At 46.3% G+C, this 121,896-nt stretch overlaps 1 protein-coding gene across 1 annotated transcript; it reads left to right on the forward strand.

Annotated features, from left to right (window-relative positions):
* Positions 1 to 7,664: 7,664 nt before the first annotated feature.
* Positions 7,665 to 119,078, forward strand: SLC8A3 (solute carrier family 8 member A3). The gene is made up of 7 exons (XM_066321332.1): positions 7,665 to 8,201; positions 27,818 to 29,629; positions 97,567 to 97,670; positions 115,715 to 115,839; positions 116,374 to 116,473; positions 117,603 to 117,878; positions 118,201 to 119,078. The coding sequence occupies exons 2-7, from the start codon at positions 27,864 to 27,866 to the stop codon at positions 118,575 to 118,577; spliced, it is 2,748 nt and encodes a 915-aa protein (XP_066177429.1). The 5' UTR covers positions 7,665 to 8,201; positions 27,818 to 27,863; the 3' UTR covers positions 118,578 to 119,078.
* Positions 119,079 to 121,896: the final 2,818 nt, after the last annotated feature.

A 121,896-nucleotide genomic window follows, 5' to 3' on the forward strand; every position in this document is an offset into this window, starting at 1 on the left:
GGATACAAATCAGTTATTAGGGAGAGTTACTCCAAGTTTGGAGTTTATGTGAAATGTTGGCAAAGAGCAACAGCTAAACCCATGGCACCACAGGAACAACATGAAGAGGACCTTAAAGAGGGTGTGTGGTGAGGGGAGCAAGAGCAAGAAATACCTGTAGGTGGGAGACAGTGCACAGAATGGGACAGAGAAGAGGGCAGAGGCTGAATGTAGGACTCTACAAAGTACAGGACAAAATACACATTGTGTGTAGAAGAAACCCCAGGCTATGAAAGACCACTCTATTTTTTTTTTTGCACACAGCTGTGTCTTTCTCCACAAATTAACTTCTCTCTGAATTCTTTTGACTGCTCTGAGGGTAGGATCCTGTTGTTGCAGCAATCCTGTGGGACTGCTTCAGGCTGTGATGGAATGTGTAGGGCAAGTGGACTGTGTTCAGCAGGATCTAAGCATGTATAGGTATATAGGTGTTCTAGAATGACCCTGCTTGAGCTGGGAGGTTGGACCAGATAACCCACTATGGTCCCTTCCAATCTGACCCATTCTGTGATAAGTCCTTTTCTGGCTGTGCACTTTTTAAAAACAAGTGATAATATTCTTGTAAATTCAACTTTTAGGAGAACCTGAATAAATTAATATTTAGAGGGATAACCAGTGTTTTATCACCCACTTAATCCCAAAACATGACACACATCAGAAGTACGATTTTGCAACACAACTAGATATTTAAAGTCAAGTTTTCAGTGCTGAGGGAGGTAGCAGTGCTGAGGTGTGGTGTCATGATGACAGGCCTTGTCCCAGGGAAACTGTGTCTTACCACTACCATCAGAGAAGTCTGGGGTCAGACTTTGCACCAGAAGCACTCGTCCCATATGTGTTTCCTGGATCCTGCCAGGTCTGGACAGAAGCCACATGTATCCTAGAGACGGATGTATCTCTCTATGCACAAGCTGCTCACTCCTTTAATTAAACTGCTAACTTTCATTAACAGTAGATCTTAATTTACTTTATAGTTCTTTTTCACACATACACCTTTCCCTCCCCCCCGCCCAGTTTTTATAAGCCAGGATCAGATTCTCCTGGAGGGAAGCACAGCTTTCTTCTAACTGCTCAGGGGGAAGAGACAATCTGGCACTCTCCACTTTGTCCCAGATTTGTAAAGGAAGAGACACTATTCCACAGGAGACTTTATTTTAAGTAGATCTCAGCTGTTTTGCTAAGAAAATTATCACACAGACCTTGGGGGAATTGTAGAATTTTTATCTTTATCCAGCATTTATTGTTATCCCCATTGGACAGTGCTATCAAGGTCTCTAGCTGTGCTGTCTGGTAACATCCCCCGAAGCTGGGGACCCTCAGCTTTGGCATTTTGCATACTTAAAGTGTAGACAAATCATAGCATGAAGCCTTGTTTGCCAGCCTGCCAGAAGCTGTTGTGAGGTTAAGGGAGGGGCACCCTCAGCCACACCAGCACTTGCTGCCCACAGGCTGAGCACCCACAGCCCCACTGCTTCTGAAGGTGGGTGGCTACAGGACAGCTGTAGGAGAGTCTGAATTGCTGTGGAAGACCCTTAGGAAGTGAAAGCCAATACAGGGGATTACATGCTCCTGCTACTGATGTGCTATCCACAGTGTAACATAACCCCAAATGCTTTTCATTACAGCACAGCTTTAACCTGTTAGCAAACACGCTGGCCAGGGAGTAACTTACTCAGAATGTGAAGGCACAGGATGCAGAAGGAAGGGTTTGAAAGAGGTGTAAGAAAAACAGCCTGTGTGCAGTGCATGGCTGAAGCACCAGCTACTGCTCTAGAATCGCTGTCAATTGTCCTTTCCATGAAGCACCTGCTTAGTTTAAGAAACACGGTTTTTTTTTCTTTTCATGCAACTAGCCAGCATGTGGTGCAGGAAGCAGAAAAAAAACCACCTTGGTGCCAGTGTTTAACAGGGAAACCAGAGTGGTGGTGGTGCAATTGATTTTTGTCTTTGTTGGGTTTCAAAATCAATGAAATATGAACTTTTCCCATTGATTTTTTTGAATTCAAAATTATTTTGGGAAGCTGTTAAATTAATTGACAACTTTGTGAGCTAAATCCTCTTCTATGCTTTGTAAGACACGTGTGTGAATCCATCAGAATGTGCTGATGTTCTTACAGGCCTCTTGCCATGTTACCATTAGTTGCTGTCTTCTGTCATACCAAACCTCTTCCTGTGAGGCCATATTCCTTGGTCCTCAGTGACAGTGGGGTAGGAGCAGATCCAATCCACTACTGTAATCTGAGCCTCATGTTCTTGTTTTGCAGCTGAGAAAATGAGTGTATCTCTAGCAGTGTTGGTGCTGGTTGCTCATTAGCAGTCACTGCAGTTGAAATTGCCTTTTTGAATATGCCCCTTGTCCTGGCATAGAGCCTGATGCTGTAAGCCCCAGAGTCCCATTGGTCCTTCCTGGAAAAAAAAAAAAAAAAACAAAACTCAGAAAACATATAACCTAGCTTGTAATAGAGTTGTGATTAAACTATTGCTCTAAGACACCAAAAATGAGGAAAGTCTTAGAGCTCCTCAACTTGGGAAGGCCTCCCTGACCACCACCCAGGCATGGCAGTTAAAATGTTGAAAAAATCGCCTTTGAATGAGTCTTATTTCCTGCCCCAGGACACACTGGCTTGCCAGGCCGAGCCCCAGGGTGTTTGTCCTGAACAGAGGGTATGCTCCACTACAGTTGTCCATGTCTCTGCAACCTGCAGTGATCAATCCATGGACCATGGATCAACCCAAGTTTTTTTAAGCCAAAGCTAAAATGAAAAACTTTGCAATTAACATGTGTCTTGGATTCCTCGGTGATCAAAATCTGGTTGTGGGGTGTATCCTCATTTTCCATTGTCAGGTAGATTCTTTGGAAGACGTCACTTCTCATCAGAAGTTTCCAAGGGTTTGACTTGCCCTGAACTTCCAGTGACTGGCTGCTGTACTTAGTAAGGTTTTTTTTTTTTTTTTTTTTTTTTTTGAGGGTTTCTGCATGGTGTTTGAATGCTACCTAGAGTTTCTTTAGGTCTGTGTTCCCTTGCACAGAAAACCTGGCAAGCCCAGGCCAGGACATGTCAGTCACCTGTGTGTTGGCTTGTCTCTACATTACTCTGCAATCATTTGTGAAGATGACCACACAAAGAATTGCCCTTCCTTATAAACCAGACCTAAGGAAGGTGGCCCCTGGCCCCAAATGTCACCTCTTGGCAAGCTCTGCAATGAGACTAGAGGATCTTCTTGCAACCTAGCAACCTGCTAGGACCTATGGAGGAATCATCCCCTGGTTATGGGGAAGTCCCATGAAGAGTGCATGAACTGTCCCAGGTGTCCCATGACTTGTTTGATAAGAATTTGCACACTGTTGTGTGTGTAAGCCCCAGACTGGCATTCAGAGCTCTAGCCATGTTTGCAAAACAGGCTTTCATGGGAGGAAAAAATAAAGAACAGAATTTTACATTTGAACTCGGCTCATTTGCTCTGTAATCATGGATAGGCTTGAAACTTCCTTCTACATTGTGGCTCCTTTCCTCTTTTGCCTAGAAAGTAATTTTTTCTCAGACTTAAAACTTCATTTCAGGGTTCTGCAAATGCATCGTACTAATAAAATGTCGCGTTATCTGATCCCTTCTGACACAAACGTGAGCAGGCACCTGATGAAAGCTGATGAGGGAGGAAAAGCAAATATATGGAAAAATAGCCTAAAACGTAACACAGGATCGCCAAGATCAGATCTTGAATGAGAGAAGGGGGCTGTGCCAGGCCCTTTCATACAAACTTGAGGTCAGAAGCAGTCAGTCTGCTTGTATTCAAGGAAAAAGGGCTGATATGGTGTTTATTTCTTTCTTATATCTAGTCTAAATTTAATTCTTGATCATTAGGCCAAGGGTCAAAAGATTGCAGGAGGACAGCAATAGTGGGAGCAATTCCTAAAGTCTTGCTCAGCTAGAAATTTTTCAAGGAGGAACCAAACCTACAGCTCATCATGTCTGCCATAATAAAACAATAATATGGCCCTATCCACCTGGAATTTTGGGTGGTAACTATGTGAAATTTTTATCTGTATGTGTGAAGTGCATAGCTGATGCATGAAGAGGAAAGAAGAGTTCCTTTCAGACTCAGCTAACACATTCCGAGTTTCCTCTGGAACTTGTAGGACACTGACAGGTTTTTATGTCAATAGATGCTGTTGGCCTGGCAGAGCAAGTCAATGCCTGTTATGCACATTGTCTTTAACAACAGCACTGCTGTTGAGTACATTCTGCTGTCAGCATCTTTATTACCAGTATGGTTGCCAGCAGAAGGCTGAAGTAATGGGATGTTGAATCTATGGATTAAGTTAAAAAAAATCTTCTCTAGTTATAGGCGGACAAAGAAAGGAAGAGCAAAGCCTCCATTTCTTGCTCTGCTTCAAATCTCAAAGCTTGGAGACAGGTTTGAGACAAGTATCAAGGTCCTGATTTTTCATGGGAGAAGTCCCCACACTTTTATGAAGAACTTCTTTACTGTGCAGGTGACTGATCACTGGATCAGTTGCCCAGAGAGTTTGTGGAGATATCCAAAAGCCATCTGTACTCAATCCTGAGTAATGTGCTCTAGGGGACCTGTGTGAGCAGGGAGGTTGAACCAGATGACCTGCAGTGGCCTATTCTAACCCTACCTATTTTGCGTTCTTTTAATATACCACTGTTTAGTAGAATTGCATTGCTTTTGGGTTAGAATCATACAATAGTTTAAGTTGGAAGGGGTCTTTTAAAGGTCGTCTAGTTCCAGCCCTCTGCAATGAGCAAGGGCATCTTGAACTAGATCAGGTTGCTCAGAGCTCCATCCAACCTGACCTTTAATGTTTTCGGGGATGGTATGCCTACCATCTCTCTGGGCAACCTGGGCCAGTATTTCACCCCCTTCTTTGTAAAAAACTTCTTTCTTGTATCTTATCTAAATCTGCCCTCTGTCAGTTTAAAACCATTAGCTCTGGTCCTTAGGTGAGGTAACACTTGGAACATCAAGCAATCTTGGTAGTCACTAAAAACTACTCCATGCTTGTTTAGTGAGATTGTGCTAAACAGCCCAGGAATTTGAACACCCTGTATTTTAATTGTTAAACCTAATATAAACAAGAGGTGGTTGATTTTTTGTGAACTTTGGGGGCCTTTTAAAAATTTTAAATAGTATTTTTATATAAACAGTTTGGTTGCTTTCATCTCAGGTTAGTACTTTGCAAGCATACATTTCAGACTAAGGAGATAAAAAAAATTCATATACTCCCTCTTGTGATGAAAAATTTCTACCTGAGCTGACTAACGTAAGATCAGGCCCATATGGAAGGGAATGAAAGAGGGAAATGCCTGGGAGTGTTTCTTAAATGTATTAGGCATGATTTTATGTACTGGGATGAGGTGAAATGAAACATCTGTGTACCATAAAGAGCTCTGTCTGTCTTTACTTATTGTCAACTGTAAATTTGTGTATTGCCTCCAGGGCTTGCTCCTGCTGACGAGCATTTTGTTCTGCAGTTCCTCAGCTCCAGACCCACTCTTGCTGAGCCTTAAACACAAGTAGTTGTTTGGAACTGCCTGATGATGAGCTGTGGGTTGGGAGAGTTTCCCCGTGCCAACTTGGGTGGTTTCCTTTGCTTGGTGGAGGTGACTGGAGAGCTGCTACCCTTGGGGGCTGTCCTCCCTGGCAGGGGTGTGAGGTTTGGAGGTCGCTACCTGGAGATCCGGTGACACTGGCCAGTGCCAGAGTCCCTGCATCCATACAGTCTTGGGTTTCAGCCACTGGTGCTGTGCTGTTGATTTTGTGTTCATGTCAATAAGGGTTCTTCTGCAGCTTGGGTGAGACTGCTGGGTACTTAAATGCCATGGGCCACACATACACATGTGCCTGTGTTTCCCCAAGCACTGGGAAGCCCCTCCCTGACATCACACAGGAGCATCATTCAGGGTTGCAGCCCTGTGCAGGGCTGGCCAGCACCCTGAGGTAAGGCACTTCTGTGTATGTTGGATCTTGCCATGTCTCCTGGCTCGTGTGCATCCTGTACCATGTTCCTACCTGGTAAGCTGCTTTGCTGGGTTATTTGAGGACACCAGGAGTGGCAGGTGGCATTTGAGGAGATAAAAGGCTGAGTGTGGGACCCACAAGGTGTTCTGCCACCATCTTTTGTACTGCGATCTTGTACTTACTTGCAGCAACTCTGTCCCCTTGTGGCCTCCTCCTGCTGTCCGTCCATCCTGGACTTCCCATGCCTGGCTCTCAATAATAACAGCGACCAGAATGGATAATTGCTCTTCCAGGTCTCTGGGTTTCTTCTGTGGGGCCTGGGACTGCTCTTATTATGAAGCCATAACTAGAATGTACCAGCTGACTTTCAGGGCCTTAGTGGTCTGTGCTGTCCTGCAGGGGACCACAGCCCATTTGTAGACTTTCTTACCCACTTCTGGCAGCATGAAGCCCGTGGCAGCCCTCTGACATGTCACCTTTCCAGTAACTGTTCTGCTCTTTCCTCATCCATCTTTGTATGTCTGCTGCCTGTGCCTGGCTGAGGTAAAAGTTCTTGCCCAGAGCAGGACTCAGGCTCAGGTTTCTAGTGGCAGTTTATTCAGCTGCTTTTGACAGGGATGGTTTGCACTTGCACATGTGCTTGGGTCTCACCAGAAAGCTTTTGGGCCTTCATCACCCTAGGGGGTATGGGAAGTCACTGGGGATGAACAGGCTGGGGACGGCTTCTCTCTGCAGGATGAAACAGACCATTCTTTGGCAGGATAGCCTGGTGTCAGGGATTGTAGCCCTGTAGTACCTGGGCTTTAAAGAAGTGAGAAGCCATGCCAGAAGGTAGATCTCCTGGAGGCACATGTCTGCCCATAGCTGCTGGGGCAAAAACAAAGAGATCCTAAGGGGAGACAAACGTGTGGAAATACCATGATGTGTCTTGTGTGAGGCATGAATGTACTGCTTTCTACCATGGTCCTGGAAACCAGCCCCCAGCAGTCTGCTGCCAAAGTCAAATAGCAACTTTGGAGGCCGTGTATATTTTTAACCTTAAAACGACTTGCTGTCTCACAACTTGTTATTTGACTTTGGTTAAAAAAAATTACTGGGTGGTTTCTGCAAGCACAAACTAAAGCATGCAGCTTCAAATGGATACCAGGACTAATTCTGGCTGTGTAATTATATTGCCAGTATTTAATCTCTCAGAAGTGTTTGGCAGATGCTTTAAATTTCAGATATGCAATCAATACCTTTTTCTCTGAGGCTCAGCCACCGTGTTCTTCCCCTCCCTTGCTTGAAATACACAAAGTGAAGTCAATATACTTGGATGGTACAGGAGTGATCCCCGCTCAGTGAGTGTATATCTCTATCTGTATATACCGAAGGAGACCTCGTAGAGGTGTATGTGCGCGTTACATGCAAGACGTGCTCTGCCTTTATTTATTTTGGAAAGGGTTTGCCTTGGTTTCACCGTGCTTCGCTTTAAACGATCCGAAAATCCCCCCCTGGATTCAGAGGAATAAATATGCATGGCTTGTAATTCTGTTGCAGCGCTCGCTCCCAGCTGATAGGTGACGTGGAGTTTGGAGGCTCGCAGATTGGCTTTTTGATTTGGCTTCTTGCTGCAGTTGTGCAAACCTCTCTGGCTCCCAGAAATCAGGCTCAGCGCTTTGCCGTGCACCGTAATGCTAGGAAACCTGCACCGAGCCCCGATGCTGTGAGCGCGGGAGCGGGGGAAGCCCAGCAGATTCAGTGGCAATCTGGGGTACAATCCATTTTCTCTTCCCCTCTCCCTCGACCCCCATTCATCTCCGTCCTCCTCGCCCTCCTCCTTTTTTTGCCAGATCTCCCTTCCCTCCCCAAACTCCACCGCACGGAGCTGAAGATCAAGGCTGGTGGATTTATCAACATTTTACCTCCACCCCCACCCCCTTTTCCAGATGCACCTCCCCGCTCTCCCTGACAGCTGCAAAAGGGAGCACAGGTTTTGTAGCGAGAGAGGCAACTTGGACTGACATGCAAAGGCGAACCCCCCCGTACCCGCACACACCGTCGGTGAATCACCGGGAGATGCGATGAGCTCCCTTTAGGAACCGGAAGGATTTGTGTTGGGGAGCCAGTGGAGCCCCCCCTCCCCATCCCCCCAGCCCGACCCTCCAAAAAAAAAGTCAGGAAAGCCGCCAGAAAGGGTAAGTAAGGGGGTGCCAACCCCCGCTCCGTGGGAGACGCGAGGCTGGCGGGCAGGTGTCCTGCTGCCAATCGGGGCTCCATGCCTTGCACGCGAATGGCCGTGGAGCGGGGGGTGCTGGGGGCTGGGGGGACGCGAGCTCTTTGCAGGCTCATCTCTCGGGATAGCGGGGGGAATTGGCATTGCCCAGGCGCTGGGAGCTCGCTTCGTTCCCGCTGTCTTCCCGGCGCCGCGGCGGCTCCGTGCCCGTTTGTGTGTATGTGTGTGAGGGGGGTGCGTGTGTGTGTGTGCGCTGCGGAGGGAGGGCTCTGCCTACGGCGCGGAGCGGGCGCTGCGGGGTGGATGCGCGCCGGGGAGGGGGCGCCGGGCCGGGCGCTGCGGGGCCGGGGCCTGCCGGAGCGGCAGGAGCTGCCCGGTCCCGCGGCACGGCGCGCGGCCGCCCCGGGATCCCTCCCGCCGCCGGGCGGGGGTGCCCCGGTTCGGCGGCGCGGCGCGGCCCGCAGGGATGCCGGGGAGCCCGGGGGGGTGGCTCTGCCCAGGGCTGCCAGGCGGGGGAAGCGGCTCTCATGCAGTGCTATAAATTTCCTTTTTTAAAATCCATCCCCTCCCCCCGCCCCCCTTAAATTTCCTTTTTATTTTTAATTTTTATTTTTTTTCCCCTTCCGCCGGGAGAGGCCGGGCCGGGCCATCCCCGGCCGTGGGGCTGGGGCGCCGGGGCCGCCGTCCTGGGCAGCTGTCGCGCTCCGTCCGCCGGGGCCGGCTTGTTTACCCCGGGTGTCAAATATAGCCGCTGCGCCAGGCGCTGCCCTAAATAGGGCACGGGGCCCCCGGCAGGCCCGCAGCCCCCCATGGCAGGGAGACAGGAACACTACACACACACATGCACACGCATGAGAGCTGACCTAAATGTGGGCTGGTTTTATACTCTACCTCTCTCCCAGCCTTGCTTCAGGGCTTTATGTTTTTTCACCTGTGTCTAAAGTATCGATCACCCTGGGTGAGAGATGAAACCATTGCAGCTGGTTTGGGGTTTTTTTGGCTGTTATTCTAGCACGTGAGTCCGTGGCCATTTCCCCCTCTGCCCCTTCCAATGGAGCTGTAGTTTAAGGGTTGAGTTCCTGACTTCTTGGCTTGTTCCTTGGCTTGTTCTGGGGATTTCACCCTAAAAATCTGTTTCAGATTTAGGGAGAAATGCTGGAGGGACAGTCAGGGTGAGAAGGGGTGCCTTACACATACATACCTACCTCCCCTCTCTTCATGCTTATGTTTATTCCTTTAATTCCATAGATCTCTTTATAAAGCAAGAGGGTGATTTTGTTCAGCTGTTTTTTTATTTTTATTTTTGGAGATGACAGGGCTGAAAGACTTAGGTAGCAGGCAGTAGCACCTTCCCATTCAGTAGCACTCATCCCGTGCTCCCTGGGAGACTGGTGGGAAGCCCAGGACAGCAGAGCTGGCTTTGAGGGGTACAAGACACAGAGGCCTTAAAGATGCTCTGTAGATTCAATGCAGTGGGGAGAGGCATCACTCTCCCCACGGCACAAACATTTCTAGGGAGTCCCTAATGCTGCTCCATCCACTTGTGTTGGAAGCATTTGTTTACCCTGATCATGGTTTAGCTGAGAAAGTCAAGTTTGGTGCTCACGTTCGTGCTTCTGTGTTCAACTGGAACGAGACTTGCTTCCTAAACAGAAGTAGAGATGTTGGAAAAAGGCATTTCCAGCTACTGCTGAGGGCTGGCTGGAGAGGAGCAGGAGCAGCCCAGGAGTCCTCAGTTCTGCTATGAGTGTGCAACATTAGGCAAATTGACTACCCCGTGTTGTAAACAGAAGGGTGTAGTATCAACTGGTGTGGAGAAGGAGAGGACTGATGGGTACAGAGAGCCTTAGGCAGAAGTGCAGTACAACAGTCTGGTTTCTTTTCCTTAAAGCCAAATCTGAGTCCTGCTCTAATAAGTGGGTCGTGTAAGCATTGGTCAAATGCCCAAGGTAGGACAGACTGTGGTAATCCCACTGCTGAAGTCTTAAGTGAGGGCAGTGGATGTGCAAGTAGGCTTCTGGTCTTTTGCATACCTTCAGTGTGCTGCTAGGCACATTTCAGGCCCCGGGTCTCATCTGTATCATTAATGGTATTTTTCTTCCTGGCTGGGAATTTGGTAAGGATACGGTTACAATAACTAGTGGGTTACAGGGCGTGAGAGGGAAGGCAGATATACAGCCATCCTAACACCCCTCTGCACTGCACTTGTTTTTGCAGAGATCCTGCTCTTGCTCTGCAAAGCTGCCACCTGACAGGAGGGCACCTGGGATGGTAGATGCCCTCATCAGGTGTGATAGTCCTTTCCATTGCCCTGGGCAGTGTGGGAAGCAGTCTTCAACACCAGCACCCTGTACAGGAGAGCACATGTGGAGCAGTGCCAAGCACAGCCTGTGTCGTGCACTGTTCTGTGCGCCATAAGCTCTTGTAGGGCCAGTGTAGGGCAGGAGCTGCCCTGTCTGATCCAGTCAGACTGAAGCACACTGTTGGGAGTCATGGGTACCTGTTCTGTGTGGCAATCCTAGGATACTCAAGGCACTGCTGCTCAGCTTGGCTGGCTTGGAGGAAAGAAAGAGGTACTGACAGGTGAATCCACTCTTCCTGCTTCCGCTGCTTTCCTCTGGAACTGGTGGGTTTGAAGTCAGAGGAGACTGGTCCGAGCTTGGCGATGGTGTGGTGTTGCAGGTTGGACAGGTAGAGAGATTACTAAGGGCCTAGGCTGACCTGCTGCTGTGTTGTGCCTGATCCCTTTTTTTCAAAGGGTCTTTCCTGTGAGAGGCATCCTCTATCCTCAAAGCAGGGCAAGGCCACGACAGCGTGTGTCAGCATTTTTATTAGAAACCAAGTGAAGATGTATTCCCTTCGCCAATATTTTCAAGTGAAGCACCATACAGATAAATGGTCTGTCTGTCAGGGTTTTGTTTGCTTGTTTTAAACAAACAGCATCAGTCTCCTCCCCTAAGCTTCCCCAATGACCAAGTGGCATTGACAAATAGTTCCTTGTTCTTTGTTGCTGTCATGTTTCAGATGCCTTTCATGTGCTTCACAGTTAAAAAGATGGCTTTGATTGCTGGCCAATTTTTTTTATAAACCAGGCAGTAATATCTAATTCTATATTTAAAAAAAAAAGTGTAGGAAATTAAATTACAATGACAGAAACATCTTCTTAATATGGAAAAAAAGTCTCTGAAGCCAGGAAATTGATAGTTGTGATGCTCTACCACCACCCACTGTGTTGAGGTATTGTGGCACAGATTAATGCTATTGTTGATTTACTGTTTAGATAATGGTAACTCCTAAAGGCATCAGCCTGGTTGGGGGCCCATGTTTCCAAGCACCATACAGATGTTTAGTAAATTACAGTCTTTGTCCTGAAGAGTTTCATGCATTGAGAGATACAGGAGATAAGCTGTTCTTGGGGAACCTTTGAAACACCTTGTGTTGCTGAGCTCATGGTCCTGAATCCAATGATTTTGCTTGCATGGGGTTTGGGGCTAAAGAGGATCTCCAGGTCATGTCTCTGCTTACCTGCAAAATGAGATCCAGGAACCACCTCAAGTCTCCTGCAGCTTCAGTGGGCTTCTGGGCTGCTTGAGGACTAACATGGTGTAGACTGTAGCTGGCTTCTCTTATTCCCCTCTGCCTTAATGCTTTAACCTGCAAGCTGGGGTTGAGGGCCATCACGGATGTGAGCACATGAATTTCAGCACGATGGTCTCCCAACCTCCCCATGAGGCACTTCTGTCACAGGGTTTTGCAGGAATAACAAAGCATGAGGTGGCAGGGATGTGTCATGCCATTCTGAAGTTTGCGCCACCACCCCATCTTGACAGTGTCACAGTGAGACCCAGGTGCCATTGTTCCTGCAGTACAGCATCATAAAGTAATTAGTTCAGCCCATAAGACACATTTATAAATAGGTGATGATCATGCCCCCATGCTCCTTCAACTCTCAATTTTCTGGTAATTCTGTCTTTAAATCTGCTTGCTGGAGCCTTTGATCACACAGCTGAGCTGTCATTGATGTCTCTGACAGTTGACATCATGGGAGAGAAGGGAGCTTAGGGCTCTTAACATTTCTTTTATGATAGCTTGTTTTCTAACGAAACACTCCAATGAGGATTTTCCATCATAATAAAACAGGGAGCTCTTCCAGAGCACTCAGATTTAGGGAGAAGCTTCTGTTACCATTCACTAGCAGATTATTTCAAGGCTACAAAAAGGAGCTTGCTCTGTTTGCTGCCTTCCTGTTCTCTGCTGTCTTTTTACCTAAGCCTCCTAACTCAGGACAGCAGCAGAGACAGCCAGGTCAAGAGCAATCAGAAATACTAAATATCCTATGCTGCTGGGCATGTTTTGCAACCAGTGAGGTGCCAAAGAGTTTTAGGAACTATAGACAGACGAGACTGCATTGCCATTGCTTTCGTCTCCCCTCTCCTAGGCTGGTACTTGGAGGCTGTCTCAAAGCAAACAGCAGCATCACAGAATACAGTTTTAATCAAAAGAAGTGTAGTGATGCAGGGATGTACCTGCGAGGGGGCACTTAGATCTGACTGCCGAGGTTGTGTTGAAGGTGACATATCCAGGAGTGAACGTGGGACTCCAGTGCTGACAACACAAGGTGCCCTGCCAGTGTGTTCATATGTTGCATGCTGGTGAAAGCTGCTTTCCATCCCCAGAGTAGGGGCAGAAGCAGGGAGGGTTAGAGCATGTCTGCACCTTGCTCTGCAGTCAGACTGCAGCTCACTCTGGATGTGTCCTAGCTCCCCTCCATGTGAGTAGTGCTAGGAGAGAGTCTGTGACCAGAGTCCAGGCAGGCTGTGAAATCCACCAGTGCCCCAGAGCCACAGCTCCCCATGCACAAATTAGCGAAGGCAGCACTGCCTCTGCCATGCACAAGTGAGGGTATTTGGAATAATGCTCTCTGTGAAGAACCTGTCCTTTTGCTCTCCATACTGTCAGAAAAATTAGTCTGGGGTAATTAAAATGTGGATGTCTTGGTTTACCAACTTGAGGGAGGCCTTCCTTGTTGGGAAGCAGTATCTTAATATTGAGCTTCAAGTTTACCTTAATAAGCACCTTTATCCTCTTCTCTGGTTTTGGTTGGGATTATGCAGTGACTCTTGAACATATGTTAGTTGGGAAAAATGGAGACAGAGATGAGTCTCTGCCATTGCATTGCAGGAGAAGGCTGTTCCATGGTCCAGGAGGTGTTACAGGATTCACTGCTGCAAGAGGCAAACCTGCCTCTGCCCATACAGCTAATGCACTTGCCACACTTGTCATCTGGACCTTGTTTTCTGCAGATTTCCCACCCTGGCTGCTTGTTTCTGCTCCTCTCCCACCCCTGCAGGATACTGGCACAGCGGCACATGTGCCCAGGTGGTGGGTTCTGCTTGCTTTTCTGCCAGACAGATTCCTCCTGGTCCTTATTCATGCCCTAGCCATGCAAACAGTTATGCCAATAAAAAGGGCTAGAGCAGAGTGGTAACAAATGACCAGAGGTGGAAAATGTTCAGGTTGGCTTAAGAAGCCCTGCTTCCACCTGTGAAGCTTCTGCCTGAATTGCCTGCAGCAGTTAAGGCTTGGAGTTGGTTCAGCCTTGAAGTCTGTGCTTGATGAAATGGATAGTACTGAATGCAAATTAGTTGCAAAGAATCTAAGAGTGATGGGGTCTGCAAAGCACTTCTTAAGCTATTAAGTGGCACAAAAAGCAGGAAAAAAAGACAAAATAATTTTTAATATAAAATCGTCCCAAGAACATGTACAGGGGTTGATCCTGATTAAAAAAAAGCACCCAGAGAGTCTAGGCCAAGCTATTTCTCAGATGCAACATGCCAAATGGACTCAGGTTTTTCAAGAAGAGAATAAAATGAGAACTTCCCCTCTGCTCTCGATTCTTTCAAGTCCCTTGAAAGCTTCACACTAGCGCTCAGCACTTCATCAACAGCAATCTCTCCATGTTGAAGCCTACAGACTGCACTCCCTGGCAGTGCAAGTGGGAACAGTGCCAACTGTTTTATTAGGTTGCACCCACGAAACCCCCTAGCAAGGGAGGACGTGCCTCCTTGTCCTCATGGGACCGGGGCAGGCTCAGTTTGTGCTGCTGCTGTGCGCTTGCCATGGGCGCTGAACTTGGCCAGTGTGAGTCCTGGGGAGGCTGCTGGCCTCGGTGCTAACCGGGGCCCCCGTGAGGACCCAGGGACCAGAGTGAGGTGGAGCTCTCAGTGTTGTCGTCTTCGAGGTGTGAGGCAAGGTGGGTCTCTCTGTACTTTTTCTTTGTGAAGGATTCTGATGAGGGGTAATGACTTCCTGCTGCTTTTGTTTTGGCAGCCCCTAGACAGGAATGAGCTGTTCAAAGCATTCGTCATAAGAAGCAAGCAGAGGGAATGCTGCTGGAGTTCATCGCGGTGGGGTGTTCTCCTGTATGAGCATTTTGGAGATGGGTGGACTAGACGTTGGCCTCACATAAATTACCACACACTCTGACTCTTTAAGCCTCATTTTTTCTTTTCCTTTTAACCTTCCAGAGGAGTTTCAGGTTCACTTCTTCTAGTAAATGTTTCCTCTTCTCTTAACTTAAATAATCCATCTCCCCAAAGCTGACCTGACAGATGTTTCCCCTGCAGTGACCCTGCACACACAGCACACTTCATGAAACCCTGGCTTCCATGGGGAAATGCAGCACCAGCAGTGACCCTGCTGGTGTCCCAGCTAAAAATAAAGCCTGTCCCTCCTGGCAGTGTTGGGGTTTGCTTTTAAGTAGGTAGGCAGTTTTACCCATTGGCTGCAATGTGCTCTTGTGCCAGGCAGAAGGCACAGCTTAACCTTCAGAGCATGATGGAGCTGCCTCCCCTCTGGGGAATCACACTAGGAGACTGAAGGTGAGAAGATGCTCCACTGCACTTGGTGCACCTACGTCACTCCCAAAAATCTGCTGGCTTGCCTGCTGCCTGTCTAGATCCATCTCTTTGCTCTTTGTGCATCCTAGTGAGTCACAAACGCCCCTCCTTTCCCCAGCTGTGGCCTTTTCCTGCCTCTGCTTTTTCCTTCTTAAATATATAGTTTTTCTTTATGATTCTCAGTAACTGTCCCAATTCCTGACTTTCCTCAAAAACTCCATGCCTTCTAGCTTCCCAGGGTTCTAATAGCATCGAGCTTTTTTTGGCTTGGTTGACCACCTCTATCCCTCAGACCAAAGCTAATTTCCCAGCAAAGGCTGAGGGAGGGGACTTCGGAGTTATGTTGGGTTGTGCAGTATTCCAGAAACTTCATCCACTTACTGTGGAAAAGAGAACATGAAGAGGTGGTCTGGTCATAATTTGCAAGTATTTGTATGGGAGCCAACAGCTACTAGGTATGGTGGGCTTGGTGCAATCAACCCAGATGAAGGGGCAATTGTCTTGGTAGCTGGGTTTGAGAAAGACCACAAGGATGCTGGGGGAGGAGGGGTCCGGGGGATAATCCAGGACCATTTCTATGTCTGCAGAGTGGAGGGTTGTTTTGGTACAGGTCTCAGATTCACTGAGTACCCATTTTGTTCATTTTTCTACTCCTTGACTCCCACTGCAAAATGGATTAATTTCAAGGCTTTGTTTGTCTTGAAAAGTGAACGTCATTTTGCCAAAGATCTTTTGTGCTTGTTCTTTTACCTGCTTGTATCATTGACCTGAATGCAACACTAATGGTGGCTCTGCCTGGAATAACAGACTTCCTACCCCATTGCTCCTCACTTGTTGTTGGGGGACTGTTGCTTCTGTTTTGGCAAAGCTTCTATTTTGGCAAACCTGTCACAACTTGACTTGTGACAGATTTCCCAGATGACAGGAGCTGCTGTCATCAGCAATGACAGTAAGAGCTGGGTTCAGGACACCACCATAGAAGTATGGCTGGGCAGGAGAGGCTTTCTGGGCTGAGGCAGGAGGGATAGGGACTGAGTGTTGAGTAAGGGTGTGAAAACAGGCTGTTTATTCTGCCTCAGCTGTTGCTCAAGTCAGTCTTTCACTGAATCTTGCAGCAAGAGTGGGACCCTGCAATTTTATTGCTGTAGCAGGGTCTTAGGAGAGATTTGCACTTGAAAGCAAGTTAAATGCATCTCAGTTTTAATCTTCTCTTTGCAGAAAAGGATGAAAAAATAATTTCTGCTGTCCCCAAAGGGGACTCAAACTGCTGAGTAGAACTGAGGGAGATATGGGACTACTAGGATCCATAATGGAAGCTGTGCCTCTCAGTGGCAGGAGAGAAGCTGTCCTCTCTTTTTGCCCTAGTGGCTTAAATAGATTATACAGTGAGTGCTGCATGGAATGAGTACGTTACCAAGCACACACATTAAACCAGTGACTCTTGTAGTTTGACTTCCAGGATGAGGCACTTCTCGCGCTGATACAAGGCGACACTGGGCTCATGGTAGAGGGGAGGGACTCCAAGGCTTGTGTGCTGCAGTCTGGGATTGTGGGGAGAAGGAGAATTTTCTCCTTCTCTTGTCTGGTTTCAGCATTTGGCTGAAGTGGTCATCTCCCATGACTCAGCTGCTGCTCCTGTTGGCAGGACTAGTTGTAGCAGATTTGAGGCCAGCATGGAATATTGGGAGGAGGGAGGAACCAGGGTAGGATGGACAGGAATATACTTGTATGGAGGAAGTAGGAAGATGTACCCCAGCTGCTGTGTGTGATGTGGGTTGTGAAGAAGAAATAGATGAAGTTTTCCTTTTGGAGGTTTCTGTTGTATGAAATGTTGCCAAAGTTCCTCAGGCATCTCTTTCAATAGAGTAAGCTGGCTCTGCTGACTTGGACTCACTGGCCCTATGCTGATTTACACCAGAGAAAATCTGGTCCTAAGTCATCTGTCTCTCTTCTCTCTTGCCAGCCCTCCTCTGATGGTATGCAGATTGACTAGGCTGGAAGGATAGTTCTGATTTTTAAGATGATTTTGTGTAAAAACAGGCCTTTGGAGGGGAGGAAGCTGGTGAAATAAGTGCTCTGAATACCAGGAGAATACTGTTTCTTCACTTTGGAGATAAACAGCAGTTTGATTATTATACATGTTGCTAGAAAGTTCTTCTGATGCACGATGTCCTGCATCCGGTTTTCAAATGTTCTGGACTGGTATCTAAGTTAAGACTTGCTGACTGCTGGGAATTGGGAGAGTGTTGTTGCAGGTGTGTTTGAAATGATAGGGGAGAAGTCTCCTCCTTTTCAACAAAGTGCTTTCTTGTATGCACTGCTCCCAAGCTGGCAAACGCATATAAGTAATCTTGATTTTTTTTGAATCTTCTTAATGGACCAAGTAATGTACTTTCCTGGATTAGCCCTATGACATCTGGGTATGGAAACTGCCTGGTTCTCTTGGTAGGAATCAAGAAATAAACTCATGTCTTTCTTTGGAGAAAACAGCAGTAGCCTCTTATGGTCATCTGTTTGATTTTCTGCAGGAATTTTGAACCATGTTTAGGTGTCCAGTGGAAAATCTGTGATTTCAGTGGGTTCCAGATGTCCAAGTGGGTTAAAAGGAGTTGCTCCATTAAGCTTCTAACCGCCCTTTGAAATATGGTCCTTTGCAACTCCTTTGGGGGAATATCTGAGGCACATTGAGACTATGGATGAGGCAGAGGAGGAAGTAAATGAGGCTGTAATGGTGAGAAAGAAGATGTGGATATTGAGAGTGTCTAGCTCCAGACAATATTTCAGATTACCTGCCCTTGGCAGGACAGAGTGGGGCAGCCAGCCAGCGAGGGCAGACCTGCAGTTGGAACACAAACTGAAAGGAAAAAGGTGAATCAACCTGTCTGGTAATTCTGTAGTGAAGAACAAATTTCTGCCTGTCTTTGCCATAGAGATCAGAGTGGCATATGGCTTTATACAGCCCACAGGGAAAGCCGTCAGAGGGTGGGGAGAGAAGAAATGGAGATGGGGCAGCAGATAGCCTGGAGACTGCTGCCACTTACTGTAATTGCCGTAACGGCTCAGCTTCCACTGTTTGTTGTCCATGTCATCTCTGCAATTACCATATGGTAAATATGACTCGAGTCTCTGGCAAATAACAGAGCTAATATTAAAAGCGAATCTGTAAACAGCTAGAGCATAAATGAACAAAGAGCAATAAACAGCCTGGACTTATGAAGAATGAATTAATCATGGTGGATGCAAGGGCTTATTTTTTAAAGCAGTTGCAGAATTAGCAGCTGAAAAAACACCAAAGGATTAAGATATCTAAATTGTCAATAAGAGCGACTTGGGGATATATTACAGTAAAGGGCGCTGTGTGGAATCTTATTTGATAACTGTATTCAAATTGGGTGAATTTACAGGTTTTGGCACCTTCCAAGTGAAGTGGGAGGTATTTTGAGGATAACCCATAGCTCAGTGCATTTTTCATGCCTCCTGCTGTGCTCAGATCTGCAGAAGCAGTGGGCGTGTTACAGTGTATTTCCCTCATCTCAGCTGGAGACCTTGACTTTTTGGTTGAAACTCTGGAAATCTCTGCTTTCATTCCACACATGGCAGTCAGCACTGTGCTCCTTGTGCCAGCCCCACTGTGCTGAGGGCACACAGCAAACAGGTGGAGAGACCTTAAAAAGTGAGCAACACAATGAGTTTCTGTATATCAATCTTGATTTAACCTTTGTAACAGTCCAGTATCTCATGAAAACCTGCTGTACAGCGGAGCTGAGAGGCAAGTTTTCACTGCCCAGGCACGGCTTTCCTGCACCAAAGAGGGCAGATTGGTTGCTGGTTTTGGTGGGAGCAGGCACTGAGCTATGGCTCTCCTAGATACCCATCTACTTCTGATTGACTCAAAGATGGAGAATCAAGAAGAGATGAAGATAAATGATTAAAGGGCAGCCTGGGCTAATTTATAAAGATTAAAATAAATTTGTGTGCTTTGGCCAAAGAAAAGCTGTGGAGGAGAACAGCTATTTACAAGAATCTGAAGCATGTAAATCTCAGACAGGGAGGAGAATGGTTGAGAGTGCTCCAAGGACATGATAATGAGAACTAGCAGCATAAATTTTCTTAATTTCATCCTAAATATAAGGAAGACGGCTAAAGCCTCCAAGATAAATTACATCATGGCGGAGTCTCTATGGGAAGTTGTGGAAATGCCATCACTTGGATAATTTAAAACTCAGCTGGACAAAGTACTAGGAAATAATGATCCCAAGGGGAACAATGCAGTGGAAGTCCCTGCGGCATGGACCATGCAACTCTTCTGTCTCTGGTCTAGCTAAATCTGTAATAAGTGAAATCTGTGCTAATTAGGCTGAGGGTTTTTCCCATCCAATAAGACAAACAACAACTAGTTGTTCTTGCTGCAGTAGTAAAGATGCTTTCTGAAGTGTAACCACCTTCTCCTCTGCCCTCCTGGTTTTCTGCCCAGTCACCCACTTCCCCATTTGCTGCTTCTGCCTCCATTCACTTTTAAAATATTTTTTTTCTTACTGAGCCAGGAATGGGCACTTCTGAACAGACTTGTGTAGGGCTCATAATTTCTCTTGTGTGTGATGTGGCATTTTTGGTAAAAACTTTTTTGCTACATATAGACAAAAAAGTCATAAATTTCATTTTTATTTTTTCCTTGAAGGAGAACTAAAGAAATAAAGAAGCTGTTCCAGAGGATGGGAACAGTGTGTGCTCCAGCTCCTGGAATTAGCACTCAGCGTGGCTTGCTGGTGGCTGTCCCAAGAGCCCATGAGCCAGGCAGGGCAGGGCTCCCTGCCTGCCTACTTGTTGTACCAAATCTAGCACACCATATGGTTTGTTTTGTTTGCCTCAAATAGGTGTTTTCTGTCAGAAAGCTTTTGTTTTTCTTAACTAGGTCTGGATCTAAAGGTGAGATATGACGACAACACCTCTTCTCTCCTTATGTACCATTTAGTCCGCCTCTGTGTGCAAATAACTACGGGCTCTGTGGCACAAATGCACTGTCGACAGCAAATCCTAGAGTCTTTAATTGTAACAGTTGCAGATCTGCCACCAGAATGCTAAAGAAATGTCAGAGTTGCCACTGTCATCTGTAGGATGCTGTGAGTCACTAGGTGATATGTTGCACTCTGATGGTGGCACCTGAACCAGCAGTATAATATGTCTATGAAGCAGGAGCAGTAAATAACACACCCTGTGTGCTGCCACAGGCAGTACAAAAAATGTCTTTCCCTGACAAGAGGTTTTCCTCACACTGCTGAAATGTTTTTCCCCTTCCCCTACTGCTCCCCAAATGGTCTTCACTACTCTTTATAAAGCAGCAAGACAGTGTGATGAAAACCAGTGCCTTGAAGGCTGCAGCAAAGAGCCAGTGCCTGGTGCAACCCCCTGTGTTTTCAGGTGATCCATGTGATCTCCTTAAGCTACAGTCCATGGAAGAGGCAGGGGGACTACAGAGTGGGTGACCAAGTAACTCCACTTACTTATTTCCCTTAGCCTCCTAAACCTAAAAGAGAAGATTTTCAGTGTCTTCACTGGGCCTTTCACATTATGAGAATAAGAGTCTGGAGAATGTGGCTGAACCTGTCCTCTCAGTTTGTGGCCATGCCTACTGGGAAGAATGGGATGTTCACCTGCACTGGGATACAGGCACTTAAAGGCTTTAACTGTGTTTAGAAACTTCTCTAAATGCATTGAAAAGACTGATCCTTGAAGATCTGCCTCTAAATGTGCAATGGAGGCTTCCCAGGGACTTCTAAAAGGTCACAACACTGACTTCTTGCCAAATGCACACTAGGTTGTCACCGAGGCACTGCAGTGAGCTTCAGGTGCAGTTTGTACACAGGTTGAGTTTACTCTGGGTCTGTGTGCACTAAAACTGGGATGTGGTGGTCACAAGCAGGCCTGGACCTCAGAGCTGTGCTTCTTACTCTCTTACTGCGTGGGTGATTGAGTATGGGCACAGGTTGACCAGAGAGATTGTGTTTGAATATCCTCAAATATATTTTTAAATATGTTTTGAATATATTCAAAAGCCAGCTGGATGTGGTCCTGGGCAACTGGCTCTAGGTGGCCCTACTTAAGCTACAGGGTTGAACTAGATGGCCTCCAGAAATCTCTGCTACCTCCTGCGTGAACTACCTGCGTCAAAGTCCTGGAAAAACAATAGTGAGACTGTGTAATATTCGTGAAAAGAAAAGACCCTCATCTATATCTGAGGAGATAATTCTGCCTTTTAAGTGGGAGGGTGCCCACTGCTAATCTGTATGTCGGCCTAAATTCTAGCTTTTTGGTTTTTGAACGTAAAAGGGCTATGGTTCTGGGGGAAAACGAATAACTCTTGCTGTCTCTCAGGCTGAGCGATCTCAGACACGGGTGTGTATGGGGAGCAGAAGAGCAAACACCGTGGCTCTGAAGGAGGCTGTGCTACCCTACACCATAAATAAGGATGACTCTTAAAGTGTGGCTGTGGCTGTCCACTGGAGGTTTTCTGCAGTGTCTGCCACCTCCAATACATAGCTGTGTACAGAGCATTAACTGCAGCTCTGCTATCCGTATATCCCTCTATCCTATGCAGATGTTTTTCAGGTCAGGTGTGAACAAGGAAATAAAACGCCTGGCCGGTCAAGTGCAGTCAGTGGGGTGTTGGAAGGGGACAATTAAGTACAGGCATCTTTATGGGTTAGCTATTTATGCCCCTGCTTTTCCAGGAGCATCATGGATACTAAAATACAGAAAAAACATCATGGACTGGTTCCCCAGGGCGAGTTGAGTGTTTGGAGGTTGCTCCTAGCTGTACACAGACTCTGCTTGGGGCCAGTGCCTGGGGTCACCAAATGTAACTGGATCTCGTCACTGCAGCATTTCTACAAGGAATTAGTAGACTTGAGTTGTTATGTCAATTAACACTCATTTACCATGCTAGAATGGTGGCTACTGCTCAAATTAGTTGAGACACCAGCTTGTAAATATTAAAGGCTTGCTAAGAGAGCTGGTAGCTTTTTTTATGGTAGCTTTTTGCACCATCTCGAGCAAAAAGAAAGGCTGCTTTCAACACACACCAAGGGGATTAATCCATCGGCAGCTAATTCTGGGCTTTGGCATGTTTACTGTGAAGTGCAAAAGCAACAAGCACCTACAGCTTTCTGCCATAACTTTTCCATCGAGCCAACCTGTGGGGATCTGTCGTGGCCTAGACATGAGTTGTGGTACTGTTTCCATCATAAAACCTAGCTGCTGCGGTAGTACTGAGGTAAACTACCTATTTGCTGTGTCATAACCTGTGTAAAGTCAGCTTGGGCTTCTTGGTTGTGCTTGTTTCAGATAGGCAGGCATGTGCCATCAGTCTGACAGTTTAAGGCCTGGTCTGTGTTGGAAATTTGTAGTTGTCAGACTAAATGAATCTGATTACACTGCTGTGGCTTTTGGCTTGCAGGTAAATCTTAACTTGCATTCTGGATACTACCCTCATAGTGATGAGCAAAGGGCTCAATAGTGTTTCAGTGGAGACAATTGAAAAATAGGCTTTGTTTTGTATTAAATATTTTGCTCTGCTTTTATTTTGGGGGAGGGAGGACTGTAGGCATTAGGTATAATACCTCCTCTGCGAAAACTCAGTTATTTGTGTTCTTTGGCAGAAAGGCTATAATTTCAATTTTTGCTCATGGTTATAAAAAACTCTGTATGTTCAATCAAAAAGCTTTTATGTGCTTTGGAACTGAGGAATGTGAAGTCATGTTATTAAGCTGAGCCTTATTTCTGTCTCCCCCGGCTTCGGAGGGGGGCTGTGAGATGATGCTGATAGCAGTGCTGTATCTGCTCTGTGCTGGGACAGATGCTTCCCAAGTGCATCTTAAGCCGTCTCTGCCTGGCCCCAGTGCATCACCCACGCCTGAGTGGGGCTCACCCTGAGCTGAGATCTAATCAGCTGCCTTTCCTGGCTAGTCTCGAGTCGGGGAGAGAGGATGTATGGCCACAGATGTACTCCCATGTCTCGTTTATTTGGGAGATGGGAGGAAGAGGGGAAGGAGAGGGAGGTGCCAGAAAACCTAATCTTATTTGCAGTTCAAATACAAAGGCTTTTGTGATGGTTTAAGAGGCATTTTGCCTAAATAAGAAATTAATAGGGACTTAGGGGGTTGCCTTTGGTTATGTATTTAATGAGCAGTGATGTTACGAACTTGGCATGTAGATGTTACATGTTATCAGCCATCACTATGTTATGTTGCCTCTTGATTTAATTTCTTGTAAATACTTCCTTTTGAAAATATCCTTAGCTTTAGAGTCATGTGAGAAGTTGTATACAAAAAATTATATTGTAAGGGACCAGTATAGCCTTGCCAGCTTTATACCAAATACAAATACACAGTAGACAAACCATCAGTCTTCTGAAACTCAGCTATTATAAAATATCATAGAATTGTCTTAGAGAACCATAAAGTGGTTTGGGTTGGAAGGGACTTTAACTGTGACAAGCATGGTCCATACTACCCTCTGGACTGTCTTCAGAAGTATTTCAAGACTCATCTTTTTATTTATGGGTCCTATTTATGCATTTGTAGAAGATGTGGCCATTGTCAACTCTTGTAGAAGGAGCTCCTTCTGCTAAAATACCTATTATGTGTCTTCCCAGAGCCTTACTGTTGAATGCTTGCTCATCCTGGTGTTGTGATGCTCACAGCGCTTGGTCTGTCTTTTGCGTTGACTGATTGCTTTGAACTTACCCTACCAGACAGGGGACACTTTCTGGTCCCCTCAGTGCCAATGCCCTTATTTGCATGTATTCAATTTGGAAGCAGAGACTTGTGAGAAAAAACGATGTCTGATAGCAAAGAGGTAGTGGATAATTATGATCACCCAGTACCAACTAACTTTCTGCTGTTGCTGCGGCCTCCTGCTGTTGGCGTCTCGTAGAGCCAGGGCGGTGATAGTGCTGGAATGACACCTCTCTGTACCAGATGGATGTGTTTTGTCACACTGGTGTCAGAGGGGTGACACCATGACGCCTCCTGACTGCCTGGGAGTGACTCAGGGTTGTGCTGCAATCCCACCTGGAGGCCTGGTGCTCAGGGCGGGTCTCATGGTGAAGGTTGGCTCCTGTCAAAGTCAGCTCTGCTGAGATCAATGTCACTGCTGCAGTCTGGGCAGGATTGGTTTTTTTCCCCTCCACTGGTTTTTGGAATGAGTTTAGTAGCTATATCTGAGGGAGAACTTGCACCTTGTGTAAGTAACCTTGTTGACCTGAAGCTAGAGAGTGAGTTTTAACTCTTCTGTCCTCTGTCACCTGAGTGTCAAACTGTTACCTCAATATTTTCTTAAGATCAGTTTTAAAATTTAATGCTTACATTCTCTTCTAAAGCATTTTTGCAGCAGTTCTCAATAGGGGGGTGACCATAAGAATGATTCACTGTATTTTTCAGAATGGTTAGGTTACTGTTTTTCATGTTAATGAACATATATTAAGATCTTATTAGACAGCATGGCTGTGAGCAAAGTTCCTGTTGATCCCACTGGGAAGTTTTATCTGTGACAAAGAATTGCAAGATCAGGTTATTATTGTTTCATTTTAGAAAAATAATTGTGACCTCCACTTGATGTCAAAGCAAATGAAAATCAGTGAAGAAAAATGTTCCAAATTTCTGAGATTTTATTCTGCAACACATAGCCTGAGTTTGGAGATCCTAACGCATAAACAAAGGCTACCCTGGTAGACATTGAGATAACATACTATTAGTTTGATAAATAATAGTAAATTCACCCTCTGCTTAAAATCAAATTAAAAATTTAAGCAGAAATGGCAAGGTCCTGGAGTGTGTTGAGGAATGCCTAGCAATAGAAATCATCATGGCATTACAAAAGGTAGACAGTGTTAATTACAGAAGTTTTGTCCCACAGAGAAGGAGGTTGGTGGTAGCAGTGATGTATTTCAGAGGGCATTTAGTCACTATTCCTAGGCAAGGCTCTGAATATAAGTGATACTTAGACTCCTAAATAATTTTTGAAACCAAATTTAGGTGCTTGAGTCATGTATAGGTTTTTGAAATTATTCCTGTCTTTCTGTCAGCCATTTCTACATGGCTGATCTTGGAAGACACAACACCTACTGGATGTTGTACTGTTAAGTAGGAGCTGGGAGCTGAAAGTGTCAAGAGGTTGGTGGATACCTGCCAGCAGCTGCAGTATGGAAAAGGATGATCTGATGTGCCTGGGGTATTTCTGAGCTGCTGTGCTCATGCAGCTGGTCTCTGTGTGCACCTTGTGTCAGAGGCACCTGGAATGTGTCATTTTGCTGTCGAGTGCACACATCTACCTTGCAGTTCAGAGATCTTGGGCTTGTGGCTCATAGTCACCCTGCACATGTTCACTGGCTCTTTCTCAGGGGTTTCCCAACACCCTACAGCCAGAAATCTAGGCAAACAAATACTGTGCAGAGAGGGAAGGAGGACAAAATGAGAGCATCAAACTGAATCTGAGTTGTATTTGCCGGGCAGTTCAGCCCTCCCTGTGACCCTGAGCTGTCCAGGCAGTGGGGTGTTTTAGCGAGATTTCAAGGCTGGGGCTGAGGCTGTCTGACTGTCCTCGCTGGGACTGAGGTTCCTCTCATCCCTGGGAGCTTGATCAGGCACCAAGGCTGGGGGAGACAGGGGAATAGATAAGTAGAGATTGGAGTGGGAAGGTATGTAGGTGAACATGGGGGAATCTCAGTCTTCTGAATTAGTCCACACAGCGTGAAGAACAGTATTGTTTTTTAATATCAAGGGTGTCAGATATGGATTTGTGATCCTGATACTGCATAATCAATTCTCTCCCCTCTGCTGTGCTTTGTCAGGAACAGTTTTGTTCATTTGCAGTCTGTGTTCACGCTTTCCTTCCTGTTTTGCTGTCTTTATAGATTTTTATCTGAAAGTTGAAAATGTTTTCTGTTGATATTGGGAAGATTGCACCCGCTTTTGGAAATAGGCAAGCGACACAACATGATGATAAAATAGCCATTTGAGATGCATTTATTACTGCTGATAACACAATAATGTTGTCTGGAATATTTACAGTTCAGAGAGGGGGGTGGATCTCTTCAAGTGTTCAGGAGCCAGTTCATCTCTGAACTGCTGTCATCTGAAGTTCAGGCATTTTACTCTGAACTGCTTGACTGGGCACTCCATTGAGACAGCAGAGAGAAGTGTGAAGGGACATAATCCCATCTGGAGATGTAGGTCTTAAATACATCTTTTGTGTCAGCACGGGGTGGGACAGGGAGGATCGTTCCCTGGAAATGAGTGTCTGTTTCCTCTGACTGCAAAGAGAGCCTGAGAGACTTGTTTGACTTGCTGCCCAAGATTTGGGTAGTTACAGTAGGGGAAATGAATCCCAGGCCTGCTCATTTGGCAGTACAAACCTCAATGAAAGTTAGTGGGAGTTAAGGCTTTTGAACCTTCCAAGTGCTGTAGATAATGCCACTATTAAGTTTGATGTTTCCTGTGAGATACTTGCCTGTGTCTGGACTCACAAATGTGATTTGTCAGTTAAGCCTGAGATCAAATTCTTCCAGAGGCCTGTTGTGAAGGAAGGAGAATAGTGTGATCCATGATAATGTGAAGGGTTCAGAATCCAATTTTAAGTGGTGCAAGCCCTACAGCAATGTCGTCTGTAAGTAATAGAAGGTATTATTGGGCAGTGATGCCAAATCTCTATGCTACATTGGTCAGCTCCATTGTTTTTGTATGGTATTTTAGGTTAGAAATTACTTTCATGTTAGAAGAGATTTGAAAATACATCAGTTTTTTACGGATGCAAAGGGACTGTTGGTGGGCACATGCGTTTTGCTCTGTCTTCTGAGTTTTATGAATACAGCCTTTCCTATAGGTGGCATTTTTGTAGGTTTCTGTGACCATTTAAAAGCACGATTATTGATGTAAAATGTGACTGTCCAGATGGCAAAGGAGAGGCTAGAGATAAATGGCCTTTGGCACTTCGCTGAGCACGAGTCTTCTGCCCTATTTCTGAGTTGATATCTTGGCCTTCTAACATGGACACCCCATGCATCAAAATCTTGGGGGAGCCCTAGGATCCTTCTGAAGACTCTGCACCCTATTAGGAGGGGCTCTTTGTGGGGATGATTTGGCCTCTAAGGTACTCCTTGATTTATAACTGAATTACATACATCCTACAAATGGATGTTATTTGGAGATTGCTCACTGGCCTTAAATGATACTTTTTGTGTTGCTAGAGACTGCTTAACTTGTTTTATTCCCTGGGTTCTGAGGTGGGGGGTCCTTAGGTTTGACAGCTTGTACTGAGTTGAAGTGCTGTGTGCTGGGGATCACCATGGCATCACTAGGTGAGTGGCAGCTGAGCACTCAGTTCTGTTGCACATGCCATAGTTCAGATAGTTCAGGAATGAGCTATTTTATATATATATATATATATACACACACACTTTCCCTCTGAATTACTTTTCTAGCAATTCATCTTCATCTGCAGGGCATGTAAATGCTGCAGTTTGTTAGAGTCCCTGCTAAATACCTTCTTCAAAGTGGCAGAGAGACAGCCCATACATCTGTACCAGTACTCTTCAGTGGTGAGACACTGAAGTGCATTTAGGTAAATGTTGCATCTTCCTTCTCTCTCATGCTTCCCTCCCCCCTCTCTGTTTTGTTTGTTTCAGGTTCTTGGCCTTTTTGGATCCACACAGTGGAAGCTGCATCTTGTGTATGGCGTGGTTAAGCTTGCAGCCTGTCACCTCGGCCTTCCTCCATTTTGGGCTGGTTACTTTTGTGCTGTTTTTGCATGGTTTGCAGGTGAATGCTGGCCTGACGGGAGACTCAACCAGTACAGTACAAAACAGCTCGTGTTCAGGATCTTTTGACTGCAAGGAGGGTGTTATTCTACCAATATGGTACCCAGAAAACCCATCTCTTGGGGACAAAATTGCCCGTGTTATCGTATACTTTGTAGCGCTGATCTACATGTTCCTTGGAGTCTCCATCATTGCAGATCGTTTCATGGCATCTATAGAGGTCATTACATCACAGGAGAAAGAAATAACAATTAAGAAACCCAATGGAGAGACCACAACAACCACCATTCGAATTTGGAATGAAACTGTTTCCAACTTGACCCTCATGGCTCTGGGCTCCTCTGCTCCTGAGATCCTCTTGTCTCTGATAGAAGTATGTGGGCATGGATTCATGGCTGGAGACCTGGGGCCATCTACAATTGTTGGCAGCGCTGCTTTCAATATGTTTATTATCATTGCCATCTGTGTCTATGTGATCCCTGATGGGGAAACCAGGAAGATAAAACACCTGAGGGTTTTCTTTGTCACGGCTGCATGGAGCATCTTTGCATACATCTGGTTGTACATGATCCTTGCTGTCTTCTCTCCAGGTGTGGTTCAGGTTTGGGAAGGCCTGCTCACGCTTTTCTTCTTTCCACTTTGTGTTGTTCTGGCTTGGATAGCGGACAGACGTCTGCTTTTCTATAAGTATATGCACAAAAAGTACCGTACTGATAAGCACAGGGGCATTATCATTGAATCAGAAGGTGATCACCCTAAGGGAATTGAGATGGATGGCAAGATGATGAACTCTCACTTCCTAGATGGGAACTTAGTGACTGTGGAGGGGAAGGAGGTAGATGAATCTCGCAAAGAGATGATCCGGATCCTAAAGGACCTGAAGCAAAAGCACCCAGAAAAGGACTTGGACCAGCTGGTGGAGATGGCCAACTACTACGCCTTGTCTCATCAGCAGAAGAGCAGAGCCTTTTATCGCATTCAAGCAACCAGAATGATGACGGGAGCTGGCAATATTCTGAAAAAGCACGCAGCTGAGCAAGCCAAGAGAACAACTAGCTTGCATGAAGTACGGCCAGAGGAACCTGAAGAATTCATCTCCAAAATTTATTTTGACCCATGCTCCTACCAGTGTCTTGAGAACTGTGGCGCCGTTCTCCTGACGGTGGTGCGGAAAGGAGGGGACATGTCCAAGACCATCTATGTGGACTATAAGACAGAGGATGGCTCTGCCAATGCTGGTGCTGACTATGAGTTCACAGAGGGGACTGTTGTCTTGAAATCTGGGGAGACCCAGAAGGAATTCTCGGTGGGAATTATTGATGATGACATATTTGAGGAAGATGAGCATTTCTTTGTGCGGCTCAGTAACCTCCGTGTGGTGGAGAGTGAGGAACCTCCAGAGCTCAATAATTCCCCATACCCAAAGGCCATATTGGCTTCTCCTTGTGTGGCCACAGTGACTATCCTGGATGATGACCATGCTGGCATCTTCACATTTGAGTGTGACATTATACATGTCAGTGAGAGCATTGGTGTGATGGAGGTCAAAGTCCTAAGGACATCAGGTGCACGGGGTACAGTCATAGTGCCATTTAGGACAGTAGAAGGGACAGCGAAAGGAGGTGGAGAAGACTTTGAAGACACTTACGGGGAGCTGGAGTTCAAGAATGATGAAACTGTGTAAGTACCCCATTTATTTCTGTTCTCTGGTCTAGTTATGGTATATAACCCCATGTTTTGAGTCCATTACAGGTGAATGCTGACAAGGGACAGGCTCCTTTCTTCAGCTTTCCATCAGTTTCCCTACTTACCTCTTTCAGGCAAGAGCCGACAGCAGGATTTAAGAGCTCAAAGCTCTTGTCCCTTCCCTCTTGGGAATGACAAATTGAGGCTTAAAAATACTGGGGGCCAGGGGATAGGAAGAAAATATATCATTCTCTGAGGTCCTGTACTAAAGCTAAGGGTTAATGGAGAGTTAAGGTAGAGAGAGAAGGAAAAAGATGAGGTTTTACTTGGCTGGGCAATACAGGAAAGCCTCTTTTTGAATACCAAACATAGGGAACACAGGGCTTTGTTGCAATCCCTAGATTAAAGGTTCATGACAATTATTCCCAGGCATGCAAGAGCTGCTCAGTAGTCCTGGGGTTTTATTTTTACAAGAGCAATACTTCACAGCTATGTTCCTAGGCTTGCCTGTGCAACTGGCAGGTCTGTATGGGGCAGCTATTTCACAGCACAGGCAGAGCTGCAAAGCTATTCTGCTGGACCTGAAATCCTTGCAGCCTTTATGACTCTGTGGTCTACCTATATCCCCTACATCACCTTTTCTATGATCTCTGTATGTCTGTTCATTTGCTACCTGTGGTTTTTCCCCTTATAATATACTGTGGCAAATGGCAATAATGGTCTAAAGCATTGCAGATCACAGCCTGCCCATGTGGCTCCATGACCCAGTGTTTTCATACAGAATAAAGAAGGGAAGCAGCACCCATGATGTCTAATTGCTCTAAGTACCTGTTGTTAACGTTAGTGAGGAATGAGCTTAGCTAAATAGGGAGAAGGACAGACATGTGAGCCTGGTGCTAAAACTCCAAAGTACTAAGTGACTAGTTCTTTTTGCTAAAACCTATCGTTTGACGTATGACAGGAGGAATTGTGCAGACTTGCATCTGACATCAGAGAAAGGAAATATTTGTACCAAGCTTCCCAATACTGTGCCTAGAAGGATGTTGATATATTAAATTCTCTGAAGTAGGGATGTCCTAATTTGATAGGACCTTCTGTCTTAGCCCACTAAACCATTTAATCCAGCTAATATCCACAGTCTTGATGCTTGATTATTAGTATGTGCTCTTCCTATTAAAGGAAGAGAAGCTCCTGTTGGCTGGCTTCAGCCACTGTCAGAGCTGGAAGAGGATCAGCTGTCCTAATCTGGCCTTTTTGGGAGGATGGGCCATGCAGGTCAGTCTCCTTAACTGAGCTGCAAGCTGATTTCTGTGGAGAAAGTGAAGAAGGTTAGGTTTGTGGTTACAGTCTCCTGTGAGCAGGCTACCTAAGATATGATGGGTACTACTTTGCTTTGACCAAGTCTTGAAGCCAAGAGACTTTCCTTGCTTGAAGAAGACCCATCAGTGAAAGGGCAGCAGATTTGGGGTACCAGAGAATACTCCAAGTTTTATTCCCTTTCTCTCATGTCCTGGTTAATGGAAGACTTCTTTTTGTCTTTGAAAAGTATGACAGAAGGTCAGAGCATACCTACATAGTTCCTTCACTTGGTTTAAAACAAATCACTTCCAGCAGGACCAGGTGCATCCTTGTGGCACAGACTCTAATAATAAAAAAGGCAGTCCAGGAAACAAATATGTGTAGGTTTCTTAACGCTGTAGTTTTTGACCCAGCAGTGGCCTAGAACATAGACAAGATATTTGTAGTATATTTCAAATGGTGACCACATCTGATACATTAATGAGACTTTCACTTCTACATCAGAAGCTGCTGGGAACAAAGTCTACCAACCACAGTGGCCATGAAGATCATGTAGCTAGCAGATTTTAATTTCTTTTGAAGCTAGAATTAGTGTAGTGGTTCAACATAGCATTTAAACTAATAAGCCTAACAAGGAAGGGGATCATATCAGCCAGCACATATCTTTATTCACTCCCTATTTACTCCTTTATTCACACCTACAGGAATTACAGGAATGGAATTTTAGTCTGGAAACATGGAGGTAATTTTCATTAATCAGTCTTTGGCCTCTAAATTCAGTGAACATAGGTCAGTTTGCTGCATTTTGCTAGCTCCTCTCTGAGGTGCGGGTTGTAGCAGCTGTAGAAACCTGGAAGCAGTAGTAGGTGGATTTAATATTTTCTTCCTTCTTTGCTTTCTAAATCTGAATGCAGAAAAATAAATTTGATTAAATACTTAGGCTGCAAACAAATTTGAAGTGACTTAGATCTGAATTTGGCCTTCAGACCCATAATGCTGCTATTCCAACAAACAGTTTGGTCAGCCCAGTTTGGGAAGATAGGTGGATAGGGTGTTTGGTACAGTTTTTCTGACCCAGAGGGCAGTGTGGGAGTCACAGAATTGCTTGGTACAAGCCTGTCTGAAGACACTGGGTCACCAAATAGCCAGAGCATTGTCTGGCTGAATATTTGAGTCTCTGCCTCTTAGATGCCACTGAGGGAGATCCACTACGAGGTACTGACATTCCCTGCACACTGAAGGGGGAACCAAGAGTCCACCATGCCCAGTACAGAACAGAGAGGACAGCAAAGAGACTAGGATGATCAGTAGGCAATATGAAGGGAGTCAGAAAGCAGTGAGAAATTAATGTGCTCCCCACTTCAGCCTACTGTTTAGATCCTTGCCTAGGAAAAGCGGAACTTTGGCTCTAGTTTCCATGCTGGTGTAAAATTCCTTTACTGGCATGCCCACCTCACTGCCTTAGCCTTCTCAGTCTTCTCATGTAGTCACTGTGATGAGATTTTTTGATTCATAGAGGAGAGGAATTATTTAACAGCATCTTGCAAACATGCAAGACAGTGCTGAGCTTTGCCGTGGCTATGCACGTATGCTAAGGATGTGCAGAACTGCAGCCACCAAGAAGCACTGATCTGTGTAAAGTGAAGGAGAGCAAAGCTTCCGTTCATGCTCTCAGCTTGTTCTCCATCACGTGAACTAAAAAACTGACTCTTGCATTGCGCAGCAGCAGGCAGTCTGTAAGCAGTTTGTAGGTTGGCCTCCTGAGGTGTAGCAATGACTAAATTAGTCTGAGGGGCACTGGATTACACAGCACCCCTGAGATCAAACTATAGGAGAGGCACTGCCACCTACCAGATCCCAAGGGCCAAGGAAAATTCCAGGTTTCTCTGGAAACTAAATGGAGAACAGATCTTCACTTAGATATAACAAGATAAAATAAACTGTCTCAGGGTTGTTTTTGAGAGGCTTTCCCTAAAATGTATGGGACTAAAAAAAGCTGAGTTGATTTGAGCTTTACAGAACAAGAGGGAAACGGGTCCTGCCAGCGGGTCTTGCTTATTGCCTCTGTGATTCTTTCTAGACTAACACAGTCAAAGTTTCCTTACTCACTTTTGGGTGGGAGTACCAGAGAAAGCAGGCTGAGATGAGGGGGGTTGAAACAATGCCCTTATTACTGAAATATGGTCCTATGCAGGCTGTGTTATGTATGTTATGTATGGATGTGTTTGAGTGTTGGATAGCTGTGAATCAAGCCATATAATCTTGAATGCTGTCATCTGTTGGGGAGGGAATTGATCAAGTCTCAAATATTTGATTATGCTGTCTCCTTTTCAATACATTTGTTATTTCTCAACTCCTGCCCCAGTGAGGGCCAGATATAACCTAAGCAGCTGAAGTGGAATCCTAGCTGTCTTGTTGACTAAAAGAATCAATCGAATCAAAAAGCTTCTACTTTTTTTTTTCTTGCAAGATGACTGAATACTTTTCTTTTAAATGATTTTGTATGGAAATAAATGTTAGGTTCTTGAAGGTATGAAAATGTAGAAGAATGATTGACCCTGATGCTTTATCATGTCTAAGCAATAAAAAAATCATTAAGAGCCAGAAGCAAAAAATGAATTGAGTTTTAAAGGATTTTCTTTTTATATTAGAAAGAGAACTCCTATGATGTCATTAAATTTAATTTAAATTTTCTCTGTTTAAAATGGTTCAAATTCGTATGGAAATTTGTCTATGTCTTGTTTTAGAACGTTTGGAAAGGTGCACGAGTTACCAATAGCTAGTTAAAAAGCCAGCTAGACAGTGAAGTTCTGCTGTGGCCCTGCCACTTGCAGCAGCTGTACCAAGTTAAGGCATAGGCCAAGAGATCTACTTTGGCAGGTGCCTTTGTTGCTTGGTAAGTTACTTGCAGGACCTGCAGACTACTAGAATTACAGCCATTTTCCCTGAGCCTCCATGGAGTGTTGCCTGTGGCTCAGGAAGGAGCTGGCTATTGAGAGATGCTGTGGTGTTGAAATGGTATTGAATGGGCTGCAAAGGCTCTTCCCAAAGTCAGCATAGCTAAACTTTCATAACACATGAAAACCTGTAGTCCCTTATCTGTGTTTGTGTTAGGCAGAGTACTTAATATCAGAAGGGCTGTCTACTCCTTTTATACAGAGACTCTTGGAGACAAACATATTAAGCCTGCCTTGAAAGGCAGTGAGATACTGTTCCTTCCCTTCAGGATTTGCCAGGATGTTTTGCAAGTTGCATGTTGCCTCTCCTTGTCTGCTTCTCCCTGGAGAATCTCACAGAATGCCATGTGCTTGGCTGTGTCTGCACCGTGGAGTCACTGTGAGCACTGGAGTCACTTGGGATGTCTCTCAGAATGAGCTTAGTTTGGTAACACTGGTCTTCCAAAGGGCTGCCACAGCACTGTGCAGTGAAAAATCATCCTCCTAATAGGGGCTTCAGGCACTTTCTGGCAGGAGGCTCATGAAATGCATGTCTTTGTGTGCATAGGGTGGCTAGAGGTGGCCCTGTCTGGATCAATGTCACGGTGCTGTGTCCCAAGGCTGCCAGTTACCAGTTGCTCCAGGGCAGACAGCACATGCTAGTGCTCCTACCCGTTCTCCTGTGTGTTGTGCCACTCTTGTTTGGTAGGAAGGTCACTATCCCTTTCCCCCTCCAGTCCCCCCAACCCCGTGCTCGTTCACCTGCTGTGATAGCTGTAGGCTTCTTCCAGCAGATCTGGTGAAGGTGATGGTGGAGAAAAGGGAGCGGCGGTTTTCTGGTTGGAGGATGTCACACTGAGGCTTAGCATCATTAATTGGCCTTCCTTTTTGCCATGCAGCACTTGAGGAAACTGTCAACCTAATTTTTTAATTTGATCACCTACACAGTCATGGTTGTGTCATTTTGAGGGGAATGCTATTATTGACGCTCAGCTATTTTGCTTGCTGTTTCATCAGTAGATCTCATAGCACTTTTCAAAGGAGATTGAGAGGCAGTATTGCAGATGTGGAAAAAATACAAAGAAAGTGATTTCTCTTCCTTCTGGATTACCGAGCAGATCAAAGGCAAGGACATGAATAAAAACTGATCTCCTTGAATTGCTGACCTGTGCTCTATCCAGAGAAGGTCTGTGTACATCAAGCTTATAGTTTCCCATTACTCAGGACCACATTGAATTTTTGCAGATTCACTGACCTCTCTCCAGCTGCTGAGAGTTGGGATGGTAAATGTATAGGCAGTAACTGGAATATCTCTCTATTCCCCCAAGCTGACAGCAGGAGCTGCAGTTTTGGATGTTCATTTTCCTAAATTAAATTTTGGCTACATGACATGGAGGTCTGCTGCATCAGCAGACTTTGCTTTATTTATATCAGCTGTGATGACTCCAATTAATGACCAAGGTAATAACAAAATTATTTTGGTACTTTTGTCTGAAATCTTGTTCAACAGCTCTCATACACCATACACTGACCCTAAGGCTCTGGGCTCTGAGAAGACAGCCTTCAAAAAATTAAAACTTATTAGTGGGACTCCAGGCAATGAGAACTTGTGTGAGGCTGAAGCTTTCCTTCTCCCAGGAGGAAATGCTTCTTTCCCATTAGAGCCTGTTGGGATTGAATCCTCCAAACTTTTCTCTAGTTTGTCTCTATAGGTGCATAAGCACCTTCTGGCTTTCTTTTCCTGCTTCTACATTTAAATTAGAAATTCTTGATCCCTATTTTAATTCACATTAAGGAAAAACAGTAGCAGCTGCCCTCCAGTTAGGCAAAACTCACTATTTTGCCAGTGGTGAAAGGCTGTTGTATTTGCTTTTTGCTGTGAAATTTTCCTGCCTGTTCTCTTTTAGCAATATCTCAGCAGTATCTAATTTAACTGAATTCCTTTACATACATGCACAGATGCTTTAATTTCTGCTACAGTCCATCCCACTGTGAGGTCATCCATAGGTGATATGACCTGCAGGGGATTAGTGTAAGGCGTCAGGAGATGTTTCTGGAGTGAGTGTAAAACCAGCCTGCAGAAATGTGAGACCACACTGGGAAGAAGAGAAGCCCTGAGCTGACCTTTACCTTCCCAGATAGTCCTGTTGGCAGGTGTCAGCGGGATTGCCCTCTGGTCACTTACCCTCTGTCCATGAAGGACAAACAACATCCTGTCTCAGGGGCTGTGACTTCTTGCCCATCAAAGAAGGCATTACATGACAGTGTTAAATAGGGGAAGCCTGGGACTCCAGCTGAAAAATGAGGCACATGGCAGAGATCAGCTCTTCAGCAGCTCTTGGGGAGCTTATGTTTTCTTCAAGTAGAAGGCCCTTCAAAGGGACATTCTGGGATGTATAGGAGAGGGCAGTGATATTCCTAGTTTAGGGCAAACACAGGGAAATTCACCCTGACAAATGACACAACCAAGTTTTGGGTTTAAAAACAAACAAACAAGCAAACAAAAAAAGATGAGAACCAGTGCAAGATAAAACAAGTTTACTGTGGTTTTGCCTGCTTAATTCATACTGACTCATGTCTTACAGAGTGGAGCACTTTTGCAAAATGAGTAACTTAGAAGTCATGCCCTTTACACACAGTGTTAGAGGCACAGGTTGTATTTGTTTTCCACATGTAAAGAAGAAAGAATGCACAGTTTGAATGATGCAGCTTCAGGGGATAAGAAGAGATGCTGGTAGCAAGCCTGATGGACCATGTATCATCCCATCCTGTGTGTTGGGATTGTTTTTGAAAGCCAGCAGTGGGAATGCTACTTACAGCATCATTATAAAGTGTCTGTGGCTTTTAACAAATCAGAGTGCCAGTAAAGTTTGTGTTAATTACGAGCTTGTCCTTTGTAAATGAGATGAAGAGAACAACAGAGTTTAAAATATCCCCACCCAGAGGTCCTTCAGCATGTTTAGATGTGATTAAAGAGAGCAGCTCATGCTGGTGCAGGATGACAGCTGTTTCAAATAAGAGGTGATCTACCTGTTGCTAGCAGTGTGATTTGGTTTTTATTTACCCCATGTCAGGGAAAAAAGGTGATAAAAGAATTTGCTATGCTTGCTGATTGAAGCACCAGAGACCAAGTTCATCCTCCATTTAGTTTCAGTGAAAACAGCAGATTAAAGCTGGGAGGAATGTGGGCTCATACATATTTACAGCTGTCTTAGCAGATGGGCTGTTGACAGATGAGGCCCCTCAAGTCTCTGCCTGGGTGCTGGGTGCCAGCATGTATTGCTGTGAGCATTTCAGCTGAAGTCAGTCCTGGTGTTGAGCAGGCACCGGCTGCTTCCTGGGTTGGACTCCTTGGATGGATTGTGCTGGAAGAGCAGTGAGGTGGAAGTCTGAATATCAGATAGGACCAGTTCTTCCTGCCAGAGTTTGCAGGTACTGTCCTTAGGAGGCCAGTGGAGACATCTGCTGAGGTGCCACAAAGCCTGAGCAGCTTCATGTAGAGCATGGTGCAGCCCCAGAACTGGACTGTGGGGAACCCTCCTCTAAACAGCACATTCCTGACAGCCTGTGCTTGTCCTGTCTCTCTCCTTCCACATCCTCATGTGGAGATCTTCTGGGTGTTAAAAGCAGACCAGGACTTGATGCTCTACTTCATGTGAGCAAAAGCCATGGCTCTGTTCTCCTGTTTCTTCTGTTAGATGGTGGGAAATCTCCTTTGGTGTTTTCAGGTGCTGGGGAAGAGAAAGACCTCTTCTCTCTGTCCCATTCACCTCTCCAAAGAGTTTCCAGGAGTGGTTGCTCCTGCCTGTGCTGTGGCTGTTTGGCTGAGTGTGTCGTTGATGGTTTATCTCCTGCTGCACCTCTTTACTGCTCTTGTGTAAAAGTATGTTGTTAAAGTGAAATGGGCTAGGGATTATCTTTTGTGCTTCTGTTTTTCTTTCCATGAGATAAGCAAGCCAAATGTGTTCTACCCTCAGAAAATTACCTACCTCAGCACTGTGCTGCTTCACTTTTATTCTTTAAAGAAAAAAGTGTGATAAAACTATCAATATTTAATGTAGAAATTTTGTTCCACTTATCTTTTCTTTACCTGTTTTCCCTCCTGGATTGGTCTCTTCTTTACCTCATCTGCTTGAGAGTTTTGGTTTAATACTTCCCTCATTAAAGACAACTAGATCACAATGCTATTTAGGAAGGATGTGCCAGGACCAGTGCATTGGCTTTGCAAGATATCAAATGCTCTGTTTTCTAAGACATTGGAAATGATTACTTTTGGGGTGAGTTGTGGTGGACTTTGGTAGCTCACAGGAGTTTTCTCATTCTGTGGTGAAGCTGGGAGGAGGGAACAAGGCAATTGGCAGTTTTTCCCAGATGTGTCCTGTTAGCTGACACCACCAGAGATGGACAGAACTCTGAATAATGCAGAAAGAAGCACAGTGAGCAGACTATGTATGAGCAATAACTGCCTGCCCAATACCTGGGCTCCCAGAGTTTCGTTGGCTGGATGCTGCAGATGAGTAGCTGGAAGCTGTGGCAGGGTGGAGGAGCCTGCCTACTGCTGGTATGAGAGGCTGTAGCACTGGGAAAGTGTGAGGAGCTAAGCAGACTATCTCAGTGGCAATCATGGTGCCTGTCCTATTGGAAAGCCTTAATTTTCTATGATTAGCAAATTCTTGACACAATCGTCTTTCTTGCTCTTTTTGTGATGTGAGAAGTGGAGCAGTCCTAGACATGGTCTGTGAGAGTCAGGCAGGCAGCATCAGTACATCATTAGACTTCGTGGTGGGCAGCTGGTGCTGGCTTTTCCCTTGAGGTACTGAAAAAAAAAAAAAAAAAAAAAGTCAGAGGCCTGATTAACCCATCCTTTATATGGTATGGGGCAGCAAAAACCAGTGTAACAGATGTGACATCTCCCCTGGCTTGACAGTAAGTTGTAGACAGCAGTCAGCAGTGGCAGAGTAGGAGAGAAGTGCAGAATGGTTTCTTCGGAGCACAGTGCCCAGGGGGAGAGTAAAGAGCAGAGGGTCTGCTGCCTGTAGTGCTGGGGGAACATCAGTAAGTAGCACGTGGGTTTTTCTGCCCTAAGCTCTGTGGCGAGTAGTAGATCCCCTCTGTGTTCCTGTGCAGTGCTTCTGGCCATCTAGAAGCTGGAGAAGGTTGGGTGCCATGGTGCAGAGACCCCAGGGCAGCTGGGTTTGCAAGCCTGGTGCTGCAGCTCCCCTGGAAAGATCTGGTTCATGAGGGAAAGACTGAATGACTCCAAATGAAAATGGGGAGCAAAATCCAAGAGTGAAATAGGCCACTGACTTTGGGTGCCCAGGCAGCGGAAGCATGGCCAGCCTCAGGGGAAAAAGCTGCTTTGTGCTGGGGTCGCTCCACCTGTCTCTGAGGGACCCGGGTGGTCATTCACAGCTCTGGGGCATTTGAAGGCAGGACAAATGGATGAGCAGGCTGAGGGATGACCCTTACTAGCATGTGCTATATTGACTGGAGACCCTAAATGGCCTGGCCTGGGACAAGGCCAAATGCCTTTGGAGACAACTTCTTGGGATCTTTTTGAAGAAAGCTGAGATTCCCTTGCACATGTAGCCTGGCATGTCATACCTCATGTGATGCCGTATTTCCTGTCCCCACTCTGGGAATGGAGCTCAGCAGTTAGCTGGGAGAGGAAGGTGACTTCCCTTGGCAAGGGATTTCTCCCTTGTGATGTAGGGCTGTCCTGGTGGCAGGTAAAGGAGTTTCTCAAGGCTGTGAGGTTGTGGAGGAGAGGAACAAGAATGCAGCATCAACAAACTTCTGCTAAGTGTATCTTTCTTTGAATTTGATGGGGGGAGATGATTTTTTGAAGTGAATTGCTGTATAAGGTAATGGCCTGCTCCCTAAAGAGAACATCTAATGGAATGAAAGGGTATCTCTATCTTGTTTTGGGCGGTGAGAGCTTCCTCGAACCGCTGCCCAGAATACTTGTGAGACACCCTATAATTCAATTAGAAGTACCCTCCAGGGAGCATACAATTATATCATATCTATGAAACATAATGACAGCCCCCTCCTATCACATGGTGAGCAACTGTCTGCTGCTGCCCAGAACCTTTCACCGGTAAGGAACTAATCTGCTTAGCACAGATTGAACTCGGTGGTGTACAGTACTTACCCAAATGCTTCTGAAGGGAATCCCTGCCAGCAGAATAAACCTGTTAGCAGCATGTGAGCATCACTGCACCTGCATTTCTTTTCCCTCCTTCAGACCACTCCAGCCAGGGCTGCTCACCTCCACCTTTGCCATCTTCTTTAAAGCTTCTTGGGAATTTTAAAGATTGAGAAGTTTCCTTTATGCCTTTAAATTTGTCTTTTTGCCCCTTATTGTTTAGTAATAGCCAGTGATGCAGAGTGTGCTGCAGGGATTGAGGTCCATAATAGGCAGTGTCCTACCTTTCTGCTGATAGCTTTTAAGATTTTATACTAGTTGGGATGTTCTGGGAAGAGGAGCAATTGTACTACCAGTTGAAATGCAGACCCCCTGGTATGAACCATAGCATTGCAGCATCTGAAAGGGTTTTAGACTAGAAGTGAGGAACACTGACCACCATGTAGAGGACTTCCATGGGATACTGTAATTCAAATTAACTCTCACAGGAGGCATCAGCTTCAATCAATTGGCAGAAAACTGTAGAGGGAGACCAGAGTGGGGTGTTCATGTGAGTGTCAAGTACCTAAAGAGATCCTGTGGAGGAATGTCGTGACCCACAGTAGAAGTCAGCTGGGAAACAGCATTGTCTGCCTTGTGTTTGAAGAATTCCCCTAGTCCAGGGAGGAGTGACAATACTCTGCCAAGACTGGGCTGCCCCCAGTCCTGGTGTAGTTCAGCAGCCTCAGATGGCTCTCACAGAAAGTTCATCCACCCGCATGAGTAAACTCATCTATCTGTCACAGGATTGTAGTTGTTGTAGGTACTGTTGAATTGCTGTCTGACAGCCTCAAAGTGTCTTTTTGCCCTCAGATCCCAGAGCTGGGCACCTCTGGGATATAAGACAAGGATTTTTGAGATGATGGAGACAATGGATGAGCAAGATTTCCTCCCATTACAAAGCAGGAAAACATCATGCTGAACTTGAAGACAATAGATCTGAGTCCCAGTGTGTGTCCTTGACTGGTATTTTGGGGGTGAATTAGCAAAGGTGGAGCTGAACTTTGTTTAGATGGCACTAGGGTGCAATGTCTTTTTTATGAAAGAATTCTTCACAGAAACGGTGGTTAGATAGTGGAAATGGCAGGAAAGTGCTGGTGTAGTCACCATCCCTGGAGATGTTTAATGAAAGGCCAATGGAGCTCAGTGCTCTGGTCTGGGTGAGAAGGTGATGTTCGGTCACAGGTTAGACTCAATGATCTCAGAGGAGTTTTCCAGCCTAATTGATTCTGTGATTGTGTGATTCTTTCCTTGGGGACAGTTCCATGGGGAATCACTGGCCATCAAGGCACTGGTGGGAGTGTGTCCAGGGCTCAGAGGAGCTCTGCTGTGAATTGCTAAGTAATCTGGAGCAAGGCAGATAGCGTCGTGTTTAGAATAAGAAAGGAATGAGAGTTCCTTGCTAAGAACCATGGGGCCTTGATCTTCTCCTCTAATGTGGGGCTGGGTTTCCTTCTGCAAGGCCAGTACTTCAGCCAGGCCTCCTCGGTCAGTGGGAATGTCTTGGAGATTAATTAATCTCCTGTTTTCTTATCCACTAACTGGTAGGAAAGGAAATTTCAGTCTTTCTAAGGCAAGACAAGGGAAGAAGGAGCTGATCTCTGCTCTGTCTGCTGTCTCTACTCCCCCACCCTTGAAAAAAAATCTAGCACTTTGGAACCTACCTGCTTCCACTACCTACTGACAGTGATTGCTTCAGCAAGCTGGGAGGACATCTGTTCTTCTTCAGGCAGCACTGCTGCTGAGCATGGCTTGGAGTGAAGAGAAAAACCAACATTCTTCCCCATGTTTATCTTCTTTCTTCTTGGCATCTAGGTATCTGTAATGATGATCCCCAACTCCAAACATTGCAGCAAAGCAAGAGTTTTGGCATGAAAGAAAACACTGAATCGTATAAATCCTAGTGGCTCTCTAGCACCATATCCTTGTCCAGAACAGGAGACATAGACAAACACTTGGGGAAGGCTCTCACTGGCTGTATTTGACTTGTATTTTCACCATAGCTCTGGAGTAATGCTCACTCCTCATGTGCATTTGTTGTGGTGTTACATCTTGGCTTTCTGTTCCTGTGGAAACTCCTTTTACCAGCTGGCTCAGGCTTTGCTTGGCCCTAGGAGCAGTTGCATGCTTTTTTTTGTAACAAGGCGGTGGGACAGTAGCATGGTCAATGTTATCTGACCTCCTGTAGGCAGAGCACTGAGAGGCCCTGAGGAATATTGAGGTTGTATTATTTGGTTACTCTGGGCAGTTTCTCATAGCAATTAAAGATATTTTGTGGTTTTATTTTTCCTTTTGTATGGAGGGAATCCAAAATTACTCAATAAATTGAGCAGCAGAATCATTTTATCTACTGAGAAAAAGTGAGTGCTCATGTAGGGATCCTGTGTTTGACAGCCAGTGGTCCTGTGAGGTGCCATAGGGCAGGGGCTTGTGAGGAGTAGGAGATGCCTGTGCTGGGCAGGTTTGGGGGCTGGCACAGTCAGCAGTGGCATGCCTGTTACCCAAGGAGGGGTGTGCTGCTCTTGGGGAGCATGCAGTGAGCCAGGTGTGAGCGTCCTTCAGTGCTGGATGGACAACCAGAGAGTTTGTGTGGTGCTCACTTGAAAACACAGGCTCTTCACTTGAAAACATAGACTCTGGAGAGCAGAGTGGTTGACACAGCTGTGGTTCAGGGACTAGAAACCGGACAGTTTCTTCATCAGGAACACAGATCTGCTGCAAAAATCACATTCCTACTTGGCCACCAGGCAGTGGGGACAAAGCCTCCCTGGGATGCCCTGCTCGAGGTTGCCTCTGAGATGCTTCTGTTGCCATGCCCAGATGGGGCACACTGATCCTCTTTGGGAACAGTGATAGGTGGGTGAGCTTTGTGGCATGCTGTGGCACTGCTGAACCCTGGCTCCTACAGCCCTCTCCAAGGAGCCCACTTGGACTGGAATGTCAGCTATTGCTGCAAGGCTCCTGCAGGGATGTAGCGTCTCACCAGAGCCCTGCCATTTAAAGCATCAACCTCTTGCTAACCCCTTAGCAGCTCTGGAACTGTTGATCTGTTTCTGCTTTTTTTGCAGCAACCAGGCACGCCATTCCCGCCTCTTACATGCATGTCACATTCTGTGCACTGAAGGTGATACCACTCTTTACTCCACTCATGCTGCCTGTACTGACCCAATAAGAGCTGGTTGATAGACTCTGGTGAGCACCTCTGAGAACTGTGGAGACTGAAGTCCCATCCATAAAGGTGTCAGGGTCTCCCAGCCTTTTTGCTAGCTAATGTTGGGGTGTGTGATGTGGGTATGTGCCCATGTTGTACTGTAAGCCCTTACTCACTCAGTCCTTTCACCAGAGACTGTTTGGGTACTTTAGCAACTTTAAATTGCTTTTAGCCTTGACTAAACTGAGAACCTACAAGGAAAAGCTTTTTTACAGTAAAAGACAACCAGCTGGGAGTGGATATATCCTAGATTGTGCTCTTTCTAGCTCCAGAAGGTGACTGGGAACAGTCAGCATGGGTTTACTATAGCAGATCATGCCTGACTAATCTGTTGACTTTCTGTGGTGAGATGGTGGCCATGGAGGGAGCAGTGGGTGACATTTATCTTGACTTTTGGTTTTTGATGTGTTCTCCTATAGCTTCATTATAGCCAGACTGGGAAGATGCAGCCTTGATAGATGATACAAGATGGATTAACAGGCTGTCTGGTCTATCAGACTGAAAAGGTAGTAGCCAGTGCTGTGAGGTTTAATGGGTAGCTAGTTCCTAATCACAGCTTTGAGAAGCCAGCATAAGACCTGAACATTTCAGCATCCTGTTCCATGCCAGGGATGATAGGGATGATATGCAGCCCTGTTCTGGTGAGCCCATATGCACTGTGGTCTGAGTGGAAGGTTGGTATGCTGGAGTGTGGGTTGCTGGCCAAAAGGACCTCGGTGTACAACAGAAAGGGACCAATGGGCCTTGCGAAGCAGGGAGAGAGAAATGCAGATCTTGTACCTGGGATGGGGTCAGCCATTGCCCTGGTGCAGGCTGAGGGCTGGCTGGTAATGGCTCTGCAGGAAAGAAGCTGTGCTGCAGGGAGAAACTGCTTGGTTCATGTAGTTTAAAGCAAATCAAGATTGAAGCAGTGCATTGATTTATCACCAACATATAATTAACCAGCAATCAGTGAACTATATAAGAAGGATCAATATCAGCAACACAGGGATGAAACCACAGTGCTGGACACCTATGCAATGCTGGTGTTCAACTACAAATTTTTAAGACTCCTTCTGTAACTGACTCCTGGAAGTTAGGCTCACACACAGTTATGTGTCTCCCTGGTGTGCCTGTCTCAATGGCAGTTGGTGCCTAGGGTGAGCTCTGTGAGACCTTTGTGGTCCCTGTGGACATCAGTCAGTAGCACAGCATGTCTTAAATTATAGCCAGAGTTGTCACTGCTACTGACTTGGGATTTTGCAGGCAGTGGTGGAGGTTTATTCCCTGTAAAAGATGGAAGCATCTCTGGCCCTCATTGGGATGTCAAGGGAAGGTCTCCCTGGGCTGCCCACCTTTTCCCCTGGTCTGGGGAATGTTCAGGCAAAGCTAGTAAGCTTGAATTTCCCACCCAATGCCCATTTTGTGATTTTTCTCCCATGTGAAGTAGGTGAGTGCTCTTAGATGCTGATCAGCTGAGGTACTGATTACTGGACATGTAGCAGAGCTGGGAAGAGCACAGCTCTGCAGTAGAGCTCATATCCCAGTCTGGCAAGTGTCCTTCTTGCTGAACCTCGGGGCACTGTTAGATAATGTCCCTTTGCATGATACATGTATTATATACTCACCATATGTTATTAATTTTCCATCTGCCCAGGTGTACATAGTCATTGTTGGCTGCTGAAACTAGCTGAGGACATGCAGCAACATCTTCTCCTGGTGATATGTCGCTTTGACCTTCAGGTCTAAATTTCAAGTGTCTATCACACATTGAAATTGTTTGGCAGTAATAAGTTCCCCTTGTCTATACCCTGTGTGAACCTGGCTGGAGACCAGTACTGGTGACCCCAAGTTTCTCCTCCAGATACAGGTGGTGTAGCAGACTCGGCAGAAAGGGGTAAAAAGCAGGAGAAGCTTTCCAGAAATAATAGTCAAAAAAAGGGCTAAAGACAAGGAGGGAAGAAGCACCATCTTCTTGGTATCTCAGATAAAATGTATTTCATGTGGAGTACACTACAGCCAGCCTGGCTGTCTTTGAACCCTGATGTCTAGTTGAATTTTTTTTTTCCTGTTAACATTCAATTTTAAATAGAGTAGTTCTCTGAGGGCCTGAGCTCAAGCATCTCAAATGTAGTAGAAAGACTCCTGCAGTTAGAGCAGGTGGAGGGAGTTGCATTAACCATCTCTTTGCTGGTATTTGCTGTTTTGTTGGCAAGTTACTTCCATGTTATTTGGACTTGATGAGTTGGAAGAGCACAAACCATGCAGTCATGACAGCTTATTTAAAGCTTCCTTTCTCAGGCAGTCCAGGTGTCCCTAGATGGCTGTGTGCCATGAGGACATGTCAGTAAATAGGCATGAAATTGGACTATTTACATGAGATTTTAACCAAGGTCTGCCAAGACTGGAGTGCAAGTAGGAACTGAAATATTTAAGTCCCCTATGGAGTGGAAGGACTTTATTTTCCTAGCTGAAAGGGTATGGAAATTTCATAGGCCCAGAAGAGCGGTCTGTGAAATATTGTTGGAGAACCTCAGTTTTTAGAAGTGTTTCTCCGTGAAAAATGGAATAAAAGGGCAGTTCATACTCTTTTGGCTGCCCAGCATTTTTGTTCCTTGTGGTGACATGGAAGCACAATGGGAAGGCATGAGAAGATGCAGTAACTCCTACTATTAGGGGCCTTTTCTGCAATTAAGCTCTCCTTGGACTTCAGTCAGAGCAGGAATCCGGCTTTTCCATTGGCTTTCTTGGCCTGGATGGAGGTTGGGAAATTTTCTTTCAAAAAGCTGTGGCTACATGGTTGTTATTGAGAGGGTTAAATCTCAGTGATTTGGGTTGAAAATGTGACATAAGAGATTAGATCTGGAATCCCATTTTGCTGGTGCACTGATAACAGGATCTTATCAGCCTGCCACTCTTATTTGATTACTAACACTTGCTACTGCAGAAACTGAGAGGGTGAAATGGGAAGTGGCTATTGATTGGCAATCAATAGGGACTGAGGTGCTTTCATCAGCCCCAGGGAAAGTGTCACGTTCACCTGCTAATTGCAGCCTGCGAATCCCAGGGGGGATGCTCTGGCTCATAGCAGCATGTTCTACTACCAGACCAATGCTTTAAGGGATCAGTCATGAATTTAGTACTTTTTGGCACTGTCCCTGTGTAAGCTGTGCCATCCAGTGACAGAGCCACCCACACTCCAGGCTAAGGTTAGGAGTATTGACTGAATTCATCAAACATGCCCTGAAAGGATGCAGAACAACTGGATATTGTACAATGGGGTTGACTGTGATTATTGCTTGAATACTGATTCTTCATTAAACAATCGGGGCTTGTGCAGTTGGGAATAGGACCAAGCCTCCATTTTACTTGATAGAAGCCAGATGGAATTTCATAATCCTTTTCCTCTCTCTTTTTTTTTTTTTCCTGTGTATGCTTCTATATCCATCTTTTATCTCTTCTTCTCTAACCCTCTATTTCTCAATCCATGTGTGTGTTTTACCTCCAAGTGCACCTCTGCTTCATATGCTTTCAAATGTCCTTGGAGAAAGAAGTCCAGATTGGCAAGTAATGCAAATATAAGAAAAGGTGAGGAACATCCTAGATAATGGTGGTGTCACCTCCAGTAAGTGAGCTTTAAGGTTTTAGAAAGGGCAGTCTCTCACAGAGAGACTGCCACGTGTTCAGCACACTGTGGTGGATACAGACTGGGCCACAGGTGGTCCCTAGTTCCTAATGACTGGGAGCCAAAATACAGAGGGGAGACCATCTCACTCTATTTTGCTCATTCCTGAATTAGACTTGATGGTGGACAGGGCCAAGGTACCTCATGCCATTTCTAGTTATCCATGGAGACCTACACAGGACCATTGAAAACACGGACATTGCCGGGCCCGGAGAAATGACTTTTAATGTTCTGTACATGTAAGCAGGATGGACATTTGATGGCACTTCTGGCATCATGCAGGGATCATAACTTTGTTCAGTGTGAAACACAGACTTTGGACACAGCTTATTTCTGTTACAGAGGTTCATGAACACTCTGCATTGTTGCAGCCACTCCTGCTTTGCTTCTCCTTAGCCTGCCTCTTCACTGTTAGCACGACTTTTGTTCTGTAGTAAACTGCATTGAGCTGAGCATGGCTATGCTGTGCCCCAGTGACCCACTCTGGGCAGGCTTCCTGAAGTGGGAGTTGGGGCAGGAGGCTTCCTAAAGAGATCTTCAGAGGTGCTCCTCTGTCCAGTGACCTCCTGGGTGCAGTTGTCCAGGCCGAGGATGGGGCATGTCCAGTGAAAGGTGTTTTTCTGTGAAAACCTTCTCTGCGATGAAGAGGAATACCCTTTGTCTTGCTCAATATCCATTTAAACTCAAGACGGGTGGTTAGAAAAAAAAATCTAGTTTAGAGAGTGTCCCATTTGCATTATTAACTCCTAGAAGTCAATAATGCCAAGCAGAACATTAATACTGCCTCCAGTGTGTGTCATTATAAAATTATATTTAATGACACAATTATAAACTGTTTATCTGAGAATGAAATGTACTCTGCATCTTCTACATGCAGAGCTTTATATGTAAAACATCTTGTTGGACTTTTGCAATCCACTGTACTCTCACTCCATTAATTATCCTGATTCTTCCATGTGCAGCTGAATTGACCTGTGCCTAATTCTCTCTTAATTTTTACTGAGCCACTAGTGTACATCAGAAGAGGCTCTGTTCACATTAAGAGAATTATGCCAGTGTAAACCAGGCAAAATAAAATAAAGAGTTTGTCCCTCATATAGGGGTTGTCAGCCTTTCTCAGTTTTTGCTGCCTTCACAATATTCTAGGGGGCTATAGGAGCCCCTTTAGAGACATCTGAATTTGTCTTATAGAGTACAGCAATCTTGTTTTTTCCAGTAACCTTTTGTGAATCCCTCAGGAGCAGTCCACAGTCTGCCATCAAAATGGCAGGCTGAAAGGCACTGCTCAAGCCTTTTAGGCAAAAATTCCCTTCCAAGTCAATGGCTGTGTATTATGCCATTCACTGTCCATTAGCACTTCACTGTGGAGGGTGAAACAGTTAACTTCAAAGCTATTTTAGCTGCAAAACTTTGGTGGCCTAAATAAGCCTGCAGCGGTTCTCTCATTATGTGCTGTTATATTTAATTTCTTGTTGTGTAAGAGTAGTGTACTAAGCTCTTTTCTCATTAGGGACTCTGGGAAGTTTGTTCTGTAGTACACAGAGATGCACTGCACTGTGCAGTATTGCACTGACTGATAGATTATGGCTTCGTGGGATTTAAATAATGAGACATAGCTGCATTGTTGATGTCTGCACTCTGTGTGAAGTGTAAGAATTACTTTTGGGAAAGCATCTCTGTCGTGCCATGGGACATAGAAATAATTCTGCCATCACGGTGTTCTCCTTAATATTGTCCCGTAATTTGGATGATGTAGTTACATGTGCCAGAACGCTGCTGTGCTAAGGCTGCAGGCTCAAGCTTCATTTTCCATGGCAAAACCAAATCATGCTTTTAAGTGGGGATCTTTTTTTCAAATGGTTGAGTACAGACCTCTTTCTCTTGATTTACTGTTGCAATCAAGAAACAAGTGCTTATCCTGCCACTACAAAATAATAAAATAACATTCAACTAGTAGCAATAGGTTGGCATTTAGAAACATTCTGTGCTTACCAGTGCTGGTGGGGTAGAGCATGAGTGCAGAGGTTAATTGCTATTTAAACACCCTCTAGCTGTATTGGTAGTGACTGTGTATTTGGAGTGGTAGAGCACAGGCTATGGTGATGCTGCTCTTCAGGAAGCCTGTGGTCGCTCTGTAGAGGTGGTGATACGACCAGAAACAGTGGAAAATTTTGAAAAGGAATGGAACCACAGTGAGATGGTTCTGGTGTCTAGGTTGGTGGCTGTACCATGAGCACAGTCAGACTGGAGTCTCTCAAAACCAGGCCGAACAAGTTCTAGTTCCTCTACTGAGGAACTGTCTGCAGACATTCGTTAAAGTCTATTAACTCCTTGTGTGTGTGAGCTCATTCCCAGGACCTTACTCTAGCTTAATTGCCTTTACAGGAAGATTAAGTTAAACTGAACTGAGATCATACTCCTTCAGAGTATGAGCATCAACACAGGCCTTTCTAATGCCTTAACTTCCCTTTCCTTATTAATTCAGCTTAATTTTCCAGAGCATCCCCAGGCAGATGACACCTTCCCAGTGTTGCTAGATTATATTTTTCTTACATGATGTTGGAAACATGTGTGCCTCCTCATGATAAACAGAGAAGATGGGGATAGAAGACAGGCTGTGGTAGGTCCTGATTTCTCAAAGAAACCAGCGAAGACCACTTGGAACTGCTGTCTAGGACTGGGCCATTATACTGGGGCATCCAGTAGAACCCCCAAGCACTGGCAACAGTGGAGCTCCGTGACACTGCTGGCTGTGGAGCAGCCAGTACTGGAACAGCTTGGATTTTGGATTTTAGGCTGACCCTGGTCTGTTGCACTGCACTCTCAACACCCACCCCTTGCTGCCAAAAAGAAATCACCTTTATTATGGCTTCATTTGCCATAACTGAGTAGACTAGGATTAGATTAGACATAATTTCTGTTGGGATTTTTTTCCCAGTGGTGATGCAGCTGAGCATTTTTTCTCATTCTGGCCATGTTTAATAGTCTTGTATGATGCAGCTCTAAGGGGATTAGTTGAGGAAGCATCTCTGCTCCATTACTAGTAAGTCCTTGCAGCAAAATGGTAAAAGGGTGTATGAAGGGCATCTAGTCCAGCCCAAGACCAAGGTTTGCAATTTAACTTAAAGACTGCAGCAGTGGTTTGGCTGGCCCGACTGGTGACTGGGAGCACTTGTAGGGCAGCTAAAGGCAGCTGCAAACAGGAAAGTCTGTTTCAGTTTGTTGCTAAAATGCCTGTGGCTACTTTATGTCTGTCTGGCTGATTCCCTTTTTCAACCAATGCTGTTTAACATAAGATGGGGGAAACTGTGGTCTCCTGGACCTGCCTCTGATTTGCTGTGTAGCTGTGGGGAAGTTGCATTACGGCTCTGTTCCTCAGTTTCCCCACATTGAAAAATCGGGGTAATGTGGCAGCCATTACCTTTTTTAATGCTGTAATATCATGGAAAGTCTCTTGTCCTTGGTCATTGCTTCCTGCACTGCTCTGTTCCAGGGAAGCCTAGGACTGAGCATCTCTGCCCTAAGAAGGGACATGTAGGAAGGAGTGGTTTTTAAGAAGACGGGAACTGACTCAGAAGACCCATAGGTAGAGATAAATCTAAAGGCATCTGTTCTGCACTGGGTGCTGGTATGGCAGGACACTGGCTTCAGCAGAGCCCTCTTTGTAGGGTCAAGTGCTTACATATATCCAGTGGCATGGACTGCAGTCAGGGCAATGCCGAACTAAATTCATCTCAGACAGCACATCTTCAGTGTCATACTAAGTATCTCTTCTTTCTGAGGACCTAATATGTTTTTCGAGTGTGTTCCTTGAACTGCAAATTAGCTCACAGCTTAGTGTCTTTCAGTGGTAATGGAGAAAACTATCACTTGGCATTGGGTTGAATGGTGGCAGGGTGGCAACTTGAAGCCTTGGGAAAGACCCTGAAAGGTTTGGTATGAGTTCCGTTGTGGTAGAGAGGTGTCCTGCTCCAGCCTGCTGGAGAAGGGATGGTCCCTGAGGTGTGCCCCTTGCCCATGAGGTGCTGGGAAGGTGGTAGGGAACAGTACACTGGCTCCTCCAGGCTTGCTGGCTGCACTCATGCTGTGGCAGTGGGCTTTTCCCCCTGGACATGGGCTCCATGCCTGTGGCAGAATGGTCAGCACAATATTGACTGCATGCTGTAGTGTGCTTCCTGAGCCGTGCTGCACACAGGAACACAGGTGACATGATGGAATCCAGACTTAAAAATAGTATCTGTTCCCTTCTTTTACCAACTTCTCAGCTTTAATGTTTTCCAAGGCCTGGTCTTCTCTGTGTGAATTGCTTCTGTTTGTGCGGGCAGCATGGGTAAACTATTCCCGGCCCTCCACAAACAGGATAGCTGTGGAAAAACAGACTGGGATGTCTTCTGGCTTGTCTGTCAGCACCAGGCCTTCCTCTGTAATTTCCTCTAAAATACAAGGTCTTTATTACCGGGGAAAGCAGGCAAGGTAGTGTCTGACTCTCGGATCCTAGACTGGGTTTGCAGAAGTGACAGTTAAAAGTAAATAAATAAAAATTGTAATCTTTTGACTTGATTCATTCAATCTTGTTTCATATGGGAACCATTGCAGGGGGAAACCCAAACATGCAAATAAATACCAGCAACAGCAGCAACAACAAAATAATTACAGAGTCCCTCTAACACTGACCATGCTCCGGGTAGCTTAATGTGTCTCCCTCTAACACTCTTGTCTTTAAAGCATCTAATTAGCAAAGCCATGGAGTAACAAAGGATTCCACCATGGAATTACAAGGACCACCAGTAATCTCTGAGCCTGACGCCTGTGACTTGCTGGCAGTTTGCAGGGTCACCCATTTCCTATCTTTCCCACCCTGAAACCTGACATAACAGGGAGCGTCTACCATCCCTTTCCCCCTGCCAGAGAGTGACAGGAAAGGTGCCCTGGGAAGATGAGAAACGTTACTGGTGGCAGCATAGGTTTGTGTGGAGGAAAGAACTAGCCAACTATTTAAGAGCATAGCTTTGAGCACTTATTGAAAATGAGGATTGAAAATCACCTCCTCATTTATTTACTCTTTGCTTTTTGGTTGTTGCTTTTGTCTAGTCAACAGTGCCAAGTAAGTCAGTGTTGGAAAGGGTAAGAGTATTACTGTGATGGACTTTCCAAGGTACTGCCTGTTCCTTCCTGTTCTCTTGAAATGCAGTGCTCCTGGAGTGAAGTTGCTGTTGTATCTTAAGATCATTGAGATAGGATGGGGCAGCTGATCAGCACAAACTCAGTGTGCACCCTTAGATACATTTCGTCTAGGGTCCTTCAGGGTGTACATGTTGGTTACATGTTTCTGTGTTGTCAAAAAATGCAGATTTGAATGCATATCTGCATCTGAGACAAGATTTGGGGTGCAGAATAGCTTTTAACCAAGAGCTTTTAACATAGCTTTTTGTATGTTGCCTTACTGTGTGGAAATCCAGGCTTGAGTTAGAAGTGGTTAACCTCAGGGAGCATCTGTTTCTATGAATGTGAAAATCTCAAACAGTAAAAAGATTCTTAAATTATCCCAGTCCCAGTGTGATGCCCCACTGTGGAGCCACCCACCCTGGGACCCTGATACAGACACGGAAGGAGTCTGCCTTGCAGCCACCCTAAGAGCAGCAACTTTGCTCTTTAGTGTCACCTTTTAGCATTCCTTGCAGATCCTGCATCCTGTTTTGCAGATGAAACTAAGGCAGAAAGGCAGTTTTGTGAAGTTAAACCATGAAGCTCTGCGGAGGGGAAGAATGGGACTAAAGTCTCTAGGGCCACAAGGGCTTTTCTGTGCTACACTACTTTCCCTTCTTCTTCCTCCTGAAGGAATACATTTTCTCTTCTTCTCAGGCCTAAAGGGTTTCTCTCCCTTCTCCTTAGATGCAGAAGCACAGCCCTTAATGTGACATTAGACCACACACGGCATCTGTCCAGGGAGAAGGTTGGTGGGTTCCAGGCTGGCAATGAGGAGCCAGTCTGGGTGCTGAGGGTGATGGAGATGTGTGGGGAATGTTTTCCAGGGAATTCAGACTGCCAGTGTGTAGGTCCCTGTGTGGGAGCATGTGGACCTGAAGGGGCTGTGTGAAGAAAAGCAATGAGTTGCAAGCCCTGCATGTTGCCTGCCACAAGCCAGGGAGACATGATCTCATGTTCCATGTATCCACGGGCCTTAGTAAGGAAACTCAGGACCTGGGAAGGAGGGATTACAGTTTGTAAGAGCAGAGGTGAGCAAAAGGCTCTGGCAGAGGATCTCCTCCAGAGAGCTGCCTGCAGCAGTGCAAGGCACATGGTGGTGTGGAAACCATTTAGACCCCCCAAGCTACCCTTGCACCAGGACAGCAAGCAGTTCCATGCCGTGGGTGAAGTGCCTTGGTAGGAGTGTGTGAAGTTCTGGGACCAGAGTCATGGTTATCACCATGGCCTGAGCCTGCGATACAGTGATAGGAGCAGGAGGATGGGAATGCTCTTGTGTGGCTGCTTCTTGGCTCCCGTGCTTGAGCATCTCCCTTTCCATCTGGTTTCTCTTCCACTCAGGGATGTGAAAAGCCCAGAGCCCAATATTCCCTTCTGTTTGAATTATCTCTCCTAGCCTTCTGCTGGGGTGTCACATGAGCGTGGGCTGACATTTCCTTTCCAGTGGATGAATTGCTTACTGCCGTTTGGTGTGGTCTCTCCCAGAAATCAGCATCCCCCCAAGAGCCTGCTTGGGCTTTAATGAAGCACTGCCTGCCTTGGAGACTCCCCCAGAGCTTTCCGTCTCTTTTGTTTTTATTGCTGTAATAAATCTTCCCAGATTTCTCTAGCTGGAAGGGTGGGAGGGTTGAAGAGGGGAGGTTTCCTGCCTAGTGCATTGCAAGTTTTTATTGACTGCCAGAAGTAGCAGTAAATCTGAAGTGAAAGGTGGGCTGGCATCAATGAGCATTGAGTCTCCCGTGGGGATCCAGCCCAGTCCCCATGGGATCACTGCTGCTCTGCAGTCCCCACCAGCAGACAGAGCTCAGCCTCAAGATAGAGCTGGGTTTATAGCCATGGTGCAGCCAAGTGGGACAGGTCATCTACTTCTCCACGGCTCGGGCCAGTGTGTCTTTGCAGATCACTGGGAGGGATACAAATCTGAGCAAAAAACCCTGCCTTGAAATGTCCTGACTGGCACTGATGGAATGCTTGGCCACCTGGCTTCCAGAAGGTTAGCAGCTAGCTCTGTCATTTTAGCCAATTTTTTTTTCCTAAAACCTACAGCCCCAAGGCCCAAATGTATTTGGTTTTGGGATTACTGACTTTTTTTTGTTGAATTTTTTTCTATGTATTTCTCAGAAGCAGTGTGAAGGACTGGCAGTGGTAAAATTTGTGTTGCCTTGAGGAGGTGGTTGCCAGCACTGCTGAGGGGGTCTTCCAAATTTCTCCAGTGAGATTCCTGCCTTTAGGCATCAGCACTTCCTGCAACATGGAGAGGGGACTGTTTTGGCTGGAGCAAAGTTAGCATCAGTGGTTGTATGTCCTGGATGGGTTCAGTCTGTCACTCTGAGACCATGGCAGGATCCAGGCTGGGCAGCTGGCGGGGTGGGAGAGAGAGAATGTTGAGTTATGTGTAGGACTGCATGCTGCCTGTCCTGCACCACACCTGGAGCAAAGGCCCTGGATATGTTTTCAGAAGGCGTTAATGCAGTCAGACCTTGGGGCCATCACATGGGTGTGAGCTCTGAGGTGTCAACAGTCCTTCCCAGCAGGCTGTAGAGAAAAAGCTCTATTCTGTAGTAAACAAGTATGTAATACCCACCAAAACATTGTAACGAGTATTGTAAATACTTATGAATAGCTTTTTTTGAGAAAAAGCTATTAAGCTAAATCGAGCAGGGCTCCTTTTGCAGATCTTCTCACTTTGTCAGGTTTATACGTGAGGCTGCAGTGTAACACTTGCACTCCTTAGCTTAGCACATGCATACATAATTACATACTCCTCTGAATTTATTTCAGAGATGCTTTCTCAGACTTGATGGGGACTGAATGGAGGATATGTGTCACCTGGATTCCTCTAGGCTGGGAAGAATGACAGGGTCTCATCTCTCGTTTTTGCCATGCCCCATTAGAACTGTGTCAACCAGGTCCCTACAGGTCGAGGGATCCCTACAGCTAGAAACATTCTGCTGTTTGGGTAGGGCTAAAATGCTGTCCTTGGCTGCTGGTAAATCACCACACCTCTAGGTCAGAGAGGGCTGCCTGTAAAAGATCCTTCGCTTGAATTTCTCAATGCACGACATTTCCCACCCACACCCACCCCCGTTGAGTCCAGCAGGTTAGAAATCTCCATCCCTCTGCTTCTGTGATCTCTTTGCTGCTCTCTTTTAAAGGCAGAAGAATCACAGCTCAGTGTGGTGACAGAAGTGGTTGTGGCCCCTCTAGCAATGACAGTCACTTCATCCTCTGATGTCATTCAAATGAGCATTAGAGGCAGAATGTACCTCATTTAAGCTACAAAACCCAGCTTTTATAAGTCATGGCATGAAAGGTATTGATGTGGCTTGTAGCTCATCCTTCTGGCTTTAATGTCCTTTAATTACCACCCTAAGGTACTCTTCAGAATGTGTCTCTACACCCATTAGGAAGCATCCTTGCAGTCTGGCATCTTCATCCCTGGACAGGAAAGATGCACAGAGAGGTCTGTGTCCTCTCCTTATGCTGCTCTCATTTCTTCTCCCCTACAGATAAATGCTGGACTATGAAGCCTGTACGCAGGCTCCACACCTAGAAGGGATGTTCCTGTCTTTCTTGTGAAATTTGGATACTTCTTATAGCAATTCAGCTAGAAGCAAGACTATCTTTTCAAATTAGATTTCAGCACACTGACTGAATTTCTAGCCAGCATCTGGCAGTTTGTTGGCAAGAGAACATGGAAAGAAATAGGGGGGAAGTTTAAAAAATGCCAGATTCTTAATGATGTTTCTAAAACCAGTGATGCTACAAAAATGGACATGGATCTTAGCTCTGTAAAACCAATTCTCACATCCTTAATTCATAGTCTGTCTCACCCGAACAGTGGGGCCAAATGTCTCAGCAGGGCAGGTGATTGATAGCATCTCTACCACAGTGCATGCAGTGTAGTGCTCTGGCATTCTGAGGTCAAACTGGGTAAGCAAAGGGCTTTTTCGTCTCCCAGCTAGCCAGCTCTCAAATTAGCCTTGTTGCTCATCCTTTGTTGGCTCTGGTATTTATAGAAAATGCCACTACCCTGCTCTTGTAGTTTGCCATCAAACAGTCACCATTAATGCCTGCTTTAACTTGGAAGAGAATTCAGGCTTCCCTGCTGCCAGCCTCCTTCCCAGAAACGGCAGTCAATGCAGTGCCTGTCTTGCAGAGGGACAGGCAAGGAGATAGCCCTTGGTGAAATCCTGCTGGACAAGCAGCTCGGTTTGTGGAGTGTTACAAAGATGGCTAATAGTTTACAGAACTCAAGGGATGATCCCTCTGAAGAGAGGAGTATCCCTCTTTTGCTGTCCCAGTTAAGCACAATAACTGTTGGTTGCTCAGTTGAGAAGCATGGGCATAAAACAACCATCAAAAAAAAAAAAGGTGCAACATTATCTCAGCTTAGGGCAGAGCCACTTGCAGCTTTGTATTTTCTGACAGATGTTTTCCCATTCTGTTCTTGAAAATGTTTGGTGCAGAGGCATGTACAATACCCTCTAAGAAATTCACTATCCTAACACATTAGAAAGAGGTTTCTGATTTTTGGGCTGTTGGCCTTGCTCCAATTACAGCCTCTTATTTTTAATTCTCTCAATCAGGGACATGAAAAATACTTTTTTTCCAGATCCTTTCTTTCTTTATTTCTTCCTGAATAAGTTTTTCACATCTTTGAATGCTGTGCCTGAAAGTTGTACTTCCTCTCTCGTGTTTTCCTCCTCTGTATGGTAATCCCAGTTCCCTTAACCTTTCTTCAAGTAAACCAGCTCTACTTACCATCCAGTTATTCTCTTTGTTTCCCCATGGAGTTGGTCCACATCTTTCTGGAAGTACAGCACCCTGGACTGGACCTGTACTCCAGTGGAGGCCTTTTAAATTCTAGGTAGCATGGAGAGATGGATTTTGTCCCAGGATAGCTGGTCCATGTCTTTTTCTGCCACCTTCTGTAGATCCTGCCGGCTCATGCTGGTAGATCAACCTTTCTAACCCTTATTTTTGTCTCCTTTCCTAGGCAATTAAAAGTGGGTTTCATCTGTCTCAGTAATTAGCACTGTGGTCAGCAAAACTTCCCCTTGTTTGATGAGGCTGAAGGCATACCTGCTGTGGCTGCTCTTCCTGCTCACATCACTCCCTCTCAGCTCTGTGCCACTGTAATTTCTCCTCTTCCTCTTCCAGTGCCCTCCAGGATATCTGCTTTCCTGTCTCTGCTGGGCTGCACTGGCTGCTGAGCACAAACCATTGAGCCAAGGGGCTATTCACTTCACACCTTGCCTATGAAAAGGTGTCTGTTTATCATGCTTTATAACCCGTGGTCTATTATGAAGCTGCTGGAGTCCCATCTGTCTTTATAAACCTTCAATCCAGCTTTAACAGATGGGGTGGGGTGAGAAGAAAAGGCCTTGACACATTGTGTGAGCTCTGCTTAGAAGTAATGAAAATATTTCTGTATTATCAACATTGTTTTCAGCACAAATCCAAAACATAGCCCCATACTAGCCACTGTGAGGAAAATTAACTCTATCCCTGCTAATAACAGCAATTTTCTTTGGCATCTTAGGTGTCTCTGTGAGCCCTCTGGGTGTGAGAGAAAAGACTTCCCTAGTGCCTATCTAGCTCTCTACATTTATTGAAGAACTGTGAAGTCTGTAACATTCTGAAAATACCTTTTTTCATACCTAGATAATATTTGAAATATTCTACTGGTCTGGGGCAGATATCTTGATCCTATTTTTTGAAGGTCATTTGCCTAATTAAGAAGCCTCCTGATGTGTCTGAGGGGACACAGTATTCCTACCAAGTCTTAGTTTGAAGATGAAGCAAGGAGAGAGGTATGCTTTTCCCTGGACAGAGGACAAGTGGGAGGTTATCAGACAGGATGTACCCTCCATTGCTGTCACATGTACTGTCTTGGCACTGGTCCCCTTACAGACCCAGGAGACCTTGGGGTGGGGGATAGGGGTATTTGCACATTCACAATGAGCTTCTCCCTAGCTGCAAATGGCAGGGGGATGGGAGACACTGTGGTGCCCTGTGTGTTTGCAGAGCTGTTGGTGTCTTCCCATGCAGGGGTAATGCTGGTACGTCACTCAGCCCTGCTCACAAGGGTTGGCAGAGTCCATCCCTTCCTGGTGCCTCCTCTTGCTGTGGGATCTTGTCTATTCATATAAGACAGGCTCATGCCTGAGCCCACAGCTCATGGAATCAAAGGAGTTTGTTCCCATATCAGCACTACTACACAGAGGTGAGTGTCTGTGAGGCCAGGCCAGCATCACCTATCTTCTTTTTCTGTGTCTTTGCTCCCAGTGTAACAGAGGCCTGGACAAATATGATATTCACTTCAGTGAACAGCACAAGGCAAATGAATAAATTCTCCTGGGTCTCATCCCTTATTATTGCTGCTTTCTACTACTTTTTCTTTCACTCTGTCTCACCCTTGCTTGTCCGTGTCCATGTCCTTGAAGGTTTTGGAGAAGACAAAACTTAGAGAAGACAGCTGAATTCTCTCACCTCTGATTTAGCTGAGCTACTGATACAGCTTGGACTTAGCTGTGTAGGCCTTCTGAGAACTCAAATAGGGATGCCATCCCTTAGCCACATCCTCCATCCCCAAAAAGTGTGTGCAGGAAGAATGCCTGGAGCGGCAGATATGACTAATCTGTTCCAAAAAATACTCTCTTCTGCCAAAGGGTTGCCAAAATCTTACCAGGAAAGGGGCAAGAGTCTCTTGTTTTCTCCTGTGGTCATCTGAGTGAGGTGGTGCCACTGGGTATTTCTTGGAGAAGACTTTTGTTGCCAAATCTGAATTCAGTATTGAACAACACCAGTAAGCAGTCAGTTGAAGAGCCACTGAGGTAATTGGAAAGAGACTAAAGAGAGCATTGGGACCTTAGGGAGAGGAGTTAGGGAGAAGATAATTCTTTCTCAAACCAAATGTCTTAGATTGGTCTGTAGATCTGGTTGAGGACTGGAGGTAGCCCAAGGAAAAAGGCTAGTGAAAAAGGATGGGAAGGAGGGAATAGGTGGATATGGTCTGTCAGATAATGCTGCCAGGATAGCAAATCTGGGACAGATGGGGCTGCAGCAGGAGGAGGCAGTGCAAGCTCTGCTGCAACCTGTATTTGGTAAGAGCTTTTCCTCCAGTGCACAAGGCTTTTTTTGTTCCCATTTGTGAGCTATGTTTCTATCAGTTAGACATTAATCAGAATAAGAATAGTATCACCAGTTGTACAAATTAGGATGAAAGGAGTCTTCAAACTTTCAGACAGGAGCTGAATGCTTGCTGGGGCCAGGAGAAAGCAAAGACTGTTTAGAAACGTCTGATACAGGTTGGCATGCCACAGACACCATGCCCAAACCAGCTGGAGTTGGGAACTACCAGGATGTTGAGATGGATCAAACAGGTCCCCTGCTTGATGTGGCAGACGTCTGCTATTCTGTTATGGGAGGCAGGGTAAGGACAGGGTCTGTCTAGCACTCTGTGGGAAGTATAGAATTCCAGCTGGCTTTTGCTCATGGAAAAGCAGGCACAGCTGTTGGTGACAACTACAGGTGAAGAGGCAGAGGGATTGCCTGGGATACCTTCACTTTCTCCGTTTTTGAAGATCTCAGGAGGTGCTTCTAGGAGACTGCCTGAACAGCAAATATTAGGCAGAGAACTCAGAGTTGTTCCCACCCCCCTGAGACATAAGGAACTGCACAAAACTTCAGTGTGGCTGTATATACAAGATTGCTTCCATGATTATCTTCTGAAACGTAACTCTTGTATTTTGGTTTACACGTTTGCTTTGCACAGCATTTCTAGCATTAGTTATTTTTAACTGCATATCTTTGATACACTCAGCGGTTCTGAAGCTTGCTCTTTTTTCTGGGATGTCACAGTTGTTTATTGTATGTGAGACAAACCCCAGGTTGGCCATCAGCTATTAATCTGCTGTCCTAGGGAGGCTGTGTAGGAACCAGCCACTTCAAGATTAAAGTCCCCCACATGTGCTGGCAAATCCCTGAATTACCCAGGCCCTGGAAACTGTTGTGAAAACACTCTTGTCTCAGTTCTCATGGTGGGTTCTTAAGTGGTCTGTGCCTGAAGTTCAGCGGAGGCAATGTTGTATTGTTAATGTCATAAGGCCATGATGGCCCCGGTCAGACCAGGAACTGCACGTAGGAGAGATGCTGTAATGGATCTGTAACTATTTGGTTCCCAGATTGCAAATGGTGGGGAATGATCCCAGCTTTTCTGCCATTCATTCCCTCAACAGGTCCTGCTTGGACTGCGTATTTCTGGTTTTTGGGTGAATCCACTTTCAGCTGTTTTGTGCAAAAGAGGAATGCTGATGCCACTCACCTTAGTGCCTCCTAGACAGGCACAAGCTCTATGTGAGCTTGAGCCCAGAGGATTCCCTTTTCTCCCTCAGGAGGTCAGGACTGGGTCACAAAAATTTCATGTTACCATTCAGATGTACACATAAACCTGGGCCCCAAACCCGTGTACTTCTCACCTCCTGGAAGGGTGCTAGCCGCAACATAAATATAATGCATGATCCTTTAGTTATCAGCACTATGGAAAATGTGATGGAAAAGGAACTTTAGCTTCCTTGGTAGGAAGCTATACATCTAGATGTGATCTTTTTAACTTTAATTTTCTGGGTAGCTTGAAGTCGAACCTTTCATTCCTCTTCATTCCACCAAATCTCCCCTGCCCCTTGAGCTTCTTCCTCTTCCCACAGACATGGCTTTTGTCGTGTAGAGTGTTTTTTGTTCTGAGACATCTCCTGTGCCTGCTTTCCTCAATGGACACTGATGTGACATGCAGAGCTGAGCTGTCAGAGCTCGGGGGTGTTTTTTTCTCCACCCTGTGATGAGCTGTGACACTCCAGCATCCCAGCTCCACAGGCCACTTCTCTATGCTTTTGTTAATGTTTCACTGTGAATGCAGCAAGCATGCGAGGGCAAAATGCAGTGGCTAGAGGTGTGCTCAGTTCAGGGGGCATTTTTGAAGTACATTATTTTTCAGTTTTACTTGAAGAATCCATGAGGTAGCATTGAAGATTATTCCTGCTCCTTTTCTTCACGATTCTCCTCCTTGTGGATTTTTCCATGTTTCTCTAGACTGTCCTAGCCATTATTTTCTTCCCTCTGCTTCCCTTCTGTCTGGCTCAGGGGAGAGTTTTGTGGGTGGATCATGGGCTCTTTGGGGCAAATTTACATCCCTTGGTGATGCAAATGAGGAAACACATTATTGGAGTTGGTAGTAGTGAGCAGCATAAATGAAATGATCCCTGCAGGCTTATTTCCATGAAGTAAAATAAGGCTGAATATGAGAAAGAAAGAAGTGTAAGTGCAGCTTCTCTGCTGGATCTTGTTTAACCATTGCAGTGAAGGAAATTTCACTTGTGCCCCATCCTAAGGCCAGCTGTTAGGCTGGGCAGTGTGAAGGCAAGACCTGAGTGTCCATCCAGGCTGTGGAGCAGGGAAGGCCAGGAGCCTGGGAGCAGCTGCCTGGGTGCTGCTGAGAAGGAGCAGGTCAGGGAGCTCCCCAAGGATGAGATGGGACAGCCTGGTGCAGGGAGGCCATCCAGCCTGTTTGCTAGCTGATATATAGGCACTGACCTTTGGATGGGAGTGAATCCTGTAGGCTGATCCTACTAAGATTGTCAGCAAAACCCCCCCTGAGGCCTTTGTCCTCCAATGTATTAAAGCTGAGCTCTGTTCCATCTCACATTGCCTTTGCAATAGCCTCTTTAACACTTTGGTAGCTTGGTGCTGTTTAACCCTGATGACTTGACATGCTGGAGTTTTTCACAGGGGACACGTGGTGCCTCACTCTGGTGCCTGGAGATGTAGGATCCATCTGCCCTGGCAGGGGGTCTTCAGTCAACACTGGCAGAAGTCCTTCCTGGGAAGAGACCAAGCATGCACTGTGTCTGTAGGATGCTAAGAGGACTGTGGTGGAGAGATGTGAGGTTGTCTTTGGGACAGCCTCTGAGGGGACCTAATATGCAGGGGAGGTTTGATTTTAGAAATCCTGCTGGGCACCTCTACTGAATGGGTGTTTGCATGGTTTCAGCCAGTCATCAGTTTTGCCTGGGAATATTTGTCCCTTTGCCAGACAGTCCTCTGAGAATTTTTTTAGAGTGGCTGGTATGCACTGGCACTATTTTCCCTTTGCTGCAGTGGCACTTACATTGCAGGGAGCAATGTTTCCGGTGGGAAACATCAGGGTCTCACAGTGAGGCATGTGGTTATGGAAGAGGCAAGGTTTCTGGCCAGAAACATCCATCAAGCTCGTTGGTCCCCAGTGATCCCAGCTGTGTATCAAGGCCAGCAAAGCAGTGAGCTGCAGACAGCATCACAAGTTGCTCTCTCCTTGAGTTGCAGCTTCTAAATTTCAATTGCTTTTGGCTGTGGGCAAGGTCAGAAAGTGTAAGTGGTGCCCTGGTCAGTGGGAGCTGTGGAAAGAAGCAGCCTTGTACAGGAAGCTTGGGCAGAACAGGAGAGAGAGGAGAGGTAAGCCAGGCTGTGCAGTCTAATGGGAAAGCAGGTTTCACATTGGAGCACCCCCAGCAAGCTGCTGGAAAGAGCAGGCAGGAAATAGGGCCTTTCCTTACGCTAAAATCTGTAATTTTTACCTATATTCCAACTATGTTCCCCACTCAGAAGTCCCAGGCAAGAACTTGTTTGAAGAAACCATGCATCTCAACCAGGTTCCTGATGGGGTAGTATTGAACAGGATCAAATACTGCCAAGTGTCAGTTGTCATCTAGCAGATGCCCTGGCAGGGAAGCCAACTGGAAATCCTCAGAGAGATTATCCTGATCTCCTCACAAACACTGAAGCATGGAATAGAATAACTTACTTTAAATATTAATGCTAATTTAACATTAAATTTGACTTTGTTACTGGTGGGAGGTACTGCTGTGACACTCCTAATAAAACAAAATCTCCTTAGTGTTACAAAACTGTGATGGGAAGGACACAACACAGCTTTACTGTGCTCTTCTGCAAACTCATGGAAAATCTGCTGTTCAGTTGACTATTCATCCACTTTGGTGATTCTTCGAGTAGCATAGAAAAGCTTTTAGAAAAAACCCTACTCACCACTTTCTTCTAGTTGTGGCTTTTTAATATTTTTTTTCACTTTAGGAAAAAAGGGTGTAATCATTCCAGAGGTAATAGTTTAATCTGTTGGCACAGCATCTCGGGGGGTTTTCTGCAGGTTTATGTTTCCAGCGTAGGTAAAACCACTTGTTGGCAGACAGGCTCTCCATAAATAGCAGTTTGCACAGTAGCACAGATTACAGGAGATAGAAACGGATACTAAGATGCCTAAAGATCTTCTAAGACCTGAACACTGAGTCTTGTACTGCTGTAATTATGTTGAAAATATTGCTGAATTTGGAAAAGTAGTCTGCAAATTAGATTTGTTGCTGCAGACCCACTGCCAATGATGGGACTTGTGCTGTGTCTGCAGAAGTTCAGGCTAACTTTAGCATTCCTTTCAGTGCAGCTTGGGCTGAGCTTGGACTCTGATAAACTTTTAGACTTCTTGGTGGATGTTTGTTGATAAAGCAGGATTGCAGTGCTGCGGCCATATCTTTGGAAGGGCCAGGCCTTTTCCTCTGCACTAGTACACACAGTGCAAGATTCATGACCAGTTTTGCTGGGACACTGCAGTGCTGGCTGACCGAACTCCTCAGAGGTTCTCCCAGCAACAGAGCAGGGATCTGCTCAGGTTGGGGCATGCAATTAAAAGAAATCATTACACTTTTTGGCTCCATAAGGCAAATTTCATGCGATATAGAGATACCACTCTCCCCAACCCATTGCCTCTGCATCCTAAATGTGCTGGAAATTCATCCAGCTATGTATTATGTCAAAGTATTGTGCATCCTTGGCTTTAGAACAGCACCCCTCTCTGTCTTGAGCAGTTGAGAGTTTCTTCAAAGCAGTTAGCAGCAAGCAGAACTGATACAGCCGTATCAGCATTTGTGACTGGGCAATTCATGCATCTTTCCTGGATGCAGTAATATCTGTTTGCCACCATGAATATATTGTGTGATCCTTTTTGTCTCAATTCCATGAATTTTGCAGATTTGCTGATAAAGATGGCTGAAATACAACCAAACTCATATTTGTTCTGATGTTTCCTGAGCAGCACGGAAATATCAGGGTATTATCTTTATGTCCTGGCTATGTGGAGAAAACAAATTTGGAGATACAGCCCTTGGCTCCCCTGAGCCTTGTGTGAATGTGTATATGCATGTATTTAGGGATCTTTTTTTCCATATGCTGTTTATCTCACAGCTGTTTATCTGCTGTTTGCTTCAGCTGATAAGATTTTACAGCCCTGCTGTTTACAACATGCATTATAGACAAAAAGGTGATACAGCCTATGGGGATCAGACCCTACCCTTGGTCTTGTGAGGTGTGAGGGCAGAACTGAGCAGAACGCTATCCACAGAGTACTGAGGCTGAGCTGCCTTTCAAAGTAAGATGCTTCAGATTGTTCTAGTGAAAGTAATGAAAAGTCAAAGAAAAATAGAAGGTGACTCCAGGGGTTTCTTTTCCATACTCAACTAAACCAGGCCTTTGGCTTTTAAGCTTGGGGCTGTATAACCTCTTCTCCCTCAACCCAGCTATCATGCTTTTGGGGTGGTTGCTGATGACCCTGTTTCTCTTTGGCAGGGATGAATCATGCCTGTGCATATGTCAAGCTGCAAGAAACACCAAAGGAGGGAATGAAGGAAGAGAGGACAGGTCTCTCTGCTGTAGGGCACTTCCCCACTTGGATTGTCCTGGTCCCTTTCTGCTGGCATCCTATCTGGATGCATCATTCTCCTGATAAAAAAAAAGCTTAAAAAAAAGCCCTAAACAACAAAAACAACCCCCCTGGTACATGTCTCCTTCGTTTGGGCCAAGTGTCTAGGGTAGAAGTAACAAGGTGCAGTGCCTTTTCAAGGGAAGTCATGTGCCTGCCACTATTCATGAGCTACAAGGGTTAAGGAGATTAGCTGTTTCAGTAGATTAGCAAGGGGCTGTGAGATCTGTTCGTCTCTGTGTGGCTAGCTGTCTTGCAAGTGGATGTGTTGAGCATCTAAAAATAATTCAATTATTTGTGCAAAATATCTGTCAGGCTTGTTTCCCTCAGGCAGGCGCTTGCTTCCAGAGCAATGCTTTTGCAGAGCAAAGTCCCATCCAAAGAGGGATGGGAGCAGATCCCTGCTACAGCTATGGAGTCTCAAGCTGTTCCTTCCCCTCATCTCCTTCCCACAGACCAGACTCTGCCCCTGATGCTGAGTCAAGTGGTGGCCTTCCTCCTTTCCCCTCTGCCCCTCAGCCACCCCCTTCTGTTCCTCAATGCTGATGGCTGGGCTGGGTCACTGCCAACAGCCTCCCCAGGTCTGGTACCCCCCTTGCACTGGCATGACCGTGGGGAGCATATGTGGGAGCTCTCCCAGGGACAGACAGGCTGGGGAGACCAGGCTGGGTCTCCCTTCTTCTCCTCTGGCTGCTGGGGATGCTTCTCTGTAGGAATAGCTCTGTGCCAAGACTCCCAGTATTAGTCTTCTCCAATGTGAGTGCAATAAAATTCAATGGCCTTGGGTGGTGTGAAATGAACTTCGGAGGCATTCTGAAGCCTTGGCTGTAGATTCTCCACCTGTTTCAATATATGAAAAATAATAAAATTTTTATAGATTCCTGAGGCATCTCTTAGGCAGAACAGAACATTTCAGCTCTCTGTGCCAGTGTTACTCACACCCACATGTAGCTGCTTGAGCTTAGAGGTCCCTGTGGTGGTGTCTGATCAAGGTTAGAGCTGTGGAGTAGCACTCAGGGTGGGGAGCAGCAGCTCGGGAAAGTGGTCAGAAGGCAGTGGGATCTAGGATTCTGTCTTAATTTTTCCACTGAGCTCCTGAGCGCACTGGCAAGTCTCTTAGTTCACTATGTCTCATTTTTGCTGTTTGTAAATGGGAACACATTTCACCTCACAGAGCTGCTGTGAAGCATAATTAAGATTTGCAAAGTGCTTTGGTGCTGTATAAATGCCAGTCACTTTAATTAATAAAATGAAATGGCTGTGCACTCTTGGCTTCTTTGTTTACCTAGGTGTGAGCAAGCAGCAGTTAGTGCAATGATGTGCAATACAGCTGATATCCCACACAGTTCTGTTTTATAAAATGTCCTGTTTTCTTGAAGGCACCTTGGGATACCTTACTGACCTGTTAGACTCACCCACTCCCAGACTGGACATTACCCTTGGAAATAAGGGATGAGTAACATGAAGCCTAAGTTGTAAGGACTCCCTCACCACTGCAGGTGGTCATCTGGCAGGGCATGTGGGAGAGTGCAGCAGAAAGCACGTGTGTCTGTATGTGCTTTAGCATCCTGCTTTCTGGTGCCCATAAGGCAGAACAAGCTGCCTGCGTGTGCCTGGAGCCAGAGAGCTCAGTGGTAGTTGGTGTCAGTGGTAAACAGCAGCAGCACAGGTTGAGCACAGCCTGGTGATGGAAAAGCTGGGATGCGCAGGAGCTGTGGTAATGAGGTGGGGGTGGTGAGTGGGTCAGGGTCCAAGCAGCATTGGCAGAGTACAAACAGCCAAGTACAGCTGTGATAGACACAGACCTTCAGTGAAGCTCAGGCAGGGACTGCGGGCAAGAGCTGTAAAGCAGCTCCCCTCAGAAGGAGACCATGAAGGTCCCGGGTGAAGCTCTGGGGGAGAGCTGGTTTGGGCAGTCTGCTGAGGCTGCTTCTGGTTTGCTCCTTTACAGCAGCTCTCATCGGCTGGAAATGGGAAATGGGGCAGCTCACTCCAGGTCCTATGCTGTGGGAGATGCAAAAGGAACCAAAGGAGCCCAGAGAAACATCTTTTCTTTCTTTAGTTTTCCCTGACCATGTTCAAGGAAGGATTTTGCTAGCTGTGTCATCAGCATCTTTAGAGAAAAGGCTTATTTTACATTCATGAGAGCCAAAATTGTCCATGAGGAAGAAACTAACAAGAAGCTTGTTAAGAGGTCTTTTTCTCAGACTTCCAGGTGCCAAATGCTCCAAAGAGTGTTCTCAGGTCTGCCCCTCAGTTCCTGGCCCAGATCTCCAGCAGTTGCTTTGTCCAGTGCCACAGAAGCACTGGTTGCTTCGTTGCAGTGAATGCCCAGTATTGTCACATACTGGTCCAGTAAGAGAAACCCAGAGACCAACAGTCCTACATTTCTGGCTATTCTGGATACACATCTGAGCATCCTTGGAAATCAGGAATCAGAATGTGAGAGTCTCTTTGAGACTCCAGTAGGTTTGGCTCTGCACTTGGAAGATGCATTGTGGTGATCTCTGTGAGATGGCTACTCTTTGTTGTTCAAAGAAGAGTCTGAAATACTTGACTGTAGGAGAGAAGAAAAACCTGCATGAGTGCTGTCTGTTCCTGGGCAGGCATCCCAGATGAAAGTTGGTGGAAAGAGCCCTCTTTGAGACTTTTATTGTAGTTAATCACCTCATTTTGCCCAAACTCTTTTCTGCTGTAGATTCTGAGGACACAGCTTCCTGTTTCTTGTTTGTTTGTGGAAATTGAGTGGTGTTCCCCTTGTATTGTTGTCATGTTTAAGTCCTGGCCAGCAACTAAGCATGTTCTCTTTCACCCAGCTGTTTTCTTTCTCTCCCCTCAGTGAGACTGGAGAAAGAATCAGAAGGGTGAAAGTGAGAAAACTGATGGGTTGAGATAAAGACAATTGAATAGGAAAATGCTGTGGGTGCAAACAAAACAGAACAAACTATTAATTAACCACTTCCCATGGGCAGGCAGGTGTTTGGCCATCCCCAGGAGAGCAGGGCTCCATCACACGTAGGGGTTACTTGGGAGGACAAACACCATCATGGTGATTGTAGCCCCTTCCTTCCTTCTTCCCCCAGCTTTACATGCTGAGCATGGTGCCATATGCTGTGGGACATGCCTGATGGGCTTGGGCCCATCTCTCCCTGCTGTGTCCCCTCACAAGCTTTTGTGCCCCTCCCCAGCCCACTGGCAGATAGAGTGATACAAGACATAGAAAAGGCCTGTTTTGGTACAAATCCAAACCAGCCCCATCCTAGCTACTGTGAAGAAAGTGAACTCTATACTGAAACCAGCAAAGAAGTACAGTTCCTTTTCTGTCACTCAGACCTGTCCCTCTCCTTGGCAGTCAGAAAGGTGGAGCAGCAGCAAAGCTCCATCTGTATGGTGGTACCACACTGTTGCCTCTCAGCCCTTCCATCTGAGTGTAACTGCGGTATGGATGGGTCTAAGCCATAAAGACCTCAGATTCCTTAAGATTTTTCTCCTGCTGTTGATTCTGCTCATAAGATTTAGGCCAAATGGATGGTTTTCTGAATATGCAGGTTTTCTGCCACCCTGTCCAAGGCCAGGTTGGTGGAGACCACTTGCTTTGATTGATCCATGATCCTTCTGCCTCTTCTTCCCTCTTTCCTCCTCACTCTTGTGTCCTGGGCAGCAAGAAGGAGGAAAGAAGATGCTCTGCCTAATGTTCATTTCCTCACCCCAGGATGGTTGCCATGTTTCACCCATCAGTAGGTGATGCTGCTGCTAAAGGCACTGCAGTCTGGCACAGCAGCACATCCTCTCCTAGAGGAAACAGTGTGGGCAGGCAGGAGATCCTGTGTCTCCCGGTGAGGATGATGTTTAAGCATGTAGGTATCAGTGTTGGTACACTCTGTTAGCGTGCATTACTGTGTGTATCTCCACACCTATCATTTGTACTGTAGAGAAGCACTACCTCTTATCTAAAAGTCTGCACCACAGGGACAAGTGTAGGCGTATGTGTAGATGACTGCTTTTTCTGAGCTGCCAAAGGTTTGTACATGCAACCTGCTGAGCCACTTGTAGTTGAAAACCAAGTGCACCTCTCCCCCTCTCTCTCTCTCTCTCTCTCTCCTCTCTCTCTCTCTCTCTCTCTCTCTCTCTCTCTCTTCCACCCTGACCCTCTGGGTCAGAGTTTTCTGAACTATTTTCTGAACAGTCACCTCTAGTGATAGAGCTAACCTTTGGCTTCTGATAATTTCACCATGATTCAGGCTTCTAAGCAGAAATCCATATCATCTTTCTGCCCTTGCAGAATATGAGTAACTTAGAGCACAGGCAGCAGTGAAGGATCAGGGTGCTTATGGGCTCTCATATTGCTTCTTACCCATGTCTGTGTGACCCTGCTGTTATGTCACAGCTTAATATGTTGTCCAGAATGTAATGGGTTAGCTTAGTAGCAAGTGCTGGAGAGAGTCACAAGATCAAATTAAACTCTATGCCACTGACAGATTTGATTTCAGGAGTGAATTTGCAGCAGGGGGCGGATATGTAGAGTCAAATTCTAAGACCAAGATGAATTTCAAATATATAATTGTGATCTTTAAATACTAATGGGAATATTTTAATATTTTTATGTTTTGCATAACCATTTCTAGTAATAGCGATCATAGAGTTGTAGAATGATTTCAGTTGGAAAGATTTTTAAGTATCATTCCTGATGATCAAAGCCCCATCCAATGTGGCCTTGAACAATTCCAGGCATGGGACATCCTCTACTTGTTTGGGCAACCTGTTCCCATGTCTTGCCACCAACACACTAGAATTTCTTCCTAACATCTTATCTAAATCTCTTCTCTTTTAGTTTAAAAACGTTTCCCCATTGTGCTCTTGCTATCTGCCTGTGTAAAAAGTTACTCTTCCTCTTTTTTCAAAGCCTCATCTAGGTACTGCAAAGCAGCAATAAGGTCTCCCCAGAGCTGCCTCTTCTCCTCACTGAGCAACCCCAGCTTTCTCAGCCTGTCATAATATGCTGTTGTTTAAATTTAAAAGGGTGATTAACAGTCAGATCTAGCACAGATAGCCCTTTAACAGGTTTGCTTTTTGCAAATCTGAATGCTAATACTAGATTAACCTTGTAGCTTGAACACCAAGGAAAAAAAAAATAATGTTATTTCTTTAAAAATATATGTAAGCCAGCCATCTACTTGATGTCTCTGCTGTGGTTTGCACCAGATTGTAACCCCATTTTAATTAAACCACTACAATTGTGGTCAAAGTCAGTAAGAATGAGTACAAACTACTTGGAATTAGTAAGTGGAATTCTGTGGTGAATATCTTCTTAAATCAATATTACAAGGCTGTCAGCAATTCCTATGCAAGATACAAAGGAGTGTGCATTCCAGGTGATATCAGATATCTCTGTTGGTGGGAGGGTGAGTGGCCACTAAAGGACTGTCTGGGTGCCAGCCCAGAGGGGGGGTGAAATGATAGAGTTCAGTGGGAGGAGTTAACTCTTTTTAGAGACATCCAGACCTCATAGGGGGCATCCTGAGAGTCAGGCAAAAAGCCAGACCACCTTTGTCATTGATGGTTCAGAGTTCAGCCCCTCTTAGCTCAGAAATATCCTCATTAGAGGACCAGTGATGCACAGTGACTGAGCTGTGATGGAAATGCAGTGGGGGCCTCATTATTGCAGGACAGGCTGGTATCATACAAAGCAAACACAGAAGCCTTGGGTTTGGTCCTACTCAGTCTGAAAACAGCCACTGACTTTGGCTGAAGTCAGAGCAGCATAAAGGTGTGGGATGTGCTCTTGGCTGCAGAACAAAGACATTGAGCCCCAAAGGTGATCTCAAAGGATTTGATTAAAAGCACAGGCAGAATTGGAGAGTGTAAATGAGTTCAGGTCTCTTCACAGAAGCTGAGGCTAGAACTTCAAGAGGCCTGGCATTGCCAGGATGATGCTGAACATGATCCACACACTGTGAAAACAGCATTAGTCTACTTAGCCTTTTCACTGTCCAGGCATGGAAATGCAAAGAGCAGTGAAAAGTTAAAAAGCTAAAGAAACTGCTTTGAAATCTCAGGAGTGGGCTTCAGGTCAGGTGCTAGCAACAGAAATTCAGAGATTGTTTTTTTCGTAGCTATAATAACATTTCACTCACAGGGACATTGGCTGGGAAACTCAAAACACACCACTCATTCACTGATTGTTTTGACTTCTCAGAAATACATCATGACCATCCCATCCCACCATCAGCTGGAATGCCCTGCAGGCCCTGAGAACAGGAGGACGGTGGCTTCTCTCTGTGTAAAGTAGAGCACGCACCAAGGCTCCTGCAGGCTGCTTGTGGCCAGGACCAACTCTCTGCATATACCCTGGCCCAGACAGAGCATTTTTGATGGGTGTGTTGACTGCATTGGAGGACCTGCCTTCTTTTAAAACATTTTTTTTGGTCACGAACTAGGGTGTCCCATCTTAGTTTCAAAGCTGTGAGCAAGCTATGGGAATGGGAGCATTTCCATGATCAGGGAGTTGCGCGGCTGCTGACTCACTGTGCATGCCAGCGGCACTGCTCTGCCATCCCCAGCATGGAGGGGGAGGGAGATGGAGGCACTGCAAAGATTGGTTGAGAGATAAGGTCACCTACTGCCTCAGGTCACCAAAGCAAAGTAGCTGGGATTTTCAGGACGTTGTTTGCCCACACCAAGAGGAAAGAAACAAAATTCTCTATGCGTTACCCACGAATAGATTCCCTTCGTAATGGCCGTAACTTCATTCAGTTGCCTGATTTAAAACTACTTGTATCGTGAAGGAGATTCAACACTTGATTAGTGTTTACCTGGCCTGTTTTGGTGTGCCAGCTGAGATCAGCCCACTGCTGGTTGTGTTTAGGCATGCGAGGTGTTTTGCATGGCATTTGCAGTGTTACCAGGTTTGATAGGTATAGGGGTCCTCTCCTCCTCTAATCCCATGCTCAGGATCAATAATTGTGATGTTTGGGGTTGAATTCAGCGCAGCCTCGAGCTGAACCTGCCAAGGTGCTGTGTGGTTTGCTCTGCCAGGCGAAGGCCATGCCAGGCAGTGGAGTCACTTCTCACTGGAGCAAGGGACCTCCCCAGACATTGCCCGCTCCCTCTCTAAATGTGGGGCACCCTCCTGTGGCCAGCAGGACCACACAGCAGCAAGTACCCTGAAAAACAAAAACCACTGAACCCCATAAAGGCAAAACCGTGTGCTGTATCCAGAGCCTTCTGCTCCCAGAGCCTGCAGGGAGGAAGGGAGTGTTAATAAAGCACACGTGACAAGCGTTAGTCATGTTGCTTAATGATGGGCTGGAAGGCACTTGCAGACCTGAATAGATGAAGACTGCTATGTGGATTTTCTGGCCCTGAAGTTAAAGAAACATGAGAGACATTGTTTTTACAAGATTTCAGGTCAGATTTTTCTATCAGAGATGCATCTATTCAAGATAACCCTGTAAGGGAGCTCTTCAGAGTGAGCTGAAAATGAAAGGGGTTTTGGGAATTCCTGTACTTTTGCTTTTGAAAATCATCTACTAGGGTGGCAACTGGGGATTTCCTTTAGTTGATCCTCTTGACATTTTTAGCTTCCCCACCATCTTCCTTTCTTCTTCCAGATTCTCAGTTCTTGACCCCATTTCTTCCCTGAGGTAAACACTATGCCATGGCTAATTATCCAAAAGGGAAACAGTGAAAATCACAGGTAGAGTATGAGCTGAAAATCTCAGAGCAGTGGGCCCAGCTGGTTGGTTAGGGCACCCTGGCCAACATGACACACTGTTTGCTTTCTTAACAGGCCCTGTGATGAACAAGTTGCAGTGCTCCTGAGATGGTTTGTAGTCCTCTCCTTGGCATTTTTGTGGGCTCCCTCTACCGGTTTCTAGTCTGCCATCAAAACGAGCCTCAAGACTGGTGCAGAGAGACAGGCTAAAGTTCTCTTTTAGCCCAGATGGTCAAAAATAGTCTTGGAAAAGTCTGTGAATCTTGGGCAGGAGTAGAAAGAGCAGGGCTGGTCCCTGTTTAAAAAGAGACAGATGCTTTGTTACTGCAACAGCAGCAGGTCTGGTGACCGACCATGTAGGGATGCTCTGCAGGCCACTGGCGCCCCACAGACCATGGTCTAAGCACCACTGGCTACCACATGGGTTTTTAATAAGTTGCCGTCTGTGTTCTTTTAGTCACTGAAACATTTAACATCCTTTTACCACTTTGCATTGGCTGTTCTAGTTCAAGATCCCAGGAGTGCAAGGTTTGACTTTTCTCTCAACAATTTTCAGCCTTCATAATGATCAGGGTGAATTTTCCTTTCAGAACAGAGGGATAGGCAGTCATTTCCCTTAATCTGCTTGTGGAAGTCCAGCCAGTGGTTTAATCCGTCTCAGAACAAGGGTCACCAATCCTCTTTCCTCTGTGGACATGTCACTGAATCAGGGGAGCAGAGAGGAAATTGTTCCCTGTGTTAATCCAGTGGGATAGCAAGCTTTTTCAGGACAGAAGGAGGTAGGTACCAGTGTGTTAATTAAAACATGCATGCCAGTGCAGCCAAGCAGCCGAGATGTTACTGCTACCGTCAGCTTACCAGCCCTTGCACAAGTCCCAGACAGAACATCAGCTTGAGCATACTCTGCCTGTGATAGTTTTCTCACAGTACTCCCAGCACATGGTAGCATATTTGGACCATTTCTGGTTTGCTGTGCTCTTTGAAAAGTATTTATTCCATTGGAGGGAGGAATCTCACACTGACCATTTCACATTTTGTCATCCTGGTTATTTAGTTTTCACAGAATCACAGAGTGGCTGAGGCTGCAAGGGACCCCCAGAGGTCATCTGTTCCAATCCCCTTGCTCCAGCAGGGCCATCTAGTGCTAGTTACACAGGAACTTGTCTAGGTGTATTTTGACTATCTCCAAGGACGAAAACTACACAACCTCCCAGTCACCCTTGTAGAAAAGTGTTTCCTGATGTTCATGAAGAATCTTCTCTGTTTTGGTTAGTGCTCATCACTTCAGATACACTTACTGGGTGTCACTGAGAAAAACCTGTCTTCGTCCTCTTTGCAACTTCACTCTAAGTATTTCTATCCATTGATAAGAGCCTTTTCTTCTCTAGGCTGAGCTGTCCTGGCTCACTTTGCTTTTCCACATAGGAGAGATCCTTCAGTCCCTCAGCAAGGGTGAGATCAAGAGCTGCCTGCTTCAGCCCGAGCTTCCCCTGCCACAGGGGTAACAGAGGCAGCCATGGTGGTATAGGCAGCAGCTGTGTTCTGACATCAAGGTGGTCCTCCAGCCAGGGTTGACAGGAGCTTTGTATACACTAGTGAGCAGTCTGGAGAAGCTAAAGCCAAAGTTCTCAAGCAGCGGTAACGAAACGGCTGTAAATGTGACGAGGAAGCAAGACCATGTAGCATCTTGGGGTGTGGTTGTGGTACAGAAAAGATAAAACCTCTATTTTAGCCATTTGATTCTGGAGACATTTGTGTAGTGACTGCAGCTTTTAGAAGGAGACCTGAGAGTTCTTAAACAGCTTGAAACAGTTGCAGCAACCTCAAGAGCAATAGTGTCAATTATTTTTTCCCCAGACTTGCAGATAGCTTTAGCCTGTGAGAAGCCTGCACTGCTGTGACTATGTTGCTAGCAGCTGGTAATAGCCAACACAAGGAGCTTGACACCACCTATAGCAGTGATTGCAGTAGAGATGCAGCCCTCAGCATGCAAGCCTGAAAATATTGGCCTGTCTACCCATATGTAAATCACAGTGCATATATTTATTTCTGTCAAGAACTAAATTAAATAGAAATGGATGGTTTGCCAGGGCTATAAAAATGTCAGGTCTTCAGAAGGGCCCCATCTCTGCAAGAGCGCTTGAAATATTGCATATATATTGGAAAGGATTAGAACCAAATGAGAAGATACCAGATACAGCAATAAACTCGGCCTTGCAGCTTGTTTCGTTGGGTCTTAGGAGTAAAAAGACTGCAGATCCACCTTGCGTCAAACAAGGTGGGAGCATGGCAGGCTTCCTGTGTGTATGGAGGAGTTGACACATCTTCACTGCATTTATGTGATGTTTTCTTCCCTCCCATTGAGCTTAACAGGGTCTCTTTCATGAATTCATGCTCAGCTTTTTCAGAAAATGAGGTTAAAGCAGGTAGTTGGTTTCTGATATGGGGTAGGAAGTGAGTGTGGCATGCTAGCAGTCATGTGAGAGCTGGTACAAGCCCTCAGACGTGTCTTCTTTAGGGCTTTGAGCTAATGATTTTCCTTTTGGCAATATAGATTCCTGGAGCCCCTTTTGACTTGAGCAGTTATATTGAATAACAAAACCCAAAAGAACAAAAGCAAACCCTCCCCTGGTCCCTAGCCCCAGGATTGAGCTGGCTGAGATAAGAGAGTATGGTGAGAGCCAGATATTTGCATAGACTGAAACCTGTTTCTCACTCAGGCTGTAGTTTTTCTGCTGTTGCTGCTTTAGTCTTTGTCTTATAGACCCTCCTCTTCCATCACAGAAGTTATTTTTCCTTCCCTTTCACAGAACAATAGCTGCGTATAAATGTCTTCATTTTGGGTAATAAGGCAAGGCTCAGTTTAGGCATCATCTTTTAGCTACCTTATGCAGGCAATAGGCTTTTATCCAAAACACACACTACACATCTGTCACCTTTGGTGCTTCTGGCAGGCTGTTCCCCAGAGGTGATCAGGACTCAGATTGAGAGAATCACTTATGCATGAGCTGCAGACCAGAGCTGCTTGTTAAACGTGCCTTAACAGGAGCTTCATCTCTAGCTTGTTCTCTAAAATCCAGAGTATGGGAAGGGGAAAAAAAGAGTGTGATGATTTTATTCTCTCTCTTTCCTCTCCTGTTGCCTGACCCAAATGCAACAACAGCCTGCAAGGAGGGTGTGATCTACTACAGACTTCCCTTTGCAGCCAGCACTCCAGATTGTATACTTATTCTTAAGACAAAATAGTAAAAAAAAAAAACCCAGCCTTTCTTTGTGTGTAGCCTTGCCTTGTGAGCTCTTGTAAAACAAGGAAATACAAGGCAATGTTTGACTCCTCCTTGCCCACATGTTACTAATATTTGAAAAGCAGTGAAGTAGAAGAGATGCTTTTGTAAGGGGTTCAAAACTGTAGCACATTCTCTAAGCTTTGGGTCCAGCACTGGGTGTTCCACACAAGAAGCAAGCTGCCCAGTTCTCGGCTGCTAAGTGTGAAAAAATGCCTGTTCAGTAAGTTCAGCTCTAACTCCAGTGGTCCTGGCTATACCAGGTTTCTGCCCAGGAGCCAGCTTGGCCTGGCTGAGACGAATTCACTCTTGAAGCAGCCATGGGGAGCTATGTCTGCTTCTAATTTATGGGGTGATAGCTTCAGCCACCAAAACCTCTCTGGACAATCTGGTTGAAGGACAGACTGAAGTCTCTGAGAGTGTTAAGGCATCCTTTTCCATCCCTAGCTGCCATCTATAGCAACTCTTTTCTAAGGAAGGGTCTTCTCCCCAGACAAGAGTCAGGAGTTCTGTGGTTCCAGCTAGACACTGTGGATGGGAGCCACATCATACCTCAATTCTTCCTTTGGTTCCCATCTCATTGGCATGCTGCAAGGGTAAATGTGTGAAAGTGTGTGAGGCATTAAGACATGAGGGGTCCTGTAAGAGGCCAGATTGCTAGAAATTACTGTGGCCTTCTTACTCACAGCAAGCCTTTAAGTGCTGCCAGCAAGCCTCATAATTGATAACAAGCAGAGGTCTAAGGGTCTGTGGCTGGGTTTTATCATTCTTGACAGATCTGCTGACTTCTTGGTTTGTGAGAGCTGAGGACACAGCAGGGCTCCTGAAATGGACTGAGGAGCTGAGCCGACCTCAGCCTTCATTCGGGTTATGTGCCATGTATCCCTGTCTCAGTGTCATGCTGCTGGACACCCTCCTGCCAGCAGAGAGAAGGTCCATGGAAGCCAAGCTTGTCCCATCTTGACAGCTTCATCTGCTTTACAGGCAGCTCTCTGCCTGTCTCTGCATCATTGCCTAGTCCCATGTTGGTCTTTCTGGGGATCCAGAGAATCTTGCACAGGAATTCCTAAGTGTGGAGCCAGGAAGGGTGGGAAGAGAATAAAAATGGGGCCAGTCCAGGAAGACTGCCCTACTAAGAACATCCCTAAGGAAAAATCCTAGAAAGGGAGAGAACACAAAAAGGCATGGAGCATGTCTGAGGCCAGGTGGCTGAGCTGCCTGGTGAGGTGGAAACCTGCCAGAGTTCTCTGCCTCACAGTGAGGTGTGAAAACAACCCATGTGCAAAGCCTGTGAGAGTTTCTTTGGGGCCAAAAAAAGGTGTTATCTCATTTTGTATATGTAGTAAAGCAAGATTTCCAGTCTGTCTGGGAATGACAGCATGACTGGAAGAAGGCAGGCAGGAGAGATGGTGCTTTGGGATGTCCCCTCTGGTTTGTCTTCTCTGCTTCCATCCTCCAGGGCAGGGCCCAGGGCTCTGAAGAGGAGTCTCTGGGACAGCTTACATGGTTCCAGTTTCTGAAGCATGACTGCTCTTCTCCAAACATACTCTGCTCTTCAGATGTGCTTGGTACACCCACCTGGGCTCTTGCTCTTTAGAAGAGACCAGGAGCACCTTTGTATTTCTTAAAAGCTAGCAACTGCCATTGCTGTGAGTCTGAGGTCAGTCTTACAGGACCTTGTCTCAGGCAGGCTCTTCTCAGTCTGGTGAAGACTGAACAGACATTTAAGAGTCTTCCTAAGCGCTTGGCTTATTAAGTTCCATGTCTTGCCATTTTGCGAGAGTTAGCATTTTGTTCCACCAGGTTGTGTGAACTTGTTTCACAAGGTGGGTGGTTATAGGACAAATTATCCCTCGGTGTGCTGCCTTCCCCATGACTGGAGCAGCAGATACAGTGCGATAATGGTGGAATATATTGTAGCAGCAAATACTGTAGGTTTCATCTTAGGTTGTCTGAAACCAGAGCTGTGGTGGAGAGCTCAAGTGTTTCCAGAAGAAATTGAGGATGCCTTTTTATTGCTTTCTTACTTTTAAGTAAAACCTTAATTAGCTATTTATGTTGTTGCAAACTGTGATGGCCTAAGGATGTAAGTCTCTAGGGAGTGGAAACTTGAGCCCAGCTGATTGGTGTGAGTTCCATGGAAAAGACAATTTAAGGCAATACAAACCTTTCTATACAGGCTCAAACAGAAATCCCAGTTTTGAAACTGAGTGCATTTTGGGCACAAGTCCCATGTGTTAAGAAGCTCATAGAGCAATATTAGTTGAGCTAGTAAAGTATATTACCTCTCCTTTAAACCTTTGCTTCTATTTATTTATGCACCTCGAGTGTTCTCTCCCGCATATACTGGAGTGTTCTGAAATATTAATGCACTCATGCTTATGGCATGCTTCAGAGGCAAAGAAGCTCTTGTTCGCATTTTACAAGTGGGGAAAGAAGTAACTTTCTTATAGTCACAGTGGAGGATACTGTCAGAGGCACAGCAAGGGCTGTATGGTGGCATCCCCAGTGCTGTGATTCCTTCAGTTAGGATATCTAGGTTAAGCTAAGGAGCTTGAGGTGGCAGAGGCCTCTGCTCTCCCTATGTGCCATTTATAATTTAACTCCATGTTATGGAGAATGATAGTGGATCATTCTGTAATTTTAAATGAAAATTCGCCTTCATGTAAGTAAAGGTGTGGATGTAGCTGACTTCCCCATGCACCAGTAGTGCTGTGCTCCTGCATCACCGACACCTCCTTTGATCAAGAAGATGCTGCACCAGCTTCTTCTTTGCACTGTCATCTGTCAATGCAAGGAAGGGAGTATACAACTTTGATGTCTGCTCATTTGTTTCAGAACTCAGTGGGGTAATGAGATTGGGTTTTGAACTGCATCGCTGTACAAAGCAAAATGACTGTCCAGGCCTATTCCATGAGAAAGTTATTTTTAATAGAGCTCTCAAGGGAAATGAGAAAAATCTTGACAAGTGACCACTGAGGTTCAAACTGCAGTATCATGGGAGAGCAGGTTTGTATGGTCTAAGCTGTGCATTCACCCCCTTTTCAAAAACGAGATGGCACAGAGAACAGAATGAGCTCCAGTGACCAGCTGTACTGAATTGGCATGAGCCATGGTGCCACAGAGGAGGGGAGATTTCTGTGTGCAGCTCGGGGGGAGACTGATGGTGAGGTGACAGCCTAGCAGCCTTGTGTCATGAGGAGCAGGAAGGAAGCAAGGAGGATACCTGAACAGACGGTATTTTGGTTCCAGCTTGATGGCCACAGATGGCCCAGACTGGGGCTGCTGCAGTGCTGGAGATGTCTTTGCATTAGCAAGCAGCTGTGGACAGTTTTCTGCTGGGTTCTTAAATTTTCCTGGTCCTGCTGACATCCTAATTTGTGGCAACAGTTTTAGTGCAGTGTGTAGTTTAGCACGAGTCATGTTTCATGCTAGCAGCAGACCCTTTCAATGGGACAGAGAGATAATTTTTTATTAGTTTGTGAAATGCCTCTTGTGTTTTGGTAGCTTTATAGCTGGACATGAACCTGGTTTAGCACGAGAGACATAACAGATGGGAGCTGATGTATACAAAATCTGTTTGTATAAGGGTTCAGTGCATCCAAGTGATGACTTTTCATGTCAACAGGAATGGCTTGTTCTAGAGAGAAGAGTACTGGGCAACTTGCTTTGAGTCGAAGGATGCCTGAATACAAGGACCTGAGCAGAAAGAAGTAGAAAACAGGGATTTTTGATTTTAACACTCAGATATACTAGGTCCATGTTTGGGTGCCTGACTGGGCACTCAATTGATTTTAGGGGTGCCTTCATTTAGAGGCAGCTGATTTTGACAGAATTTTCAATAATAAGCAGCAATTCTGATACGTATGTTTGAGCAGAAGCTGGGCATTCCTTTTTCCCACAATGTTTTATCAGGCCTCAGTTTCTCATGACTGCAGATGTTACTATTTACCTTTATCTTTTGAGTTCCTTTTATTCTTATTAGTCCTTGGATAGGAAGTTGTGTCACAGGACAAGGAGGAATATCACTGTGTGAAGGAAATAAGAAGAAATTTCTAGGGGAGAAAAAAAGTGTATTTTGGAAAAGTATTGTGTCTTTATAATGGAAACAGACTTTGGGCTGTGACACTCCAGCAAAGGTGTCACCTTATGAATAGCAAATTTAATCTGACTAGTCATAGGCTAGCTTGTCCAAGCAAGCCTTTCCACACTTCACAAAAACAATCCATGGATCCATAAACACCTGTGATCCACAGGACACCAGCTGCTAATCCAATACTTAGAGCTATGCACACCAGAGTGGTTTTTTGGCTGGCATACATCCTTACTCTTGTACACAGCGTAGGAGGATCAGTATGGAGGATAGGAGGAATAATCTCAGTTTTATTCTTCTTTGAAAAGCCATGCTTGCAATGTTTTTTATCCCAGATTTTTTATCAATGGTGTTGATTTTTTACTGGGTTCCCTCCCCCCTCCATACTGGCACAGAAGATGTCACCCATGAAATATAAACCAATACCACTTCCTCTGTGACCTTAGCTGTCTCCAGGTCTCCTGACTGTACCGGCCAGTTCTATGACTACATTTTGTCGACTCTGTGAGAAACCCACTTTTTACTGAGAAAGTTGTTTATAGTATTGGTAGACTGAAACAGCCGCCTTGATTTATCCCTGTTTTAACATTTTTGCCTGTGGGTGATGGAGTTTAATTAAGGCTGACTAGTAAATATTTATTCTCTTGGCAGAAATAGGTCCAGGTTTGTCTGTTAAAAATACTACACAGCTTGCCTCTTTGACTGCAGTTAACTGAACCGACAACTCCACAATTTTTATTAAAATCACCAAGGGAAAAAACCTCAAACCCCACCGCCACAAGCTTTTAACTGTGCAGCTTTTCCCCAGCCAAGGAGCACCTCTCCCCCCAAGCATCCCTGTCCCCTGCATCCTGGTCCCTGCCGAAGTAAGTGGAGCCCGTTGCCATGGAAGCCTCATTAAATCTGCATCTCGCCTGGCCGGGGCTGCAGGGGCTGCGGCTGTATTTTTAGCCGGCGGTGGTTGCATAAGGGGGGCGGGATGGGACTGGGATGTGCCTTGTATCTTGCCTTGGTGGAAGTCTGCCAGGAACCACCACCAGCCAAAAGACATGTCCTGCTCAGGAAAGCTCTCTCAGGCCAGGCAGCCTTTGGCAGCCCCCAGTGTTGCTAGAGGTGAGCACGGGGAAGATGCAGCATGCGGAGTTTGGCTTAATGGCCAAGCAAGCTTTAGGGTGGTGGCATAGTTCTGCCAGGGGCTCCAGAGAATGAGGGTCTCTTTAGATTAGACTAAAGATAATAAATCTCTCTTGACTTGAGCAAAACCTTAACACCTGGAGGGGTAGGAAGAAACTCATCAGAGCGCAGCTGAAGAACAGCACTGCACTCCTAGCCATGTACATTTTGGGGAAAACAATGCCACATCTAAGTGCACAACCCCCAGAAGAAGAAAATAGAGCTAGATGGTGTCAGAAATGTTCAGGGTGAATCCAATCTTGGGTGCAATGTTGCCTAAATCCATTTTTAGAAGGACTGGATTTGAGCCCATCTCCATGTTTGACAAATACATGTCACTGAACGATCTGAAATCTGCTCTTACTGTAAAAGCAACATACAAAAACACACCAAAAAACCAAACCAAACCACAACAACAAAAAAGCCCCACTATAAAAAAAAAAAAAAAAAAAAAAAAAAAAGAAGAAGAAGAAGAAAAAAGAAATCAAATAAAAGCACCAAACTGCCCCTCATGTTCATTCCTCATCATTTCAAATCAGAGTTGCTGGAAGGAGAAGACAAAAAAACAGGTTTTAGCATTTCTGCACTATCAGGCTTTCTTGGTTCAACACATGAAGCTAGGCCCGCTCTCTCTCAGCACTGAATCCCAGCAGTGCTAAATGTTCCAAAAGTCAGATTTTTATCCTGAATTACAGCTGGGCAGAGCCAGCTTTTGCTGCTGCAGGCTGTCTCTGGCTGTAGACCATCTCTAAGTCCTTAATGGGGAGTTATTTCCAGGTTCATGGTGGGCTCCACAGATCTTTCTCAACATTAGGACCTGAAAAAGGTTTGCAGGGACTCCTTTACAGTTGTAGGAGATGCAACTCACCTTCAGTCTTGCCATGAGATTAGATCGAGTGACTTTTTGCCCAGGCAGCCTCATTTCTCCTGATTCAGTATCATGATTGTGAGCCTTGCACAGCTCAAGTGGAAGTGGACTTTTCAGACTACAGAAAGCCCTAAATGATTTCCTCTGACCCTTGCTCAGAGCCTGACTCTGTTTCCAAAGACCCAGCCTGATAAGCTCCTGCTTGGCAGCACCCACTGTCACAGGAGGGCACACATGGGGACAGCGAGGGCCCAGGGCACTCCTCGTTGGGCCCTTGCAGCAGTGATCCTGCAGATGGACAGAAATAGCTGCTGTGCTGCAGCCCCGAGGCAGTGCCACTCTAGCAGCAGCCCTGGGTGTGAGGGGTGTCCCCTGGTGGCAGGAAGGCTGGGTAAGTGCCTGGGGTTCCAGGAGTAGCGGGGAATCTCACTTGTGTGTTTCATTCCCATCTGCTCCAGCTGATTGCTGCCTGTGAAGCCAACCAAGTCTTTGATACACTCTCTGCTTCAGCTCTGCTTCTGGAGAGCAAAGATAAGTGCAGTCTATCCCTAGGTGAGAAGGCAGGGGAGAACGTCAGATGAATGAGGTGCACGTTCAAGTCTGGTTTGTGGCTGATTGGCATCAGTGTGAAGGGATTTTAACATGTGCAATTTATTTCTCAGCATATATTTTACTCCTCTGCCTTTCTAGGGTGGCATGGGGCAATGTGATGGCAAGGAGCAAGGGACAGCGTCTGAAAAATAGAAAAAGCCACTGATAAACACAGACAGACACCCTGGTAAACAGACAGAGCAGAAGGCTCCGGCTCCTGACAGTCTCCCTAGCGTATAGCAGTTTCCTTGTAAGAGCACTGACACTCACTGCAGGGCACATGTGAAACGAGCTGGAAGAAGGCAGAGGCTAGAGGAGGGAGGAAATGATGCTAGGCACCAATGGCATTGCAACTCAATTATGTTCTGGCTGGGCAGAAAGATGGGATGGGACCTCCTTTCAGAAAAAAATCAAATCGGCTCAAAAAAATTCAGATGCACCTTTTCCTTTCTCAAGGTCTTGGGATTTCAAGTCCTAAAAAGTTTTCTAGGTCCCATAATGGGCAAAACTGATTGAGTCATTGCATTACTTTTTCAAAATAAATAGGCTGTGAGGGCAAAGAGGGAGCCCATTAAAAAACAGCCCTTCCTCTGACACCAGGAGGGGTTCATCATAGAGTTCTTTATGAGGTTTTAGCCTTCAGAGCAGTTGTGTCACATTGCTAAACTCCTGAGGACATGTTTACTGATGCTGAGGTGAAGGGTGCTGCATCTGCCACCAAGCTAGGTACCAGACCAGGGCTGAGAATGATTTTTTCTTATTAGTTGCAGTTCCAGCTGCAGACGGAGACAAGTATGTGAGACCAGCCTACAAACCCAACATTTATTCGTGTTTGATATATGCCAGAGGGCATTGGGATTGTGGCTGGTCTTTGACAGGACTAGTCAAGTCATACAGTTGTTCAGTGGTGTTATCAGAACTTGGAAGGGAGAAGACAGAGCATCATTTATGAAGGTCTGAGGTGTTGAAAGTATTGTACTGGGAGAGCTTACACAGCAAGAACAGGAACAAGAGTTGAGGGGTATGTTGCAGTGAGGGTAGGCTAAATTTTTAGGATGCGTGAAGGGCCTTGATGCTAACTCTTGCCACAAGGTAGGGAAGACAGGAGATTCTTGCTTGTCAGCCAAGGTCCCCAGGAGGAGTGAAGCTGTCTCTCATGTGGGTCATTTAGCAGCTTAGCCTAAAGCAGATTGAGAGCTGCCCTGCCAAGGACTGGGCGGTGCTGGTGCATGAGAGGCAATATGTACCTGAAGGGAACCTGCAAGAAGAATGAGAGGGACTTTTTACAAGAGCACAAAGTGACAGGAAAAGGCCGAATGGATTCAAACTGAAAGAGAGTAGGTTTAGAGTAGGTATTAAGAGGAAGTTCTTTGTTATGAGGATTGTGAGGCACTGGAACAGGTTGCCCAGAGAATTTGTGGATGTCCCATCCCTGGAGGTGTTCAAGGCCAGACTGGAGCTCTGAGCAACCTGGTCAAGTGATAGGTGTCCCTTTCCATGGCAGAAAGGTTGGAACTAGATGATCCTTAAGGTGCCTTTCAATGCAGGCCATTCTGTGCATTTCTAGGAGACCTGCGTGGGTGGGTGAATGCTGTGCGGGCCCTGGTGTGCTTGGTCCATTGGACGGAGTCCCGCCAGTGTTCAGCACTCCCTGTCTGCCTGAGCCAGGCTGTCCTGCATGGGGCCAAGCTGGAGACAGTGCAGCAGCCCATCTCTCTGTGAACTGAAGCTGGGTTATTAATCAAGGCTTGAGGGTTGCACTGCTTCTAGATTTAACCCTTCTGAATCACTCTGGTTCACTGCAAAGCTGGCTGATGATGTGATTTTTGTTCAGTTTATGAATAAGGTGGTTTTTTAGTGGTGCAAAGCTCTAGGTTCCGAAAGTAAAAGCCCAGCAGGGCTGGCCTCCTTCTGCAAATCTGCAGGTTCTCCAAAGGCATGAGCTCCTGGAAATTCAGAAAATGGCCCTGTTTGGTTTTCCCAATGTGTTTTTACTCTGTAAGAAACAGAAATAAAACAGCCCAAAAGAGCAAAATTAAATGGTGTAACTGAGTATCCTTTGCCCTATTTTCAGTGCTACAGAAGAGAACTGTGAGTCCCATCAAATGCACAGAGCCTTGGATAAAGGTGCAGTGTCTTGGCTCTATGTAAATGATTGGATATGCAACTTCAATTTGGCTGTGGCAGTTCATTGTGCTGCCCCTTATCTTGGTCACAAGAAGCCCATGACCAGAGCCAAAGCACCCCAGCTCTGGCTCCAGCTCCTTTTATTCACATAGAATAATTGTATCTGCAGTGTGCAGAGCAGGCTCGTTTCAGGCTGGCAGCTGCACAGCATTGTTTGCAGCTCATTAATTTCCTACAGATTGCTGCCTTGCTGCGTTGGATGTAGTGCAACTCCAGTGGCTGGGCTGAGTGCCGTCCTGCAGAGCTGAAAGCACCGTCTGCGTGGGTGTGCGGGAAGAGCAGGGCGAGGGAGGGGACAGAGGGACGTGCGAGGCTGGTATCTGGAGGCATTTGTGATGGGAAAGTTGGCTTTGCTCTTTCGCTCTCTCTTTTGATGTGCTGTGAGCATTGAAATCTGTGGATGCCGTCACATTCAAGAGCCAGAAAAGTGTGGAGTGTTGAGATATGCCAGCTTCCGTGCTGGGTACTGGGGAGACTACCCTGACCTTTCCTTGAAAAGCTAAATTTCATTGCCATTGTTGTGCCAAAATGGGTTCTTTCACCTGGTATGCAAGAGGCTGATCCACACACAGAGTCAAGATATTTGACTGATTCACAGTTCTGTGCAGAAAGGTGTGCTGGGTGACAAATCCACAAAGTTAGCACAAGGACTATAAAAACTTTCACTATTTATACATTTTAGCAAACAAAGGCATTAATGTTCATTGGCTACAAGTTCCATAGTGCTCTTATTAATTAGTATTTTATCCTCTATTGGTTAAATTATTTCAGTCCTCTGCTCTACCAGGTTTTCATCCCTTCTAATGCTAATTAGTCCACATGCTCAGTCTTTCTCTTTTTTTGAGTCCATCGGTTTCCTGAGTTGGTACTTCATGAGTGATAGTCACAATCTCCTCTTGCCAAAATGATCTTTTGCCCAGTCGGTGCCAATTTCAGCCCAGTTGCTGAGTTGGCTTTCTTAGTTTCCTCCTTATCTTGGGATTTCTGCCAAATATCCTTGTGGCCTGGAAATCCTGCATTCTTTGTGTCCACTATCAGTTGTGCATGCTTCTCCTCAAGTTTCATTAACCTCCCCCTAGGTCTGAGATCACTGAAGAATATCAAGCCCTAAACTTTTAACCAGGAAATTCTATCAACAAGGAATTTATCTTTCTAACACCTGGACATCAGCAGTGTAGTAATTGTAGGACAGTGAATCTTGAACAGCCCCGTTAGGAGGAGCTCTTAATTTCACCTGTGCTGTCTCTGCTGGGAAAAGCAATGTTGTAGGTAGTAGGTATGAATCTGCACATCCATCTGTGCCTGCAGCTGGTGTCAGCCCAGGGAATGTGGATGTGCTTGGCAGGCAGAGATCAAGGACCTGTAATCCCTGCTTATAATCCACCTTGACTCCCACCACAGCCTGGCTCCTGTGCTGGGCTGTTTGTCCCCAGTGTGCCAGCATGTCCCTGCCCATGCTTCTGGGTAGCAGCTTGAGCAGCTCTGTCCCTGGCTGCAGCTCCCTGTCTGCCTCTACTGTTGGCAGCAGAGACAATGCCATCCCAGCTATGGCAGGAACTGAGTGTGGAGTCAATATGAACTTGTGAAGCAGCATGGCAGCAGCAGGACATTAATGCAGTTCCCAGAGTTCTGTTTCTGGCAAGCTCAGGTTAAGGGGGCCACACTCTCCCAAAGGAGCAGTGTTTGAAGGCCAGCCTCTTGTATCTCTTCAAACCTGCCATGACAAAGCATTGAGCCATGCATGGCAGGGTCACGCCGTCAGGCAATGCCAGGGGCTCATTTCAGCTAACAAGCTTCAGTGGTTTTTGCCCTAGGAGGGATTTTAGTCTTCCTAGGCTGCTGAGGGTTGTTTTGAATCTAGTATTTCTCATTCCTCAACTTCCTCTCCCCCTCCGTCCCCACCTTCTTGTCCTCACCAGCATCTCCATGGCAACCCTGTTGCTGAAGAATAGAGAAGACATCTAAATATAGCTTCCAAATCTACATGCCTTCAGCAAAAAGTCTAAAACCAAGGGCGACAGCTTGAAGCACTGATCTGCCAATACCAGCCAATGAAAAGTGTCTGTCTTGCAGGTAGAATTCAGGAGCACCGTGATGGGACAGGGTCACTTCCAGCTGAATCCCAGTTTTGTGTTTGCTCAGAACATCTCAAGAGGTTTTGAGGTAGTCAAGCCTACCCTGTCCTGTCCAGGGCAATCCCAATCCTGCACCCTGTCAACCTTTGGAGCCATTCTCGAGAGCAAACAAAAGATCTCCAGTACTTTTTTTTTTTTGGCCATTGATACCCATGATGCATTTTGATATCATAGGCATTTACTGTGGTGCATTAGACTCAGATAGAAGCAATATTCAAAGACCTTTAGTAAGGAATGGATGTCCTGCCTTCCTTCCTGCCTTCCTCCCTGCCTTCCTTCCTGCCTTCTTGCCTGCCTGCCTGCCTTCCTACTCTTCTCTTCCCTTCCTCCTTCCGTCCTTCCCTATGTCCATCCCTTCATTCCTCCCTTCCTTCCTCCTCACAGTATGGTTGTGGTTGATGTTTTGCTCCTTCTGAAATTCCTTTCTAAGAGAAAAAGGTCACAGAATCTCCTCAGTGAAGCTGTTCCGCTGAGAATCTTCCCAAGGTAGGGAGGGGAGAAATGTCTGTGCCCAGGGCCCTGGCTCTCCTTTGCACCTATACCAGGCTGGTAGCCACCTTAGCTGTCTGGTTTCATGGGCTGCCAAGTAGAACTATTGCTTGTACAGGACATGTGCTTATTGTACAGACCTCAACAAATAGCTCCACAGGCTGTTGAAATTTTGTCTGCTCTCCCCTAGCCTTGAAGCATCAAGTCTCATAGGGTCAGCAAGAAAAATCTGACTTGGAGCAGGCCTGACAAGGGCCTGCATGTGTCTGTACACACAGCTTCAATATTTGAACCCAAGTAGCTTCATTAAACTGAATAAAGAGAAGAAAACTTGAGGAGCTTGGTTGTTACGCTTGTACAACCTAACTTAAATAGCTCAGCTTGTCAGCAACATGGACTCAGCTGAGAGAAGGGGGGTTTAACAAACTCTGATTTTTCTTGTTTTTGCAGAAATTCTTAAAAACAAACTGTGACGTCTTTCCTTTAAGAACCCTGTATATTAGAGCATTTTATCATGTTTGAACAAAGTGAAATATAGAATGCTTTGGATATCTTGTCTGGCAGGGCTGACTGCATTATGGAAGCTCATGGAGCATTTTTTGGTGCTTCAGGGCTTCCAAGCTGAGTGTGAGACTTGAGAGGGGAGAGAATTTGCCATTCACTAGCTCCAGTGGTGATTCCCATAGCTGATAAATGAATATACCACACCCCTTGAATTTCTCTGAATAGCATATTAGACACTTTAAGATTTTTTTGCATGGCATGGAAGTGCTTAATGGGCTCACTTGCCAGCTCTGATTTTTCCTTGCTGGTACAGTTATTTGCACTGGTACAAAGCAGGTGTGAAACACTGTCATGTGAATTTGGCAGCATTTCATGTCTCGTCAGTCTTGGGTGGCAGTGGGAAGTGAGGGCTGGGCTGCTGTGTACACAACAGGCACAAATTGAAAAATGAAGATGACCAGAAAGACAAAGAAACCCCTTTAATGTTGTCATCTGGGATGGAGAAACCGTAACAGGCAATTTTTAATTTTTTTTCTTAAATTTTGATTTATTTTTAACAGCTATCACTATAAATCTTTTACTGGTTACACTTAAAAGTTTTCTTATACAAGTAAAGACTAAAATACAGCTCTTAGTACTGGCTATGTCCCTTTAATTATCATGTGTCAGCTACTAAAGCATTTTCAATAGTTCTAATTGAAGCATGAGGCAATTTGCTAATTAGCCAAGATTACGTGAGGAATACACAAAGGGAAGATGCCTTTCTGTGTCAATATTTCCTCCTTTATGCCTTAGGAGATCTGGCGTGATGTGAACAAACTACACTGCTAACACCCTGCCAGGCAGAGCCCCTGAGTTCCTGGTGGTCCTGTTCATTGTCCCACACAGTCCCAAGGGGTGGGCATGAAGGGTCACACAAGGCTTTGGACTGGGGTCATTGTCTCCACCTCGGGGTACAGCCACTTCTTGCATGCTGTCTTCTCCAGCAGACCTTTTACCCCTGCCTGTGAGCTGCTGTAGCAGAGCTGGGTGTTTCTGGCCCTGGCCCTTGCAGGAGTGGAGCAGAGATCCGCCGTGTGCTGCATGCGTGGCAGGGATAGAGGCATGCAGAAAGGCTCTGGGTCTCCTGGGCCACTCTCAGGCTCTGTCTGTGTGGGAGGAACAGCAGGGATGCAGGGAGCCACTCCAGGAGGCTTCTTCCCTCTCCTGCCTTGTCAGTCTGAGTGAGCATTACAAAGGGGTAAAGAGTTGAAATATAGAGAAAGATCATCCAGAAAACTATCTTTGTAATGTGGCTTTTAGAAAGCAGTTGGGCAACACCTACTTGTCAGGAATGGCTTGATGGGAATGGCTCTGCCCAGAGGCAGCCTAATAGTTGTTTGCACACATATTTTCTGACGTCTTTTAGCTCCCTCATGACGTCAATAGACTTTAGCAAGGAAGAGGAGGTGCCCTACAGAAGTGCACAGCTCTTTCAAATGGGAACCATGTCAGATGAAGCCTGATTAAGTTGATACTCATATGAATAAGTGATACTTCCATCACCACTTCAGGCTCTCTCTGCTCTCTTCTCTCACCTTCTTTCTGATTACATCACTATAGCATTTTCCACTTTAGGAGTTCAAAGCAAGTAGGGATTGTCCCCTATCAAGTCCTGTGAGAAATAAGGATCATGGGCATTGCATTGATATAGAAATTAAAGTATGGAAGTATCAACTGACTTCCTTGTGTGGCTTCAGGCTTGATAAGAGAAGTACATAGGGCATATAGTGATTAGCACTGCAAAGAAAGCTATTTTAATGATAAGATGATAATTTATTATAATAATTTATCAGGTAATTTTGATAAAAAGATACTTAGTTACCACCTGGTTATCCCATAAACCAACTTCACAACAAAAGAGAAAACACAGAAGAGAAAAAATTCATTTTCTGGGGATAGCTACTGACTATGTTACTTTATAGCAGACTGGCTGGTAGTGAAGCTGTTGGGGTTGTCCCCCTTGTGCTTGCTGCACAAAGTAGGATAACTCTTGCACAGCTGCTCTTCCAAAGTCCTCATGAACAACACAGCCAGTTCTTGGAAACTGGCCTGCCATGGCTTGTCTCCAGCTTCTGCACCAGCACCAGTTCTTCTGTAATTCAAACATCACCAAGGTGCACATCGGTGATCTGCTCAAAACTGTGTTCTGACAGTTCATCTATCCTGTTGACATCTGCTTAGTTAATCGGTACCAACATCTAATCAGATCTTAGAGGCACCTTCAGTTCTGACCTTTCTGCTAGAACAAACTGTGACCATTGCCGTGGTTGCCACTGCATGCTTGAAAACCTGTCTCTCCCCCTCACCCCCACATAATCTCCATGTTAATCAGAAAAATCTTCTTTCATAAACATGATCTTAAGACCAAAGTACAACCTGCCTGTCTTGGTCATAATCTGGATTGGTTCTTAAATTACCATGATTTTCTTTTGAAATTAAGATCATTTAGCATCTCCTTGGTGAGTTTAGTGAATCTGCTTTTGGATCTAATGATTCTGCCCTTCAAACACTTCCTGCCTTTTTCTGTGCTATGTGACAATATAATTCTTTGCTTCAAAATTGCTCAGTTTGTTACTCTGGGTTATTGATGCACAACTTTATATGACCATGGGCATCAAATAAGGCTTCTTTTCCTGTCTTCTTCACCTTTCCTGTGTGCACTGTCACATTGCTATGTTAAATATTCACCTCTCAGTGAACTGGGCAAAGACAGATCCCCCACTATTTATAACCTTATTTAATCCCTTCTGGTCTGCCTCAAGCACACAGCACTGCCAGCCAGTCAAAGCAGGCGATTGTCCTGCTCTGCTCTTCACTGGGTGGCATCCTCTTGAGTCCTGTGTGCAGTTTTGGGCACCACAATATAAAAAAGGCATTAAGCAATTAGAGAGTGTCTGAAGGAACATGTGGATGGTGAAGAGTCTGGAGAGGAAGCCACCTGAGGACTGCCTGAGGTTACTTGATCTGTTCAACCTGCAGGAAACTGAGGGGAGACCTCTTTGTGGTCTTCAGCATCCTCATGAGGAGATCATCAGGTACTGATGATCTTGATGTCTGATCATCAGACAGACTGATGGTCTTCACTCTTATGACCAGTGGCAGGAAAAAACATGAAACTGAGTCAGGGAAGGTTTAGGTTGGATATCAGGAAAAAATTTTTCAGCCAGAGGGTGGTTGAGCACTGGAACAGGCTCCCCAGGGAAGTGGTCACAGCATCAAGCCTGACAGAGTTCAAGAGGCATTTGGACAATGATCTCAGGCACATGGCGTGATTGTTGGGGTATCCTACCCAAGGCCAGGAACTGGACTCAATGAGCCTGGTGGGTCCCTTCCAACTCAGCACAGTCTGTGATCCTATGACTGCTCTATGAGGTCTTCTAGCATAGTAGCTGGGCCCTATTTGTAGTTTCACAGTGAAATCCCAAACAGTGCAGAGCTCTGGGGAAGAATCAGATGGTTCCATGATGGTACTGATGGTACCACGTGCTTTGAACTTCACACTGCAGGAACCTGCACCCACAGCAAATCAGATGAAGATTTGGATATATCAAGATCTGTCAAGAACACAATGGCTTGACCCAAGATGTATGTACTAATGATTCACATTAATGAGTTACTGAACATCTCCTGTTACATCTTACTGCCCCAGGGATGTTTACCTTGCTGTTCTGGCTGCTTTTCATCCTGGCTTACAGTGTCCCACCAGGGACTCTAAACTGTGCCTTTGCACAGCCCTGCCTGTTTCAGTGGTATATACTATGTGACATCTCCTGACTTGCCTTGTTTTTAGAGTTGTTTCACATTCCAAAGTCACACAGACCCACACAGACACATCCTCTTAAACTTCTCAGCAATAATTCCTACAAATGAGAGTGTCCACACAAAGAGATACTCAGTATTTTCTAGCACATTAATCAAATAATCATTCAGTTGTTGCCTTATGTGTTAGAACTGGACGTGTTGTCAAATAAAATGATTTTATAGATTATCCTCTGTACTTCCCAGATGGGGAATTTAGCAACATCATGTGCACAAAGTCCTTTAGGAGAAGATCGATGTCTATTCATTTCATCTTCTGTTGCTTACTCAGGGAAATCTCATTCTTAATGTTGCTCCCCAGAGGAGCTTTTCTATCCTTGACTTTTAAAACCAGTGATTGTTTTTAAGTGTATGTTGAAAGCAGACCCTGGACTGCATTAATCTGAAGGCTATTGGGTGGCAGCTTGCAATGACCTCAGAGAAAAAGAAGCAAAGTGAGCAGTATCCTGACTTCTGTATCGCCAGATGTTCCCTGGGAATGGCTGGCCCTGCTGTGTCACAGGCCAAATTGAAAGCATTGCTAGTCTGCTGAAAGCTGCACTGAGCCCTGAATTAAAGAGCCCTTCCCATCACTGTGCTCATGCAGGTGTTGAGATTGGACTGTGGTGTGGCTTGGTGCTGGCACTGGGGCTTTGTGTTTTGCAGAGTGGCTCCTTACTCCCAGGAGAGGCTTTTGGATGGTCTGTGTTGTTCTCTGCTTTTGAGCTGTTTGAGGGGTGTGTCTTGGCCCTAGTCAAACTGTCAGAGAGAAGGGGGAAGGCTGGAAAGTGTCATCCTTTCCCCATGCCAAGCGGCCAGAGGCTGGGGAATGAAAGCTGCTCAGCTGAGCAAGGTAGGCTTCCGATTCCTTTTTTCCCATCGTGGTGAGCATGCCCATCAGGGCTGCTGCCTGCCCCTCTCGTGCCCGCCTCTGCCTCCATTAATTTCAAGAAGCTGTCATGATGTTCTTGCAGCAAAATGTTCCCAAGCCTGCTGCTCCCACGCGCTCTCTGCCTCTCGGTGTCCTTCTGTCACATCTCTCACATTAACGTGACGTCTTCCCGGGGCAGTGTTACACTCCAGCCCTTCTCTCCATCCATCTCTTCCACTCTCCATGCCTTCCGAGGAGGCAGCTCTCAGTGTGGCTGTAGGTGAGAGATGAGATTGTGTGGGAGCAATCTGTGTTTTGGCCTCCAGACAATTTGTGACAGCTCAGGATGCAGCTGTATTTATGGTTGCTTTCATAGGCCTGGAGATGAGCGAAATGCTCACAGAGGTAGGGAAGCTGCAGAGCAGGGGAAAGGGCAGCCCTTACCGGCCACAGTAGACTGGGAGGGGTGGCCTGATGGGCCACCACAGCCCCCCCTCCATCAGCAATGACCTTTCTATGGTGACAGTCACGGGAGCAGCCAGCCAAGAGAAAGGCACTTCCCCTCAAGGCAGCAAACCCAACACTGTGCCCCCATCTGTGCAGAGTGGCCCAGGAGCAGGAATGCTGCTCTTCCCTTTGCCACAAAATCCCAGGGAAAGGTTAACTGCTCCCTGTTATGGGGCACTGCATCTGTGAGCCCCTGTGAGTCCCATGTCACTGCACAGTCCTTGCCAGTTTCTGCCTTGCTTCTTTCCTCCTTGCACAGGGAGGTCTGGCAACACACTGACTCTGCACCAAGAGCTGGCACTGGCTGCAGTTTGGCTCCCATCATCCCCATCCCACCCTACCTGAGTCCCCAAGCATCACCTCCGGGCTCCTGCTGTGTCCCCAAGGCTTTAATGGGGTGGAGGACCTGCTGCTCAGCAAAGCTGGAGAGGTCGGGCACCACCTCCTTTGGGATTCAGTCAGATGGAGAGGGGATTGCAAGGCCCAGCTGGTGTCCATGCAGGCTTTGGCCTGTTGCTTTGATCTGTCCTTCACCTGTTGTTTCAGAGCTGGATAAAAGGTTCTATATAGAGGGCATTATGGAGCTCCTTGTGTTGAACAAAAAGTGTATGGTGAGAGGGAGGGAGGAAGGAAGGAAACTCAAATGGTTTGCATGCATAATATTAACTGTACAAAGCCTTAGAATAGCTTTGTTGCAGTACATAAGCTGACCCCCAAGAAACAGGGCATGTGGCGCTTTTTCCAAAATTTTGCAGACAAGCAATACTGAGTATTTTGAAGCTCCTAGAATGGCAAAACCGTAAACAATGCTACTTATGAAAAGGATTTTTAAAAGCAACCCACGTCCAGAAGGCACTGGCTGCTTTCGAAAACCCCACCTTCTGTTTTGTAGTAATGAGCAAGAAAAAGATCAGAGCTATGAATCAGCTGTAGATTTAACTCAGCAAATTGAACAAGCTTGGCAAACTATCAGGGGCCCAGATAACATCTGGTTCAAAAGCCAAATGCAACATCTCCAGCAAAAATGCAACAAAAAATCATCATGATGAGGTCTTACCAGAGCAGCAACATTTACACCAGAGATAGACCTTTTAATATTTTTTAGGCTGGATTAGCAGAGATTGAAGGAGTCTGGATAAGGGAAAGGAGGCTTGCTGGCATTGGTGCAGGGTATGGGTAGAGCAAGCACTAGCAAAAATAAAGCTGATTTAGCTCAGAAAGAAGAATTGGAGGTGATTTTTCTTGCATATTCCTGTACCAATGGATAGGCAGACATTGTCCAAACTCTACTCCTACCCCTGTGCCATAATTTGAAAGAGAAGAGTTGGGATCAAGATCAAGACCAGAGTCAGCACAGGGAACAAGATTTCCACAGATGGAGTGCAGGAGCAATTATAACTTGAGAGTCAAATTGTAGGATGACCAAGTAATTTAGTGGTCATTAATGATATCAGTAGGAATGCAAGCTGCAGTGATGATTTTCCTAATCTGTGCTGAAATGGTGGTTTTCCAGAGGTTGCTGGCTGTCGCAGCATCCCTAGGATGCAGGGCTGGACTGCTTGTTCTCTGAAGTGTTGTGAGATCAAAGATACAGGGTATATTTAATGCCGAAGACTACAGGCTGAGACACATAGAGATTTGAATTTGGGTCTATCTTTCCAGATTGCCAGTGATTGTGATTACCACTCCTGCTTTTCTCTTCCCTCCCATTGCCAGTCAAGACTGACTGTGTACAACATGCACCTAGGCCTGATTTGACTGCTGAGGATGGACAGGAAGAAAGAGGAGGCTGTTGCTGCAGGGCCACGTGTGGGTACAGAGCTGTGGGAAGCAGGGAATCTTTCACTGGCAGGAGGGGCAACTTGCATGGTGCCTCTTGGGGAAATTGTTTTGAGGTAAGGGAAACACTTTTTATGTGGAACCAACTTCTAGTTTAAAAAATGTAGTTCCAGCTTGGGGTTGGGGTCAGCTAGAAGTCCAGGAGCCCCAAGATGGCAAGAGGATGCCCATTCAGATGAGTTACGTGTGCAGACAATGTTGTATTTAAGAAGGTGTTATACTAGCTTGGAACCAAAGCACCAATCTCTTCAGACACAAGTGAGGAATGGGACTGCAAAAACCTTTGCAGCCCCTGGGAGAATGAGGGCAGTGCAGGGGTCATTTTGAGCTTGCAACAGTCGGTGCAACCTGTCTGTAAGGAAGCAGTGGGTTAGCAGAATCTTTGACATGTTTCTCTTTTTCTCTTTGGGTGTGAAAGTTGTGGGACAGTAACCTCTGCATAAGGCATGTATTTGCTGTGAAGGAAACCATGGCACAGTGAACTCTTCTTTTCCTACAAAATGGTACAAGAACTTGTAAGAAATTTGCTAAAGGAGAGACAGGATTTGCTGCCCAGCTGCTCCAGCAGCCAGCACTTCTCAGAGCAGACCAATGAAGCTGAGGCAGCAGCATGGTGCCAGCAGGGTGTGTGTGCATGTGTGGCTGCTGTTGTGCATGTGTGTGTGTGTGTGCGTGTGTGTGCACAGGGGTAACTGGGTGGGGGAAGCCTGCTTCTCTGCTGGCCATCAGACCTCACTGCCCACAGGCCGAGCCCTGAGCCAGTTTGCTGGGGGATTGTTTTTGTCTAACTTCACTTTGTAGTTTGGCCTGCCATTCTGCCTTTGGGTTAAACAAAAAGTTGGCCAGTGCCACTTGCAGAAGGGGGGCTTTAGCCTTTCTCAAAGGGCCATGTTAAGTTTGTTCAGTGGGTGAGAAAACTTTGACTCTCTAATGTACCCATTTAACTCCGTTCTTCCTTGACTTTTGCTTCTCTGTTCCCCTCTCCCCTTTATGACCCTTATTATTTTTCCATCCACAGCAAAACAGTTCACATCAAGGTAATTGATGATGAGGAGTATGAAAAAACCAAGAATTTCTTCATTGAGCTGATGAGCCCCCGCATGGTGGATATGAGTTTACAGAAAGGTGTAGTACTGGCCCTGCAGACTAACATTAACGTTCTTTCCTCCTCTCTCCATCTCCTTCCTCCTCTTCTCTTCCTCTTTCTCTGACGTCTCTCTGTCTCCAACTGCTCTGCCCTAAACACTGCTGTGCGCACACACTGTGTCACATGGTACCCATGGGGTGGCATGGGGAATGGTGCTGGGGCTGCTGAGAGGCAAAGTGGGCAGGGGAGGGGAGGAGAGAGAGAAGGATGGAGAGCAGTCTTGCTTGTCCGTATTTCTGTGGTGACTGAGAGGAACCTTCTGCCACCCCCACTGGAAGGCCAGAGCAAATTTTGTAGTGTCAGTGAGAAGATGCTGGCTAGAAACACATCCAGCACCCTAGGAGATCATCACCCAGTCCTGGTCCTATGGGTTGTTCCAGTCAGACCTATTTTAGAAAAACACATGAACTGAGGCCTGGCAGAGAAGCAGCTCTGTGACTTTTCAGAAGCACTGAGCAAAGACTGTGCAACCCCTGGTCTGGTTGTCACAGAGCAACTGTGGGAGCAGGAGCTGAGGGCAAAGAAGAGCTGGTGCCCACTTTGGTTTGCCTGGGGGCTCACAGCAGCTGTGTGCATTGCAGGGGTACTGGAGGGAGCCAGATGAGCTGGCCTCAGGGGGAAGAGGCTAGACCTACTCCAGTGCCCAGGCATTTCCTTTTGAGCCTTGGAGGCATTGTCCTATTTTGTCCCCTGTGAGGTCCCAGCAAGAGCTGTTCATCCCCTGGGAAGACTTCATCCTCATTTGAGGAACAGGACAGGAGGATGACGAAGATACTATCAAGGAGAGAAAGCAGTAAGATGTGCCATTTTAAAAATGGGAGTTAGAACCATCAGCCTCCTTAGCAGCTGGTGGAGCGGTAGCCACTGGCAGAGACCTACCTCACCCCACTGGGGAATGTATCTCTCTCTTCTCCTCAGGTTCCCAGCCCAAAGTCCTTGCAGATTTATTATTAATCGTGAGGGTATTATTACTGTATTTATTATTAATGGTAAGAAGAAATTGGTCTTCCATCTAAAACACAGTGGGTAGTTCAGGGTGGTGGTCCCTGGTGCTTTTCAGGCTACTGATTCCCTTTCCATTACCATCTGACACTGAAAAAAAATGCGCTGCAGAAATCGCCTTCCACTAACCATCAGCAAGGTCCTCCTCCCACTTTTCCCTCCCTCCTCACCCCTTGCCAGCCCCGTCTGCCCCTCACACCCCGCTCCCAAGGAGCCGCTGCGAGGATGCTGTGTCCGACAGGCAGGCCGATGATGCCCACCGCCCCAGTGGGGAGGGGCTGCGTGCCAGGAGCCCCCGCCGCTGCCGCCGCTGCCGCCGCTGCCGCCTCGCCTCCAGCCAGCTGACCCGCTGTACACGGTTGTCTCTCTTGTTGTCCCTACAGGAAGACCATAAGGGTTAAGATAGTAGATGAGGAGGAATACGAAAGGCAGGAGAATTTCTTCATTGCCCTTGGTGAACCGCAATGGATGGAACGTGGAATATCAGGTGTGAGATCCTTTATGAAAAAAAAAATGCAAAAAAGAAAAAAAAATCGGAATCAAGTATCCAAACCCCAAATCCAGAAAATATAACCTTCTTTCTCCTCCTTACCCTTCCTCCTTTTCTCCTCCTCCTGTAGAGGGATCGACTTTTACTCTTTGCCCTCCTGTATTCTTGCTCTTACCCTGTATCGGTGTCATCTCTGCCTTTAAGAGCCTAGCTTACTTCTGATCCTCCTTTTGTGCAATGCTTGAGTCTCCGAGGCTGTGTTATTTTGATTGGGTTTCCTTGTCTTGATCTGTTTTTTGTTCTGAGCACACCTTTGCTGTTCTCCCTGCTCCTGCTTCTTTGCCAGGACCTTGGGGAATGTGAAAGGCAAGAGAAGGGTGTAATGCATGGCTGCCCCCTTCAACTCCTCCTGTACTCCCCCTGTCCTTCCCTCTGTTGTTGCCTCCAGCGGCACTGTTTGGGTGCTCTTGGGTCCCTAAGAAGTGCGGTGAAAAGTCCATAGGAGAAGAGAGAAGCTGTGAAGTAACTTGTCTTGCTTTTTTTTTTTTAAAATGATTCTTCATGTCTTCCATTTAAAAACCCCTTTAATGTGTCACAGACAGTCACAGTCTGTCATGCAGAGGGTGTGAAGCTCTACTGAGGTCCTTCTTCATCAGCAGTGAAACCCAGGATCTCCCTAGCAGACCAGAATTCATAGCTGGAATAAACCCAGACTTATGGTTGTGTCTTGCCTACATCTATCTTTGTCCTTGTCCTATATGTGTTTGACCCCTTTCTCATGGAGTCTTGCCACTGGCTTCACTAGCTTTGAGGTGGCCTGGGAGGGCCAAGGTTTAAACAGAGGCACTTTACAAAAGGGAATTCAAATCCACCTTCTGGGTGCCTGTTGCAAAGTAGAGCCAGACATGCGTGCCCGCAGGCTTATTTCTGCTCTCAGGTGCTGCTGTTGGGATGGGACACCTGGCTGCTGCCTGTGCACTGCACAGCACAGCTTTCCCTTGCTGAAATGTCTTCTATTTCTTACCTCACTGGCATAGCAGCTGCCCTCTGGCCAGTCCAAGCTCCCATAGACTACTCTGTAAGATGTTCAGGATAGACACAGGTTACATTAGCATTTCAGTATCGTACAGCATCCGTGGACTTGTAGAGTGTAAACCCATATTTTAATACTGTCAGATTGCCTCCTGCAGCCCACAGGCAGTGAGAGATACCAGGTTTCACTTGGTCAAGCACAAGCCCTCAGTCTTCACTGAAGTCCAACTGACCTTGAGCAGAAGCAGTGATCAACCTTGCCGTATCCCATGGGAGTATGTCCCAGCAATCAACTGCCCTCCAGGGTAAAGATGTGAGCATGACTTCTAGGTAGAAGTTGTCTGGCCTCAGATTGTAGCCACTAGTTATTTTACTACTTTTTTCCATGCCACAGCTTCCATGTAGGTATCTACATGTAGGTATCTGCTCACTACACTCACAGTACATTCAGGTTTCATCTTGGGCGTTGTGAAGGCCAAATGTTCAGTCCTGGATCGATGTCTTCAGTCCTAGAACCACACTGGGGTCTCCTCTCCACATGTGTCCTTCCCATCTATGGGTCTTCCACCTCCATCTCAGCAGGTTCCGGAGGAAAATCACAGGCCCCTGGCTTTCTCTGCTTATGCACTTGGCAGCTTGGAGCAACACAGTGAATTTTTTCTCAGCTGGTTGTTCTCTCTACATCCTTTTCTAAACAATGAGCAGAATCAGAAAACAGAGTCAGTAATGGGCTGTTTTTATGAAGTCCCACATTTTTTTTCCTACAAAGGTCGCATTGCACCTGGCTGAATAAGAACAAGTGTTTGAAAAAAATCCAAGTGCCCCCTGAAGTGCACTAGTTGTAAAACGTCATTATTACTAGGACTACAGAGCCAGTTTGCTGTATCATATGTTGCTTTTTTACATCTATATCAGCTCCAGTCAGTGTGATTGTCTGATTTGCAACAGGCAGAGAAGAGGTCAGAGCTGGACTAAATTGATCTGCAGCACAGAGCCTGCAGGCCAGGAGGTGAGGGCATACCCTTGGATAGACCCTCTTTTGCCTGGAGAAAGTAAAGGACCATGCCAGGGAGGAGACACAGGGCCCTGGTTGGCCTCAGTAAAGAAAAGTCAGAGTGAGAGCACCATGGTTTTAAAATCTAAGAGGCAGGAGATTAAAGTGCATTTGTAAATGTTGCTGGCACAAGGTGGCACAGTCGCTACACTAAATCCAGGGTATCTGGAAAGATCCCCAGCTCCATAGTGCTGCACTTCGTGGCATCTCCGATGAGCCCACCTTGTGCCTGGCATGAAGAATTAGGAGCTACGTGAGGCTTTCCCATAGAGAGCATTGTGAGCGATCAAGAGCAGATGCTGTGGCCAGCAGCTTCACAGAATTCATGCATGAGCAGCTGGCTCCCGGCAGAGAGGAGGCAGCCTGGGCCACGCACAGGCTTGCATATGCTCGGGCATCATGCGACGTGCCGTGCGGCTTTGGGAAGGGACGCTCGTGCTGACTCCAGCACACGTGTTCCTGCCAGCATCATGCAGGTGCTGCCATTGCCCTGTGCCCACAGACAGGGAAAATCCCACACCACAGTCACCTAGCGGGGATTTTTTTGGGTTTTGTTGTGGTGATGGATGTACCCCCATGTGACTCACATGGCAAGGGCAAAGCACAGCTGTTGCCTTTCCTTGGGGGCCCAGGCCTGGTAGCTTTGAGGTAGAGTCTCTCTGGGTTTTGGCATTTTTTCCCAGTGCTGCAATAGATGCCGTTTTCTTGACCGTGTGTCCTCGTTTTGTTGTTACTCCTCACTTAGCTGTGTCACTCTGAGCCTGTGCCTCAGTGCTGTAGGAGGATTGATGCTCTCAGCTATTTGCAGCATCTTCAAAACCTCTCCTGGCTCCTCTGGAAGCCGGGTGGCATTGGGCACCTTAGATGAATGGCAGTAACATCTGCAATCTGGGTCATGCAGAGACAGCCAGTTGTGCCTGCACTACCATAGCTTTGTGCTGAGGGCCCAGGACTTCTCGATGCAGAGGACAGCTCTGAGCTTACCTTAAGGATACAAACTAGGTGGCAGTGATGAAATCAGGGGTGAAATGTTCCCTGAAGTGATGGCAGAACTGATGACAGGGAGAAGTAGTATGTGCTTTTCAAAGCAGCCTGGGGCAGAGTTTGAGTGTTTTATTTTGGGATGCAGAACCTAGTCCGGAGCCTGGTGCTATTCAGACCCAGTGTGCTGTCCCTGAGGGTACCCACACTACTGCAGGCTGCAGTGGCAGTGGTTCCTGACAGACATGCAGGGGAGGAGGATGGCAGGTGGGAGCAGGGCTTGCTACCACACGGTTGATTTGTATTATTGTCTGTGCTGTCCTGTACACCTGCCAGTACAAAGCAGTCACCTCCAGTCAAGGGAATTTCTGCATGGCCCTGATCAGGGGTCTCCAGGAGGATCTCTGTGAGGGCCAGAACTCAGCATGAAATTCATCCTATTGCTCTTGCTCTCTGCACCCGCTTAGCACCTTACTGGAGGAAAAATCATCTCTACTTAGAAGTCTTCCTGTGGTGGTCCAAACAGAAATGCCTGTTTTGAGGTTGACCAGGGCTTGCAGAATGCAGAACAGCCACTGATACAGCCTTTGAACTGGAACATTTAGGGTCATCTGCAGATGCTGCTCCTTACTGTTCATCTGCAGTTACATCAGTTACATCAGTCATGCTGCTTTGAGCCTTGGGATACTCAGTTGTTAACCCTTGCTGCAAGGAGAGCTGACCACTTACTCCTGCTGTATAAATGCTGTATCTACTTTGTCTCACAGGTCATCTGTTCTTTCTCACCAATCACTTTCCCTAGGCGGAATTTTTCAAAGTCTTTCTGATCATCCAAACAAGTCACATCAAGTAGTTTTACTATAGCAGCTCTTTTTGTTGATGTGCTCCAATAATTCAAAGATATGAGAAGAGATCAAAGATTGGTATCTTGCCAGCCTGGCCTGAGATGACCACCAGTACTGACTCAGTAGTGGCATATCAGATGTGCAGAGCACTGGCAAAGATGATGCTTGCTGCAAGTTTATTGTATCAAAGTGGATGAGTGTTACTAAAAATAAATCAAAGAGACTCACATTCTTTGGTTGGTCAGAATGGTAAATGTTGCTTTTCTCTATCCTCCTGGCCATTTCCTGGGTTTCCTGACCTTTTTATCCTCTCCATTTCTAAGAAATTAATCTTCAAATCCTTCTTGTCTCACTTTTCCTCCATTTGCAAAGTCATGTAAACTGAATCCCTGTTTACTGAGTGTTGCAGGGTTTTGAAACTTCACTGCACCTTGAACCACGTTTCTGGGAATCCTTTTGTCAGCATCTTTTTAAAGGGTTCCTGCAGGGAAATTAGTCTGTTCCTTTATGACAAGATGCTGTCTGTTGGTTTGACTCTTGCTCTCACAGCAACTCTGCTATCATGTCAGCCCACAACTCAGAATGAGGATTTTGCTGCTATCCCAGCAAGATTTTGAAGTAATATTTTCTTCACACATCGGCTTTCACACTTTTTTCCACAGCCCTGGATTACAGGAGAAAAACTTGCTTTGTGCTCCCTGGAGGAAGTTGCTCTTCTGCTTAAATTGTGGCTAATCTTAGTGTTGATACAGCCTGAATGGCAAGTGAGGCTACTGTGGAAGATTTCCCTTGATTGCAAATAATGGTGCAAATGGCATTTGGAAAAATATGTTACAAGAGGGTTACTGGGAATCAGCTTGTGAGAATTCAGCTCATAGCACCGTGGTGGAAGAAGATTCAACCTCAGGGCTGATGCTTGAAGGCTGAGTCTTGAGGGTCATGTTTCGTCAAAAGGACTGCCAACCTTCATACGAAGTTTTGCTTCAGAAAGCATGTCCCCCAAAAGATACAACTTTTCTGGAAATGGGAATACAGATGGCTGGTGAACACTGTTAACAGCTGGTTGGCATTCCCTGGCTTGGGAGGATTTGGTCTGAAGTCTTCTCAGCCCTCCCAGCACAGAGTCGATTGGTGCAGACAAATCTCAAAGCACATCTCCTTTTAATCAAGTGTCAGCACCTCTGATGGGAAAGCTTTGTGCCCAGAGGGAGGATTTAACTGGGAGTCACAGAGGAAGGGATTAAGCTGCAAAGAAGGAAGGATTCCCAGCTTGGATTGATCCATCAAGTTATCTATATCAAAATACCGATGACATTATTTGACTTGGTACAAAGATCCATACCTGTTTAAGATAAGCTGTATTGATACATGTGCTGCAGTTTTCTGAAGTGCAGACAGATGCTGAGAAACTCCTTCATCAACTCCATCAGCTGCTGACGAGAATAGCAAAAAAATGTTAGATTGTTGTTGCCTCATTCCCTCAAGGTTTAATAATTTTCTCACAGCTCTGTGATTAGGCTGAATGCTGCTGATTCTCCTGATGGAGAAGAGTTTCTTGGAGTCTGCAAGAGCATTGCTATTGACTTCAATAATGATAGCACTCAGGTTAATGCTGCAAAATCTCTGCCTTGTTTAGCCTATAAAACCCCCCATGCTTCCATCTCTATTAGGGAATTGGTTAACTCACCGCAGTGAGCAAATCTGGAGGCAGAGCCTGTGTACAGTTACATCAGTAAGATGGAGGACCATTATCTCTTTGGGGAAGTGAGCCTGTGTTACGTTTGGTCACTTCTTGGTCACCTTTGAGTTGCAGGGAGTGGAGATAGTGTGTTCTTTTTGCTTTTAGTGTCCTGTGACTGCCCTGCTGTGTAACTGAGAGTCTCCTCAAAATTCATCCTCCCCTCCTTCATTTCAACTCACTCTCTAAATCCCAGGCATTTAACGAGGATCCTCGTATCTACACAGTGGCTTCTCTGAGTCTTTAGGGATACTGATTACAAAAGATTTATGTTAATGAAGAATGAGTCCAGAATAAAGCATGCAGCATAGTCAAATCTCTCAGCGAGGTAAACAGCAGAGCAAAGTATTTCACTGTTCAGAAAAGGGCTGGGACACACGTTCAGCACCATCAGGTTGCTGTAAACACAGGATTGCTGGATTGCTGGTCTGCTTTAATCCCAAGCCTGGTTCCTCTTGCTTTAAGCTTTCTTGGAGTTAACACAGGTAATGTAGATAATGAAATTCCTGATCTGTAACCCACACCAACATGCATATCCCAGCAGAATTTGACCTCAAAGTATACCAAAAACATGCAGATTACATGGCTTATTTTCAGCAGCTTTTTAAAATTCAGGTCTAAATTTTCAGGGTTGGAAAAGGAGGCAGAGTTCCTCCTTATGCATGCAATTTTGACTTCACCTAGTCAAAACCGAGCCTTCAGGGCAGAGAAACCCCAGTGAAGGAGGAACAGGGATATCCGGAGCTAAAGGCTTTGGGTCCTCCTGGGTGAGTCAGCGTCACAGCCCCCTTTTCTGCAGGCACACGTGTTTGTCCACAGTCACACCATGCAGGGGTTAGGTAAGGGATACTTGGGACTGCTATTTTGGATTTGGCTGCGGAGCTAATTTTAGCAGTTCCCTGTACAAGTACACATGTTAAGCCTCTGAGACTACCTGAGATGCCAAGAGCAGTGAGGTGGCCTGGCTTGGCCCCATAAGGAGCGTGATGTGCAGAGCAGCAGTGCAGGAGATGGAGGGGTGCCCTGGGGAGGACTGGAGGGATGCAGCCCAGGCTGGGGAGAGTGGAGGGAGGCTTGTGGGATGGGAACAGCACGGAGGCCATCAGTGAAGCTGGTACAGGTACAGCATCCCCAGATGGGCTGTCAGGAAACATTACAGGTCAGGGCTAAGGGCACATTAGCAGATGTGTGTGCAGGAAGAAAGCTTTAGTCCGTGAAATCATTTTCTTGCTTGCATGCACAGCATTCACTCAGAAATATAAAGATAAAATAATCCTTTGGCTTTCTGCATGCTGTATTCTTGATGTTTCATTCATAGCTTTATAGGCTTCTTCAAATATTCATGTATCATATCATAAGTGAAAGGGAGAAAAATTGTTCTTTTTCAGGCTCACAAGCAAATGGGGAAAAAAATAAACTCAAATCCCAGAGCAGTATAATAACAGTTTTAAAAAACATGAGGAACCAATGGGGGGTTTTTAATAGCCACAGTAGCTTAGGGTTCCAGGATTATTTCATTATATTACATTTGAACACCAAATGGACCCATTGTACTAATGGTTGTAATTGCAAAAGGCATATTAAATTTCTGCACATTGTCTGGAGATCCAGAAGACCACGGAACAGTAAGGAGGTTGCATGACAGCGTGAACTGCAGCAGGACAGAGCTGCAAGGAAACTCCAGATTCATTCTACCAGGGGTACTGATGAGCCTGTTGGAGACTTCAAGGAGAGGTGTGTGCGTGACAGGAGGTGGTGTAGGCAGAGCAAACATCCCATTGCATCTTGTGGCTCAGTGGCACTGTACTTAATGCAGAACGTACTCATGAATAGTTTCCCCAAAGTTTCTGACTCTCAAAAGGAATTGACCCTGAAACGGAAGGGATGCTCAGCAAGAAGCCTCTTCATTTCACCTTTCACTGTGCCTCTACCTGCCTGCATGAGCAAGGAAGATCTCTTGGATTGCCCACAGTCCTTCCTCCTGGGGAGATGGATCAGTGGATGAAGATCTTGACAGGGTCAGTGTCTCTCTGCAGACTGTTGGAAAGCTGTGCCCATGGTTGCTTCTCAACAAAGCAAAGAAGTAACTGGGTGTCAGGACTCAGGATTAGTTTTCCTGGCTCTGCCATGGATGTGCTGTGCAACCTTTGATAAATTGCTTAGGAAATCACTTTCAAATGGCACAGATACAATTGGGTGCATCTATATAAAAGTGCCTGCTTTTCAGAGGCCCGAACCAGCAAGTCTGGGAAAATTAGCACTTTTGGACTGCAGCCCACTTCTGAGTTTGCAGAATGTTCCCTTTAGCTTCTTTTTGCTTGCTTCACCATCTGTCAAATAGGGCTGTTAATACTGACTCTGTACAGAGTTTTAAGCTTCTGAGACTAAAAGTGCATGATAATAAGTGTTAGTAATTACAATACTATCATCACATGCAACCAAGTCTTTGGGGATTCGTTTGCTGTTTGAAAAACAAGTAGAAGTTAAAGCTAAGGCACAGACTTGGTGCTTGGCCCCTCTCAAAGAGCATTTGAGGTTTTTTGCTATACGGACTCTGCTGTAACTGCTTTGATACCTGGATGTAAACTGTAGCTGTCTGGGTTACACTTAAGAAGGATCCAGCCAGATGTTTCTTTGTGACAGCTCTGGGGAGTGGGGAAATCAAGAGAGGAGAGGGTAGGGGGTCACTGCCCAAGGGGGCTGGGCTGTGTCTATATGGAGAGCCAGGGTAAGGTGATCCCTTGCAAGGATCTTTGCCCCTTTCTCTTTCCCTCCCACCTCAAATCTCAGGGGACCATGAAGTCACATTTCCTGAGACCACACAGTCACATTTCCTGACAGGCAGTTGCATCTCACTATGGTGACGTTTCATGGCCTGTGTCCATGCAGCACTGTCAGGCAGACCAGCAATTTGAAACAAATCCAGGAAGACTCAAACAGTGATGCTCTACGTGTGTCTATGCTCCTCTAGGCACCCTGACCCTCTGAAAGGGATACCTGTGGGGTATGGGATAGGTCTAGGTGAGCCTGGGCATCATCCTGAGGGATGATGCATGGCCGTGTTACCCCCTGCCCCTTTTGACACTGGAGGCCATCTGTTTTATCAGTGCCTCCCTCTGATGCTGCTCTTCTCGATGAGCTCCCCATCACCTTCTCTTCTCAATACCTACAAGTTCATTTGGGCTTCTCAGCTGTGTCAAACCCTGCCACAACCACACATACCTGGCTGCAGTGAGGGCACCTCCCACGCCTTTGGGCCAGTTTGGGTTGTGTCAGGCCCCAGTGGCAAGGGTAACTGCCCTCCTTCCCCCTTCCCCTTTCCCTCCTTGCCACTTCTCCCCAGCTGCATCCCATCCCTTTGCCTTTGTTGGGGGGGAAGGGGTGACTTTGGGGAGCCAGAGCCATGGTGCTCACTGGAGCACCCCAGTCTCCTCTCCATCTTGCTGCTGTGGTGTCTGCTCCCCAGCCTGTGCCCAACATGCAGCCCTGGTGAGCTCGCACGCTGCCTTGCACCATGTCCATTGCTCACTGACAGCCTACATCTGCAAAACAGCTTTTTCCTAATGGATATTAACTTTTCCCCTCTTTTTCTTTTCTCTCTCTATCTTTCTCATGTTCTTCTCTCACCACAGCCCTGCTGCTCACCCAAGGTAAGTGCTTTTTCTCCTTTCCTCTGGCTGCTCTGGCTCTCTTTTTGTCCCTTTTGGTGTTTGTTGTGTTGTAGACAACCCCAACTCATGGTGTTTGTGTCTAGCATGAACTAGTTGGGAGCAGTACAATTAAGAAAATAACAGTGATTGATTGACATCTAAGCATTTCCCATATTACAGATTTTTCCTTGCAGTTTGGGGGAAATGATTGAGACAGAGTTACAAAGCAGCACATGCAACTGTGCCTGGTCTGAAGCTGTGACTCGAGCCTCTCTTTAGGCAGCTCTAGTGCTTGGGTTGTGCTGATGCACTGGAGAAGAGGGGGATTTCTTCAGGGACGTGGCATTTCTGCAGTGTGGAACAGTGTTGCCTGGGCTGGGCAAGGGTGCAAGGTTGTGCAGGTGCCCCCTTCCTATGGAGGGTCACACATCGCCCCTGAGTGCCTTCCCCCCTGTGCTCTTCACCTCCCATCCTAGGGGGTCCCCTGGGTGTGCCCAGGTGTACACCAGAGCAGTGCTACCACAGTACAATCAGCACCATTTCCCTCCTCACCCTCAGCTCTGGTTCTGCACTCTGCATCTCCTGTCCCTGTGTCAGGATTTCATGTGTATTAATACAGAGCCCCTCTTCCTTGACTGAAATCCCCATTACACCGGTCTGTCTTTATCCCACTGTGGTGCAATGTACGCCTCTTGTGCTGTTGTTGTTCCTTCAATTCCAGGTGTGATTACTGTTGAATTTCCACTAAAGAAGCATTTCTTGTAAGATAAAGGTAGGCATGCAGGGTGCAGAGAGGAGCTTGAAATCCCACAGGTTGGTGAGCAGAGCTGAAAACCAAAGCATTCATGGTGGCTGAGCTGGGCTTCAAATCAAAGTAGCAGCATCTGCTACACAGTCTTCAGTCCAGCCCCTTTTTGTAGGATGCCAAATCTGCTGCACAGGGGATGTCCTGAGCCCATTGGACTAATTAGAAAATTGCTAGTGGCAGGCAGAAATCCCCAGTTCCCCAAGTATCAGCTTAGGGTGTTTATGGAAAACTCCTTGGAATGGTTTGGATGGTTTTCTTTGTTACCTCTTCAGATCTGGGAGGAATGGAAATAAGTTGAGCACAGTGTCATTCCCAGTAATTTCATTGCTTTAATTCAGTAGCTGCCTAATTTGATCAGAACCCTGGGAACCAAATAATTTCTATTAAGATAACATAACTTTCCTCCCTCTGTTTTGATCCAGCCTGATTGCTTTTGGCAGCTGTTATTGGAGAACTTGATCATTAGCTATGAAAAGTTACTTTTTGGTTTATAAGGAAGAGCCTCCTCTCTGTCTGGTGAGGGGTCCGTGGGGTGCCAGGCAGCCTTGGGGTGCCCTCTGAGCATGTGACGTGTGTTGGGCTGCTGGTGCTTGGCCCCCACATGTGCTTCAGTCCAGCAGCAGGCCAGCAAGCAGGCACGTGCTGGAGTGTCACTCAGCAGCAATCATGGCTAATCAGTGGGGAGAGAAGCGACGTCCTCGTTTAGTCTGTGTCATGTTAGATTTAGGTTACACAGGCACACGGGAATCTTTGTTTAAAAACTGTATTGTTGAACATTTCAGTGGAATCCATCAGTCGCTCACCTCGTCCCTTGCCTCCTGGAGCAGCTTGCACAGCCCTTCCTGGGCAGCATCCCATTCCTGGGGATGTGTCTGTGGGACTGCTGGGTACCCTGACTCTCCTCTGCGGCCCTGGGGCATTCCCCTTCCCATGGCACCATTTTGGCAGCCCCTGCAGAGTCAGCAGCTGCACAGCCCCCACTCAGAAGAGTGATCCCTTCTCTTCACAGAAAGTGGGTGTCCTGATGGATGGGCCCAAGTGACAATGCCGCTCTTGTCCCAAGAGCCCTTACCTGGGGAGAAATGAGGGATCCTGACTTTGGCCCCCTCGCCTTGCAGGGGCCTCCCAAGGAAAACAGGGCTGTGAATTTTACACAAGGTGAACTAACTGGGCAGGGCACCGGTTCTGCTTAGCATTTTTTTCTTCCAAATTTCTTCTCTCTCTGAGCCAGACTTGCAAGGCCGTGCAACACTTGGCCATGTGTCCAGTGCTGACTGTTCAGCTTCTGAGTAGTATGGGATAGCTGTGGAGAGACTTGAGAGTCTGGGGGATTTTTTAACCTTCTGTTCAGTCCCATACTCTAGTTGAAGTGTTAGGGCATGGGTTGGACTCGGTCATCTTGGAGGTCTCTTCCAACCTAGTCATTCTGTCATTCTGTGACACTGTGACACTGGCAACGATCTCTCTTGTATGTTGTTTATACAGGGAAATGATACCAAAATGCAAAGGTACTCCAGTTGTCCCTGCCTTTGCCAACAGTGGAAGAGCTGCTCTCAAGGTCTTTCCAGCCTTTACAAAAGTCACTGAAAACTTGAGCACAGCCTTAGCTTGAAAGTTCTTGGGCTCAAGTGATCTAGATCTTTAAAGGGCTGTGGAATTATCTAAACGGTAGATACCTCTATATCATAATTGCTATATATTCATCCAGTTCCTAGAAAATATTTCTAAATATGTTTCTTTATTTATTCATTAAAACTCTCATGGGCACTTTGCAGTGAGAAAGACTGAGGAGCAGAGATGCCAGTTGTCTGGCCAGCTGGGGATGGTCATGTCAGCGGCAATCTCAAGGCAGAGCCAGGAGTGGAATAATGCTCAGTTCCCAGCCCTGTGCCTTAGCCTCCCTCAAATGAATGTGCAGTATTTCCCAGTTAGCATTAAGGAATGCTGGGGTATGTATACGGGATGTATCATGTCTCAAAAATAGCTTTCAGGGCTAAGTAAGCAGATTCCTTACATTTTATAAGGCAGCCTAGACTGACAGTGCTTGTATGTCTGCATATGCTTCCATAAAGGGCATATCCATATGCTAATCTCCAAAGCCAGAGTGTCTTTTAGCCAGAAGTCTTCCCCAGTTGTGACTGACAGCTTGACAGTGCTCTGCAGAGAGGAACTTGTTCATGCTCACTATTTACTTTGTTTAGCCAGGATTATATCTTATTAAGCAACAACAAAAAGAAAGATCCCATTTTAATTGTTGTTTTAATTTCTTCCTAGCAACATAGTTCCCAAAAGGGGTGACCTTCCTGCTGATACATGCCTGCTCCAGAAATGGACAGAGACAAGATAGCTCAAGGAGTGTGAAATGGCCGTCATAGCAATCTTTAATGAATACATTGCTGGCTTTAATTCAATTTATTCAGCAAGTGTCAGGGAATACAAACTGGTCCATGGTTACTTGGTAGTCTTGCAGCATTGCCTAGGTGATGAGTATCTACCTCTCTGATGGTGTTACAGGGCCTTCCCATTGCCTGCTTCAGCTCAAAAGATGCAGTGGCCAGATTGCACCATAGAAATGGACTTCCTCTAACTTTGATTTATAATGTGTCCAGGAGGCCACAGGCAATGTCTAGTTCCCATCTGATCCCCCCAGTCTGAAGGACATTGAGTAGGCAAGCAATGCACAATGTGGGAACACAGCTCAGTGCTCCCCTTTCCCTGGGAGAAATACAAGGAGGACAGGATATGCTTACGGTATTTTGAGCCCAAGAAATGGCCTGTCATGTGCAGATCTGAAAGTGCTTTGCAGATCACTGCAGCTCAAGTCCTGGGATGGCTCTTCAGACATGAGGTGAGACAGACAGAGTGAGACAGACGTGGGGTGAAAGCTGAGCAGTGAGTGTGGCAGGGACATGCCCAGGGCTGCAGAGCACAGCAGTGGCAGGACCATAACCAGGAGCTGCTCAGCACCTTTGTCTGTCATAGCTTTAAGGGTCTGAACAAAACAGAATGAGAGCATGGAGTGATTTATCTGAGAACTTTTCCTTGCTTCCTGCACAGCCCAGCACCTAGTGGCTATCAGCTGTGGCTGTTGCTACAGCCCAAACAAAAACATACTTCATCCTCATTCTTCCCACCCAGCCTTTGATTTTACTAGACCTTTTGTCTCACCTGCTTGTAGCATATTCTAACTCATCCCTGGCACCAGGAACAGGGTACCTTGGTGCAGCAGCTGGCACAGCAGCCCCAGCTTGCCTGGCCTCAGCAGCCTGTGTGTGCTGCTGCATCACAGAGAGGTTCCTAACACTCAATGGTAGCACATACCTAGGTGCCAGAGCAGACAGGGTCTAGGAGACCCCTTTCTGGCCACCTTCTCCCGTCCCAGGGAGGAGGTGGAGGCAGCCCAGAAGGTCCTGGCAAGCTTTGTTCTTGATAGGCACAGCCAGACCTTATCAGGCTTAATTGGAGTTGACAGCAGGGAGTCCAGGGTGCAATCCACATTGAAGAGTAGGTACTGATGCAGATACAAACAGAAATCAGGCTAGTTAATAATTAAGATGCAGCTCGGCAGCATTCACCTTGACAGACTTGACCTTCCAAATTAAAATCTCTCTCCCAGCGCACAAACCCCTCCATCCTCACTCTGCCTTACTTTGTGTTTTATTTATCTCAGCCCTTGGTAGTCTTCTTTGCAGGCTGCCACACTGGAATGATGAGTGACACACCTCACAGATGTCCTGTCTCTGCTTCCTGGAGGAACCCTCCAAGATCCCAGCCATACACCAGTCTGTGTGGGAGCCTGTTCCACACTTACTGTGGGGTTAGCAACCTCCTGCAGCTCTACAGGCAGGCTGGTGCACCCTGTGCTGGCTGAAGTGCTTCCCTAAAATGCAGGAGCGTTGGGATTGTTCTCTGTCACTGGGTTGTAGCAAGAGTTTTTTCCTTCTCAGCTGTTGGGTCAGTACATACAGGCTCAACTCACCCCTCAATATCCCATTGAAACAGGCAGATCCAACAGGCCTGGAGCAGGCTTAGGATGGGATCTGGTGTTTTGCAGAGCTTGACACTGATTCCTGCCACAAGATGCTCCTGTGTCCTAAACAGTAGGTGGGCAGAATTGGTGGAATCATGTAGGTGTTTCATATTGCTCTTTCAAGGCGTTTAGCTGCCCACCTTAACTGTATGGCAAGTATAGGTTTGGGAAAAAAAATATCAGCCGGGCTCCTAAATTTGTCCTTGCTGCCACTGTCTTAATTTCAGAGGACAGTCAGCAGCCTGGTATTTAGCACCTATGGGTCACTTGCATGAGTGCACTGAGCAAGAAGATCCAGCACAGTACTGACATGGGAGTCTTATGTTTTTCTCCTACATCCTACATTAGGATGGAGCCTCAGTGAAAATACAATGGCAGCTTAAATGTTTTCACATGCACCTTTGAAATTTACTCGGTTTCTGTGCTTTGCCTTTCTGTTGTACGTTCACAAATGTGACTGCATTTTAATGAGGCATTAAGGAATTACCTCCTTTCTTTCTTATCCAAAAGCTTCCACTATTAGCATTTCTGTGAGGTACCCATTTGGACATGCTCCCTGTGCCTGTTCTGTGGTTTACTTGCAGCTGACATTGAAAGACTTAGCTTGGCAGTCATGTCCAATCATCCATCCCCACAGGATGCCCTTGACGTGCCTTCTTGGATGCCCGTGTTCTTCTGTCTGCACCCCAGCTCACTGTACCCATGGCAGAGGAGGTGACATCAGGGCCTCCATTATTCATGTCTCCCTGGATGTGCTGTCAGTAGGCTGAAGGTTTCCATGGCCAGTCAGCTTATCTTCACTCCAAGTGGCTTACCTAGGGCTTGAAGTTGTCTCTGATGGCGCTTAGTCTGCTGGCGAGGTGCCTTCTGGAATAGCAGGACTCCCACCACCTTCACTTTGTGGGGTGTCTGGTACCAGGCTGATGCTAGTCCAGCCCCTAGGCTGACACTCTTGGACATGGTTGTGTTGCTTGATTTACTCTTTAGAGCTGCCTGGCAAGTTTTCCTTGCTTGTTGGATCAGTTGTTGATCCACAGGTGACTTGCAGAGACAACAAAGTCACATGCTAGAAGGTGCAAGGTTCTGTGAACACATGCATTCCCATGCAGCCTGCCCAACAGCCCTGGACATGGCATACACTGAGAAGAAATGCAGAAGATTTTTCTCCTCAAGGAGGGATTCACATTTTGCACTGTCCTGCCTGGTGCAAGTACATAAACTAACATAAGCAACGTTCCAGGTTCTGGGGTAACGCTGTGTTGGATACTATTTCCTATGGAGATAAAAAAAATTGCTGTACTGCACGTGCCTGCAGACCTGCCTGCAGTTCAGCCTTGCCTTGAGGCATAATGTTTGTGTGGGACTCTATGTTCTCTTACCATGCCAAAGGCTTTTGTTAAATCAGTTAGACTGGGGACTGGGGTTTCATTGCATCATTTCTCCTGGAGTTAAGCTGAGGAAAATCTGTCTGATATTCACTATTTTCAAAGCATTTCGTCAGATTCCAGACATTTGCTTTCTGCACTCTGCAACTTAGGCTGGAGCCTAAGGGACTGCGGTGCCAACTGTGACTGCAGCTTTTCAGACGTAGTTATTCCAGGAAAGGTTGTAGTGGGTCAGACTGTCACCAGGTCTGGGCTTTGCAACCCTGCTGGGATGGCTGTAGTGCTTTTGCTCAGTTCTGTACTGTCAGCACGTGTCAGCATGTGCTCATCTCAGCTCATCTGCCAAGTTGGGCTTTGTGGAGCTGAGGATGCCTTTGCCCCTGACCTTCAGGTTATGGGGAGCTCAGACAGAAGCAAAGTCACACTGTATGTGCTATGGCAACTGATGTGTGAGCTCCTGCATTTTCATGGATGGATGCATCTTCACACACTCCCAACTAGAGCAAGAGACTGGACTTTCTTGTTCTGTGTCTTAGAAAGAGATGTACATTACATCTGACTCCTTGTTCCAGTGAATTTAAGTACCTTGAATCTTGTTTTTGATAATCATCAGTTCACTCCAAGTGCCATGTAAAGCAGAACATTTTCACAGAATCATGGAATCATTAAGATTGGAAAAGACCTCCGAGATCATTGAGTCTAACCTTTGACCAAACAGCACCATGTCAACTAAACCATAGCACTAAGTGCCACATCCAGTTGTTTCTTGATCTCTTCCTGGGATGGTGACTCCACCACCTTCCTGGGCAGCCTATTCCAATGCTTAACTACCCTTTCAGTTAAAAGATGTGGCCCCTGCATCCCCCAGTATCCTGCATTGCCCTTCTTCCTCTCCAGGTGCTGTGCCCCTCTGTCTCTGTAATTTTTTTCTAAACTTACGGGGATTCCTAAATCCAGATGATGCTGCCTTGGAACTAGGTAGTGATGGTTTTGATGCACATCATTGATTTTAAATGATGGATGCAACTTTTCTGTTTCTGTGATGGGTTATAATAATGTCACCTGCCACAGGTGTTATATGTTTTATAAACTCTGAAGGTCTTGCAAGGCTTACAGTCTTTGCAGTCAATCTAGACAGGCAGATGAAGAGAGAAGTTAGAGTTTATAAATAGATTTCACTGGGACTGTATAGTTTCTGTGTGAGTTTTAATGTGAAGTATGAGATCTGCTGGAGTCCACATGGGATTAATCTCATCTGAGGCATTACCTGGGCATTTGTAACCTCTGCAGGAAACTTCAGGTAATATCTGACCCACTGCTTAGCCAGGACAAGATGCTATGCCTTTGTGATATGCCCTCCCAGGTTCTAAAGAGTTCCAGCTCCCATTCCCAGGTTCAGCTGGGCCCTGTATTTCAGCTTGTACATCCTGACTGGTTAGGCACAGGAAAGCCAGGGGGAACCCAGCCCATTTCTTGAGATGTCAGTTTTACAGATAACCCATCAGCATGTGCCTGCACTTAGGCCTGAGGGTGAAGGAGGAGACCTAAGCCAGAACTAGTGACACTGCCAGGGAACCCTTCCAGCTGATTTGGATGCCCCTTCCCATATGGGCAACCAGAACCCTTTTGAGACACCTTGCTGGGTTAGCTGGGTCATCAGCGAGATTGAGCCTGACACAGGGTCATCTCAGCATGCTGCTGACTCGGGTCCTGGTTTAGTTTCCTTCAGCAGAAACTAAATATGGAATTACAGAATGGAATATGTTGGAAGGAACCTTGAAGATCATCTGGTTTCCACCCCACTCCCATGGGACACCTTTCCCAAGGTTGCTCAAACACCACATCCAACCTGGTTTTGAACTTCCAGGGACAGGGCATTCGCATCTTCTCTGGATAACATGTTCCAGTACTTTAGCACCCTCACAGCATTATGAAAGGAAAAACTACTTGTTTCATTACTTTCTTCTTGTTAATTTTTCCAATTTATGTGTGGTCTACATGTGGTTGTGACTGTGTGTGTCTGAGTGTTACATCAAGCACTGAGAGGCAAAAAGAGCCAACCAAGATTTTCTACTAAAAGGGGGAATAAAAGGCTCTGTCTCTTGTTCTTTCAGATCAGGGAGCACATCAGGATGTTAGAAGTGTCTTAAAGGGCACATCTCCCAAATGGCAGAATGATGTGGTACCTTGGTCTCCCCAAAATTGTGGCTGCTGCAGGGTGATGGGATAGTGTGTGTCAACCGAGAGCACCAGTGCAGACTGAAGAAATATTAAAGGGTTTTTTGGTTAATAAATTAAAAACATGTTGCCTGTGTTCTTGGTGACTGATATTCAGAAATCCTGGTCCTTTGTTTCTGTGGTCCAACACCCCACCCCTGTGCTCCAAACTGCTGTGTGAACATAGCAAGCTGTGAGGGGGCTGCAGGAGCCCATGCTCAGGCCCTGCAGACAAGCCCTCGTGGTGCCCTGGAGGTGCAAGGCTGCTGCCCACAGCTTGGTGTTGGCCTTGCTTTCACAGAGGTGGCTGAGAGGAAGATGACAGTTGAAGAGGAGGAAGCCAAGAGAATTGCAGAGATGGGCAAACCAATACTCGGCGAGCACCCCAAACTGGAAGTCATCATTGAGGAGTCCTATGAGTTCAAGGTCAGTAGGTGTCCTAGGGGTCCCCCAGGAGGGGAAAGCCATGTGGCACTGTTGAGCAGCCTTGGAGAGCAGGACAGAGGGGACAGCATGTGCAAGAAAAGGGCTATTGAAAGAGGAAAAGAAGTACATAATGCAGTAAAGGGTGGGTGAAGTCTACAAGAAGTGTTAAAAGTAGCAGCTGCTGGTTCATAGGGGTGGGGGGAGAAAGGTAAGAAGGCCCTGCTGGAAGCAGAAGAAGCCAGTGGGCAGGAAGATGCAGGAGCAAAGCTGTCTCTGGTGAGGCAGGGTTGAAGGAAGAAGGAACTTTGTCTGGATTGAGATGTGGCAAACAAGCTGGCTCTGGTGAGGTTTGGATCAGCCAGTCCTGGGAGAAGGTGGGCTAAACCCTAGTCATGGCCTAATCTAGCTGGTAGGAGAGTGCTTGTGACAATCCCACAAGTTTGGAAAGGGTCTGTGAGACCACAGTGCACTGCAAGATCATCTTTGCCCACTAGCAGCTGGTTTAATTGCTGTGCATCTTTATTCCCACAACAGAGCACCGTGGACAAGCTGATTAGGAAGACAAACCTGGCTTTGGTTGTAGGGACACATTCCTGGAGGGACCAGTTCATGGAGGCCATTACTGTGAGCGCAGGTGAGGGGGACATTAGTAAATCCATATGAACATCCACAGGATTCATGCAGCCTGGAATGACAGCATCTCCTTGGTCAGTGATGCTCAGCTGTGGTGACCCATCAGCAAAGCCAGTCCAAAAAGCTCCTCTGCTCCAAATATAAAATATATTATAATATTATTATATTATATTAAATTATATTATAATATATATCCAAATATACTTACTGCTTTTGTAAGTACATTAGTGAAGAGCCCAGGAGATCCATCTTCTGGTGCAGAGCCCTCCAGAAGGCCAGTTTTCAAAGGCTGCATCAGCTGGCAGTGCTCCTGCTGCTTCAGTGATCTGATGAGCAGTGTACAGGCAGCAAAATCCCATCCTGGCTGGGATCCTGGCCAGTGCAGGTAGCTCCTACTGGGAGATGTCTTGTCATAGCCAGTAGAGTTCCTGGGAGTAGGGAGGGTTGCCACATAAGGACTGCAGTTGTTGTCTCATGAGGCAGCAGCTGGTGGAGGAAAAGGCCCAGAGACCTGCCAACTGTTGCCTGATGAGAGAGCTCACTGCTTTCAGAGCCAGGCAGCTGTGGGGAAGGTATTTTAGGCACATCTATGCCATTAATGGCAGTTGGGCATCTTTATGAACCTTTCCTTGATGGTTGTTTGGCTTCTGTCCCATAGGGGTGTTTTCCACCCAGCTGTAGAGAAGGCAGTGGATGGCCCAGTCCATGCCCTGCAGCAGGAGAATCAAAAGATCTTTCCAGTTTCCCAAGTCTATTACTTTCTGCTAGTTTTGGCCCAAAATGTCACTTGCCTGTGTAATTTCTTCATGCCACTCAACAGTGATCTCCACAGGTTGACTGCCTCCCGTGTGACTGCCTATGGATGGGGACAGGGCTGCCCCTCTATGGGTACAACGCCCCACTACATCAGACCCCCTCCCTGAGGGCTCTGGGGTGGCTGGGAGATATTGTTCTTGCCAAGCCTCACCCATTGCTGAAGGACTTGGTGTGCCTTGAATTCACTGTCATGGCCAGCATCACACTACCTTGTCCCAGCAGAGCAGAATCCCTGGAGCCTTGGGGTGGAGGAAACAAGCACGAGCTGCCCCAATGGAATGAATGCTGGACCTCTCCTTCCATGTTGTTTGCAGCAGGTGATGAGGACGAGGACGAGTCTGGTGAAGAGCGCCTGCCGTCCTGCTTTGACTACGTGATGCACTTCCTGACAGTGTTCTGGAAGGTGCTGTTTGCCTGTGTGCCCCCCACCGAGTACTGCAATGGCTGGGCCTGCTTCATTGTCTCCATCCTCATCATCGGCATGCTCACGGCCGTCATCGGTGACCTCGCCTCCCACTTCGGCTGCACCATCGGCCTCAAGGACTCGGTGACCGCCGTTGTCTTCGTCGCCTTTGGCACTTCTGTACCAGGTGGGGTGGCCATGGGGAGGGGACAGGGTGGGAGGTAAGTCCTCTGGAGATGCTCCTGATTTCAGGGGAGAAGTTCTGTTGTGGCATGGGGTTCAGGCTGGGAAGGGTATCCTCAAAGCCCTGTCCCCAGGCAAGGTCTGCACGCTGCTTTGTGGCAACATGGGATCTCTGAACGTAGGAGGGGATTGTACACCTCTTGGTCCGTGTCCTGACCTAGTTGGCGCCACACCTGAGCCTCCCTTGTTCCCCTGACATGAAGGGCTGTCTGTTTCCCCAGTTGGACCCCCCAGTGATTTCTCCTTCCCTCCTCCTTCAACCCCAGACACCTTCGCCAGCAAAGCCGCAGCCATCCAGGACATGTACGCTGACGCCTCCATCACCAATGTCACTGGCAGCAACGCTGTCAACGTCTTCCTGGGCATCGGGCTGGCATGGTCAGTGGCAGCGATCTACTGGGCGTCGCAGGGGCAGGAGTTCCAGGTGTCAGCGGGCACCCTGGCGTTCTCCGTCACCCTCTTCACCATCTTCGCCTTCATCTGCATCAGCGTCCTCCTCTACCGCCGGCGACCCCACCTCGGCGGGGAGCTGGGCGGCCCCCGGGGCTGCAAGGTGGCCACGACATTGCTCTTCGTCAGCCTCTGGCTGCTCTACATCCTCTTTGCCACCCTGGAGGCCTACTGCTACATCAAGGGGTTTTAGGCGGTGGAGGACGGTGCTGCCGGGGGAGGGGCCGCCTCCTCCGTTACCTCACCGGACACCAGTCCTGGGATTGCGGCTTCACCCGAGGGTACGGCTGTCTGTCCGGGCTGCCACTGCCCACACGGCCGGACAGCTGCGTGCCAAGAAGGGCAAAACCATCACAGAGTGAAAAAACAAAGAGACAAAACCCATACAAAAATGGTACAAAAGAAAGCAACAATGACAAGTGTTGAAATAAAACACAATAAACCCGGGCACTGACCCTATTCAGTGAAATTATGAAGTTTCAACCATCTCCAAAGGCCACCTCTCCCACAGGGGGTCATCTCCTTTCCTGCCGAGCACCCCTCCACTGTAAGGAGATGTTTCCTTATTTTTACTAGTTGAGAATTGCAGAAGTCTGGTTCAGGATTTGGGGGGGTTTTTTTCTTTTTTTTTTCTGTTTGCTCGGGGGTTTTTTAGTTCTGGGGGAGCACGCTGATTCTTTTTTTTTTTTTTTTTTTTTTTTTTTTTTTTTTTTTTTTTTTTTTTTTTTTACTACTTTATCTGAACAATGTTAAAAAGTTAAAGCTTCAAGCTGCCATCAGTGCTGGAATTGAACATGTGTATTTCTGAAGCCACAAAAGACTGTGACACAGTCAGAAAACTTTTTCACTGTTACCCGGTTCCTCCCCTGCCGCCTTCCATTTCTTTCTTTTTTAAGAACATCACAAGACTGATATATTTTTAATACAAACACAGACACACAGTCACACACATCTAGTGACAAAAGCTGGAGCATGTAGCATCTCAATCACCTGCCTGGGCTAAGAAAAAAGAAGGAAAAAAACCCCCATCCCTCTAATACAATACGTGTCATGTATATTTTGACTATGGCATTTCTCTTTGTATAATTAACTTTGAGCTCGTGGTACTGCAGGGAGAGAAAATTATATTAATTTACATCTGTTAAAAAAATAAAACATCCTGCCCTGCAGGGAGCAAGGGGGACAGGGAAAGCAGCACAGGCTCCTTTGGGATGGTGGTGGTGGCAAGTTTGCTGCGTGGTCCTCCTGCTCAGAGGTGGAAATGAATTCAGGAAAACCTGGATAGTGTGCCCATATGTTCCCAGCACCATCCCACCCAGAGCTGTGGTGTGGCTGCCCTTCCATTCCGTCGCTGCCCCATTTTTCACAGCACCCACACCTCGCTGGTGGTCTCCAGGCCATTGACAGGTACGGGCTTAAAAACTGCCACCCACGTCAGGACTCCTACATCATCTCAAGTACCTTTTAGGAACACCAGACAGACAAAAAAAGCATCATTTTAATTTGAAATGCATTTCTTTATAAGGATAAAGAAGAAGAAAACCCACCACCATGAGAGTATGTCATGAGTTACATCAACAGCTGCAAATTGAAATGTTGGGTTGGTAATAAAATCAATAAAAACTATACCTATATCTATATAAACAGTGCTATCTAGAAACATATTTCTTAATGAGAGCCCTGAAAGACAATGTTAAAATCCTACTCTTTGTAAAGTGTTTTTGAGATAAAGATAATTTCTTCTATCATGAAACAGGTGCTGTAAAAGGGAACCATTTTAATCAAGCTCCCTAAAATAAGCTAAACTTTGGGAGGCAGCAAGTAAGAGAGAGGCTGCCAAAAGGTACGGTTCTGCTTGCTGTAGTGCTTTTGGCTGCCTCAGGAGGCATGGAGGAGGTACCCCTGGGTTAGGGGAAAAGCAATAGGAGCAAGATTGTCATGGACAAAAAAGATGTAACATAGCAGGTGACTAGATGGAGGCAAGGATGGTTCTTAAAACACAGATGAAGTATATATTTTCATACAAAATGTTTATCAGATATCTATATATTAAAGTGTATACATGAGGCAGAGAAGAAGGATCCTTCTCAGATGAGCAGCCAGAGCTTTGTTGCTGGGAGCCCACAATAAGTGAAAGCCACTGGGTTTGAAGCTAACAAGCATCCACCACCCTGCCTCCAAAAGATGGGCAGGAGACCCCGATGCCAGGCTCCCACTGAGCTCCTTCTGTCTCCAGTAGTGTCAGCAGCCACCAAGAGCAGCTGCTGCCACTGCCACACGACCCATCAGCCCAAGAGCTCATATGTGTGACACAAAAAGAAAAATTACAGGAGTTCCCAAATGTTCTTTGTGGGGGTTTAAAGTGCAGCTCTCAAGGGGAGATTGTTACTGTTGCTGGTTTTAATTGGGACATACAAAGTCTGTTGAGCGTTTATTTTACCTGTGCCAGCGTAGCCATCCCTGGCTAAAGCCCAGCCTGGGGCGTTGCTGTGCTCTTCTTTTGTGCTTGTGCTGTATCCACCGTGTGCTTTTCATCCACTTCCTTCTCCAGCTGACAGCAGGGAAGGGGTGTGGGGGTAGGACTGGCTGCCATGAGGGAACTGTGTGGGGCCCCTGGTGCCCTCCATGCAGAAGGGCGATCTGCGCCAGGCTGACATCTGTGGCATGTTCCTTTTAATTTTTTTTTTTTACTCCATTAAAAAAAATGCAAGCTAAAAAAACCACAACAGGTTTGGTGCCTTTGGGATTTTTTTTTAAGCTGTTGTTTTATTTCAGCTCTAGCTATCTGCTTGCTTCTGTTTTCCTTGGGGCAGCTGCCTGCACTTGGTTGCAATGGCTCTGGCTGGTTTGCTCCCCCACCCCAGCCCTCTGGTTTGGTACTGCTGGGAGGACCCTGCAGCCCTTGCCCCTGTCTAGCTGGCAGAGAGGAGGTTTTGCTGCTGTTTTTGTTGCTGCTGATCTTTCCCCTTTGTTTCTCCCATCAGCTTCCCATGGCAGCCTGCAATAACAGCTGCTGCCCCCCCCCCCCCAGCAGCCCTTGTGCTTTGGGCTGCACATCTTCCCTTTCTGCCTCCTCCCCTGCATCACTGCTGTGGTTGAGAGTAAAAAACACATCTAACAAGAGGAGGGAAAAGCCAAGGGGATCAAAGGAGCTGCTTTGTCCCTGGGGCCTCCCATGGTATGGGGACATAGTCTGAGGGCCATGTGTGGTGTGGGGCCAGTGGTATCTCTGCCTTCCCTTCCCCCTTCCCTTCCCTTCCCTTCCCTTCCCTTCCCTTCCCTTCGAAGGCACCCACAGCACCCCACAGGTTTTGCTGTCCTGGTGATGCTGCACTGCATGGGTGCTGGTCAAAAATTAGCCTTTGGGTGAAGAAGAGTTTTGCAGAGACGCTCACCTGTCCCCCAAAAGCTCTCCAGGAACTGTGTCCCTGTTTTGGCCAGTACCATGCTGCCTTCTCACCCAGTGTCATCACTGACTGATTTTTTCACTTGTATTTGGACCCTCAAAATGA

This window comes from Sylvia atricapilla, chromosome 6 (assembly GCF_009819655.1).
Source record: "Sylvia atricapilla isolate bSylAtr1 chromosome 6, bSylAtr1.pri, whole genome shotgun sequence".
NCBI lineage: Eukaryota > Metazoa > Chordata > Aves > Passeriformes > Sylviidae > Sylvia > Sylvia atricapilla.

Coding starts and splice junctions, on each gene's coding strand:
- SLC8A3 (XM_066321332.1), top strand. CDS start 27,864: ATGGCGTGGTTAAGCTTGCAGCCTGTCACCTCGGCCTTCCTCCATTTT. Junction 97,671..115,714: donor GATGGAACGTGGAATATCAG/GTGTGAGATCCT, acceptor TTGCTTTCACAG/AGGTGGCTGAGAGGAAGATG. Junction 116,474..117,602: donor GGCCATTACTGTGAGCGCAG/GTGAGGGGGACA, acceptor TGTTGTTTGCAG/CAGGTGATGAGGACGAGGAC.